The following is a 144,179-nucleotide window of genomic DNA, read 5'->3' as shown; positions in this document are numbered from 1 at the left end:
GCAGAAATGACCTCCACCTGGATCTCCTCGCTGACAAAAATTCCCAACACTGTTTATACAGCGCTGGCAATGGCAAGGGAATTCTTCCCTGTTGAATTTATAGACTAGGATATTGACTCTGTGATGGATTAGGATTCAGCCAATCATCCAACATCATTGTCTATTATGTATCAATCTGTAATCTCATAAATTCACTGCATAAAACACACAGTAAAGGAGTCATAGGAACTTCAGGCTGAGAAAGGAAGGTCATGGTATAGTGAGAGACCTGTCATTGTAGCCAGGTTGGTCTTGGTGGAATATTTGGGAAACTCTTAAAATTACATGACTATTTCTTCTGGAGCAAATCACTAAGTTGGGTGGCAGTGTGAGCTGCGAGGAGGATGCTATGAGGCTGCAGATTGACTTGGATAGGTTACATGAGTGGGCAAATGCATGGCAGATGAAGTATAATGTGGATAAATGTGAGGTTATCCACTTTGGTGGTAAAAACAGAGAGACAGACTATTATCTGAATGGTGACAGATTAGGAAAAGGGGAGGTGCAATGAGATCTGGGTGTCATGGTACATCAGTCATTGAAGGTTGGCATGCAGGTACAGCAGGCGGTTAAGAAAGCAAATGGCATGTTGGCCTTCATAGCGAGGGGATTTGAGTACAGGGGCAGGGAGGTGTTGCTACAGTTGTACAGGGCCTTGGTGAGGCCACACCTGGAGTATTGTGTACAGTTTTGGTCTCCTAACTTGAGGAAGGACATTCTTGCTATTGAGGGAGTGCAGCGAAGGTTCACCAGACTGATTCCCGGGATGGCGGGACTGACATATCAAGAAAGACTGGATCAACTAGGCTTGTATTCACTGGAGTTCAGAAGAATGAGAGGGGATCTCATAGAAACGTTTAAAATTCTGACGGGTTTAGATAGGTTAGATGCAGGAAGAATGTTCCCAAAGTTGGGGAAGTCCAGAACTAGGGGTCACATCTAAGGATAAGGGGTAACCATTTAAGACCGAGCTGAGGAGAAACTTCTTCACCCAGAGAGTGGTGAACCTGTGGAATTCTCTACCACAGAAAGTTGTTGAGGCCAATTCACTAAATATATTCAAAAAGGAGTTAGATGAAGTCCTTACTACTAGGGGGATCAAGGGGTATGGCGAGAAAGCAGGAATGGGGTACTGAAGTTGCATGTTCAGCCATGAACTCATTGAATGGCGGTGCAGGCTCAAAGGGCCGAATGGCCTACTCCTGCACCTATTTTCTATGTTTCTATCTTTCTAATTGTAGCATCTTAACTGCACAGGATCCTGTTTCCGAGATCTTTGTGTGCCCTTTAAATTATATAGAAATACTATATTCGGCACTGCAAGCGAGCCTCAGGTTGGCAGAGGAAATGCTTCAAGGACATCCTCAAAGCCCCTTTGAAGAAGTGAGAGCATCAAACACTTCAGTCTCTCCACCTGGAGCAAACGGAGACCAAGCGCTTACGGCGGAAGGCGTGCATGGCAACCCAAGCACTTCAACAATCCGGCACTTCAACCAACGTCCTTACAACCACCGTCTGTCCCATCTGCGACTAAGACTGTAGCTCCCGCATTGGACTTATCAGTCATCTAAGAACTCAATTTTAATGTAGAAGCAAGTCATCCTCGACTCCGAGGGACTGCCTATGATGATAATAGAAATACTGCAGTTATTTTGGCACGTACAGTTCTGGTTTTGTGTTCAACTGTGCAACATTAATACAATATGGGTAGGAAGGAAATGCTGATATATTTATACTGTTACGACTAATTGCTTTTGAACAACACGCGCAAATAAAAATCCAAGTTGAATCTGGCTTCTTTGTGTTGGACGTGTTCACAGGCAGGAACAATTTGGGGAAAATGGTAAAGGTCAAGTCGCTGGGAATTCCCTCGGGCGTTCTTCCGATTGACCGCCGTAAATTTGGCAGAAGGGCGGTGGCAAAGCCAAATGCATGCCGTAAATCGGCTTCCATCTAAAGTTACAGCAGGTGATCAGGAAACCTCTGAGGAAATTCCTGGCTTAGCCAATGGGAATTCAGAAAATGTTCGTACTTTAGAAGTCATGGGCTGTACTGCATCGAATAATAAAGGACCAATGTTGGAGACAATTTCTTACTGTAGTTACTGTGATACTCTTCAGAATAGAAACATAGAAGGAGGCCATTTCGGCCCATCGTGTCCACGCCGGCCGACAAAGAGCCGCACGGCCCTCGGTCAGCAGCCCTGAAGGTTACATATAAACTTATGAACAATGAACAATGGCGGACAGGGAAAGAGCACCCAGCCCAACCAGTCCTCCCCACACAACTGTGACACCCCTTACACTGAAACATTCTACACTCCACCCCAACTGGAACCATGTGATCTCCGGGGAGAGGCAAAAACCAAATAGAAACCCAGGCCAATTGGGCAAAAAATCTGGGAAAATTCCTCTCCGACCCATCCAGGTGATCGAAACTAGTGCAGATCACCCTGGCCGTATTCAGTTCCCTGCAGTACTTACCATCGTACCTGCGCCGGCCAACAAGAGGATCTGGGGCTTTGATAGCCCACAGTGAATAAATTGATAAGCATAACTCTTCCAAGAGTCAATTTGGCCCAGTTTATAGCACTCTCGAATCCCATTTCAAGTCTCGGCTTTTATTTCAGTGCAGTACTGAGGGAGTGCTGCATTATTGGAGGTGCGGCCTTGCCTTAAATCAAGGCTTCTACTCCCTGTTTGGATGGATATAAAAATTCCACAGTGTTATAATAAAGGATGAAACTAAGTACCGTAAGCAATGAGTAAGTGTGACCTTAGCTCCTTTAATTAGATTCCAGAGTGCAGGTACCTCGTGGTGGCCTGCTTATATACAGTGCTCCCAAGGGATGCTGGGATCCCTTGGGACTCCAACAGGTAGGCCCTCTGGTGGTGGTGTGATACAGGTTGTCAAGGGTTAAATACATAACACATAGCACCTTTTAGAAGAACAGCAGGGAGGTCACGCAGTGTCCAGTATCAATCCCTCAACAAAGGTTTCCTTGGACATAGGGACATATTCCTGGAGGTGTCATCATGTGACCTCCTGCCATCAGCTGCCCCATTGGTCACCCAACGCTCATATCCTCATGGTACACCGCCTTCCCACGCCAATTGGAAAGCAAACAGACTCTTTATTATTCGATTGGATGATTCTTGACTCTCAGTCACACAGCCTTTATTCCCCATGTCCAATATTTTTACAACTAGTAAACAAAAGTGTTCAAATACAATTAAAAAAAACACAATTTTATTATTGCTTTTTGATTTTTCTCCTGCGCTGCTCGCAGCAGTGGTCTGTTGATTACAGGGCAATCATGGAAGGTTGGCAAACCAACTCTCAACCAACACCACCAAAACACATTGTTAACCAATAATTTATTCCACTGCTGTCTATGGTACCTTGGTATCGGCAAATCAGCTGTAGTGTTTGCCAGCAAGACAACAGTGACTACACTTTGAAAGTTGGCTGTGAAGCATTATGGGATGGCTTGATGATGGCAAAGTGCTGCAGTACAGAGGGACCTGGGGGTCCTGGTTCATGAAACACAAAAAGTTACTATGCAGGTCCAGCAAGTAATCAGGAAGGCAAATGGAATGTTGGCCTTTATTACAAGGGGGGTAGAGTATAAAAGCAGAGAAGTCCTGCTACAACTGAGCAGGGTATTGGTGAGACCACACCTGGAGTACTGCGTACAGTTTTGGTCTCTGTATTTAAGGAAGGATATACTTGCATTGGAGGCTGTTCAGAGAAAGTTCACTAGGTTGATTCCAGAGATGAGGGGATTGACTTATAGAAAGATAGAAACATAGAAAATAGGTGCAGGAGTAGGCCATTCGGCCCTTTGAGCCTGCACCGCCATTCAATGAGTTCATGGCTGAACATGCAACTTCAGTACCCCATTCCTGCTATCTCGCCATACCCCTTGATCCCCCGAGTAGTAAGGACTACATCTAACTCCTTTTGAATATATTTAGTGAATTGACCTCAACAACTTTCTGTGGTAGAGAATTCCACAGGTTCACCACTCTCTGGGTGAAGAAGTTTCTCCTCATCTCGGTCCTAAATGGCTTACCCCTTATCCTTAGACTGTGACCCCTGGTTCTGGACTTCCCCAACATTGGGAACATTCTTCCTGCATCTAACCTGTTATGAAGATAGGTTGAGTAGGTTGGGCCTATACACATTGGAGTTCAGAAGAATGAGAGGTGATCTTATCGAAACATATAAGATAATGAGGGGGCTCGACAAGGTGAATGTGGAAAGGATGTTTCCACTCATAGGGGAAACTAAAACTAGGGCCATAGTCTCAGGATAAGGAGCCACCCATTTAAAACTGAGATGAGGAGGAATTTCTTCTCTCAGAGGGTTGTAAATCTGTGGAATTCTCTGCCCCAGAGAGCTGTGGAGGCTGGGTCGTTGAATATATTTAAGGCAGAGATAGACAGATTTTTGAGCGATAAGGGAGTAAATGGTTATGGGGAGCAGGCGGGGAAGTGGAGCTGTGTCCATGATCAGGCCAGCCATGATTTTATTAAATGGTGGAGCAGGCTCGAGGGGCCAAATGGCCGACTCCAGATCCTATTGCTTATGTTCTAAGTCAAGTTTGATGTAACCTATCCAGGCATTAAAAGAGCAAGGCTCAGGGAGATAATCCTGAACCTACCTCAACGAGGAAGCAGCCTTATGCACAAAATCCTGAGAAGATGAGACCATGTCCTTTAGGGATAAATACTGGTTTGCTGCCTGTGTGGTGAAGAAATTGCAACACCCCCACCGACTCTTGGGAATCCCCAGCCCAAGACCACTCAAAGTGGAGCAGGAGCATCCGAGAAGGCGCCAAACACTTCGAGTTTCTTCGCCGGGTGCACGCGGAAGCCAAGTACAAACAGCGGAAGGAGCATACAACAACCCAAGCACCCCTACCACCCATCCCTCCAACCGGCGTCTGCCCAACCTGTGACAGAGACTGTAGGCCCCGCATTGGTCTCGTCGGTCACCTTCGAACTCATTTTAGTGCGGAAGCAAGTCATCCTCGATTCCGAGGGATTACCTAAGAAGAAGAAGACGAAGAAGTTGATTGGTGAAGATTAGAGTGTGCGCAAGCTCGAACACACATCGCAGCCGAAAGTCTTCGCTTGGTCACTTAAGAGCCTGAAATTGGTCATACAGAAGGTCTGCCGTTTCTCGCCGTTATGCTGGCGGTGCAACATTTCAAACCGCCAGCACACCGCCGCGACCGAAGAGCGCAATTTTGGTTGATTTTTTTTCGGCAGTTTGCCGGCGGTGTGCGAGCAGTGTGCAGCGGGCAGTCGCTAACTCTGCAGCTGATCCAGAGCGACTTTCTTTTCGATGAATGGTGCGGCACTGAACTGTGCGTGCGCCACTTCTTTTCCCCGTTTTTTTTTTCAGAGAAGCTTTTTGCCCACGATTTCGGGGGGTCAGGGGTCACCCACGCACGCGCAGTGAGTTGAAGTTGAGGGACAGAGACCGAGAAAGAGCAGCAAGCTAGTTGAGGGTTCTTTGGTTTAATAACAGATTGCAGAGTTAAAAAATATTCATAACAAATAATAATTATACAGTTTGAACAATAATAAGATATATTTTACAAATCAAAAATCATACCAACATAAATATAATGGAAATGTTAAAAATAATCGAAGCGCAGGAACATCGACAAGGACGGGAGGTTGAGGGCGCCAGCCTTTGACGAGGTGGAGTGACCTGCCCTGCTGGAGAATATTACAGAGAGATACTCTGACCTAACGAACGGTAGTCGTGGAAAGCCCCCCCACCCCCCAAAGGAGAACAACAGAATATGGGACGAGATCGGGGAGGCTGTGTCCTCCACAAGGATCATGGTACACACCGGGGAAAGGTGCTGTAAGAGGTGGAATGATCTGGTGAGAGTAGCAAGAGTAAGTAATGATTTTATTTATGCACCCTCCATGTCCCATGTAAATGTAGGTTCAATGTCACACGGATGATGTTATGTATCTTAAGGTTACGGCGATGTATTTGTGCTGCTTTCAGGCAATGGCAAGAGGATCAATGTAGTGTTTTGATGTGTGTGTGTGTGTGACTGCGATGTTAAATGAATTGAAGATTTTTACTTTCATTTACTTCACTTTCTGCAGAAGAAGACATTTGCAATAGCAGCCAGTCAGCGGCGTACTGGGGGAGTACCCACATCCCGAGAGCCATTGACAGAAATCGAGATCCGTGCCCTGTCCCTGGTAAGAGATAGCAACATGCCACCACCGGCGTTGGAGCTGACCCACTGTGCAAATTTACTTTTAAAGTTACATTTTCTATTCAATGTACCCTTTTGTAATAAAACAAAATGGAGTCTCGGTTCTCCCAGAAGTCCCTGCAGCAGACAGCCTGTTTCTACATAAACACACTAACCTTGACTGATAGCCGACTAATTTAGAAAAGCAGGAGCCATCTGTGTGAGTGAGGGAACCTTGAATTTAACTTCCCTAACAGAAAGAATGTCCTGTTAGAATTATACTCCCTGCTAATAACTGTTGCTATGCTAAACCTTAGAAATACGAGATAAAGGTTGTATAGATATAGATTAAAACAAGGATGTGGTGTTAATTAAGCGATTAAAGAACTCCTTATCTGTATTTGCTGACCGCAAGGGCAGAACTGATACACGTGATGGAACCATAATTTCTTTGTTTGTTCTTTTGTGTAAAGATAATGTAATTTTGTACCTCTGATGAAGTCTTCGCTGAGCCTTTGACGTAGCAAAGTTTTTCCTTGCAGCAAGTAAAACTATTAAAGGGACATCTACCGGAGCTGTTTGTGTTGGAGTTTCATATTTTTAGTTAAATTGAGAGTCGAGATTTTGACACCACTCACACAGGATGGTCAGTTCAATACAATCCACAGTCTGTGTTGCGGTTGTGTAGTGTCATGTAATGTAACTGTAACTATAATGTTGGCCTCATGTAATGTAATGTAAGTTTATTGCATTGTAATGTAGGCCTCATGTGATGTACTGCAATGTTGGGGACATGTAACACAATGTATTGTCTGTCTGCGATATGTAATGCAGTAATGCAGCAGTGGTGGACATTTAAGTAAGACTGCGCTACATCACTGTACTCATGTACTCATGGAACCCTGACCCCTCTCCTGGTGCCAAGCATTTTTAAATGTTCTTTTGTACTTCCAGACTCGGGCGATTCAAACCAGACTTCCGCAGAGAGACCAGACGACAGACCCACTCCTCCACCTCTGGCATCACCCAGCCCTCTCCTGACTTCACTCCTGCCAGAGATGATGAAGAGGAAGAGGAAGAGGAAGAAGAAGAGGAAGAGGTCGAGCCGCTGATCCTGGAGCCAGTCGAGCTGGGGGCTGGAGACGGAGGAGGATACACAGTTCCATCTGGGCCAGCTGGAACATCCTCCACCACCGAGTCTATATTCGGGGGATTCCCCCATGCCTCCTCTGATTCTGTGGGACGAAGCCGTGCGCAGCAACGCACCCCCAGCGTTGCAGTGCCTTTGCTGCAGCGACTGAGGTTGGTGCAGAAAAGGTCGGTTGCTGCAAGACAGATAGGCGCGTACCAGGACATGGTGCATCTGTCACAGGCCAGCGTCGACATCGGTCGAGAACCGCTCAAGGCCATGGCTGCAATAGCCGGAAACATGGCGGCTCTATCAGAACGACAGTCGGAGGATATGTCGCATCTGATCACCACGATGGAGCGAACCACCGACTCCGTCGATGCCTTGCGGCAATCGATGGGATCGGGATATGGCGCGGAATCCTCCTGTGCCATAGCAGTCGGGTCGACAGCACCCGAGGGTGGGGAGCTGCCAGCAGCTTCCAGCCCTGGAGCCGTGCCTTCCACATCACAAGCTTCTCCTGAGGCATCTGTAATGTCTGACCCCCAACGACAGCAACAGCACTCAGGGTGCACTGCTGCGTGTCGGCTTGGTACCACCACGGGAAGGTCCAGGCTCACGGGCAGTGGGAAAGGGAAGGGCAGGAGTAAGAAAATGGGGGGGTGAGTCCCAAGGTGGAGCATGAGGTCGAGGTCGTGGTCGAGGACAGTAAAGGATCTCTTGTTGTACTTGTTCATTTAATAATTGAAGTTTGATTTTTTTAAAGTTTATTCAGGTTGTTAAAATGTTGTTAAAATTGTTTTTAAACTTGTTAAAGTTGTTACAATTGTTTTATAGTTATAAGTTTTACAAAGTTTTAAAATTGTTGCATATTTTTAACATTTTTACATAAATGTTTGAATTGAATCTAAGTAATCTTGTACAGTGTCAAACTTTTGGGATAACAGTCATCAGGTCCCAAAACGCAGCTCTCCACATTCAAGCAAAGTGTTCTTTTATGAGCTGCTGACGTAACAATTTTGCAGTGGCATACGCTCCTTGTGCCCTCCGCTGTGGTGTTGGGGGGGTGGATGGTGGGGCTAGTGGCATGGTTTCATCTGGAAGCTCCCCCTCATCCTCCTCCCCCTCATTTACCTCTTCTTCCTCCTCCGTCTCCTGCACTCTCTCCTCAGGTTGTCCCGCAGTCCCCTGTGGCAATTCCTGTCCCCGCACGATTGCTAAATGATGCAACATGCAGCACACCGCTGTGAACTGAGCAACCTGCTCAGGGTGGGATTATAGCCTGCCTCCCGAGTGGGCCAAGCATCAAAGGCGCTGCTTCAGCATCCCAATTGTCTTTTCGATAATATTACGTGTGGCTATATGGCTCTTATTATATCGCTGCTCGGCTTCTGTCTGAGGGTTCCACGGTGGGGGGGGGTGGGTCAAGAGCCAGGTGGTGAGGCCGTACCCTTTGTCCCCCAGCTTCCAGCATTTACCTTGTGGCTCAGATTTCAACAGGTCACACACAGTGCTCTCACACAAGATGTGCGCATCATGGATGCTCCCTGGAAAGTAGGCATTCACTGTCATTATGCGCTGTGTCTGGTCGCAGACGAGCTGCCATTGAGGGTGTGCAATCCCATTTGGTTTCGGTACGCCTCCACCTCCTGTAATGGTGCTCACAGGGCAATATGGGTACAGTCAACAGCACCCTGCACCTTGGGGAAGCCTGCAATGTGTGCAAATCCCAAACCTTCTTACTCTGTGCCTCCTTAGTCATTGGGAAGTTTATAAATTCCATCCGGCGTGCATACAGTGCTTCAGTTACCTGTCGAATGCAGCGATGAGTAGCGTACTGAGAAATACAGCACATGCCCCCAGGTGATGCCTGAAAGGAAAGTGCCGCAGTCACCTTCACCTCGACAGAGAGTGCGGTAATGTTGGTGGTACTGGGCTGCAGGTCTGCCTTAATGAGCTGGCAAATCTCATTGATCACCTCTTTTTGGAAGTGCATTCTTCGAATGCACTATCGATCGATCAGGTCCAAGTATGAGCGCTTCTCCCTGAAAATGCTTTGGGAGTAAAGCCTCCTCCTCCTCACCAGTCTGCGACCTCCTCCATTACCCTGATAACTCTGCTCAATAAACCTTCTCCCATCCGGATCTTGCATTAGGCAGGTAGTCAGCAATACAGGATGAGATAGTACAGGCCCCATTCTTTTTAAATCTCCAGAATATCTTTCAATGACAAAAAAATATAACTGAAATGCCTTTGATCTTAATAATTTACTCAGTACCAATAAAAATACCTTTCCCACTGTAAATCGCACTGTAAAGTCACTGTTCACCTCAGAAACAGTGAGGGGCTGCTTTAGCTGACTGTTCCCGATTTCAAAATGGCGGCTCCGAGCACTACCGCCCATTCCCGCCCACTTAAGATCGAGTAAAAACACCTTCTCCAGGACGGTATGCAGCTCTGGTGCTATGTCGGTGGTATGTCATGAAAATTGCATTTTTTGGGCGGTATGCGGGCGGTTCTACATGGCGGACGGTGTGCATACCGCTCGGCGGTATGTCAATGATGAATATTCTGCCGAGCGGTATGTCGGCGGAATGCAGGTGTTTTTCTCACCAAAGTTGTATTTTTGGGAGGTAAGCGGGTAGTAATGGCCGATATGTCGATGAATTTTGGGCCCCAAGGTGTTTTCCCACAGGATTATTACCTTCCATTTAGAATTTCACTGCTTCACCTAACAGCTTAAAGATTGAACGTATAAATAACAAGTGAAACAAAAAAGGAATGACAAGTCATTCAGTAGATGCTGCAATGAATAAATGCAGCTCTCTCATGATTAATTATATGTGAAATATGACCGTGCGTTCAAAAAATGTTACAGCCAGTCCAGCAGCACAGCGTGCTCGATATTAGATAACAATGACTGAACGGTGTTAGACATTAGCTCTTGGGACTAATGCACGAACCACAGGGGCGTACTTCTCTCTAATCCTTTTCAAATGCTGATGCTCACTATGAAATTGCCCAGCAGGTATTTTGCATGTGAAGGAGCCATGTGCAGCAGGAGGTAATGGAGAAAGCCTGGACAAAGAAAGACATCCATCAAATTGACATCCTCCGTTTAATACATCACAGCAGCCACTTAACAAGAACATGCTGTCGTGAAGCAAACATTCCTTTTTTCTACAAGTTCCTGTAAAGCAAAAACTGTAGAATGTATCTGGAATAAAGAGGCGTCTGAAACATTCTTTTCTTCAAATTAATCTGCCCATGATTTTGGTGCGTGCTGTATTTTTGCTGTTAGAAAAGTGCATTTGCCTGCTATTGTTTCCACGTGTGTTCATAAGAACATAAGAATTAGGAGCACGCGTCGGCCATTCGGCCTCTTGACCCTGCTCTGCCATTCAATAAGATCATGGCTGCTCTCCGACCTCAACTCCACTTTCCCACCTGATCCCCATATCCCTTGATTCCTCTAGAGCCCAAAAATCTATCGATCACAGACTTGAATATACTCAACGACTCAGCATCCACAGCCTTCTGGGGTAGAGAATTCCCAAGATTCACAACCCTCTGAGTGAAGAAATTCCTCCTCATCTCAGTCTTAAATGGCCAACCCCTTATCCTGAGACTATGCCCCCTAGTTCTAGACTCTCCAGGCAGGGGAAACAACCTCTCTGCATCTGTCCTGTCAATCCCCTTCAGAATCTTATATGGTTCAATGAGATCACCTCCCATTTTTCTACATACTAGAAAATCTCTCTTCAAAGAACAACCCTCTCACCCCAGGGATCAGTCCAGCGAACCTTCGTTGCACCGCCTCTAAGGTTGTTCCAACTACTGATTTTTTTCTGCACTCGATAGAGGATTCTTATCTGCTCTCCTCCGTTGTATTTCATCAACAGCAAATATATATTTCCAATGCTTCTCTCTCACTGGGCTCACGATTTGTATCTCTCTGCTCATTGGTTGCTAATCACTCAGTTACTTGTGGAAGTGAGGTTGGCTCTCTATCTCTGTTGCTTATGGTGAATGTGTTTAGGCCCCTGGTGTGGTACAGTAGTGCTGTATGTTCTGGACAACCCTGGTTCTACAGCATAGAGGAAATGAAGATTAGGAGTTCATTGGGAGTTTTGCCACTTTTATGTCTTGTTCATTGTAGGCATCAAAGTTGTGTCTGTTACAGACAGTTGCAGCTGATTTCAAGTTTTCCAAATGTTTGTGGCCTGATGTACTAACTGTTACAAAATAAGATTTAACATAGATGTTTGAGATCAAAATATCATGCTTTAAGAACAGTAGTAATCAAAATAGGAATATTGGACAGGGAACGAAGACAGTTAGTAAAAATACCCATCATTGCCAAATGTTTCACTGTTATCATCTGATAGCTCACACTTTTAGTGTATGTTGCTGACCATTAAAAACTCAAACATCAAATTAAATAATTTGTCTGCTCCATAACATAGTTTCACATATGAAAGTCTCCATCTGCTCTTAACTGTAGCTCAACTCAATGCTCTGTGAATGCTGTTCAATATAATAAGGAAAATAAGATTAGACAATCTCTGAGAAATATTACAGTCATAGATCACCTTTACCTGGGATTGCTAACGATGCATCTTGCCTCTACGTCTCCTCTTTCTGCAGGTAAGAAATGAGGTAAGTTGGCCAAACCAAAGTATATGTCACCTCACGGTCAAATTCAGCAAGTGCATCACTCTATTGAATGCATGTTAAACATCATATCTATTCATTTAGGCAGCATCACACACATAGAAGGGAAGAATGAATGTTCGATCCCTCTTCAAGCAGCTAAGTTGCCACTTAGCAGGTATAAACTACCCGTGCATTGTTCGTCAAGTATAGAGTACACTGATGGCAGAACAAAGATCCTTACACTGACAAGGACATGGAAATTCTGACTGAAACCCGTTTTAGAAAAATGCAATGTACCTATGAGTGAGGTGCAAGCAGCCTACGAGCTTATTCTGGGCCTAATGATCTGTAACCTCATGACCCGGCATATCCCTCACTCTACCATTACCATCAAGCCAGGAGGCCAACACTGGTTCAATGAGGAGTGCAGAAGAGCATGCCAGGAGCAGCACCAGGCGTATCTAAAGATGAGGTGCCAACCTGGGGAAGCTGCAACATAGGACTACATGCAGTTTTCTTTGGAGATGACTGTTCGATTGGGTTGGTTTGCTACAGTCACCAGGAGGTCGGTTTAACAAGTTTGCTATCCTGTGAGAAGACGTTAGTGGTGATCCAAGAACTAAGATCACATCACGTGAGAAGGCTGTCCTCACCACCGGAAGCTTTGGCCTGGATATCCAACTTAGATATCAACATTTGATTTGCCTTGACTACCCTACAGAAGAAAAAGAAGGACGACGTCCATGCTTATTAGCAGAGGCTGCATGCTATAAACAGAGCTAAGTGATCCCACAATCAACAGATCAGATCAAAGCTCTGCAGTCCTGCAACATCCAGTCATGAATGCTGGTGGACCATTAAACAACTTACGGGAGGAGGAGGCTCCATGAATATCCCCATCCTCAATGATGGCAAGTGCAAAAGACAAGTCTGAAGCATTTACAACCATCTTCAGCCAGAAATGCCGAATGGATGATCCATATCGGCCTCCTCCTGAGGTCCCCACCATCGCAGAAGCCAGTCTTCAGCCAATTCGATTCACTCCACGTAATGTCAAGAAATGGCCCAGCAAAGGCTATGGGCCCCGACAACAGCTCAGCTGTTGTAAGAACATAAGAACTTAAGAACATAAGAATTAGGAACAGGAGTAGGCCATCTAGCCCCTCGAGCCTGCTCCGCCATTCAATAAGATCACGGTTGATCTGGCCGTGGACTCAGCTCCACTTACCCACCCTCTCCCCGTAACTCTTAATTCCCTTATTGGTTAAAAATCTATCTATCTGTGACTTGAATACATTCAATGAGCTAGCCTCAACTGCTTCCTTGGGCAGAGAATTCCACAGATTCACAACCTTCTGGGAGAAGAAATTCCTTCTCAACTTGGTTTTAAATTGGCTCCCCCGTATTTTGAGGCTGTGCCCCTTAGTTCTAGTCTCCCCGACCAGTGGAAACAACCTCTCTGCCTCTATCATGTCTATCCCTTTCATGATTTTAAATGTTTCTATAAGATCACCCCTTATCCTTCTGAACTCCAACGAGTAAAGACAGTCTACTCAATCTATCATCATAAGGTAACCCCCTCAACTCCGAAATCAGCCTAGTGAATCGTCCCTCTAACCCCTCCAAAGCCGGTATATCCTTCCTTAAGTAAGGTGACCAAAACTGCACGCAGTACTCCAGGTGTGGCCTTACCAATACCCTATACAGTTGCAGCAGGACTTCCCTGCTTTTGTACTCCATCCCTCTCACAATGAAGGCCAACATTCCATTCGCCTTCCTGATTACCTGCTGCACCTGCAAACTAACTTTTTGGGATTCATGAACAAGGACCCCCAGGTCCCTCTGCACCGCAGCATGTTGTAATTTCTCCCCATTCAAATAATATTCCCTTTTACTGTTTTTTTTTCCCCAAGGTGGATGACCTCACACTTTCCGACATTGTATTCCATCTGCCAAACCTTAGCCCATTCGCTTAACCTATCCAAATCTCTTTGCAGCCTTTCTGTGTCCTCTACACAACCCGCTTTCCCACTAATCTTTGTGTCATCTGCAAATTTTGTTACACTACACTCTGTCCCCTCTTCCAGGTCATCTATGTATATTGTAAACAGTTGTGGTCCCAGTGGCTGGGAATGGTTCTGGACGAGGGGTGGTTCTGGGTAAGGGAGTTCTGGATAAGGGAGGTTCAACCTGTAGTAGTATTATGGGAACAAATATTCATATTCCATCATTAAAAGATGAATTGCGACTCACCACCGCCTTCTCAAAGGCAATTAGGGATAGACAATAAACGCTGGGCCTTGCCAGCGATGCCCACATCCCAGGAGCGAATAGAAAAAAGGTGACTCATGCTGTAGTAGGGATCTCAAGGACTATCGGCCCTGCAGGACATGGCCTAAATGATTAATCTTCATATGTGACCCCAGGCAACCAGTGTTGGGTTTTTACACAATGGGTGAGGGCATCATCGACAAACCCACTGTCTATATACAAACCCTTCCATTAAGGGACATTGAATAGCTATAAAGAACAGGAATTCTTACCAATTCCAACCGCCCCCCCCCCACCCCTTCTCCAGGACAGGGATACTGAAGAATCAGTTAACTCAGTGCACATGAAGGATTAAGCCTGGGACCGCCAAAGTGGCTTTAAAAGAACGACATAATTTGCGTTTATATAGCCTCTTTCATGGCCTTAAGACACTTTGCAGCCAATTAATTACTTTTGAAGTGGAGTCACAGCTGAAATGTAGAAAATGCGGCAGATAATTTGTGCACAGCAAGCTCCCACATACAGTGATATAAGTGACTAGATCATCTGTTTAAGGCGTTGGTTGAGGGATGCATGTTGGCCAGGACATTGGGAGACTTCCCTGCTCTTCTTTGTAATGGTGACGTGGGATCTTTTACATCCACCTGGGAGAGCAGACACGGGCCCCGGTTTAACGTCTCATCCTAAAGACAGCACCTCCGACAGTACAGCATAAGAACATAAGACACAGGAGCAGGAGGTGGTCATACGGCCCCTCGAGCCTGCTCCGCCATTTAATACGATCATGGCTGATCTGATCATGGACCCAGGTCCACTTCCCTGCCCACTTCCCATCACCCTTTATTCCCTTATTGGTTAAGAAACTGTCTATTTCTGTCTTAAACTTATTCAATGATCCAGCTTCCACAGCTCTCTGAGGCAGCGAATTCCACAGATCTACAACCCTCTGAGAGAAGAAATTCCTCCTCATCTCAGTTTTAAATGGTGGCCTCTAATTCTAAGATCATGCCCTCTAGTTCTAGTCTCCCCCATCAGTGGAAACATTCTCTCTACATCCACCTTGTCAAGCCCCCTCATAATCTTATACGTTTCGATAAGATCACCTCTCATTCTTCTGAATCCAATGAGTAGAGGCCCAACCCACTCAGCACTGCACAGGAGTGTCAGTCTAGATGATGTGCTTAAGTCTTTAACTCACTGAACTGTTGGAAAGTTTGGTTGATCATTATAGAGAAGGAATTATAAGATATCTATTGAAAGTAGCAATTGTTATCAGATCTAAGGATTTGCACTATGACATAAGACTTGATGTGAAGTAGTAACTGTTTTGCTAGGGTTGTGGTGTAAATCCAGAGCTAGGGCTCATTCCTGAGTCAGATGGACTGAGGCTTCCTGAAGGTGGGAGTGCAGGTCGGAGATGGCATTGAGTATAAATTCACGACTGGCAAACTGGATGTAAAAAGAGATCTTGGACTTGTAATTCAGTTAAATATTGAGTCAGTGTTCATGCTAATGTTTGTATATATATATTTGTGTATATTTATGTCTACAAATATATGTGTACATTTAAAATGTAATTACTGTGAAGGGAACACAGGTGTCTCCCGGACATTGTCCCTAGGGTACAAATTCAAAACACCGCGGGTGCTGGAAATCTGAAATAGAAACAGAAAGTGTTAGAAATACTCAGCAGGTCAGGCAGCATCTGTGGAGAGAGAAACAAAGTTAACATTTTAGGTTCTGCCATCAAGCATTTTCTGTTTCTATTGTCCATAGGGCGTTGCCTGTCTCGAACCCAAAGTATCGAGACCAGTTTCAAACAGGTAGTGGCAGAGTCAATAGATTATCATTTCTATACTTAAACTGGAAGGTGTGGCACAAGAGGACATCCTTTTCTGATGAAGTTGAGGACCCAAGCTAATAATAGCACCTTCTGCTCTGTGCTTAAACTTCACTAAATAGTTACATGCGCCATCAATATCTATGCTCTGATTCACTACTCAAACACAGTCCAGTACGTGCACCCTGACTAACCTCACATATTATTGTTTAAAGTTCGGTTGAATTAAGTCTTATGCAATGGTATACATATCGATCCCAAATGCAGAAGATACGGAGGGAGAACAACATATTCAATGCTCCTTAGTAATGTGCCTTGGGGGAGAGAAATTCGATAGCGCCCTGTTTGGGGCGTTAACTTTTTAAATTTTCAAAAGTTAGCTCCAGGTGCAAACTTCTTCGAAATTGGGCTTTAGTACCCCATGGAGAAAGTGGGTGGTAAATGAGGTGTAATGACCTCAGTGGGGCGCTGCTGCAGGAGCACTAACAGCAGAGCACGAGCCAATTTCAGGTGACTTGTTTTCAGCAATCATCCTTCAATCCTTCACACTGGCTCATCCCAGCTCTTAAAGGGAAGGTCATAATCAAACTCTACCTGTTCATTTTCACTCGTGCTGCATTTGAGGGAGTGCTGAGTGCAAGTGCAAGGAGTTTTTGGGATGGCTGCTGCAAATCCAGCTGGAAGGGAATGGACACGGCAAGTTAATGATGTGGCATTGGAAGCATTGGTGGGGGCAGTTGAGAGAAGGAGGGAATCGCTCTTCACCACAACTGGAAGGAGGCCATTGCCCCAGGTCTTCTGAGCCATGTGGAGAGAAGTGGCAGAGGAGGTGTTGGCCAGCACTGTAGTCGATTGAACCCTCACACAGTGCCGGAAGAAGTTCAGTCGAGGTGTCAAGGTGAGTACATGCTTCCACACTGCCTACGCACCAGCCCCTGAACCTCTGTCGGTGCACACTGTGCAAACCAGCACTTTCCCACCACTCACCCACCAAACATGTGCAGCTACTCTAACTCACGTCCTCATCTCAGGCCTTGCCTGCTACATTCACAGCTATTCAACGACAGCAGGCATATTTCCCAGACACAAAGCTGAACTCCTCTTACTCACACAAATTCCTTTCTTTTGCAGGCCAAAAAGGCACATAATCGGAGGAAGGAGCAGAGGACTGGCAAGGGTGAACCTCAGCTGCAGGAACTTCCCGACCTCGAGGAGTGATTGCTGCGGCTCATTGGCCCGAGAGGTTTGGGTGCCATGGCCATTGGTGAAGTCAAGCCCCTTGGGGTCAACAATGGTATCTTCATCCCCTCTACTTCTCTCAGTCCACTTCTCCCTCACACCAGAAGGCGTTATCGCTTTCCAGCTCCTGATACTGTCTGCCTTTCTTGCTCCACTCCTGCTTTCACCTTAAAGCGAGTCTTGTGCCATTTATGCTTTCAGATAATCATCTAGCAGATGAGCAGACTGTCCCTGAGCCCCCGCCATGATACTGATGAGGGAGGAGAGGAGGACGACCCAAGCACCGTGTCACTGCATCGCTCATCTGCAGGCACCACCTCACTTACTGGCACTACGTGTTCGTTAAAGATTCGGTGAGTAGAGGGATCTGCACTGGGTGATGCACCAGGGCCTAGCGGGCTGTGGCAAGGCCATGGGGAAAGGGTAGCTCAGGAGCCAGCTCCCCGGAGGGAGATTTTGCACACGAGTTCTTCTGCACAGGTTTCAGATGAGGACCTCGATAGAGATAGTAAGGGGAAAAAGTCACTGGTGGGAGTAGTTTATAGGCACCCAAATAATAACTTCATGGTGGGGTGGACAATAATCAAGGGAATAATGGAGGCATGTGAAAAATGAACGGCAGTAATCATGGGGGATTTTAACCTACATATCGATTGGTCAAATCAAATCGCACGGGGTAGCCTGGAGGAGGAATTCATAGAATGCATACGGGATTGTTTCTTAGAACAGTATGTTACAGAACCTACAAGGGAGCAAGCTATCTTAGATCTGGTCCTGTGTAATGAGACAGGAATAGTAAACGATCTCCTTGTAAAAGATCCTCTCGGAATGAGTGATCACAGTATGGTTAAATTTGTAATACAGATTGAGGGTTAGGAAGTAGTGTCTCAACAAGTGTACTGTGCTTAAACAAAGGGGACTACAGTGGGATGAGGGCAGAGTTGGCTAAAGTAGACTGGGAACACAGACTAAACGGTGGCACAATTGAGGAACAGTGGAGGACTTTTAAGGAGCTTTTTCATAGTGCTCAACAAAAATATATTCCAGTGAAAAAGAAGGGCGGTAAGAGAAGGGATAACCAGCCGTGGATAACCAAGGAAATAAAGGAGAGTATCAAATTAAAAACCAATGCTTATAAGGTGGCCAAGGTTAGTGGGAAACTAGAAGATCGGGAAAATTTTAAACCACAGCAAAGAATGACTAAGAAAGCAATAAAGAAAGGAAAGATAGATTACGAAAATAAACTTGGGCAAAACATAAAAACAGATAGTAAAAGCTTTTACCGATATATAAAACGGAAAAGAGTGACTAAAGTAAATGTTGGTCCCTTAGAAGATGAGAAGGAGGATTTAATAATGGAAAATGTGGAAATGGCTGAGACCTTAAACAATTATTTTGCTTCGGTCTTCACAGTGGAAGACACAAAAACCATGCCAAAAATTACTGGTCACGGGAATGTGGGAAGGGAGGACCTTGAGACAATCACTAATGCTAGGGGGATAGTGCTGGACAGGCTAATGGATCTCAAGGTAGACAAGTCCCCTGGTCCTGATGAAATGCATCCGAGAGTATTAAAAGAGATGGCGGAAGTTATAGCAGATGCATTCGTTATAAGCTACCAAAATTCTCTGGACTCTGGGGAGGTACCAGCGGATTGGAAAGCAGCTAATGTAACACCTGTTTAAAAAAGGGGGCAGACAAAAGACAGGTAACTATAGGCCGGTTAGTTTAACATCTGTAGTGGGGAAAATGCTTGAAGCTATCATTAAGGAAGAAATAGCAGGACATTTAGATCGGAATAGTGCAATCAAGCAGACGCAACATGGATTCATGAAGGGGAAATCATGTTGAACTAATTTACTTGAATTCTTTGAGGATATAACGAGCATGGTGGATAGAGGTGTACCAATGGATGTGGTGTATTTAGATTTCCAAAAGGCATTCGATAAGGTGCTACACAAAAGGTTACTGCAGAAGATCAAGGTACGCGGAGTCAGAGGAAATGTATTAGCATGGATAGAGAATTGGCTGGCAAACAGAAAGCAGAGAGTCGGGATAAATGGGTCCTTTTCGGGTTGGAAATTGGTGGTTAGTGGTGTGCCATAGGGATCGATACTGGGACCACAACTGTTTACAATATACATAGATGACCTGGAAGAGGGGACAGAGTGTAGTGCAATAAAATTTGCAGATGACACAAAGATTAGTGGGAAAGCGGGTTGTGTAGAGGACATAGAGAGGCTGCAAAGAGATTTAGATAGGTTAAGCGAATGGGCTAAGGTTTGGCAGATGGAATGCAATGTCGGAAAATATGACGTCATCCACCTTGGAAACAAATACAGTAAAAGGGAATATTATTTGAATGGGGAGAAATTACAACATGCTGCGGTGCAGAGGGACCTGGGGGTCCTTATGCATGAATCCCAAAAAGTTAGTTTGCAAGTACAGCAGGTAATCAGGAAGGTGAATGGAATGTTGGCCTTCATTGCGAGAAGGATTTAGTACAAAAGCAGGGAGGTCCTGCTGCAACTGTACAGGGTATTGGTGAGGCCGCACCTGGAGTACTGCGTGCAGTTTTGGTCACCTTACTTAAGGAAGAATATACTAGCTTTGGAGGGGGTACAGAGACAATTCACTAGGCTGATTCCGGAGATGAGGGGGTTACCTTATGATGATAGATTGAGTATACTGGGTCTTTACTTGTTGGAGTTCAGAAGGATGAGGGGTGATCTTATAGACACATTTAAAATAATGAAAGGGATAGACAAGATAGAGGCAGAGAGGTTGTTTCCACTGGTCGGGGAGACTAGAACTAGGGGGCACAGCCTCAAAATATGGGGGAGCCAATTTAAAACCGAGTTGAGAAGGAATTTCTTCTCCCAGAGGGTTGTGAATCTGTGGAATTCTCTGCCCAAGGAAGCAGTTGAGGCTAGCTCATTGAATGTATTCAAATCACAGATAGATAGAATTTTAACCAATAAGGGAATTAAGGGTTACGGGGAGCGGGCGGGTAAGTGGAGCTGAGTCCATGGCCAGATCAGCTATGATCTTGTTGAGTGACGGAGCTGGCTCGATGGGCTAGATGGCCTATTCCTGCTGCTCCTAATTTTTATGTTCTTATGTTCTTATGGGAGGCGTTCACAAGAAGGGTGATGGCCATGTACTCTGAGATGATAGCTGCAATGGCAAGGGTGCCCGAGAGCCTCTCAGCAATGGTAAGGAGCGTGGAGGAGTGCACCTCCAACATTGCAGAGAGCTTTGTGCACTCCATACAGTCCATCATTTCCGGTCATCAGACGATGGTGGGCTCCCAGAGAGACCCTGGGGACCCAGACCTCATCACATGTCATGGGCGAGGTGGCAACTTCCATTGCAGCACTGGTGGAAGCTACACAATGTCTTAGTGCTGTAATGCAGACAATGGTTGGTGGTATGGAAACTCAGAATGCTCTCATACAGTCTCAGCTCGATGCCACAGGTGATCTCATGGTTTTGCAGCAGGCCACCAATCTGTGCCCCAGCAGGTTGGTGTAAATGCCCCGGGTGAGCGGCAGTGGTTCAGTGGAGCAGGAACCTGCTCTCTCAGGATGGCAGCATTCCTGAGCTCACCACTGCCACTCCGCCATTGCACTTGTCGCTGGCGGTCACCCAGCCAGCCCAGACTGCCACCCGCCCAGCCTGAGGCGGTGCAATCTACAGCCGGGCCTTCCAGGCCCAGATCAGGTCGAGGGCATACTGCAAGGCCATCTGTAGTCTGTGGCCCTGACTCGCAGCAGCCTTCCACCAGCCCTGCTGCAGCCACTGAGGACACACTGCGAAGGAGCATTAGAGTAGGTAAACCAAGTGTTGAGGGGATATAAGGTATTGCAAGAGGGTGATTGTTAAATACAATTGTTGTTTGTAATAGCGTTAAATGTTATGAGATACATTTTTATTGGAGTGTTGCATATTTGGTGCTGTCTCTCATTTCAGTTTTGGGGCTGTGGTATGGAAGGGGAAATTCATGTGCTGATGGGGGCATGCAGAGGAACCATGCATTCACTGGACCGAAGTCTGATGAGATGGTCGTGGACCACCCTTGCAGAATCGCGATTGAGTGGCTTCCTCCTCTGTTGCTGTTGTTGCTGCTCCTGCTCCTCCTCGTCCTCCTGAGATGGTGGGGCTGCACCCTCATAATGGCCAAGCTGTGCAGCATGCAGCAGATGACGATGAATAGGGACACCCGCTCAGCCGAGTACTGGAGGACTCCTCCCAAATGGTCAAGCCTGCGGAACCATTGCTTGAGCACCCTGATGGTCTGCTCAATGATGTTCCTGGTGGCAGCATGGCTCTCATTGTCTGGGTGCTGGGCAGGAATGTTGGGGTTGCGGAGGGGAGTCATGAGCCAGGTGGAGAGCGGATAGCCCTTGTCTCCAACCGGCCAGCCGCGAGCTTGATGTGGTGGCCGGAAGAGAGCTGGGACACCAGTCTGGCGCAGAATAAATGCATCGTGGCTGCTGCCAGGATAATGGGCATTGATGGTGAGGATTCGGTATGTGTGGCCACACAATAACTGCACATTCAATGAGTGGTAGCCTTTACGGTTATGGAATACCTCAGGATTGTGATGCGGTGCCCAAAATGCGACGTTGATGCAGTCAATTGCATCCTGCACCGTGGGGAAGTCTGCTATCCGAGCAAAGCCACATGTCTGCTCGTGCTGCTTCTCTCTGGTCATGGGGAAAGAAAAGTATTCCTTTCTCCTTCGGTACAGAGCATCAGTGACCTGGCGGATAGAGCAATGGAAGGTGTTGTAGACGTCGCCTGCTGCAAACGGGAAGGATCCGCTGGTGTAGAAATTGAGCGCGATGGTGACCTTGACTGCAACTGAGAGAGCCTTCCTCCCCCTGGTCTGAGGCTCGAGGTCTGGTTGCAGGAGGTGGCAGAGCTCTGTGACCACGGCCTTGATGAAGTGCAGCCGCCGAACACACTGTTCCTCAGTGAAGTTGATGTAGGAGAACTGCTGACGGAATGCCCTGGGAGGGTAAGGCCTCCTGTGGACAGCCATGTTGGGCCTCTTCCCTTTGGCCACATTTTGCTGTTTCTCCCTGTGCCTCAGTTGCCTCCGACGCTGACGCTGGAGCGCGAGATCGAGTGCCAGTACAACCCCCATGAAACAATGTAATTGTTGGACTTTCAAATCTGCCCTCAATGAAAGTCACCAAGTTAACAGCCAGAGCACTCCTTCAATTGAAAATCGCTGTGATCTGTCAAAAAGCCTGCCTGCCTATGTGAAAGTTAGCAGCAACCATTATTGGTCAACTAAAAATGTGCCCAAAGCTGGTGCCTTTAATTGCACTCCTCTAGCCGACTCCCGGCTGAAACTCGACAGCATCAGCACCAGGCGGGAATACAGTGGGCGTGACCGAATTTAGCTTTCGGGGCGGTAACGGGATACTGGTGATGGTGATGACATCATCATCGGCGAGCGCAGCAGAGCAGGGGCGGGGGTTACGTGTTAGCACTGCCTAAAAACGCCTGCCCAATTCAGCAGGAGGCGCTATTCTCGCTGTGCTCGGCCGGAAACTCATTTTCGCTGTGGAGGCAATAATGGGAGGTGCAAGCTATCCCAATTTTGCCCCCTTCATCTCAGTTATATGAGCTAGGGATAATAAATTATCATCCATGCAAAGATAGTAAGGAAACATGGAATGAGATGATGCCCTCTCACTCCTCAACCCCACTCCAGGGACTTGACCACAAAAATCTAGGCTGACACTCCAGTGCAGTGCTGAGGGAGCGCTGCACTGTCGGAGGTGCCGTCGTTCGGATGAGACATTAAACCGAGGCCCCGTCTGCTCTCTCAGGTGGAAGTAAAAGAACCCATGACACTATTCGAAGAAGAGCAGGGGACTTACCCCGGTGTCCTGGCCAATATTTATGCTTCAATCAACATCACTAAAACAGATTATCTGGCCATTTATCACTTTGTTGTTTGTGGGAGCTTGCTGTGTGCGAATTGGCTGCTGCTTCTCCTCCATTGCAATGAAGTGACTACACTCCGAAAGGTACTTCATTGGCTGTGAAGCACTTTGCGACATCCGGTGGACGTGAAAGGCACTATGTAAATGCAAGTCTTTCTTTTCTTTTTATCTCTGTGTCGACTTATCCCTATCGCTCCGTGGTCTCCGTGGCTGTGTCTCAACAACAAGAGCTTTCAGATGTTGCATGCCACATGTGGAAAGTATGAAAGCACAGACTCCAAGGGAAGTTGGGTGTCTGACAGCATGAATAACATCAATAGGGACAGGCGTCCTCGGCAGAAGCAACACATGCCACAGATGGATATGGAATTCCATGGGAACAAACAAAGGTGCTTGACAGGAACCATGATACCTTTGCAAGGAGGCCACAGGAGGTAATAATAACTACAACTTGTTTTCCTGATAAAAAACTGGAAATGTGTTATGGAAAATCCAGTGTTGTGGAGTTCCCAGAATGAATGGGAATTTCCAAGGGTGTTATGATATATCGCTCTGGAACTGAAGACATTGCCTACTTTAATAGCCATTTGAATGTTGAAGAGCTCACAAGGCTTTGGGTTTGATTACTGCTGTGGCCAGGTTCCATTATTGCCTGCAACAGATTTGGTCATGATATATAACTTTTAGTTATTAGTTTGACCCAATTTATGAATTGGTATTCTTTATGTATATATTGTGATTTTTTTTTTAACCTTCATCCTAGGTTTAAAAAGTTCCAACTTAAATTAAAAAAGGGCTAGGTTTCAAGTGTGTCATACAGATCAGAAGATCACATATCTCATCCCTGCTCTCAGTTGGGCTGGCAGGTGGAGGCCTACATTTTGTGTCAATCATAGAAGCATAGGAATTTACGGCACAGAAAGAGGCGATCCGGCCCATCATAAGAACATAAGAACATAAGAATTAGGAACAGGAGTAGGCCATCTAGCCCCTCGAGCCTGCTCCGCCATTCAATAAGATCATGGCTGATCTGGCCGTGGACTCAGCTCCACTTACCCGCCCGCTCCCCGTAACCCTTAATTCACTTATTGGTTATTGTCTGCACCGGTCGAAAAAGAGCTATCCAGCCTAATCCCACTTCCCAGTTCTTGGTCTGAAGGCTTGCAGGTTATGGCACTTCAAGTGCACATTCAAGTACTTTTTAAATGCGATGAGGGTTTCTGCCTCGACCACCCTCTGGGTGAAAAGCCTCTCTGCTCTTATATGACATGCCTTGGCGAATAAAGGAATGTATCCCGTATTCCTTCTTAATTCACCTTATCTACCTGTTCTGCTACCTTCAGGGGCCCCAATTTGATCAACTTATCGCCCACTGCTGCCCACTGCCGCCGACATTGTTAGCATTATTCTGTCCATCGCCCAATTTATCCTTTCATTTGATTGAAGTGTCCATTTAAACTCTTGCCTCTGGTTCAGAGACTGGTGGGCCCAGAAATTGCGGGCGGAAGCTTCCCACGGGCAATTGCCTCCAATCTGAAAAATGTCTCCGAAAGTACCTGGTGGTCCGGGAGGAGCGTGGGATTCCGGTGGGGAGGCCTTCTCTTCCCGCGCGGCAGAACGCGCTCCCGTCCGGAGGGTTCCCACGCAGAAGGTGCAGTCACATGTGACTGCTCAACCAATCAGGTACAGTGTTCCACAGCTTTCTCATCAATAGCACTGGGAACTCCGTATCTACCAGTTCTCATTGCTATTAATGAGAAAAAACAAACACACTAAACACCATAATAAAAATAAAAAACACACCTCACATAATTAAAATTAATTGAAATTAAAGGTAATAAATATCTGAGAGAAAATTTTTTTTTCCAAGTTTTTAAAATGTTTTTTCAATTATGGTTAAAAATAAGTGTAGCGTGGTAGGCAGGGTTTTTAAAAGTAAGATGTGTTTTTTTAATTTAATTTAATTATATTTTTGTATGTTTTTAAACTCATACACCTGTAAAAGTTGGCTATATGCCTGCTTTTATCAGGCGCAAGAGGTTTGAGGACATTTACTGGACAAGATATGGGTAAATACTGCAAACTTGTCCGTGCAAATGTCCTCGCTCCCGAGGTGCATGAGATCTGTCAAGCTGGTTTTCAGCGCATGCGCACTGTGCGCTGAAAATCGGCTTTTCCGATGCATTCCCGGGTCCGTAGACACTCCGTACGGACCCGGAGAGGCCGGGATTTCCAGGACATATAGGCTCCAGGATTGAGGCTAATGGGAGCACTGCAATGTCACAGTTACCATCCGACTGATGAGAGGCTGAACCAGTCTTGTCTGCCTGGACATGGTTATTAATGATCTCATGGCGCGATGTGAACAAGAGCGGGATGTTCTCCAGATTTCCTGGCCAACATTCCTTCCTCAGTTAATGCCATCAAAAATACATCTCTGCTGCTTATGCCTTGCAGTGTGAAAACGATTGCCGTGACTGCCTACATGGCAACAGCCATTGTCCTTTTAAAGCGCTTCGTTGCATGTGCAGCAGTTTGAGACATTAATTTGAGAGGCATGATAAGGCGTTGTGCAAACGTGGGCCTTTCTTTCATTCAGTTGGAATAAGGTTGTGGCCTAGACGGGAGTTGCTTTCCCAAGCCTCAACTGAAAACTTAAAATGGCAGGTAGTGAGAGACTTATGGTCTCAAATGACGACTGTGTACATTTACAATAACCCTAAGACAAACATTCCTTTTGCAGTAAATGGAGCACATGTTCAGCCATTACAAATAATTCCTTTTGAAAAGAATCCCTTTTGAAAGCTGTCAGAAGCAGGGGCGCTTTCCAGAAAATGTAATGTGAAAAGAGAAATCCAGACATCTGTTTCGGTAAATGAAGCCCTTTGTGTTTCAATGGTTGACTCGCTATTTGATTAACGTGAGGAATCCAGGTAACATTTTGATTCTGGGAGCAACAGGGAACATTGAGCGCCTCATCGACTTGCTGACCTTATTTGGTCACGTTCCATCAATTCGTGACCAGGCCGCTCAATGGAAATAAACGTTGCCGAGGCCAGTTGATCTATCTGGCAAGAGAGGGAGGAGAGAAGTGGGAAACTGATATACACGAACTTAGTCAGCTGAATCCCTTCCACCACTGCTGAGACGCAATGGCCCTGAAATTCTCGGATTGGGGAAGGAAGCAAGCCTTCTCCGCGCGACCGAAGGTTATAGCGATGGAGCCAACGCTCGCCGAGGTTCCGCTGGAGAATCGTCCGCCATCACTTCCGCTTGAGTGTCAGGGTGCGCTGTCAGCGGCGGCCCCCATACGAATGACGGAGTTAGGATGGATGGCGTCAACAATCATAAATTCTGTGAAACTGCCTTTGAGAATATGTGCCACCGTTTCAAAGGCGAGGATCCAGAAATTCGATGATACCGCGCCCGCTTTTATGGCGCTAAATGGCTCCCCTAAGCATCCAATATGGCGGGCAGGAAGCGCGTGCGCATTTCCAGCCAGAAGTGCGCCGCCCGCCATATTGGCTCGAACTTCTCCGGTGGTGTCAAGGGCGCACGCCAGACGAATCTAAGAGTGAACGTGTTATTTAAATTCAGGGCCTTGAGCTGCTTGCAGAGGATCCTTTGACGATTTTGGTATAACCCAGCAGCTGACACAACACATGCTGAACCTACGCAGGAAGGAACCCTCACCAGCGCTATTTAAAGGGATCACACAGAACTTATAGGTTAGTTGCTGCTTTGTCATTTCAGGCAGTTGGCTGAGCCTCTTTCGGATGCCGCTTACCGACGTCACAACCAAGGGCTTCCAATCCCTAAAGGTCCAGATCAGCATTGCAGGAGGCCTCCAGCATTGTCTCAGGAATCATGGTAGGATATTATGGGCTTCCCAACTCTGCGAATCAGGAAAGGATGGATACCCCAGAGATTGATAGAGAGCCCCATGATAATACTGCTGAAGATCTGGCTCACGAAGATCAGAACGCGGATGCAGTGGCAGCAAATGATAGACATCCGAGAGTCAGACTTATTTATCACACCTTCTCAGATAAATGGAGCATTACCTAGGATTACATAGGATTTTCAACACAGAAACAGGCCATTCGGCCCATCCAGTCCATGCCGGCATTTATGCTCCACTCGAGCCTCCTCCTGTCTTTCCTCATTTAACTCCATGAGCATAACCCTCTATTCCCTTCTCCCTCATATGCTTGTCTAGTCTCCCCTTAAATGTATCTATACTATTCGCCTCAACCACTCCCTGTGGCAGCGAGTTCCACATTCTCACCACTCTCTGGGTAAAGAAATTTCTTCTGAATTCCCGATTGGATTTCTTGGTGTCTATCTTATATTGATGGCATCTAGTTATGTTCTTCCCCACAAGTGGAAACATTCTCTCTGTATCCACTCTGTCAAGACCTTTCTTAATTTTAAAGACCTCTATTAGGTCACCCCTCAGCCTTCTTTTTTCAAGAGAAAAGAGACCCAGTCTGTTCATCCTTTCCTGAAGAGGAGAAGCTTCTTTACCCAGGTTAGACTGTGGGACTTGCTACCGGATAGACTTGTTGAGGCGAATAGCACAGACGCATTTAAGGACCTTACAGAATCAGAAAGACCCTTAAATCCCGAAGAGAGTCAACCGAATATTCTAAAGTCCCTCCAAGATGCTGCCCTGTATACTTTGCAATCCAGCTGGCATTGAGCTCTTCAGTAGGATCCTGAGGATCTGCACTCCTTCATTCAGTGTCTTCACATTGAGCTAACTGTCTTGCCTGGATCTCTCATGAAGCAAGGGAAGGTTTCCGGATGCTCCGGTTTCTCCGGACTGCTCTGCAATGAGTTGATTGCTATTCGGATGTTGGCAAACAACAGAACTCCACTACTATCCAAGCCACTTGCCACACATCTTAAAAGAGGAAACACAGAACCTCCACATGTGTCTGATACTCTGCCAACATCCTTCTCTTTATGGCAGCATTCCAAGGTCATCATCCATTTGCTGTACAGCCCGGGTCTGACATATCTTCCACCTCCACACAACTACATCAGGCTCCACTTCCATGTCTGTATTCTCTGGCTTCCTTGTGCTTGTGTCTCATTATGTACTGATTCTTCATCTACAATCTCTGGTCCCGCTTGCTGTGTCAACCACAGCTCAGTGGCCAGCGTTCTCACCTCTGGGTCAGAAGATTGTGGGTGCATGTCCCACTCCAGAGACTTAAGCCCATAATCCAGACTGACACTCCCAGTACAGTGCTGAGGGAGTGCTGCAAAGTCAGAGGTGGCGTCTTTCAGTTGAGACGTTAAACCGAGGCCCTGTCTGCCCTCTTGGGTGGATGTAAAAGATCCCATGGCATTATTTTGAAGAAGAGCAGGGAAATTATCCACCCCCTCCCCCATCCTGTCCCCCCCCGGGTGTCCTGGCCAATATTTATCCCTCAACCAATATCACTAAAACAGATTATCTGGTCATTATCTCATTGCTGTCTGTGGGAGCTTGCTGTGCAAAATTTGGCTGCCGTGTTTCCTACATTACAACAGTGACTACACTTCAAAAGTGGTCGGAGCCTTAACAGGAGCATACCACTCCAGGGAGCCGCGCGAGCTGGTGCAGGAGGTTGACGGCAGTGAAGAGGGCGATTGGATTGGACGTCACCATAATCCAGGTCAGTGATTGGAGTGTGGGCAGGTACAGCGGGGGCGGCGAGGTCGGGGCGAAGAAGCAGCGAGAGATTGCAGAGCGAAGTGATCAGGTCACAGAAGAGGCGAGGACCCAGGGGCAGCATAGGCCAGCCCACACTGCGATATGTGTGCGCACTAGGTCCGTGCAGCAGTACTGGTCTCCAGTTGTCTCAGTTAATCCTTGCCACTGGATCAAGACCTAGCTCTGTCAAGCCCATGTGGTGGCTGGTGTGCAACGGCCACCACACGTTAAAACAATCCACGCACAGGCATCTTCCACCCTTCAATATGTAGTTCGGGACCTGGAATGTCAGGTCCTTCATTGAAACCCCTGTGAAGTCATCCCTTTTCAGTGTGGAAGCAAGTCATCCTCGATACGAGGGACTGCCTAAGAAGAAGAAGAGTGAAAGGGGTGGGTGCGTGAAGGGTTGGTGAATGATGGGGGGGGTGAGTAATGGGGTGGGTGAGTGATGGGGTGGGTGAGTGATCGGGAGGGTAGGTGATGGGGAGGGTGGGTGATGGGGTGGGTGGGTGATGGGGTGGGTGGGTGATGGGGTGGGTGGGTGATGAGGTGGGTGGGTGATGGGGTGGGTGGGTGATGGGGTGGGTGGGTGATGGGGTGGGTGGGTGATGAGGTGGGTGGGTGATGGGGTGGGTGGTGATGAGGTTGGTGGGTGATGGGGTGGGTGGGTGATGGGGTGGGTGGGTGATGAGGTGGGTGGGTGATGGGGTGGGTGGTGATGAGGTGGGTGGGTGATGGGGTGGGTGGTGATGAGGTGGGTGGGTGATGGGGTGGGTGGTGATGAGGTGGGTGGGTGATGGGGTGGGTGGGTGATGGGGTGGGTGGTGATGAGGTGGGTGGGTGATGAGGTGGGTGATGGGGTGGGTGGGTGATGAGGTGGGTGGGTGATGGGGTGGGTGGTGATGAGGTGGGTGGGTGATGGGGTGGGTGATGGGGTGGGTGGTGATGAGGTGGGTGGGTGATGGGGTGGGTGGTGATGAGGTGGGTGGGTGATGAGGTGGGTGGGTGATGGGGTGGGTGGTGATGAGGTGGATGGGTGATGAGGTGGGTGATGGGGTGGGTGGGTGATGGGGTGGGTGGTGATGAGGTGGGTGGGTGATGGGGTGGGTGCGTGAAGGGGTGGGTGGGTGATGGGGTGGGTGGTGATGGGGTGGGTGGGTGATGGGGTGGGTGGGTGATGGGGTGGGTGGTGATCTGGTGGGTGGGTGATGGGGTGGGTGGTGATGGGGTGGGTGGGTGATGGGGTGGGTGGATGATGGGGTGGGTGGGTGATGGGGTGGGTGATGATGGGGTGGGTGGGTGATGGGATGGGTGGTGATGAGGTCGGTGGGTGATGAGGTGGGTGGGTGATGGGATGGGTGGGTGATGGGATGGGTGGTGATGAGGTGGGTGGGTGATGGGGTGGGTGGTGATGGGGTGGGTGGGTGATGGGGTGGGTGATGGGGTGTGTGGTGATGAGGTGGGTGGGTGATGGGGTGGGTGGGTGATGGGATGGGTGGTGATGAGGTGGGTGGGTGATGGGGTGGGTGGTGATGGAGTGGGTGGGTGATGAGGTGGGTGGGTGATGGGGTGGGTGATGGGGTGGGTGGGTGATGGGGGGGTGGGTGATGGGGAGGGTGGGTGATGGGTGGGTGGGTGATGGATGGGTGGGTGATGGGGAAGGTGGTGATGGGGTGGGTGGGTGATGGGGTGGGTGGTGATGGGGTGGGTGGGTGATGGGGTGGGCGGTGATGAGGTGGGTGGGTGATGGGGTGGGTGGGTGATGGGGTGGGTGGGTGATGGGGTGGGTGGTGATGAGGTGGCTGGGTGATGGGGTGGGTGGTGATGGGGTGGGTGGTTGATGGGGTGGGTGGTGATGGGGTGGGTGGGTGATGGGGTGGGTGGGTGATGGGGTGGGTGGTGATGAGGTGAGTGATGAGGTGGGTGGGTGATGGGGTGGGTGGGTGATGGGGTGGGTGGTGATGAGGTGGGTGGGTGATGAGGTGGGTGGGTGATGGGGTGGGTGGGTGATGGGGTGGGTGGTGATGAGGTGGGTGGGTGATGAGGTGGGTGGGTGATGGGGTGGGTGGGTAATGGGGTGGGTGGTGATGAGGTGGGTGGGTGATGGGGTGGGTGGTGATGGGGTGTGTGGGTGATGAGGTGGGTGGGTGATGGGGTGGGTGGGTGATGAGGTGGGTGGGTGATGAGGTGGGTGGGTGATGGGGTGGGTGGTGATGAGGTGGGTGGGTGATGGGGTGGGTGGTGATGGGGTGGGTGGGTGATGGGGGGGTGGGTGATGAGGTGGGTGGGTGATGGGGTGGGTGGTGATGAGGTGGGTGGGTGATGGGGGGGTGGTGATGAGGTGGGTGGGTGATGGGGTGCGTGGTGATGGGGTGGGTGGGTGATGAGGTGGGTGATGGGGTGGGTAGGTGATGAGGTGGGTGATGGGGTGGGTAGGTGATGAGGTGGGTGGGTGATGGGGTGGGTGGGTGATGGGGTGGGTGTTGATGAGGTGGGTGGGTGATGGGGTGGGTGGGTGATGGGGTGGGTGTTGATGAGGTGGGTGGGTGATGAGGTGGGTGGGTGATGGGATGGGTGGGTGATGGGGGGTGGGTGATGAGGTGGGTGATGGGGTAGGTGGGTGATGGGGGGTGGGTGATGGGGTGGGTGGGTGATGAGGTGGGTGGTTGATGAGATGGGTGGGTGATGAGGTGGGTGATGGGGTGGGTGGGTGATGAGGTGGGTGGGTGATGAGATGGGTGGGTGATGGGGTGGGTGGGTGATGAGGTGTGTGGTTGATGAGATGGGTGGGTGATGGGGTGGGTGGGTGATGTGGAGGGTGGGTGATGGGGAGGGTGGGTGATGGGGAGGGTGGGTGATGGGGTGGGTGGGTGATGGGGAGGGTGGGTGATGGGGTGGGTGGGTGATGGGGAGGGTGGGTGATGGGGTGGGTGGGTGATGGGGAGGGTGGGTGATGGGGAGGGTGGGTGATGGGGTGGGTGAGTGATGGGGTGGGTGGGTGATGGGGAGGGTGGGTGATGGGGTGGGTGGGTGATGTGGAGGGTGGGTGATGGGGAGGGTGGGTGATGGGGTGGGTGGGTGATGGGGAGGGTGGGTGATGGGGTGGGTGTGTGATGAGGTGGGTGGGTGATGGGGTGGGTGGGTGATGGGGAGGGTGGGTGATGGGGTGGGTGTGTGATGAGGTGGGGTGGGTGATGTGGAGGGTGGGTGATGGGGAGGGTGGGTGATGGGGAGGGTGGGTGATGAGGTGGGTGTGTGATGAGGTGGGGTGGGCGGCTGCCACTTTTGCCAGAGGTAGAGGGGACTTGCTCTTCAGAAATCTCCTCCCCTATCTCCTGGCTTGCAGCCTCTGGAAGTAAATAAAACATGCGTGTTAACCCCATAAGAACTTTGTAGAAACATGTTAACCAGTGCACTAAGAGGAAAGTCCCCTTATTTCTTGAAATTGGACTCCTCAAATATTTCTGCACAGTTTTTGGAGGTTCCTTTGTTCCTTACTTTAATGGAGGTGTTAAAATATGTTGGGTTAGCAGTCCTGTTAACATAGCAGCTAAACAACTTGATACAAACAATATTCACCAACCATCCAACAGCTCAACCTCAAGGACATCAGTTTCCTGACTCATTTTGCTCAGTATTAACACTTCTGGCCATTGAGTAAACTGTGGATGAATGTGCTCTAGCAATTGCTGCACACACTACGAACATCTGTAACTGTTTACATTTTTAAATAACATGAATTTGGAATTGGAATAAATATATGCTGGAAAAAGTAATCCTAGAAGTTATTTAACTAATCTATGTAGAGACAAGTAAATGGATTAGAGGCGAGGGATTATTGTTGGCCATATCATCAGACCCTACACACGGTTGGTGGAAATTAAGTTACCTGTTATTTTAATAGAGTTACAAACCCAGTGAGTTTTAACACCACCATTAATATAGGGAATAAAGCAACTTTAATGTTCCTCTGTCTGCTATTTTAACACAGGCGCCAACTTGCTTATCTCAAATCATAGAATCTATAGAATCATAGACGTTTACAGCACGGAAGGAGGCCATTTCGGCCCATCGTGTCCGCGCCAGCCAGCAAGAGGCTATCCAGCATAATCCCCCTTTCCAGCTCTAGGTCTGTAACCCTGCAGGTTACGGCACTTCAAGTGCACATCCAAGTACTTTTTAAATGTGTTGAGGGTTTCTGCCTCTACCACCCTTTCAGGCAGTGAGTTCCAAACCCCACCACCCTCTGGGTGAAGAAATTTCCCCTCAAATCCCCTGTAAACTTCTACCAATTATTTTAAATTTATGCCCCCTGGTTGCTGACCCCTCTGCTAAGGGAAATAGGCCCTTCCTATCCACTATATTTAGGCCCCGCATAATTTAATACACCTCCCTTCAGACTCTGCTGTTCCAATGAAAACAAATACAACCTATCTAATCTGTCCTCATAGCTTAGATTCTCCACTCCCAGCAACATCCTCGTAAATCTCCTCTGTACCCTCTCCAGTGCAATCACATCCTTCCTGTAATGTAGTGACCAGAACTGCACGCAGTACTCCAGCTGTGGCCTAACCAGTGTTTTATACAGTTCAAGCTTAGCCTCCCTACTGTTGTATTCTTTGATATTAGCACTGGTGACCAAAATCTTTTTCAGAGGGATAGGTGTTAAGCAGTGTCTTAAAGGAGAAGAGAGAGGTAGAGAGGCAAAGAGGATTAGATATTAAAAAAGAACGTACTTGCATTTATATAGTGCCTTTCACATCCACATTCATTCTCCCCAATGTATTTTTCTCTTCTACTAAGTGCAGACCGAGTAATTTTTGCTGCTAGTTAGTGTCAGCCGTGGCTCAGTGGGTAGCACTCTCTCGCCTCTGAGTCAGAAGGTTGTGGGTTCATAGTCCCACTCCAGGGACTTGAGCACAAAATAAATCTAGGCTGACGCTCCAGCGCAGTGCTGAGGGAGCACTGCACTGTCAGAGGTGCCGTCTTTCGGTTGAGAGGTTAAACCGAGGCCTTGTCTGCTCTCTCAGGTGGATGCAAAAGATACCATGGCAATATTTCGAAGAAGTGCAGGGGTCATTATCACATTGCTGATTGTGGGAGCTTGCTGTGCGCAAATTGGCTGCCACGTTTCCCACATTACAACAGTGACTACACTCCAAAAGTACTTCATTAGCTGTAAAGCGCTTTGAGACGTCCGGTGGTCATGAGAGGCGCTGTATCATTTGAAAGTCTTTATTTCTTTCAATGGCCATGACTTATCCATGGCCCTAGACTTTGGCAGGTGATCTGACCTTGGAGAGAAGCTTGTGTAGTCACCCGACATTTTCCCGCTGGGAGGGGATGGGTCACCAGATAGAAATCAAGAGCAGAAAGACTGGCTGATTTCCTCTTCTTCTGCGACATCAACTTCAATTCTGGGTCCTTTAGATCCTCCTCTGGTGGGCAAAGAGCTGTTTTCTTTTGCCTGATATCATAACGCAAGAGTCGTATAAAGTGTAAGAAACAGCAACAGCCTCTACAGAGGCCCAGACATTAATCAGTTTGGTTTCTTTTCCCAATGCTGACAAATCTGCTGTGTATCCCCACCATTTTCTGTAGTTACTTGACAGGCATGTGACCTGTACATGTCAAGCACATAAAATCCGCATGTGATAATGCATATTATGCATGTGCAGTGTGTACATGACACATGTTATATGCAAGAAAACTGTGCAATATACCTGATAGGCACATAGGAAGAGGAGTAGGCCATACAGGAGTAGTACCTGTACCGCCATTCAATTAGATCATGGGTGATCTAGAAATACACTCCAGTTGCCGACCTTGGTTCTGTAACCCTTTATACCCTAGCCTAACAAAACACCTATCAATCTCAGTTTTGAAATTTTCAATTGATCCCCAGCTTCAACAGTTTTTGAAGGAGAGCGTTCCAGATTCCCATTACCCTTTGTGTGAAGAAGTGTTTCCTGACATCACTACCAAGAAAAATGTAGGGAACAGCATCAACCTCTGTACATGGCCTTCTTTGACCTCAAAAAGGCCTTCGACTCTTCAACCGTGAGAGATTATGGAGAGTCCTTCTCCAATCCATCTGTCTTCAAAAATTTGTCACCATCCTCCGCCTGCTTCAAGATGACATGCAAACTGCGATCCTTACCGACAGATCCGTCACAGTGCAGACCGGGGTCAGGCAAGGCTGTGTCATCGCACCAACACTCTTCTCAATCTTCCTCGCTGCAATGCTTCATCTCACCTTTAACAAGCTCCCCGCTGGAGTGGAGCTAATCTACAGGACAAACGGGAAACTGTTTAACCTCCGATGCCCCCAGTCCATATCCAAGGTTGCTCCAACCTCTGTCATTGAAATACAATATGCAGACGATGCTTGCGATGGCGCACACTTGGAGGCCGAACTCCAAACCATCGTTGACCCCGTCACCGATGTTTAATGTAAATCTAGGCCTTACATTAAACATCCGTAAGATAAGGGTTCTCTATCAACCTGCCACCCGCCACACAGCACTGCCCCCCGATTATCAAGATCCATGACGAGACCTTGGACAATGCTTCAGATACATGGACTATGTACAGTAGGCACCTCAAAGCACTGGAGAAGTACCACCACCATTGCCTCCGCAAAATCCTGCAAATCCATTGGCAGGATAGACGCACCAATGTTAGTGTTCTCGCTCAGGCCAACATCCCCAGCATCGAAGCATTGACCACACTCAATCAACTCCGATGGATGGGCCACATTGTCTGCGTGCCAGACATGAGACTCCCGAAACAAACGCTCTACTCCGAGCTCCAACATGGCTTGCGAGTCCCAGGACAGCAGAGAAAACACTTCAAGGACACCCTCAAAGCCTCCTTGAATAAATGTAACATCTCCACTGACTCTTGGGAATCCCTGGCCCAAAACCACTCAATGTGGAGGAGAATCATCCGAGAAGGCGCCAAACAGCTGGAGTCTCTTTGTCGGGAGCACGTGGAAGCCAAACAGCGGAAGGAGCATGCGACAACCCAAGCACCCATCCACCCGTCCCTCCAACCACCTCCTGCCCCACCTGTGGCAGAGACTGTAGATCCCTCATTGGTCTCATTAGTCACCTGAGAACTCATATTAGTGTGGAAGCAAGTCTTCCTCGATTTCAGGGGAACTGCCTAAGAAGAAGAAGGTGACTTAACCGCCGAGCTCTAATTTTAAGGTTGTGTCTATTGTTCAGGACTCCCTCTGATGCCATACCTGAGAGTGATATGTGAAAAGAAAGAACTGTAATTTATATAACGCCCATCTGGATGGTCCTAAAGTGCTTCACAGTTAATATTCTTTTGAAATGAATGTAATGTAGGGAAACATTACCGCAAGAGAACCTAAAACAGTAATGAGATCATTGACCAGAGATGTTATATTGGCCAAGACACTACCCTCTTCTTCAAATAATGCCACGGGACCGTGTACACCCATGCAAAATGGCATCCACAATCTCGGTTTAATCCCTTGGCAGAAAAGCAGCAGTAGTGACAGTGCAGCTCTTGACTGTCAGTCTAGACTGTAAACTCAAGCCTCCGAAATGGGGCTTCAACCCACAGCTTTCTGACCCAATGGTCAAAGTGCTACCCCTAAGCCAAGGCTGACATAAATACTATGTCACAAAAAAAAGAAAGATCTGCATTTATATAGTACTTTTCATGATCTATGGACGTCATAAAGTGCTAATTAAGTACTTTTGAAGTGTCTTCGCTTTTGTAATCTAGAAAACACAGCCAATTTGTGCAAGGAAAGCTCCCATGAACAACAACGTGATAATGACCAGATAATCTGTTTGGTTGAGGAATAAATATTGGCCAGGGCACTGGGGAGCATGCCCCTACTCCTCTTGGAAAACAGTGTTATGGGATCTTTTACATCCACCTGAGAGGGCAGACGGGGCCTCAGTTTAATGTTGCATCTGAGAGGCACACCTTTGACAGAGCAGCCCTCTCTCAGCACTGCACTGGAGTGTCAGTCTGGTTTTATGTGCTGAAGTCTTTGGAGTGGGGTGCGAAGCCATGAATTTCTTATTCAGAGGCAAGAATGCTACCAACTGTGCCACAGCTGACATGCTAACATGCCATCATTCATATGTGTGAGTACGTAGGCATAACACGTCAGGGAGCAGGGCGTGCTACTGCAAGAGAGCGCCGGCTGACTGCAGTGCGGGCAGGTACAGCAGGAGCGGCGAGGTCGGGGCGAAGGAGCGGCAAGAGTCCGTAGAGGGATGTGATCTGGGCCCAGGAGAGGCGAGAGTTCGGGGCCCAGGAGAGGCGAGGGCCCAGGGGCAGCACGGGCCAGCCCACACTGCGATATGTGCGCGCACTAGGTCCGTGCAGCAGAGCTGGTCTCCAGTCGTCTTGGTTAATCCTCACCACTGGACCAAGACCTAGCTCTGTCAAACCCGTGTGGTGGCTGGTGTGCAACGGCCACCCCACGTTAAACAAATCCACGCACAGGCATCTTCCACCCTTCAGGATGTAGTTCGGGATCCGGAGTATTAGGTCCTTTATTGAAACACCTGTTAACTCATCCCGTTTCAGCGTGGAAGTAAGTCATCCTCGTTTCGAGGGACTGCCTATGATGATGAGTATGTACTGAGGCTTAAGATTGGAGGGGCTGGTGGGCGAGTTCATGCTTCATGTCGTGGGGTGATTTAGCGAGAGGGGCCCCCCCCAGCACACGATGTTGGTGACGGGCGAGAGCTGCTCAGAAAATGGCCGCCCAGATCCGGATAGAATTCCCCTGCGAAGGTTTGTGCACTGCAGAGGGACACCTCTCTGGACGAGAGTCTGGTGCAAAGATTGCGGCAGGAGGCGGAGGGGGGGGGGGAAAAGAAAAAAAACACAGAAAACTCCCACATCTGAGGCTGATTTTGACTCGGGAGACTCTGATCTGTATCGGCTGAGCCGCAGCTGTTTCTACTCAGCGCAGCGAACTCTCCATGAGCCCGAGGAGGAAGAAAGGCACCGGTGACGTCAATGGCCCGCGCACGTGAAGGACAATTTGTCAAACCTGTCAAGATGTGCTCTTGTGATCGTCGCCGAGCATCTAGAAAAAATAAATCTTTGCTGGAAAACCAAATGAAAGAGAAGTCAAACATGCTAATGAGTGCTTACATGTGCATGTAAGCAGCTGCATCAAAGCTTGATTAATGTACTGTGTATGTGTGTGTGTGTGAATTTGAGCCAATGTTGCCACGTATCTCACTCCAACAGATACTGTTTAACAACAGCAAAAGAAAAGAGTTGAGTGGCACTTTAACTGGGCTGGCTCAGTCTTGGCCTCTGTGTGCTATCTGTGGTTTTGAACAAGAGGCGTGTTTGGGATTTCGGAGACTGAAAGAACATTCTGTCAACCTGCTGAGAGCGAGGCGCAAGCCATCATGTGTTGGAGGATCGTAAAAAAGTCCATTTTTGGTCAGAACTGTCTGCACTGCTGTGACCAGAAGTACATTTGATTATTTATCTGTCATCAGGACGTGCGTGTCAATATTGAGAATAACAGCTTGTTGGGAGACAGCGAAGGAGACCAACATTCCAGCGAAGGAGGAATGTTGGTCTCACAGCTCATGATGGCGACTCAAACGGTGAATTGAGAAATCTGCCTGTATCTTTTTAGATTTTATTTTTATATGTGGCAAAAGGCCATGACGTACAGCGCAGGGCACCGCCAAAGGCCGAACGGAGTAAAGGGTAAACTCACCAATCACCAAGCTCTCAGCAGGGAGCCGTGCTCTGAAGGACGATTGGTCAGAGATACAGAGGGCTCCTTTCGAGAAGACGAGATAAATCTGGATGACGCTAAAGTTAGGTTTTAAGGGCCTGAGGATTAGAGCATGAATATGTAGAAGGGCCGCAGACAGATCTTTTCCATTTCCTGTCCTTCCTTTTGCTGGCAATGAATGTCAGAAAGGTCCACACTGTTTGCCTGAACAATATTCCCACTGTAAGATTAATGATAGTGCAGTAATTGCTGTGCTTTCAAATTTTTAAAGCTATTCTGTTGTGGATTTTGTGCAGCTGAAGGTGATTTGGTCTGAACATTGCCTAAAGGCCATTGCTATCGCCCGTCGATATCGTGCTAGCTTCTCTCATCCGTATTCTACTTTGCTCTCTTCTATTTCAAAGCTGATGTATTCACTTGAGGAACATACGAGCAGAGGAGGACAGACGCACCAACGTTAGCGTCCTCGCCCAGGCCAACATCCCCAGCATTGAAGCACTGATCACACTCGACCAGTTCCGCTGGGCAGGCAACAATGTTCGCATGCCAGACACGAGACTCCCAAAGCAAGCGCTCTACTCGGAGCTCCTTCGCAGCAAAACAAGCCAAAGCTGGGCAGAGGAAACATTACAAGGACACCCTCAAAGCCTCCCTGATAAAATGCAACAACCCTACTGACACCTGGGAGTCCCTGGTCAAAGACCGCCCTAAGTGGAGGAAGTGCATCTGGGAGGGCGCCGAGCACCTCGAGTCTCATCGCCGAGAGCATGCAGAAACCAAGCGCAGGCAGCGGAAAGAGCGTGTGGCAAACCTGTCCCACCCACCCCTTCCCTCAATGACTATCTGCCCACTTGTGACAGGGATTGTGGTTCTCATATTGGGCTATTCAGCCACCTAAGGACTCATGTTTAGAGTGGAAGCAAGTCTTCCTCAATTCCGAAGGACTGCCTATGAATGAATGAATAGGAGCAGGAGTTGGCCATTTAAACTCTTGAGCCTGCTTCGCCATTCAATGAGATCATGGCTGATCTTACCTCAACCATTTACCCACCTTAGCTCCCTCTGCCTTGATGTCCTTAGCTAACAAAAATAGGATGTCAAACACCTATCTATGGAATCTATGTAATTCGCTGAGAATTTTTTGAGGATGTAACTAGTAGAGTGGACAAGGGAGAACCAGTGGATGTGGTGTATTTAGACTTTCAAAAGGCTTTTGACAAGGTCCCACACATGAGATTAATGTGCAAAATTAAAGCACATGGTATTGGGGGTAATGTATTGACGTGGATAGAGAACTGCTTGGCAGACAGGAAGCAGAGAGTCGGAATAAACGGGTCCTTTTCAGAATGACAGGCAGTGACCAGTGGGGTGCCGCAGGGTTCAGTGCTGGGACCCCAGCTATTTACAATATACATCAATGATTTAGATGAAGGAATTGAATGTAATATCTCCAAGTTTGCAGATGACACTAATCTGGGTGGCGGTGTGAGCTGTGAGGAGGATGCTAAGAGGCTGCAGGGTGACTTGGACAGGTAAGATGAGTGGGCAAATGCATGGCAGATGCAGTATAATGTGGATAAATGTGAGGTTATCCACTTTGGTGGCAAAAACAGGAAGACAGAATATTATCTGAATGGTGACAGATTAGGAAAAGGGGAGGTGCAACGAGACCTGGATGTCATGGTACATCAGTCATTGAAGTTTGTCATGCAGGTACAGCAGGCGGTGAAGAAGGCAAATGGCATGTTGGCCTTCATAGCTGGGGAATTTGAATATAGGAGCAGGGAGGTCTTACTGCAGTTGTACAGATGCCACACCTGGAATATTGTGTTCAGTTTTGGTCTCCTAATCTGAGGAAGAACGTTCTTGCTATTGAGGGAGTACAGCAAAGGTTCACCAGATTGATTCCGGGGATGGCAGGACTGACATGTGAGGAGAGACTGGATCAACTGGGCTTGTATCCACTGGAGTTTAGAAGAATGTGAGGGGATCTCACAGAAACGTATAAAATTATGACGGGATTGGACAGGTTAGAGGCAGGAAGAATGTTCCTGTTGCTGGGGAGTTCCAGAACCAGTGGTCACAGACTAAGAATAAGGGTTAAGCCATTTAGGACCGAGATGAGGAGAAACTTCTTCACTCAGAGAGTGGTTAACCTGTGGAATTCTCTACCGCGGAAAGTTGTTGAGGCCAGTTTGTTATGGACGAATTAACTGCGCAGATAGCAGTTAATGGATATGTTATCATTGGCATCACAGAGACATGGCTCCAGGGTGACCAAGGCTGGGAACTCAACATCCAGGGGTATTCAACATTTAGGAAGGATAGACAGAAAGGAAAAGGAGGTGGGGTAGCGTTGCTGGTTAAAGAGGAAATTAACGCCATAGTAAGGAAGGACATTAGCTTGGATGATGTGGAATCGGTATGGGTGGAGCTAAGGAATACCAAAGGGCAGAAAACGTTGGTGGGAGTTGTGTACAGACCACCAAACAGTAGTAGTGAGGTTGGGGACAGCATCAAACAAGAAATAAGGGATGTGTACAATAAAGGTACAGCAGTTAACATGGGCGACTTTAATTTACATATAGATTGGGCTAACGAAACCGGTAGCAATGCGGTGGAGGAGGATTTCCTGGAGTGTATTAGGGATGGTTTTCTTGACCAATATGTCGAGGAACCAACCAGAGAGCTGTCCATCCTAGACTGGGTGATGTGTAATGAGAAGGGACTAATTAGCAATCTTGTTGTGCAAGGCCCCTTAGGGAAGAGTGACCATAATATGATAGAATTCTTTATTAAGATGGCGAGTGACACAGTTAATTCAGAAACTAAGGTCCTGAACTTAAGGAAAGCTAACTTCGATGGCATGAGGCATGAATTGGCTAAAATAGACTGGCAAATGATACTTAAAGGGTTGACGGTGGATAGGCAATTGCAAACATTTATAGATCACATGGATGAACTTCAACAAGTGTACATCCCTGTCTGGAGTAAAAACAAAACAGGGAAGGTGGCTCAACCGTGGCTAACAAGGGAAATTAAGGATAGTGTTAGATTCAAGGAAGAGGCATATAAATTGGCCAGAAAAAGCAGCAAACCTGAGGACTGGGAGAAATTTAGAATTCAGCAGAGGAGGACAAAGGGTTTAATTAAGAGGGGGACAATAGAGTACGAGAGGAAACTTGCCGGGAACATAAAAACCGACTGCAAAAGCTTCTATAGATATGTGAAGAGAAAAAGATTAGTGAAGACAAATGTAGGTCCCTCGCAGTCAGACTCAGGTGAATTTATAATGGGGAACAAAGTAATGGCAGACCAATTGAACAAATACTTTGGTTCTGTCTTCACAAAGGAAGACACAAATAACCTTCCGGAGGTACTAGAGGACCGAGGGTCTAGTGAGAAGGAGGAACTGAAGGATATCCTTATTAGGCAGGAAATTGTGTTAGGGAAATTGATGGGATTGAAGGCTGATAAATCCCCGGGGCCTGATTGTCTGCATCCCAGAGTACTAATGGAAAGCGGCCCTAGAAATAGTGGATGCATTGGTGATCATTTTAGTCTATCGACTCTGGATCAGTTCCTATGGACTGGAGGGTAGCTAATGTAACACCACTTTTTTAAAAAGGAGGGATGGAGAAAACAGGTAATTATAGACCGGTTAGCCTGACATCAGTCGTGGGGAAAATGTTGGAATCAATTATTAAGGAAGAAATAGCAGCACATTTGGAAAGCAGTGACAGGATTGGTCCAAGTCAGCATAGATTTATGAAAGGGAAATCATGCTTGACAAATCTTCTGGAATTTTTTGAGGATGTAACTAGTTGAGTGGACAAGGGAGAACCAGTGGATGTGGTGTATTTGGACTTTCAAAAGTCCTTTGACAAGTCCCACATAAGAGATTGGTGTGCAAAATTAAAGCACATGGTATTGGGGGTAATGTACTGGCGTGGATAGAGAATTGGTTGGCAAACAGGAAGCAGAGAGTCAGGATAAACGGGTCCTTTTCGGAAAGGGAGGCAGTGACTAGTGGAGTGCTACAGAGCTCAGTGCTGGGACCCCAGCTATTTACAATATACATTAATGATTTGGATGAAGGAATTGAGTGTAATATCTCCAAGTTTGCAGTTGACACTAAACTGGGTGGAGGTGTGAGTTGTGAGGAGGATGCTAAGAGGCTGCAGGGTGACTTGGACAGGTTAGATGAGTGGGCAAATGCATGGCAGATGCAGTATAATGTGGATAAATGTGAGGTTTCCACTTTGGTGGCAAAAACACGAAGGCAGAATATTATCTGAATGATGGCAGACTAGGAAAAGGGGAGGTGCAACGAGACCTGGGTGTCATGGTTCATCAGTCATTGAAAGTTGGCATGCAGGTGCAGTAGACGGTGAAGAAGGCAAATGGCATGTTGGCCTTCATAGCTACGGGATTTGAGTATAGGAGCAGGGAGGTCTTACTGCAGTTGTACAGGGCCTTGGTGAGGCCTCACCTGGAATATTGTGTTCAGTTTTGGTCTCCTAATCTGAGGAAGGACGTTCTTGCTATAGAGTGAGTGCAGAGAAAGTTCACCAGACTGATTCCAGGGATGGCTGGACTGATATATGAGGAGAGACTGGATCAACTGAGCCTTTATCCACTGGAGTTTAGAAGGATGAGAGGGGATCTCATAGAAATGTATAAGATTCTGACGGGACGGGTCAGGTTAGATGCGGGAAGAATGTTCCCGATGTTGGGGAAGTCCAGAACCAGGGGACACAGTCTTCGGATAAGGGGTAGGCCATTTAGGTCTGAGATGAGGAGAAACTTCTTCATTCAGAGAGTTGTTAACCTGTGGAATTCCCTGCCACAGAGAGTTGTTGATGCCAGTTCATTGGATATATTCAAGAGGGAGTTAGATATGGCCCTTACAGCTAAAGGGATCAAGGGGTATGGAGAGAAAGTAGGAAAGGGGTACTGAGGTGAATGAACAGCCATGATCTTATTGAATGGTGGTGCAGGCTCGAAGGGTCGAATGGCCTACTCCTGCACCTAATTTCTATGTTTCTATGTTTCTGCCCCAGAGAGCACTGGAGGTTGGGTCATTGAATATATTTAAGGCGGAGATAAACAGATTTTTGAGTGATAAGGGAGTAAAGGGTTATGGGGAGTGGGCAGGGAAGTGGAGCTGAGTCCATGATTAGATCAGCCATGATCTTATTGAATGGTGGTGCAGCCTCGAGTGGCCGAATGGCCTACTCCTGCTCCTATTTCTGATGTTCTTATGTTCTTATCAACTCCTTCTATAAGGGGCAGAAATTTCTTCCTTTACCTCTTGGGAAAAAAGCCAATAGGTGTTGCTATTAAGCATATTTAACCAACAATCCTTCCCTGGTGTTCTTTCATCAGCATTTTGTTTTAATCAGCCAGAGTTTGTGTGTGTTCGCTATGCAGTTCCAACAAAGGGCCTCCCTCAAACCGTTAACCTACTTGGTTCTCTTTACATGTGTAGTTCCAACATTTACTATTTTGTACGAGGGATGTCCGTGATGGGAAATGAACTTCCCAAACACCACCGAGAAGGACAAGAGCTGCAGGTGCATGGGAACACCTGCAAGTTCCCTTCGAGTAAGATGCCATTTTGACTTGAACACATATCGCCGTTCCTTCATTGTTGCTGGGTCACAATCCTGGAACTCCCTCCCTAACAGCACTGTGGGAGCACTCTCACCATTCAGACTGCAGCCGGTCAAGAAGAAGGCACCTTCTCAAAGTTAACTCGGGATTGGGCAGTAAATGCTGGCTTTGCTAACGATGCACAAATCCCGAGAATTGATCGTTTCAGGCACCCAATGTCAGCATGAAAAGCTCCTAGGCCAGCTGCAGCACAGCCAGACGCAGAACGAAACCAGGTCTATTGTGGCAGAACAGTGCACCAGAAAATCCACAGGGTGCAATATCCTGGCATACACACTGAGATTATCCTGCTCAAGACCTCTGGCACTGACTCCGGAAAAGAATGTGGCATCAGGAAAAGGTCTCTCGATTTCCATGCCAATGATGCATACCTACCTCACGTGGTGTGGATCAAGGCAGCTAGGCTGCTGAAGAAGCTGCTGAAAAACCCGATTTGATCTGCCACGATTTGCTCACAGAAGTTTTATTCAAGTGGACTTAACATCTGAAGCAAAGTTGCAGCCCAACGGTTGAATGATGTAACCCAGCCCGAAGATATTAGGAGGGAGGAAAGACTGTCCCTATCTACAGCGCTCTGTATCCGTGTCACCTGCTGCTCAGGGAGTATTACTCTGATCTCTGAGGTTGTGGAGAAACAGTGGCCCAGCGGGTGAGGTGGCTCTTGAAATATATTTAGACAAAACCTGCAGTGGCAGTCTACTGAGGCCATGATCCTGAGGTGGAGGCCCAGGTGGGGCCCATTCCCACCCTGTGGCAGCTTGGTCAGCCTGGTTTCACCACCAGTCCTGCACCAGGTTCCTCTGAGTGATGGCGAGGGGTGGGTCACATTGGGAGTCCGTGTCCCTGGTCCAGGCCCCCTCCTACCTCTCTGACTTTATAAGGAGAGGGAAAAGAATCCACCTCTTCCGGGGCCCACGGAATTGCCCGCTAAAGTTGTGGCAGGAATGCGCCAGGAAGGCCAGTGGTTTTTGGCCTCAGTGGAGAAGTGATATTTTTTCCAATACACACCCAATAGACATCCTGTGGTCTCCAGGAGCATCTGTAGTTCTAATTAGCACTAAACTGGAGGCAATTTGGGATTATGAGCTTTTACACATTGGATCATAAAGGTAAATGCAGATGAGAGACCACTTGGAATCAGTGTCAGCCATGGCTCAGTGGATACTACACTCGCCTCTGAGTCAGAAGGTTCTGGGTTCAAGTCCCACTTCAGAGACTTGAGCACAAAATACAGGCTGACACTCCAGTGTGGTGCTGAGGGAGCGCTGCACTGTCGGAGGTGCCAATGTTAAACTGAGGTCCTGTCTGCCCTCTCAGGTGGACATAAAAGATCCCAGGCTTCTATTTCAAAGAAGAGCAGGGGAGTTCTCCTGGTCATTCTCACAGTTTGTGGGAGCTTGCTGTGTGCAAATTGACTGCTGTGTTTCCTACATTACAAGTGACTCTATACTTTAAAAGCACTTCAGTGGCTGTAAAGCACTTTGGGACATCCTGAGGTTGTGAAAAGTGCCATAGAAATGCAAGATTTTCTTTTGATCTAGTTTATCCTTGCAGTCCTCCCCTCACTTGAGGCTGACGAAACTAGAAGATCATTGAGTGAGAATCTACAAATGACTTGGGAACGAACACAGTAACATACAGAGAAATTACAACATGGAAACATGTTGCTCGAACCAACCAGTTCTTATCCTCCACGTGAGCAGCCCTCCTGATATCATGTGCCTGGTCTGTTCCTAAACCTTTATCTCCCTTACCTACAACCCCCTATCGAACCCATTCTTAAATGTTGGCCTTGGTATCTGCTTCAATCACAAACTCTGGTAGAACACTCCACTGTCCTGAAACCCATATGATATTATAATAGAATATGATTTTGACTTCTATCTTGATTTATGGCATAAGCACTGTTACCGCTCTGTCTCTGCATCACTCATTCTTAATCATGTATTATATTTTGGAGAGCTCTGAGAACATTCTGTGATGCAGGCACACGCGCAGCAACAAAACGTTGAACTATTGTGCCAACTCTGAGTGATGGATCTCCTGAGGAGTGAGCCTGAAGTTCTCATTGTTCTGAACCGAGATGCCTTTAATTGAATGTGGAAAAATATCATAATCGAACAATTCAGGTTTGGAGATGTGAGTCCCATTAAATAAAATAAAGGTAGGCCTGCAGAAATAGATCTTGGGGATTGATCAGTGCAATTTCCCTTCCACCCCCTCCTCCCCAATTATGATCATGGCCAATGACTGTCAGTCCCAGATCCTCCCCAATGCTGCTGTTGCCTTGGGCCAGGGACCAAACTCTACTACTGTAAAGTCCTGTCCCCTCAGTACAGATTCACACGAGGCATATAGTGAAGTTAAGGTCACTCTGGACCTGCACCTTTATTTCACAGCTCTGGAATGCTGCACTTGCCTGAGACCTGTCCTTATATACCTGTCTCTTGCAAGTGCACCCCTGGTGGTAAGGAATGCTGGTGGTCACAGGTCATATCTTATTACAGTCATGTATAGCATGTTAGGATACAGTTATATATAATAATGTAAGATACATGACATCACCCTCCCCCAAGGTCTTATTGTCTTTATACGTTCAGTCTCTCAGGTGGTCTACGCTCTCGCATGGAGCGTCTGAGTTGTGGTTCAGTTGTTTGCCTTGGTGTCTGTTTTTCTTTGGGTGTGGTTGCTGGTATCTCGCCTGGGCTGTCTGTTTCGATTGGTGTGATTGTTGTTGACTCGCCTGGGCTGTCTGTTGGGATTGCCCTTTCCTCAGGTTGTTCCCTCTGTCTGTCCACCAGGTGTGGTGCGAGTTCCACATTGTAGTCTGCCTCTGGTTCCGCAGTGTTGTTGGTAAATCTGCTTTTGACTTGGTCTACATGCCTCCGGCAGGTTTTGCCATTGTCCATTTGTACTACCAGTAGCCTGTTTCCTTCCTTGCCCGTTACTGTCCCTGCAAGCCATTTGGGACCCCTGCCATATTTTAGTACAAACACTTTGTCCCCTATCTCATTCCATCGCCCCCTCGAATTTCTGTCATGGTACTCAGTCAGCTTACGGCGCTTTGCCTCAACGATTTCGTGCATGTCTGGGAGGATTAATGAGAGCCTTGCTTTTAAAATCAATTTCATCAACAGTTGCGCGGGGGGATCCCAGTCAGTGAGTGCGGACGGGATCTGTATGTCAGCAGCAGTCGGGACAGGCGACCCTGCAGCGTGGGACCTTGGATTTTAAGCATGCCTTGTTTAATGATTTGCACTGCTCTCTCTGCCTGGCCGTTGGAGGCCGGCTTCAACGGTGCCGTCTTGACGTGATTTATGCCGTGGTCAATTATAAAGTCGTGGAATTCTGCGCTGGTGAAGCACGGACCATTGTCACTGACCAATATGTCAGGGATTCCGTACGTTGCAAACATGGTTGCGAGGCTCTCCACAGTGGTGGAGGTTGTGCTCGAGTTTAAAATGGTGCATTCGATCCACTTTGAAAATGCATCTACAACCACGAGGAACATTTTGCCCATGAATGGGCCCGCATAGTCGACATGCACTCGCGACCACGGTTTGGTAGGCCAGGGCCAGGGGCTCAGTGGAGCCTCCCTGGGGGCATTGCTGAGTTGGGCACAAATGGTGCACCTTCGGATGCAGAGCTCCAAGTATGCGACAATACCAGGCCACCAGACATGGGATCTGGCTATGGCCTTCATGACAACGATCCCCGGGTGCTCGCGGTGGAGCTCCCGGACAAATGCTTCTCTGCCTTGCAGAGGCATGACTACTCGGCTGCCCCACATCAGGCAGTCTGCTTGTAGTGATAGCTCATGCATGCGCCTGTGAAAGGGTTTTAATTCCTCGGGGCAGGCATCGCGAGCCTCTGCCCAGTCACTGGTTAGGACACATCTTTTTACTGAGGATAACGTGGGGTCGCTGGCCGTCCAGGCTCTGATTTGGCGAGCCGTCATGGGCGAACCTGTGGACTCAAAGGCATTGATTGCCATGACTATCTCACAGTCCTGTTCATCAGACCCTTACGTGGTCGCCAGGGGTAGTTGTCTGTGCCTGGTCTGTGCCTTATGGTATAGTCGTAGGACGCCAGCATGAGTGCCCACTGTTGAATTTGCGCCGAGGCGTTGGCGTTTATTGCCTTGCTCTCAGATAGGAGGGACGTGAGGGGCTTGTGGTCGGTTTCTAATGCAAACTTGGCCCCGATAAGGTATTGGTGCATCTTTTTGATACCGTACACGCACGCGAGCGCCTCCTTCTCTACCATTCCGTACCCGCGCTCTGCCCGTGAAAGTGACCTGGAGGCATAAGCTATGGGTTGTAATTTGCCCACACTATTGACATGTTGCAAAACGCACCCGACCCCATACGCTGACACATCGCATGTGAGAACTAGCTTTTTACCTCGGTCAAAGAAAGTCAAAACACTGTTGGAACACAGAAGGTTGCGTGCCTTATTGAAGGCGTGTTCCTGGGCGTCCCCCCAAAACCAATTGCACCCCTTCCTGAGTAGCACGTGGAGAGGCTCCAGCAGCGTCCTTAAGTTCTGCATAAAGTTCCCAAAGTAATTGAGTAGCCCGAGAAAGGTGCGCAGTTCTGATACATTCAAGGGCCTGGGTGCCAGGCGAATTGCTTCTGTTTTGGACTCTGTTGGGCGGATTCCATCAGCGGCAATCCTTCTTCAAAAATTAACCTCGGGTGCAAGAAACAGGCACTTGGATTTCTTGACTCGTAGGCCTACCCGATCCAACCGCTTTAGTACTTCCTCCAAATTACGGAGATGGGAGTCGGTGTCCCTGCCCGTGATCAGTATGTCGTCTTGAAATACAACCGTCCCCGGGATGGACTTGAGCAGACTTTCCATGTTGCGCTGGAATATGTCAGCTGCCGACCTGATGCCGAATGGGCATCGATTGTACATGAAAAGGCCTCGATGTGTGTTGATGGTGGTGAGTAGCTTGGATTCCTCGGTCAATTCTTGCGTCATATACTCAGATGTGAGATCTAGTTTTGAGAAAAGTTTACCTCCAGCCTCTGGGCAGCGGGTACTGGTCCTGTAGGGAGACTCTGTTTATGGTAGATTTGTAGTCCCCCCAGATTCGTACGGATCCATCAGGCTTCATGACTGAGATGATGGGACTTGCCCAGTCGCTAAATTCCACAGGTGATATAATGCCTTCTCGCAAAAGCCTGTCTAGTACGTGTTCAATCTTTTCCCTCATCACATAGGCTACAGCTCTGGCCTTGTGATGGACCGGTCTAGCATTCTGTGTGATGTCAATTTTGACTTTGGCCCCTTTGAAAGTGCCCACACCTGGCTGAAAGAGATGTTCAAATCGCTTTATAACTGTTGAGCAGGAGGTCCGTTCCTCTGACGACATGGCATGGACATCATCCCATTTCCAGTTTAGTTTTGCCAGCCAGCTTCTCCCCAGCAGTGCTGAGGGGTCTCTGGGAACACTCCACAGGGGAAGTCGGTTCACTGTCCCTTTGTGTGTGACAGAGAGCATGGCGCTGCCGAGGACTGGTATGATTTCTTTGGTATAGGTCATTAGTTTGGTGTCGACCCTTGTGAGTTTTGGTCTGTCTTTTTTATGCGGCCACAATTGTTCAAATTGTTGATCCCATGAGAGATTGACTCGCTCCCGTATCCAGCTCCATGTTGACAGATATCCCGTTGAGTAGAACCCTCATCATTATAGGAGGCATCCTGTTATAGGAGCAGCGGCAATTGATCGTGTTGACCCGCTGTACATCGGTGTCCCCACCATCTTCTGGTCCGCTTTCCGACCCATCCGATTCGTATACCAGCCGAGCTGCCGTTTTTTTGCACATGCGGGCCAAATGCCCTGTATATTCACAATTTCTGTAAACAGCCTGCTGAAATCGACATCCCCTTGACGAGTGCCCACCCCCACACCTCCAGCACAGACCTGTTCCATTGTTCAAAGTGTTTCATAAGAATGAGCTGCGTCTGGCTGATCTCTCTTGAGCTTCTCTCAGTTTGTAATTGATTGCTCGCATTGTGGGTTGATGAGGTGTGAACGGCCGTTCCTGTGGCCCTTGATGGCTTCTGCCTGCTGTCGAGAGCCTGTTCTCCCGGTTTTGTCTGTGTGTGGGGGTAGCAGCTTGTTTAGTGCTATGAACTTCTTGTTCCGATATTTCATTAGTTGTCGTACCTGCATTGTAAATCAACCTCGTTTCTTCTTCCCCTACCAAGAATGTCTGTGCAACCAGTGCTGCTGCCTCTAAGGTCAGGTTCTTGGTCTCTATGAGCTTTCGGAATATGCCTGCGTGGCCTATTCCTTCAATGAAAAAGTCTCTCAGCATTTCTCTCCTCAGTTCATCGGAGAACTCACATAAACTAGCCAACCTCCGAAGTTCCGCCACGAAGTCAGGTATGCTCTGGCCCACACAGCGTCTGTAGTTGTAGAACCTGTGTCTGGCCATGTGTAGGCTGCTCGCTGGCTTCAGGTGGTCTCTTACCAGTGTGCTCAATTCTTCAAACGACTTGCTTGCTGGTTTCTCGGGTGCTAACAGCTCCTTCATTAAAGCGTATGTTTTCGAGCCACAGCTGGTCAAGAGATGAGCTCTTCTCTTGTCTGCCTTATCGTCGCCTAACCAAGTCTTTGGTTACAAAGCTTTGCTGGAGTCTTTCTATAAAGTCCTCCCAATTGTCTCCCGCATTGTACTTTTCATCTGATCCGTTGTTTGCCATTCTGTGGATTCTGTAATCCCGTAACTCGTCGCCACTGTAAAGTCCTGTCCCCTCAGTACAGACTCACATGAGCATATAGTGAAGTCAAGGTCACTCTGGACCTGCACCTTTATTTCACAGCTCTGGAATGCTGCACTTGCCTGAGACCTGTCCTTATATACCTGTCTCTTGCAAGTGCACCCCTGGTGGTAAGGTATGCTGGTGGTTACAGGTCATATCTTATTACAGCCATGTATCGCATGTTGGGATACAGTTATATATAATAATGTAAGATACATGACAACTACAAAATACCGGCTTGAATTTTGGCTGGTGTAATGCTGTGAATGAGAACTGTAGTATATGCAAGCACTCTAATAACGACTCCACGAGGTAAGGGTATAGTACTTGAACAGTAGTGACCTTAGTCCTTTATTGCAGCTCCTAGAGTGAGGACACCAAGAGGTGAGCTCCCTTTTATACCTGGTTACCTGCAGTGTACAGGTGACCCTTAGGTCTCCAGCAGCAGCACAGGTATGGTGGTACAGGTATGGTGTATACAGAGTGCAGGTACATTCAGTGGGCTAGTGTTACAGTAAATACATTAACATGCATACATAGCAAGAATGTCCTGCTTACAATTTGTGACAGAGTTCAATCGCCAGAGCAAAGCAGGTACAGCATCGGCTAGGGACTGGTAAGGGTGGCGAGGAGTGAGTTGGGGAAGTTTGCTGATATGAACTGAAGAAATGGGTGATGAAGACTGACATCAAGAACTGGTGAGAGGGAGAAACCACCATGGAAATTCAACCCCTTAAATTATCAGGATCAGCTGGGATCAAACATTCTACGAAAAATATGGTGTGCCCACCACTGTCATTTCTAGATGTTGGACGAGAATCAGGGGTAGGTAATAATACCGAACAAACCGCAGTTTGCCGTTGTTACCCCTTTGAAACGGACCGCAACTTCAGGAAGTAGCGCATGCGGATCCTAACTCGGAAATCCTGAAGTTGCGGTCAGTCAGTCACTGCCCTAACACTGGCCATGGTTTAGCTCCTGTCCTACAGCCCACCCCTGTCATGTATTCAACCAGCATTGTAACCCATGTATAAACTGACAAGTTGTACACTGTGAGACCATTGACCACTAGGTGGTGAACTTGTGGGAGACACTCCTAAACTGGACCTTCAGGTATAAAAGGGGAAGCTCCACCCACCTTCATCACTTGAGTGCTATGGAATAAAGGACAGGTCACAGACTGACCTTCTCTCAAGCATGGGCCTCTTGTGCATTTATACTGTACAGTAAGGACGTATCAACCCCCATTGCCGGCAGCAGTGTCATTTGTGAAATCAGTGAGACTGACAAAAACTTGGGCTTTTCCGCGGTAATATCGCTGTTAAATACCCCGTTAAATATTAGGCCTTGTTGGATTATAGCATGGTTGAATTTCAAATTCAGATGGAGGGTGAGAAAGTTGGATCTCTAACCAGCGTACTAAGCTTAAATAAAGGAGACTATGAAGGTATGAGGGCAGAGTTGGGTAAAGTGGACTGGGAAAATAGATTAAGCTGTAGGACGATTGATGAACAGTGGCGTACATTGAAGGAGATATTTCACAACTCTCAAGAAAAATATATTCAAGTGAGGAGGAAAGGGTGTAAGAGAAAAGATAGCCATCCGTGGCTAACTAAAAAAATAAAGGAAGGTATCCAATTAAAAACAAGGGCATACAAAGTGACCAAAACTAGTGGGAGGACAGAAGACTGGGAAGCTTTTAAAAGCCAGCAAAGAATGGCTAAAAAGATGATTAAGAAAGAGAAGATTGACGATGAAAGTAAACTAGCACAAAATAGAAAAACAGATAGCAAGCGTTTCTATAGCTATATAAAAAGGAAAAGAGTGGCTAAAGTAAATGTCGGTCCCTTAGAGGACAAGACCGGGGAATTAGTAATGGGGAACATGGATGGCAGAAACTCTGAATAAATATTTTGTATCAGTCTTTACGGTAGAGGCTACTAATAATATCCCAACAGTGGATAATCAAGGGGCTAAAAGGGGGGAGAAACTTAACACAATCACAATCACTAAGGAGGAGGTACTTAGAAACATAATGGGACTAAAGGCAGATAAATCCCCTGGACCTGATGGCTTGCATCCTAGGGTCTTAAGAGAAGTAGCGGCAGGAAATGGTTGTAATTTACCAAAATTCCCTGGATTCTGGGGAGGTCCCAGCAGATTGGAAAACTGCAAATGTAAGCCCCTATTTAAAAAAGGAGGCAGACAAAAAGCAGGAAATTATAGACCAGTTAGCCTAACATCTGTGGCTGGGAAAATGTTGGAGTCCATTATGAAAGAACCAGTAGCAGGGCATTTGGAAAAGCAAAATTCGGTCAGGCAGAGTCAGCATGGATTTATGAAGGGGAAGTCATGTTTGACAAATTTACTGGAATTCTTTGAGGATGTAACAAACAGGGTAGATTAGGACTTCCAGAAGGCATTTGACAAGGTGCCACATAAAAGGTTACTGCACAAGCTAAAAGTTCACAGCGTTGGGGTTAATATACCAGCATGGATAGAGGATTGGCTAACTAACAGAAAACAGAGAGTTCATTCTCTGGTTGGCAACCAGTAACTAGTGGGGTGCCGCATGGATTCATGAAGGGGAAATCATGTTTAACGAATTTACTGGAATTCTTTGAGGATATAACGAACATGGTGGATAGAGGTGTACTGATGGATGTGGTGTATTTAGATTTCCAAAAGGCAATCGTAAGGTGCCACACAAAAGGTTACTGCAGAAGATAAAGGTACGCGGAGTCAGACGAAATGTATTAGCATAGATCAAGAATTGGCTGGCTAACAGAAAGCAGAGAGTCGGGATAAATGGGTCCTTTTCGGGTTGGAAATCGGTGGTTAGTGGTGTGCCACAGGGATCGGTGCTGGGACCACAACTGTTTACAATATACATAGATGACCTGGAAGAGGGGACAGAGTATAGTGTAACAAAATTTGCAGATGACACAAAGATTAGTGGGAAAGCGGGTTGTGTAGAGGACACAGAGAGGTTGCAAAGAGATTTAGATAGGTTAAGCGAATGGGCTAAGGTTTGGCAGATGGAATACAATGTCGGAAAATGTGAGGTCATCCACCTTGGAAAAAAAAACAGTAAAAGGGAATATTATTTGTATGGGGAGAAATTACAACATGCTGCGGTGCAGAGGGACCTGGGGGTCCTTGTGCATGAATCCCAAAAAGTTAGTTTGCAGGTGCAGCAGGTAATCAGGAAGGCGAATGGAATGTTGGCCTTCATTGCGAGAGGAATGGAGTACAAAAGCAGGGAGGTCCTGCTGCAACTGTACAGGGTATTGGTAAGGCTGCACCTGGAGTACTGCATGCAGTTTTGGTCACCTTACTTAAGGAAGGATATACTAGCTTTGGAGGGGGTACAGAGACGATTCACTAGGCTGATTCCAGAGATGAGGGGGTTATCTTATGATGATAGATTGAGTAGACTGGGTCTTTACTCATTGGAGTTCAGAAGGATGAGGGGTAATCTGATAGAAACATTTAATATAATGAAAGGGATAGACAAGATAGAGGCAGAGAGGTTGTTTCCACTGGTCGGGGAGACTAGAACTAGGGGGCACAGCCTCAAAATACGGGGGAGCCAATTTAAAACCGAGTTGAGAAGGAATTTCTTCTCCCAGAGGGTTGTGAATCTGTGGAATTATCTGCCCAAGGAAGCAGTTGAGGCTAGCTCATTGAATGTATTCAAATCACAGAAAATTATATTTTTAACCAATAAGGGAATTAAGGGTTATGGGGAGCGGGCGGGTAAGTGGAGCTGAGTCCACGGCCAGATCAGTCATGATCTTATTGAATGGTGGAGCAGGCTCGAGGGGCTAGATGGCCTACTCCTGTTCCTAATTCTTATGTTCTTATGTTCTTATGTTCTATGTGCTGGGACCCCAACAATTTACAATCTATATTAACGACTTGGAAGAAGGGACTGAGTGTAACGTAACTAAGTTTTCTGACGATACAACGATGGGAGGAAAAGCAATGTGTGAAAAAAATCTGCAAAAGGACATAGAAAGGCTAAGTGAGTGGCGAAAAATTTGGCAGATGGAGTATAATGTTGGAAAGTGTGAGGTCATGCATTTTGGCAGAAAAAATCAAAGAGCAAGTTATTAATTAAATGGAGAAAGATTGCAAAGTGCTGCAGTACACCGGGACCTGGGGGTACTTGTGCATGAAACACAAAAGGATAGTATGCAGGTACAGCAAGTGATCAGGAAGACCAATGGAATCTTGGCCTTTATTGCAAAAGGGATGGAGTATAAAAGCAGTGAAATCTAGCTACAGTTATACAGGGTATTGGTGAGTCCACACCTGGAATACTGCGTGCAGTTTTGGTTTCCATATTTATGAAAGGATATACTTGCTTTGGAGGTAGTTCAGAGAAGGTTCACTTGGTTGATTCCAGGGATGAGGGGTTGACTTATGAGGAAAGGTTGAGTAGGTTGGGCCTCTACTCATTGGAATTCAGAAGAATGAGAGGTGATCTTATCGAAGTGTATCAGATTATGAGGGGGCTTGACAAGGTGGCTGCAGAGAGGATGTTTCCACTAATGGGGGAGTCTAGAACTAGAGGTCGCAATCTTAGAATAAGGGACCGCCCATTTAAAACTGAGATGAGGAGAAATTTCTTCTCTCAGAGTGTTGTAAATCTGTGGAATTCGCTGCCTCAGAGAGCTGTGGAAGCTGGGACATTGAATAAATTTAAGACAGAAATAGACAGTTTCTTAAACAATAAGGGGATAAGGGGTTATGGGGAGTGGGCGGGGAAGTGGAGCTGAGTCCATGATCAGATCAGCCATGATGGTATTTAATGGCGGAGCAGGCTCGAGGGGCCGAATGGCCTACTACTGTTCGTACTCCTATTTCTTATGTTCTTATTAGGTGCAACTGGGGTTTGCATCATCATCATAGGCAGTTCCTCGAAATCGAGGAAGACTTGGCTTCCGCTCTAAAAGTTCTCAGGTGACTGTACAGCCCAACACGGGAATTACAGTCTCTGTCACAGGTGGGACAGACAGTCGTTGAAGGAAAGGGTGGGTGGGGAGTCTGGTTTGGTTTTAACAATATGGTCCCGAAACACTAATTTAAATTTTGTGGAACGTCAAATTTCTCCATTATGATAAATGTTACAATTTTAAAGCAACTTTAAAAAATCTATATATACATATTTATCAAAGTTTGTTCATGATATTTCCGATTCTACCTTCTCCCCACGCGAGAGCCCCAATCCTTGTTTTGCTCTCTGTAACATTTTTTAAAAGTCGGGATAAAGTCAACTTCTTCATTTCGTGGTTCTCAGTCTGAGAGAATTCTGCATTGTGATTGGCTGCTGAGACAGCTTGTTGACGTCACAGCAGCTCGCGTTAGGGATTCCCCGTGATTCTACATTGAAATCACTTATGCGTTGAAAAAGGCAAATTTCGCGAGATTTCTTCGGGCAGCTTTCTTCAGGGCCAACGGTGAACGCCTCTGCTTCGCCACTGACCGCAAATTCCAGACCGATGCTTTACTTCACCCACGTTCGTGCTTCATGCCAGTCTGAGTTGGTAATGAAGAGATTCCATTCACAATCAGTATCTAATAACGTATCAATTAAGAAACCAGCTTGTGACAGACTCTTCCAATTTTCCAACATTCCATTGACTCTGGATCAGTTCCTATGGAGTGGAGGGTAGCCAATGTAACCCCACTTTTTAAAAAAGGAGGGAGAGAGAAAACAGAGAATTATAGACCGGTCAGCCTGACCTCAGTAGTGGGTAAAATGATGGAATCAATTATTAAGGATGTCATAGCAGTGCATATGGAAAATGGTGACATGATAGGTCCAAGTCAGCATGGATTTGTGAAAGGGAAATCATGTTTGACAAACCTTCTGGAATTTTTTGAGGATGTTTCCAGTAAAGTGGACAAGGGAGAACCAGTTGATGTGGTATATTTGGACTTTCAGAAGGCTTTCGACAAGGTCCCGCACAAGAGATTAATGTGCAAAGTTAAAGCACATGGGATTGGGGGTAGTGTGCTGACGTGGATTGAGAACTGGGTGGCAGACAGGAAGCAAAGAGTAGGAGTAAATGGGTACTTTTCAGAATGGCAGGCAGTGACTAGTGGGGTACCGCAAGGTTCTGTGCTGGGGCCCCAGCTGTTTACATTGTACATTAATGATTTAGACGAGGGGATTAAATGTAGTATCTCCAAATTTGCGGATGACACTAAGTTGGGTGGCAGTGTGAGCTGCGAGGAGGATGCTATGAGACTGCAGAGTGACTTGGATAGGTTAGGTGAGTGGGCAAATGCATGGCAGATGAAGTATAATATGGATAAATGTGAGGTTATCCACTTCGGTGGTAAAAACAGAGAGACAGACTATTATCTGAATGGTGACAGATTAGGAAAAGGGAAGGTGCAACGAGACCTGGGTGTCATGGTACATCAGTCATTGAAGGTTGGCATGCAGATACAGCAGGTGGTTAAGAAAGCAAATGGCATGTTGGCCTTCATAGCGAGGGGATTTGAGTACAGGGGCAGGGAGGTGTTGCTACAGTTGTACAGGGCCTTGGTGAGGCCACACCTGGAGTATTGTGTACAGTTTTGGTCTCCTAACTTGAGGAAGGACATTCTTGCTATTGAGGGAGTGCAGCGAAGATTCACCAGACTAATTCCCGGGATGGTGGGACTGACCTATCAAGAAGGACTGGATCAACTAGGCTTGTATTCACTGGAGTTCAGAAGAATGAGAGGGGATTTCATAGAAACGTTTAAAATTCTGATGGGTTTAGACAGGTTAGATGCAGGAAGAATGTTCCCAATGTTGGGGAAGTCCAGAACCAGGGGTCACAGTCGAAGGATAAGGAGTAAGCCATTTAGGACCAAGCTGAGGAGAAACTTCTTCACCCAGAGAGTGGTGAACCTGTGGAATTCTCTGCCACAGAAAGTTGTTGAGGCCAATTCACTAAATATATTCAAAAAGGAGTTAGATGAAGTCCTTACTACTAGGGGGATCAAGGGGTATGGCGAGAAAGCAGGAAGGGGGTACTGAAGTTGCATGTTCAGCCATGAACTCATTGAATGGCGGTGCAGGCTCGAAGGGCTGAATGGCCTACTCCTGCACCTATTTTCTATGTTTCTATGTTTCTTTGTTTCAATCAGGGAGCTTGAAGATGGGGTTAGTAGCTGAATACTGATGTACATTATGTTTTGATCCTTAATAAAAAGTCAGTTCTGTAATATATGCACTTGTGAGCATGCTCACAGGTTTGTGGAGCTGGTGTATTGTGAGGGTCTTAGCCAGTCATGTGATGTTCACAAGACTCAATAAAACCCCAGTTAATTTGAGTCCAGGTTCTCCACGATGAGGCATGCAGTTGTGAACCAATCGTGTTCAGTTTGATTGTTAAACATTTGCTAATAAGCCAGCTAGTTCTTTACAGCAAGTGTGTAGCTGTGCATTCTAAAGCAAAGAACCCATGAAGCAGATACACTACAAATTCTTTTTCCATTCAGTATTGGATTACAAAGATCCCTAAATCATGTTCAAAATAAGACTCTGCCAAAAAGAACTGTCCTCCATAGCACAAACACTGACAATACAGCGTCTATTTTCAATGCTGTCACTTTTCTCCTTTGCTTTCTTGAAGTGACAGACTAATGCTGGGGTCGGGTTCCACAAATACCGCACATCACCCCACGGAACATTACTGACGTGTGAACTCTGACCATTCCGACTGCACTTCGTGATGTTCAATGCAGTACGGAAGGAGTGTTGCATTGTCGGAAGTGCTGCACTTTTTGGATGAGATTCTAAATAAAGTATTCAAGTAGATAAAAGGTCCCAGAACACAATTTTAAGGTGTCCTGGCCAACATTCTTACTTTGAATGAAACACAAATTAAATAGCTGTCATTCATCATGTGCGCAAATTGTCTGCTTTGTTTTCCGACATAACAAAACTTCAAAAGTGATTTAATGCTTGTAAAGTACGTTGGGATGTTTTGAGGGTGTGATAGGATTTCAAACAAGTGCAGGGGAGTTCTCCCCAAAGTCCTGGCCAATATTTATCCCTCAGCCAACATTACTAAAACAGATTATCGGAGGTGGCGTCCTTCGCATGAGACGTTAAACCGAGGCGCCGTCTGCCCTCTCATGTGAATGTAAAAGATCCCATGGCACTATTTCAAAGGAATGGGGGCATGGGGAATTCTCCTTGGTGTCCTGGCTGTTATTTATCCAACAATCAGCATCACTAAAACAGATTAACTGGTCATTATCACATTGCTGTTTGTGGGAGGGAGCTTGCTGTGCACAAATTGGCTGCCGCGATTCCTACATTACAACAGTGACTACACTTACAAAAGTACTTCATTGGCTGTAAAGTGCTTCTTTTAAAATTCATTGGATGTGGGCGCCGCTGGCAAGGCCAGCATTTATTGCCCATTCCTAATTGCCCCTTGAGAAGGTGGTGGTGAGCCGCCTTATACAACTGAGTGGCTTGCTTGTCCATTTCAAGGGCAGTTAAGAGTCAACCAAATTGCTGTGGGTCTGGAGTCACATATAGGCCAGACCGGGTAAGGATGGCAGATTTCCTTCCCTAAAGGTCATTAGTGAACCAGATGAGTTTTTACAACAAGTTACATGGTCACCATTACTGGTACCAGCGTCTTTAAAATTCCAGATTTATTTAATTAACTGAATTTAAATTCCCCAGCTGCCATGGTGGGTTTAAACTCATGTCTCTAGATCATCAGTCCTGGCCTCTAGATAACTAGTCCAGTAATATAACCACCATGCTACCATACCAACCGCTTTGAGACGTCCTGAGGTCATGAAAGGTGCTATATAAATGCAAGTCTTTCTTTACTTTGATGAGCTGATATTATCCGCTTGGAAAGCTCACGCAGCAGGAGATATGTTAATTGAGGCAGTGCGAACCACTGCAGTATTATCTTCCCCAGGATACGTTAACGATTGAACTCTGGCAAATCGACATGTGCGAGGAATTCTTTCCCTCACAGGCCAGCCATTTAATAAATAATCAGAAAGAAAGACTTGCATTAATGTAGCGCCTTTCAAACCTCAGGACGTCCCAAAGCGCTTTTACAGCCAATGAAGTACTTTTGAAGTGTAGTCACTGTTGTAATGTAGGAAACGCAGCAGCCAATTTGCGCACAGCAAGCTCCCACAAACAGCAACATGATAATGACCAGATAATCTGTTTTAGTGAAGTTGGCTGAGGGATAAATATTGGCCAGGACACCACTACTCAGCTTCAAAAAAGTGCCACCTCAGCGGGCAGAAAGGGCCTCGGTTTAACGTCTCATCCAAAAGAGAGGACCTCCACTACTGCTGCACTGGAATGTCAGCCTAGATTTTGTGTTCAAGTCTCTGGAGTGGAATTTGAACTCTCATGACTCAGAAGTAAGAGTGCTACCAACTAAGCCGCGGCTAACACAGCTCACACACAGTGAACTGAGGAATCCCCTAGTTATATCGTAATACATCTTCACAAGTGGCTTTATCACTGTGGTGTTATTGTATTAATGTTACAAAACTTTGCTACTGCACTGTCTCAATTCTCAATTTTTTTTCCTTCCTTATTCATCTTCTATGAAATCGGAGTATTAGGTCGAAAGTGTGATGACAGAAAGTGCACATTGATGCATCGTTTTTATAATATTATGACAGGCCATACCTGATGGCGTTTGGGGTGAATCAACAGTTACACTGTTGCCAGGGAATGAGGTGCAGGTTTCCAGTTTAGGAATTTGGAAAACATATCTGCGTAGAGACAATGTATGGAAGGCAATGTTAGGTAACATGAATATCAATCTTAGTATTTGGGGGAATAATGTTGATTGTAGGATGGAAAGGCTGGGACAGATTTTGGATATGACTGTTCATACATGACTGTTTATGTATGGTCGCCATTGCAGGGCAAAGATTCGCAGCATACAGCGAACCATTATCATGTGGGATACTCTTTCTGGTCTGTAACGCAGGAAGCCACCAAAGTTGTCTTCCTATTGTCAGCTTGATGAGGGTTCTAGTTTACCCATGGATCTAAATGCATCTGTGTTCCGCAGCCAAGCGCGCGTTCCTAAGATATATCATAATTTAGGTATACATCCTTCATCAACTTGAGCTCATCCAAATCTCGCACCAAGTCCCATTCACCCATCACCCCTGTGCTCGCTGACCTACATTGGCTCCCAGTCCGGCAACACCTCGATTTCAAAAACTCTCAGCCTTGTTTTCAAATTCCTCCATGGTCTCACACCTCCATATCTCTCTAACCACATCTAGCCCTACGACCCTCCAAAATCTCTGAGCTCCTCCAATTCTGGCCTCGTGCGCATCCCTCATTTTAAACGCTCAACCACTGGTGCCTGTGCCTTCTGTTGCCAGGGCCCTAAGCTCTAGAATTCCCTCCCTAAAACTATCCTCCTCCTTACCTCTCTCTCCTCCTTTAAGGCACTTTTCAAAACCTACCTCTTTGACCAAGCTTTTGGTCACCTGTCCTAATATCTCCTTATGTGCCTTGTTTGATAACATTCCTGTGAAGTGCATTGAGATGTTTAACGATCTTAAAAGCGCTATATAAACGCAAGATCTTGTTATGCAGGGGTTAACACCTGTCTCCAAGCAGCCAGTCTTTAACTTGCTGTGCAGGGGAAAACTATGGATGAGGTTGTGGTGGACAATTGGTAATCTATAAAAGCATCATGACATTTGCCAAGAAAGCAGGTACAGTCCCGTATCATTGATGGAGTGGAAACCCTTGCAATTCTTGAAGGTAATTGTATTGTGTGAAGGAACCCACAGGGTGACGTGGGCTCTGCCAATGTTGCTGTGGACGTGGAAGAATCTTGCAACCTTTGTGAACCCACAGTCCTATCCTGCTGCCTCTAGATGTTCCTGGGGAAAGTGAGAACCGGCATCAGTCACCTGCTTAAAAACGGCACGAACTGCGGACCAAACAATATTGAAGGAGCCAAGGGCAGTGTTGTTCAGGACTACTGTGACCTTGACTGCAAGAGGCAATGGTGTACTAGCTGTAAAAGTTGGCTGCAGGGCCTCTTGCAGAATGTGACACAACACTGTCACGTCCTTCCAGAAGATTCAAAGCCTCCGTAAAGGAAGTTCTTCTGAGAACGGCAGATAAGTTGTTGTGGGCTAGAATATCTGTTGGGAGGGTAAGGATTCCTCCAAGCACATTTTTTTTTATTCGTTCCTGTGAACTGGGCATCCCTGGCAAGGCAAGCATTTATTGCCCATCCCTAATTGCCCTTGAGAAGGTGGTGGTGAGCCGTATTCTGGAACCGCTGCAGTCCGTGTGGTGAAGGTGCTCCCTCAGTGCTGTTAGGGAGGGAGTTCCAGGATTTTGACCCAGCAACGATGAAGGAATGGCGATATATTTCCAAGTCAGGATGGTGTGTGACTTGGAGGGGAATTTGCAGAAGATGGTGTTCCCATGCACCTGCTGCCCTTGTCCTTCTAGGTGGTAGAGGCCGTGGGTTTGGGATTTTCTGCCGACGAAGTCTTGACGAGTTGCTGCAGTGCATTATGTAGATGGTACATACTCCAGCCATGATGCGCCGGTGGTGGAAGGAGTGAATGTTTAAGTTGGTGGTTGGGGGGCAATCAAGCGGGCTGCTTTGTCCTGGATGGTGTTGAGCTTCTTGAATGTTGATGGAGCTGCACTCATCCAGGCAATTGGAGAGTGTTCCATCACACTCCTGACTTGTGCCTTGTAGATGATGGAAAGGCTTTGGGGAGTCAGGAAATGAGACACTCACCACAGAATACCCAGCCTCTGACCTGCTCTTGTTGCCACAGTATTTATGTGGCTGGTCCAGTTAAGACTCTGATCAATGCTGACCCACAGGATGTTGATGATGGGGGAGTTGGTGATGGAAATGTCATGGGGCCATGGTTAGACTCTTGCTTGTTGGAGAGAGTCATTGCCTGGCACTTGTGTGACACGAATGTTACTTGCCACCTATCAGCCCAAGCCTGAATGTTGTCTAGGACTTGTTGCATGCGGGCATGGACTGCTCCATTATCTGAGGAGTTGCGGATGGAACTGAACACTGTGCAGTCATCAACAAACATTCCTACTTCTAACCTTATGATGGAGGAAAGGTCATTGATGAAGCAGCTGTAGATGGTTGGGCCTAGGATATTGCCAGTGGTACTCTCCAGCGATGTCCTGGGGCTGTGATGATTGACCTCCAACAACCACAACCACCTTCCTTTGTGCTGGGTATGACTCCAGCCAGTGGAGAGTTTTCCCCTGATTCCCATTGACTTCAGTTTTACTAGGGCTCCTTGATGTCACACTCAGTCAAATACTGCCTTAATGTCAAGGGCAGTCACTCCCACCTCACCTCTGGGATTCAGCTCTTTTGTCCATGTTTGGACCAAGGCTGTAATGAGGTCTGGAGCCGAGTGGTCCTGGCAGAACCCAAACTGAGCATCGGTGAGCAGGTTATTGGTGAGTAAGTGCTGCTTGATAGCACTGCTGATGACACCTTCCATCACTTTGCTAATGATTGAGATTAGACTGATGGGGCGGTAATTGGCCAGATTGGATTTGTCCTGCTTTTTGTGGACAGGACATACCTGGGCAGTTTTCCACATTGTTGGGTAGATGCCAGTGTTGTAGCTGTACTGGAACAGCTTGGCTAGAGGCACGGCTAGTTCTTCTATTTATTCTGCATCCAGCTGAAGCTCTGTTGCTCCTTCCTATTACTCCTCTTCTTCCTCTTCCTCCTCCTCCTGGAGTGAGATTCCTACAAGAAAGAACTTGCTTTTGTGTAATGACATTCACCCCATCCAGACCCGTTGATGAAGTACTTTTGAAGTGCTATTATAATGCATAGAAAATCGGCAGCCAATTTGCACACAGCATGGTCCCACAAACAACAATAATATAAATGACAAGATAACCTGTCTTTGTGATGTTGGTTGAGGGATAAATATTGGACAGCACACCAGGAGAACTCGCCTGAGCTTCTTCAAGTAATGCTATGAGAATGTTTCCGTTTGCCTGAGAGGGAAGACAGGGTTTTGGTTTAATGTCTCAACAACAGACGGCACCTCGACAGCACAGAACTCCCTCAGTATTGAACTGAAGAGTCAATCCAGATTCTCTGGGGTGAATTTTGAATCCATTGCCTTCAAACTCAGAGGCAAGAGTACTATCACTGAGTCAAGGACAATCAGCTTCAAAGCCTGAAGCACCTAAACATCTCACAAACTACAAGCACTTTCAAATCCTTTCAAAGGGTCAAAAACCTACAAGCTACTGAAAGAGAAAGGTCTCCAAAAGCTCTACACTTTTCATTAAGAGAACAGCTAAGGACCCCTTTAAGTAGCATTTACAATGGCCGTCTTGGGACTTGTACTGCCCCCAACCCCACGACTGGTGGGTGGGAGCAGGAAATGGTTCATCAGGCAGTAAGATTGGAATTTGGCAATGACCTCACTTGAGTCCAGTTTGAATCTATAGACGGCGTTCCCGCCTGTTTCAGACAGGATCTGCGGTCGCTTGGAATTGTTTTCTTATCACCCACCCAAGCCAGACAAATCAGGGGACTTCTGAAGTCAGTGAACTCTGAACAGATGTTCTTCAATGGGAGATCAATCCCTCCCCCTCCCCCCGGAGGTTATAAACGGTTAAAAATGCCCATTGAAGCCATTTCTCCAGGTGTTTCCACCAATCTTCCATCGAATTCACAGCAGAAGATCGGGAGAACCCTGTGGACATTCAGGACCTTTTGAGTTTCCATCACTCACCCCCAATACTTTTCGAACACAAATGAGTAGTGAGGAGAGTAACAGCCCGATGCACAAATGCAACTCATGAATGGAAAACATGTGCAGAAATATTTATTCAATTTATCTTGCTTGGTTATATTTTAATAATATGCCATTAATAAATTTAAAATTAGTCTCTTGAATATGAAATAGCTGTGTGTCCGGGACAATCGATTGGAACAGCAGTGAGTGTACAGCCATGGACGAGGCCAGATATGCAGAATGTGACCTACTTTCAGCTATGCCAAGGCAAACTTTATGACTGCTTCTTTCCACCCAGACAGATTTGGAAAATAAGCAAGCTGGCACCCAACCCTTCACCCAATACTGTTTGCCTTTCGAAGCCTCTTGTGGCTGAATCATCAAAAATGAAACTTTTACATAAACCGACTGTCCGGCTCCTGAGGCCCAACTGAGTTCCTCGTTTGTGCCTTAAATTTAACCCATTGCCGAAGAAGCGAGCTCCATGGGGAAAGTTAGTGTCAGCACAGCCCCAATGGACTCAAGGGTCACCATCTGTGTATTCGTTCACTGTAATTCTGGGGGGGGGGGGTTCCACACCTCCCCCCTCCCCATACCCCCCCCCCGCCAACTACACAATCTGCCCTTTTCCACACCTCCCCCCTCCCCATACCCCCCCCCGCCAACTACACAATCTGCCCTTTTCCACACCTCCCCCCTCCCCATACCCCCCCCCGCCAACTACACAATCTGCCCTTTTCCACACCTCCCCCCTCCCCATACTCCCCCGCCAACTACACAATCTGCCCTTTTCCACACCTCCCCCCTCCCCATACCCCCCCGCCAACTACACAATCTGCCCTTTTCCACACCTCCCCCCTCCCTATACCCCCCCGCCAACTACACAATCTGCCCTTTTCCACACCTCCCCCCTCCCCATACCCCCCCCCGCCAACTACACAATCTGCCCTTTTCCACACCTCCCCCCTCCCTATACCCCCCCGCCAACTACACAATCTGCCCTTTTCCACTTTATTATCTGTGTTTTTGTATCATGGGGCAGGATTGGACTGTGGATATGGTGTATTTGGATTTCCAGAAGGCATTTGACAAGGTGCCACATAAAAGGTTACTGCACAAGGTAAAAGGTCACGGGGTTGTGGGTAATATATTAGCATGGATAGAGGATTGGCTAACTAACAGAGAACAGAGTCGGGATAAATGGTTTATTCTCGGGTTGGCAACCAGTAACTAGTGGGGTGCCACAGGGTTCAGTGCTGGGACCCCAACTATTTACAATCTATATTAATGACTTGGAAGAAGGGACTGAGTGTAACGTAGCCAAGTTTGCCGAGGATGCAAAAATGGGGGGAAAAGCAATGTGTGAGGAGGACACAAAAAATCTGCAAAAGGATATAGACAGGCTAAGTGAGTGGGCAAAAATTTGGCAGATGGAGTATAATGTTGGAAAGTTTGAGGTCATGCACTTTGGCAGAAAAAAATCAAACAGCAAGTTATTATTTAAATGGAGAAAGATTGCAAACTGCCGCAGTACAGTAGGACCTGGGTGTACTTGTGCATGAAACACAAAAGGATAGCATGCAGGTACAGCAAGTGATCAGGAAGGCCAATGGTATCGTGGCCTTATTGCAAAGGGGATGGAGTATAAAAGCAGGGAAGTCTTGCTACAGTTGTACAGGGTATTGGTGAGGCCACACCTGGAATACTGCGTGCAGTTTTGGTTTCCATATTTACGAAAGGATATACTTGCTTTGGAGGCAGTTCAGAGAAGGTTCACTCGGTTGATTCCAGGGATGAGGGGGTTGACTTATGAGGAAAGGTTGAGTAGGTTGGGCCTCTACTCATTGGTATTCAGAAGAATGAGAGGTGATCTTATCGAAATGTATCAGATTATGAGGGGGCTTGACAAGGGGGACGCAGAGAGGATGTTTCCACTGATGGGGGAGACTAGAACTAGGGGGCATGGTCTTAGAATAAGGGGCCGCCCATTTAAAACAGAGATGAGGAGAAATTTCTTCTTTCAGAGGGTTGTAAATCTGTGGAATTCACTGCCTCAGAGAGCTGTGAAAGCTGGAACATTGAATAAATTTAAGACAGAAATAGACAGTTTCTTAAACGATAAGGGGATAAGGGGTTATGGGGAGCGGGCAGGGAAGTGGAGCTGAGTCCATGATCGGATCAGCCATGATCTTATTGAATGGCAGAGCAGGCTCGAGAGGCCATATGGCCTACTCCTGCTCCTATATCTTATGTTCTTATGTTTTTATGATAGATGTTTAGATATTAAGGGAATCAAGAGATATGGGGATTGTGCAGGAAAGTGGAGTTGAGATAGACGATCAGCCATGATCTCATGCTCCCACTTATGGACATCCATTTTGTACTGTTTCAGAGTCACTTAAAGAAGTCTTTATATCTCTTGTCACAGTGCCAGCTGTGGCTCAGTGGGTAGCACTCTCACCTCTGAGTCAGAAGATGTTGGGTTCAAGGCCCATTCTAGGGACTTGAGCATGAGAAAATCTAGGCTGACACTCCAGTGCAGTGCTGAGGGAGCACTGCACTGTCAGAGGTGCTGTCTTTCAGATGGGACATAGAAACATAGAAAATAGGTGCAGGAGTAGGCCATTCGGCCCTTCTAGCCTGCACCGCCATTCAATGAGTTCATGGCTGAACATTCAACTTCAGTACCCCATTCCTGCTTTCTTGCCATACCCCTTGATCCCCCTAGTAGTAAGGACCTCATCTAACTCCTTTTTGAATATATTTAGTGAATTGGCCTCAACAACTTTCTGTGGTAGAGAATTCCAAAGGTTCACCACTCTCTGGGTGAAGAAGTTCCTCCGCATCTCGGTCCTAAATGGCTTACCCCTTATCCTCAGACTGTGACCTCTGGTTCTGGACTTCCCCAACATTGGGAACATTCTTCCTGCATCTAACCTGTCTAACCCCGTCAGAATTTTAAATGTTTCTATGAGGTCCCCTCTCATTCTTCTGAACTCCAGTGAATACAAGCCCAGTTGATCCAGTCTTTCTTGATAGGTCAGTCCCGCCATCCCGGGAATCAGTCTGGTGAACCTTCGCTGCACTCCCTCAATAGCAAGAATGTCCCTCCTCAGGTTAGGAGACCAAAACTGTACACAATACTCCAGGTGTGACCTCACCAATGCCCTATACAACTGTAGCAACACCTCCCTGCCCCTGTACTCAAATCCCCTTGCTATGAAGGCCAACATGCCATTTGCTTTCTTAACCGCCTGCTGCACCTGCATGCCAACCTTCGATGACTGATGTACCACGACACCCAGGTCTCGTTGCACCTCCCCTTTTCCTAATCTGTCACCATTCAGATAATAGTCTGTCTCTCTGTTTTTACCACCAAAGTGGATAACCTCACATTTATCCACATTATACTTCATCTGCCATGCATTTGCCCACTCACCTAACCTATCCAAGTCGCTCTGCAGCCTCACAGCATCCTCCTCGCAACTCACACTGCCACCCAACTTAGTGTCATCCGCAAATTTGGAGATACTACATTTAATCCCCTCATCTAAATCATTAATATACAGTGTAAACAGCTGGGGCCCCAGCACAGAACCTTGCGGTACCCCACTAGTCACTGCCTGCCATTCTGAAAAGTACCCATTTACTCCTACTCTTTGCTTCCTGTCTGACAACCAGTTCTCAATCCATGTCAGCACACTACCCCCAATCCCATGTGCTCTAACTTTGCACATCAATTTCTTGTGTGGGACCTTGTCGAACGCCTTCTGAAAGTCCAAATATACCACATCAACTGGTTCTCCCTTGTCCACTCTACTGGAAACATCCTCAAAAAATTCCAGAAGATTTGTCAAGCATGATTTCCCTTTCACAAATCCATGCTGACTTGGACCTATCATGTCACATCTTTCCAAATGCACTGCTATGACATCCTTAATAATTGATTCCATCATTTTACCCACTACCAATGTCAGGCTGACCGGTCTATAATTCCCTGTTTTCTCTCTCCCTTCTTTTTTAAAAAGTGGGGTTACATTGGCTACCCTCCACTCTATAGGAACTGATCCAGAGTCAATGGAATGTTGGAAAATGACTGTCAATGCATCCACTATTTCCAAGGCCACCTCCTTAAGTACTCTGGGATGCAGTCCATCAGGCCCTGGGGATTTATCGACCTTCAATCCCATCAATTTCCCCAACACAATTTCCCGGCTAATAAGGATTTCCCTCAGTTCCTACTCCCTATTAGACCCCCCGACCCCTTTTATAACCGGAAGGTTGTTTGTGTCCTCCTTCGTGAATACCGAACCAAAGTACTTGTTCAATTGGTCCGCCATTTCTTTGTTCCCCGTTATGACTTCCCCTGATTCTGACTGCAGGGGACCTACGTTTGTCTTTACTAACCTTTTTCTCTTTACATATCTATAGAAAGTTTTGCAATTCGTCTTAATGTTCCCTACAAGCTTCTTCTCATAGTCCATTTTCCCTGCCCTAATCAAACCCTTTGTCCTCCTCTGCTGAGTTCTAAATTTCTCCCAGTCCCCAGGTTCGCTGCTATTTCTGGCCAATTTGTATGCCACTTCCTTGGCTTTAATACTATCCCTGATTTCCCTTGATAGCCACGGTTGAGCCACCTTCCCATTTTTATTTTTATGCCAGACAGGAATGTACAATTGTTGTAGTTCATCCATGCGGTCTCTAAATGTCTGCCATTGCCCATCCACAGTCAACCCCTTAAGTATCATTCGCCAATCCATCCCAGCCAATTCACGCCTCATACCTTCAAAGTTACCCTTCTTTAAGTTCTGGACCATGGTCTCTGAATTAACTGTTTCATTCTCCATCCCAATGCAGAATTCCACCATATTATGGTCACTCTTCCCCAAGGGGCCTCGCACAACGAGATTGCTAATTAATCCTCTCTTATTACATAACACCCAGTCTAAGATGGCCTCCCCCCTAGTTGGTTCCTCGACATATTGGTCTAAAAAACCATCCCTTATGCACTCCAGGAAATCCTCCTCCACCGTATTGCTTCCAGTTTGGTTAGCCCAATCTATGTGCATATTAAAGTCACCCATTATAACTGCTGCACCTTTATTGCATGCACCCCTAATTTCCTGTTTGATGTCCTCCCGAACATCACTACTACTGTTTGGAGGTCTGTACACAACTCCCACTAACGTTTTTTGCCCTTTGGTGTTCTGTAGCTCCACCCATATAGATTCCACATCATCCAAGCTAATGTCCTTCCTAACTATTGCCTTAATCTCCTCCTTAACCAGCAATGCTACCCCAACTCCTTTTCCTTTTATTCTATCCTTCCTGAATGTTGAATACCCCTGGATGTTGAGTTCCCAGCCCTGATCATCCTGGAGCCACGTCTCCATAATCCCAATCACATCATATTTGTTAACATCTATTTGCACAGTTAATTCATCCACCTTATTGCGGATACTCCTTGCATTAAGACACAAAGCCTTTAGGCTTGTTTTTTTAACACCCACTGTCCTTTTAGAATTTTGCTGTACAATGGTCCTTTTTGTTCTTTGCCTTGGGTTTCTCTGCCCTCCACTTTTCCTCATCTCCTTTCTGTCTTTTGCTTTTGCCTCCTTTTTGTTTCCCTCTATCTCCCTGCATTGGTTCCCATCCCCCTGCCATATTAGTTTAACTCCTCCCCAACAGCACTAGCAAACACTCCCCCGAGGACATTGGTTCTGATTCTGCCCAGGTGCAGACCGTCCAGATTGTACTGGTCCCACCTCCCCCAGAACCGGTTCCAATGCCCCAGGAATTTGAATCCCTCCCTGCTGCACCATTGCTCAAGCCACGTATTCATCTGCGCTATCCTGCGATTCCTACTCTGACTAGCACGTGGCACTGGTAGCAATCCCGAGATTACTACTTTTGAGGTCCTACTTTTTAATTTAGCTCCTAGCTCCTTAAATTCATTTCGTAGGACCTCATCCCTTTTTTTACCTATGTCGTTGGTACGAACGTGCACCACGACAACTGGCTGTTCTCCCTCCCTTTTTAGAATGTCCTGCACCCGTTAAACCGAGGCTCCATCTGCTCTCTCATGTGGACGTAAAAGATCCCATGGCACTATTTCGGAGAAGAGCAGGGGAGTTATCCCTGGTGTCCCGGTCATTGTTTATCTTTCAACCCACATCACTAAAACAGATTATCTGGACATTATCACATTGCTGTTTGTGGGACCTTGCTGTGTGCAAATTGGCTGCTGTATTTATACATTACGGCAATGACTACACTTCTAAAGTACTTCATTGTCTGTAAAGTACCTTGGGACATCATCCTGAGGCCATTAAAAGCACGTTAGAAATGTAAGGGGTCAAAATTCTGATTCTAATCGGCAGGAGGCGGCTAATGGGCGGCAAAGCCCTACCGTCGATGGTAAGCAGCGTCCCGCCTCCAGAGAAATTCCGTTGGGCCTTTGGTAGAGGCAGCAAGAGGGAATGCTGCACCCTCTAATGCCACCCACGTGGTGATGTCATCCAGCGTGCAACGCCCCCTTGTGGCTACTTTCACAATATTTGGTTTCCATGGCGTTCTTCCCAGCAGGCCTTCTTTCAGCCTGACCAAAGTGGTGAGTCCATCGTGAATCTCGGGCGGAATCGTTCAGAGAGCAAGGTAAGTATTTTTCTTTCTTTATTTCTGCATGTTTCATAGTTCTGACAGTGTGTGTGTGTGTGTGTGTGTGTGTCGGAGACGTTTTAGTTTTTTTTCCTGTTTTTACAACCAACGTGCCGGCAGCCTCCTGGTGCAAAATTCAATCGGCTTCCTAAGCTCCCGCCCCCTTGGTGCCGAAGGCGAATGTGCAATGCCACTTTTTGGCGCTGCTCTCTCATCTTTGGCCGTAAAAACTGAATTCAGCAGTTGGAGCCTGCACCGAACGCCCGGCGGTAAAATCAACACTCAGGCGGTGGTACCGCCTCGAAAACAGCGGGACCGAATTTTTATCCCTAAGTCTTTCTTTTATAATGGAAAAGAGAGATGACAGCAGGAATCAAGGACTGTAATGCGAACACGATGAATGGGGAATAACCTGCATTTCTAGCTTTTTGTGCATTGTGCTCTGGAAACCAGCATTTCCGATGCCTTCCCGAATCCGTAGGAACTCCGCACAGACCCGGGGAGGCCCGATTTTAGGGCCAATATCCGACATTCCCAATCAGAAAGGGTTAAATCTCATTTCATTCTAATTGCCTTTGCAAATTTATGACGGCGTGCTCTGATTTATCTCTCACTTTCCAGTTCTCTGAAACATTCCTGTTTGTTTAGTGAGAGTTCGCTCTGAAATCCAGCTGACTCTCGAATCAGTTGATCTTTCCTTCATTGTAGCAAATGGTCAATAAAACCATGAGGAGAAAATGATCTTCATCCAGTGGGGGGGCGGGGGCATGAAATAAGTGGAAGAGGTTTGACTGCCCATTTAGACCTGCCCATTATAAACCCCGCCATTCATATAGGAATAGAAAAACAGAATATTTTTAAATGGTGAGAAACTATTAAATTGTGGTGTTCAGAGAGATTTAGGCGTCCTCGTACAGGAAACACAGAAAGTTGTTAGGAAGGCAAATGGCATATTGGCCTTTATTGCAAGGGGTTGGAGTGTGAGAGTAATGAAGTCTTGCTACAATTGCACATCATCATCATCATCATCATCATAGGCAGTCCCTTGAAATCAAGGAAGACTTGCTTCCACTCGAAGGGCTCAATTTTGGCCGAGTCCGTTTTTCAGTGCACTAACTGGAGTTGAGGCGCTTATGTACGTTCAAAGATGCGCCGGAAAAAAAAGTTGCAACTTTGACCACTGTCTGGCCTCTTCACTGCAGCCACGCGGCATGGCCAGTCACCTCGAGGGGTGGAGCCTGCGTTCTGCGCTGGAAAATGTGCCGACACCCCTGCACATGTGTGGTGGAGATTAGTGATGTCCGTGCATGCGCAATAGCACTGCGAGTCTACGAGTTGGCAATCGGCCATTAAAGAGCTGCTTGCGTCTTCGAGACCAAATTTCTGAGGTAGAATATCTTGCTTTCTTGTTATTCATCAATTCACTCGGGGGTTACTTCTGACAAGTAGTTCATCCAACAGAAGACATTAGACTTTCTGTTCACTCATTTCTCAGAGCACGAATAATTCAGAATTCTGGTCAATATGCACTTTTCATAAACTACACCTTGCAAAACGAGAAGTGTCTGAAATACAGCGGTTGTGAGATAAAGGCCCGATATTTACAGGGACGACGGGAGGGAACTGATATGTTTGCGTTCGGATATAGCTCTGTAATGGAAATGAAAAGCCACTTCTACTTTTACTGAATCAAAGTTCCCTGTTGATTTATTCAACTGTGTTTACTGCTGTTATTTTGGGGATTAGGCTCGATAGCCTCTTGTTGGCCGGCATGGACAAGATGGGCCGAAATGGCCTCCTTCGGTGCTGTAAACTTCTATGATTCTATGATTTAGAATTGCAACCTCTCCCGCTCTGTGGTCCCCGATGCTGGCCAGCCACCTCGATCCCTCTCCCCGCCGCCCCCCAGCCTCTCCGTTGAATCCTGATGTCGGTCAGTTCATTCACTCCCGCCCCTAGCCCAGGCCGAGTGGCCTCCCGGTGTGTTGTCCAGTCCCTAGCCCAGGCCGAGTGGCCTCCCGGTGTGTTGTCCCGACCCCTAGCCCAGGCTGAGTGACCTCCCGGTGTGTTGTCCCGCACCTAGCCCAGGCCGAGTGGCCTCCCGGTGCGTTGTCCCGCCCCTAGCCCAGGCCGAGTGGCCTCCCGGTGTGTTGTCCTGTCCCTAGCCCAGGCCGAGTGACCTCCCGGTGTGTTGTCCCGCCCCTAGCCCAGGCTGAGTGGTCTCCCGGTATGTTGTCCTGTCCCTAGCCCAGGCCGTGTGACCTCCCGGTGTGTTGTCCCGTCTCTAGCTCAGGCCGAGTGACCTCCCGGTGTGTTGTCCCGCCCCTAGCCCAGGCCGAGTGGCCTCCCGGTGTGTTGTCCCGCCCCTAGCCCAGGCCGAGTGGCCTCCCGGTGTGATGTCCCGTACCTAGCCCAGGCCGAGTGGCCTGCCGGTGTGTTGTCCCGCCCCTAGCCCAGGCCGAGTGGCCTCCCGGTGTGTTGTCCCGCCCCTAGCCCAGGCTGAGTGACCTCCCGGTGTGTTGTCCCGTCCCTAGCCCAGGCCGAGTGACCTCCCGGTGTGTTGTCCCGTCCCTAGCCCAGGCTGAGTGGCCTCCCGGTGTGTTGTCCCGCCCCTAGCCCAGGCCGAGTGACCTCCCGGTGTGTTGTCCTGTCCCTAGCCCAGGCCGAGTGGCCTCCCGGTGTGTTGTCCCGCAGCTAGCCCAGGCTGAGTGGCCTCCCGGTGTGTTGTCCCGCCCCTAGCCCAGGCCGAGTGACCTCCCGGTGTGTTGTCCTGTCCCTAGCCCAGGCCGAGTGACCTCCCGGTGCATTGTCCTGTCCCTAGCCCAGGCCGAGTGACCTCCCGGTGTGTTGTCCTGTCCCTAGCCCAGGCCGAGTGACCTCCCGGTGTGTTGTCCCGCCCCTAGCCCAGGCTGAGTGACCTCCCGGTGTGTTGTCCCGCCGCTAGCCCAGCCTGAGTGGCCTCCCGGTGTGTTGTCCTGTCCCTAGCCCAGGCCAAGTGACCTCCCGGTGTGTTGTCCTGTCCCTAGCCCAGGCCGAGTGGCCTCCCGGTGTGTTGTCCTGCCCCTAGCCCAGGCTGAGTGACCTCCCGGTGTGTTGTCCCGCCCCTAGCCCAGGCCGAGTGACCTCCCGGTGTGTTGTCCCGTCCCTAGCCCAGGCCGAGTGACCTCCCGGTGTGTTGTCCCGCCCCTAGCCCAGGCCGAGTGGCCTCCCGGTGTGTTGTCCCATCCCTAGCCCAGGCCGAGTGACCTCCCGGTGTGTTGTCCTGCCCCTGGCCCAGGCCGAGTGGCCTCCCGGTGCGTTGTCCCGCCCCTAGCCCAGGCCGAGTGGCCTCCCGGTGTGTTGTCCTGACCCTAGCCCAGGCCGAGTGGCCTCCCGGTGTGTTGTCCTGTCCCTAGCCCAGGCTGAGTGACCTCCCGGTGTGTTATCTGTCCCTAGCCCAGGCCGAGTGGCCTCCTGGTGTGTTGTCCTGTCCCTAGCCCAGGCCGAGTGGCCTCCCGGTATGTTGTCCCGCCTCTAGCCCAGGCCGAGTGGTCTCCCGGTGTGTTGTCCTGCCCCTAGCCCAGGCTGAGTGACCTCCCGGTGTGTTGTCCCACCCCTAGCCCAGGCCGAGTGACCTCCCGGTGTGTTGTCCTGTCCCTAGCCCAGGCCGAGTGGCCTCCCGCTGTGTTGTCCCACCCCTAGCCCAGGCTGAGAGGCCTCCCGGTGTGTTGTCCTGTCCCCAGCCCAGGCTGAGTGACCTCCCGGTGTGTTGACCTGTCCCTAGCCCAGGCCGAGTGACCTCCCGGTGTGTTGTCCTGTCCCTAGCCCAGGCTCAATGACCTCCCGTTGTGTTGTCCTGTCCCTAGCCCAGGCCGAGTGGCCTCCCGGTGTGTTTTCCCACCCCTAGCCCAGGCCGAGTGACCTCCCGGTATGTTGTCCCGCCTCTAGCCCAGGCCGAGTGGTCTCCTGGTGTGTTGTCCCGTCCCTAGCCCAGGCCGAGTGACCTCCCGGTGTGTTGTCCAGTCTCTAGCCCAGGCTGAGTGACCTCCCGGTGTGTTATCTGACCCTAGCCCAGGCCGAGTGGCCTCCCGGTGTGTTGTCCCGCCCCTAGCCCAGGCCGAGTGACCTCCCGGTGTGTTGTCCCGCCCTGGGCCCAGGCCGAGTGACCTCCCGGTGTGTTGTCCTGTCCCTAGCCCAGGCCGAGTGGCCTCCCGGTGTGTTGTCTTGTCCCTAGCCCAGGCTCAATGACCTCCCGTTGTGTTGTCCTGTCCCTAGCCCAGGTCGAGTGGCCTCCCGGTGTGTTGTCCCACCCCTAGCCCAGGCCGAGTGACCTCCCGGTGTGTTGTCCTGTCCCTAGCCCAGGCCGAGTGACCTCCCGGTGTGCTGTCCCGTCCCTAGCCCAGGCCGAGTGACCTCCCGGTGTGTTGTCCTGTCCCTAGCCCAGGCCGAGTGGCCTCACGGTGTGTTGTCCCGTCCCTAGCCCAGGCCGAGTGACCTCCCGGTGTGTTGTCCTGTCTCTAGCCCAGGCTGAGTGACCTCCCGGTGTGTTATCTGTCCCTAGCCCAGGCCGAGTGGTCTCCCGGTGTGTTGTCCCACCTCTAGCCCAGGCCGAGTGAGCTCCTGGTGTGTTGTCCTGTCCCTAGCCCAGGACGAGTGGTCTCCCGGTGTGTTCTCCTGCCCCTAGCCCAGGCCGAGTGGTCTGCCGGTGTGTTGTCCCGTCCCTAGCCCAGGCCGAGTGGCCTCCCGGTGTGTTGTCCCGTCCCTAGCCCAGGCCGAGTGGCCTCCCGGTGTGTTGTCCCGCCCCTAGCCCAGGCTGACTGACCTCCCGGTGTGTTGTCCCGCCCCTAGCCCAGGCCGAGTGACCTCCAGGTGTGTTGTCCTGTCCCTAGCCCAGGCAGAGTTACCACCCGGTGTGTTGTCCCATCCCTAGCCCAGGCTGAGTGGCCTCCCGGTGTGTTGTCCCGCCCCTAGCCCAGGCCGCGTGACATCCCCGTGTGTTGTCCCGCCCCTAGCCCAGGCCGAGTGGCCTCCCGGTGTGTTGTCCTGTCCATAGCCCAGGCCGAGTGGTCTCCCGGTGTGTTGTCCCGCTCCTAGCCCAGGCCGAGTGACCTCCCGGTGTGTTGTCCTGTCCCTAGCCCAGGCCGAGTGGTCTCCCGGTGTGTTGTCCTGTCCCTAGCCCAGGCCGAGTAGTCCCCCGGTGTGTTCTCCCGCTCCTAGCCCAGGCCGAGTAGTCCCCCGGTGTGTTGTCCCGCCCCTAGCCCAGGCCGAGTGGCCTCCCGGTGTGTCGTCCTGACCCTAGCCCAGGCCGAGTGGCCTCCCGGTGTGTTGTCCTGTCCCTAGCCCAGGCCGAGTGGCCTCCCGTTGTGTTGTCCTTCCCTAGCCCATGCCGAGTGGCCGCCCGGTGTGTTGTCCTGTCCCTAGCCCAGGCTGAGTGGCCTCCCGGTATGTTGTCCCGCCCCTAGCCCAGGCCGAGTGGTCTCCCGGTGTGTTGTCCTGCCCTTAGCCCAGGCTGAGTGACCTCCCGGTGTGTTGTCCCACCCCTAGCCCAGGCCGAGTGACCTCCCGGTGTGTTGTCCTGACCCTAGCCCAGGCCGAGTGGCCTCCCGGTGTGTTGTCCCACCCCTAGCCCAGGCTGAGAGGCCTCCCGGTGTGTTGTCCTGTCCCTAGCCCAGGCTGAGTGACCTCCCGGTGTGTTGTCCCGTCCCTAGCCCAGGCCGAGTGACCTCCCGGTGTGTTGTCCCGCCCCTAGCCCAGGCCGAGTGACCTCCCGGTGTGTTGTCCCGCCCCTAGCCCAGGCCGAGTGGCCTCCCGGTGTGTTGTCCTGTCCCTAGCCCAGGCCGAGTGACCTCCCGGTGTGTTGTCCTGTCCCTAGCCCATGCCGTGTGGCCTCCCGGTATGTTCTCCTGTCCCTAGCCCAGGCCGAGTGGCCTCCCGGTTTGTTGTCCCGACCCTAGCCCAGGCCGAGTGGCCTCCCGGTGTGTTGTCCCATCCCTAGCCCAGGCCGAGTGACCTCCCGGTGTGATGTCCTGCCCCTAGCCCAGGCCGAGTGACCTCCCGGTGTGTTGTCCTGTCCCTAGCCCAGGCCGAGTGACCTCCCGGTGTGCTGTCCCATCCCTAGCCCAGGCCGAGTGACCTCCCGGTGTATTTTCCTGTCCCTAGCCCAGGCCGAGTGGCCTCCCGGTGTGTTGTCCCGCCCCTAGCCCAGGCCGAGTGACCTCCCGGTGTGTTGTCCAGTTTCTAGCCCAGGCAGAGTGACCTCCCGGTGTTTTATCTGTCCCTAGACCAGGCCGAGTGGCCTCCCGGTGTGTTGTCCCGCCCCTAGCCCAGGCCGAGTGGCCTCCCGGTGTGTTGTCCTGTCCCTAGCCCAGGCCGCGTGACCTCCCGGTGTGTTGTCCCGCCCCTAGCCCAGGCCGAGTGACCTCCCGGTGTGTTGTCCCGTCCCTAGCCCAGGCCGAGTGACCTCCCGGTGTGTTGTCCTGTCCCGAGCCCAGGCCGAGTGACCTCCCGGTGTGTTGTCCTGTCCCTAGCACAGGCTCAATGACCTCCCGTTGTGTTGTCCTGTCCCTAGCCGAGGCCGAGTGGCCTCCCGGTGTGTTGTCCCACCCCTAGCCCAGGCCTAGTAACCTCCCGATGTGTTGTCCTGTCCCTAGCCCAGGCCGAGTGACCTCCCGGTGTGCTGTCCCGTCCCGAGCCCAGGCCGAGTGGCCTCCCGGTATGTTGTCCTGTCCCTAGCCCAGGCCGAGTGACCTCCCGGTGTGCTGTCCCGTCCCTAGCCCAGGCCGAGTGGCCTCCCGGTGTGTTGTCCCGCCCCTAGCCCAGGCCGCGTGACCTCGTGGTGTGTTGTCCCGCCCCTAGCCCAGGCCGAGTGGCCTCCCGGTGTGTTGTCCTGTCCATAGTCCAGGCCGAGTGGCCTCCCAGTGTGTTGTCCCGCCCCTAGCACAGGCCGAGTGATCTCCCGGTGTGTTGTCCCACCCCTAGCCCAGGCCGAGTGAGCACCCGGTGTGTTGTCCTGTCCATAGCCCAGGCCAAGTGGTCTCCCGGTGTGTTGTCCTGCCCCCAGCCCAGACCGAGTGGTCCCCTGGTTTGTTGTCCCGCCCCTAGACCAGGCCGAGTGGTCTCCCGGTGTGTTGTCCCGCCCCTAGCCCAGGCCGAGTCACCTCCCAGTGTGTTGTCCTGTCCCTAGCCCAGGCTGAATGGTCTCCCGGTGTGTTGTCCCGTCCCTAGCCCAGGCCGAGTGGCCTCCCGGTGTGTTGTCCGATCCCTAGCCCAGGCCGAGTGGCCTCCCGGTGTGTTGTCCCGCCCCTAGCCCAGGCCGAGTGACCTCCCGGTGTGTTGTCCCGCCCCTAGCCCAGGCCGAGTGACCTCCCGGTGTGTTGTCCTGTCCCTAGCCCAGGCCGAGTGACCACCCGGTGTGTTGTCCCATCCCTAGCCCAGGCTGAGTGACCTCCCGGTGTGTTGTCCCACCCCTAGCCCAGGCCGAGTGACCTCCCGGTGTGTTGTCCCGTCCCTAGCCCAGGCCGAGTGACCTCCCGGTGTGTTGTCCCGCCCCTAGCCCAGGCCGAGTGGCCTCCCAGTGTGTTGTCCCACCCCTGGCCCAGGCCGAGTGGCCTCCCGGTGTGTTGTCCCGCCCCTAACCCAGGCCGAGTGGCCTCCCGGTGTGTTGTCCTGCCCCTAGCCCAGGCCGAGTGACCTCCCGGTGTGTTGTCCTGTCCCTAGCCCAGGCTGAGTGACCTCCCGGTGTGTTGTCCTGACCCTAGCCCAGGCCGAGTGGCCTCCCGGTGTGTTGTCCTGTCCCTAGCCCAGGCCGAGTGGCCTCCCGGTGTGTGGTCCTTCCCTAGCCCAGGCCGAGTGGCCTCCCGGTGTGTTGTCCTGACCCTAGCCCAGGCCGAGTGGCCTCCTGGTGTGTTGTCCTGACCCTAGCCCAGGCCGAGTGGCCTCCCGGTGTGTTGTCCTTTCCCTAGCCCAGGCCGAGTGGCCTCCCGGTGTGTTGTCCTTCCCTAGCCCACGCCGAGTGGCCTCCCGGTGTGTTGTCCTGACCCTAGCCCAGGCCGAGTGGCCTCCCGTTGTGTTGTCCTTCCCTAGCCCACGCCGAGTGGCCTCCCGGTGTGTTGTCCTGACCCTAGCCCAGGCCGAGTGGCATCCCGTTGTGTTGTCCCGCACCTAGCCCAGGCCGAGTGGTCGCCCGGTGTGTTGTCCCGCCCCAAGCCCAGGCCGAGTGACCTCCCGGTGTGTTGTCCTGTCCCTAGCCCAGGCCGAGTGGCCTCCCGGTGTGTTGTCCCACCCCTAGCCCAGGCTGAGAGGCCTCCCGGTGTGTTGTCCTGTCCCTAGCCCAGGCTGAGTTACCTCCCGGTGTGTTGTCCCGTCCCTAGCCCAGGCCGAGTGACCTCCCGGTGTGTTGTCCCGCCCCTAGCCCAGGCCGAGTGACCTCCCGGTGTGTTGTCCCGCCCCTAGCCCAGGCCGCGTGACCTCGTGGTGTGTTGTCCCGCCCCTAGCCCAGGCCGAGTGGCCTCCCGGTGTGTTGTCCTGTCCATAGTCCAGGCCGAGTGGCCTCCCAGTGTGTTGTCCCGCCCCTAGCACAGGCCGAGTGATCTCCCGGTGTGTTGTCCCACCCCTAGCCCAGGCCGAGTGAGCACCCGGTGTGTTGTCCTGTCCATAGCCCAGGCCAAGTGGTCTCCCGGTGTGTTGTCCTGCCCCCAGCCCAGACCGAGTGGTCCCCTGGTTTGTTGTCCCGCCCCTAGACCAGGCCGAGTGGTCTCCCGGTGTGTTGTCCCGCCCCTAGCCCAGGCCGAGTCACCTCCCAGTGTGTTGTCCTGTCCCTAGCCCAGGCTGAATGGTCTCCCGGTGTGTTGTCCCGTCCCTAGCCCAGGCCGAGTGGCCTCCCGGTGTGTTGTCCGATCCCTAGCCCAGGCCGAGTGGCCTCCCGGTGTGTTGTCCCGCCCCTAGCCCAGGCCGAGTGACCTCCCGGTGTGTTGTCCCGCCCCTAGCCCAGGCCGAGTGACCTCCCGGTGTGTTGTCCTGTCCCTAGCCCAGGCCGAGTGACCACCCGGTGTGTTGTCCCATCCCTAGCCCAGGCTGAGTGACCTCCCGGTGTGTTGTCCCACCCCTAGCCCAGGCCGAGTGACCTCCCGGTGTGTTGTCCCGTCCCTAGCCCAGGCTGAGTGACCTCCCGGTGTGTTGTCCCGCCCCTAGCCCAGGCCGAGTGGCCTCCCAGTGTGTTGTCCCACCCCTGGCCCAGGCCGAGTGGCCTCCCGGTGTGTTGTCCCGCCCCTAACCCAGGCCGAGTGGCCTCCCGGTGTGTTGTCCTGCCCCTAGCCCAGGCCGAGTGACCTCCCGGTGTGTTGTCCTGTCCCTAGCCCAGGCTGAGTGACCTCCCGGTGTGTTGTCCTGACCCTAGCCCAGGCCGAGTGGCCTCCCGGTGTGTTGTCCTGTCCCTAGCCCAGGCCGAGTGGCCTCCCGGTGTGTGGTCCTTCCCTAGCCCAGGCCGAGTGGCCTCCCGGTGTGTTGTCCTGACCCTAGCCCAGGCCGAGTGGCCTCCTGGTGTGTTGTCCTGACCCTAGCCCAGGCCGAGTGGCCTCCCGGTGTGTTGTCCTGTCCCTAGCCCAGGCCGAGTGGCCTCCCGGTGTGTTGTCCTTCCCTAGCCCACGCCGAGTGGCCTCCCGGTGTGTTGTCCTGACCCTAGCCCAGGCCGAGTGGCATCCCGTTGTGTTGTCCCGCACCTAGCCCAGGCCGAGTGGTCGCCCGGTGTGTTGTCCCGCCCCAAGCCCAGGCCGAGTGACCTCCCGGTGTGTTGTCCTGTCCCTAGCCCAGGCCGAGTGGCCTCCCGGTGTGTTGTCCCACCCCTAGCCCAGGCTGAGAGGCCTCCCGGTGTGTTGTCCTGTCCCTAGCCCAGGCTGAGTTACCTCCCGGTGTGTTGTCCCGTCCCTAGCCCAGGCCGAGTGACCTCCCGGTGTGTTGTCCCGCCCCTAGCCCAGGCCGAGTGACCTCCCGGTGTGTTGTCCCGCCCCTAGCCCAGGCCGAGTGGCCTCCCGGTGTGTTGTCCCGCTCCTAGCCCAGGATGAGTGACCTCCCGGTGTGTTGTCCCGCCCCTAGCCCAAGCTGAGTGACCTCCCGGTGTGTTGTCCAGTCCCTAGCCCAGGCCGAGTGACCTCCAGGTGTGTTGTCCCGCCCCTAGCCCAGACCGAGTGCCCTCCGGTGTGTTGTCCTGTCCCTAGCCCAGGCCGAGTGACCTCCCGGTGTGTTGTCCTGTCCCTAGCCCATGCCGTGTGGCCTCCCGGTATGTTGTCCTGTCCCTAGCCCAGGCCGAGTGGCCTCCCGGTGTGTTGTCCTGTCCCTAGCCCAAGCCGAGTGGCCTCCCGGTGTGTTGTCCCGTCCCTAGCCCAGGCCGAGTGGTCTCCCGGTGTGTTGTCCCGCCCCTAGCCCAGGCCGCGTGACATCCCGGTGTGTTGTCCTGCCCCTAGCCCAGGCCGAGTGACCTCCCGGTGTGTTGTCCTGTCCCTAGCCCAGGCCGAGTGACCTCCCGGTGCGGTGTCCTGTCCCTAGCCCAGGCCAAGTGGCCTCCCGGTGTGTTGTCCCACTCCAAGCCCAGGCCGAGTGACCACCCGGTGTGTTGTCCTGTCCCTAGCCCAGGCCGAGTGACCTCCCGGTGTGCTGTCCCGTCCCTAGCCCAGGCCGAGTGACCTCCCGGTGTGTTTTCCTGTCCCTAGCCCAGGCCGAGTGGCCTCCCGGTGTGTTGTCCCGTCCCTAGCCCAGGCCGAGTGACCTCCCGGTGTGTTGTCCTGTCCCTAGCCCAAGCTGAGTGACCTCCCGGTGTGTTGTCTAGTCCCTAGCCCAAGCCGAGTGACCTCCCGGTGTGTTGTCCCGCCCCTAGCCCAGACCGAGTGCCCTCCGGTGTGTTGTCCTGTCCCTAGCCCAGGCCGAGTGACCTCCCGGTGTGTTGTCCTGTCCCTAGCCCATGCCGTGTGGCCTCCCGGTATGTTGTCCTGTCCCTAGCCCAGGCCGAGTGGCCTCCCGGTGTGTTGTCCTGTCCCTAGCCCAGGCCGAGTGGCCTCCCGGTGTGTTGTCCCGTCCCTAGCCCAGGCCGAGTGGTCTCCCGGTGTGTTGTCCCGCCCCTAGCCCAGGCCGCGTGACCTCCCGGTGTGTTGTCCTGCCCCTAGCCCAGGCCGAGTGACCTCCCGGTGCGTTGTCCTGTCCCTAGCCCAGGCCGAGTGACCTCCCGGTGCGTTGTCCTGTCTCTAGCCTAGGCCGAGTGGCCTCTCGGTGTGTTGTCCCACTCCAAGCCCAAGACGAGTGACCTCCCGGTGTGTTGTCCTGTCCCTAGCCCAGGCCGAGTGACCTCCCGGTGTGTTTTCCTGTCCCTAGCCCAGGCCGAGTGGCCTCCCGGTGTGTTGTCCCGTCCCTAGCCCAGGCCGAGTGACCTCCCGGTGTGTTGTCCTGTCCCTAGCCCAGGCTGAGTGACCTCCCGGTGTGTTATCTGTCCCTAGCCCAGGCCGAGTGGCCTCCCGGTGTGTTGTCCCGCCCCTAGCCCAGGCCGCGTGACCTCCCGGTGTGTTGTCCCGCCCCTAGCCCAGGCCGAGTGGCCTCCCGGTGTGTTGTCCTGTCCCTAGCCCAGGCCAAGTGGCCTCCCGGTGTGTTGTCCCACTCCAAGCCCAGGCCGAGTGACCTCCCGGTGTGTTGTCCTGTCCCTAGCCCAGGCCGAGTGACCTCCCGGTGTGCTGTCCCATCCCTAGCCCAGGCCGAGTGACCTCCCGGTGTGTTTTCCTGTCCCTAGCCCAGGCCGAGTGGCCTCCCGGTGTGTTGTCCCGTCCCTAGCCCAGGCCGAGTGACCTCCCGGTGTGTTGTCCTGTTCCTAGCCCAAGCTGAGTGACCTCCCGGTGTGTTGTCTAGTCCCTAGCCCAGGCCGAGTGACCTCCCGGTGTGCTGTCCCGTCCCTAGCCCAGGCCGAGTGACCTCCCGGTGTGTTTTCCTGTCCCTAGCCCAGGCCGAGTGGCCTCCCGGTGTGTTGTCCCGTCCCTAGCCCAGGCCGAGTGACCTCCCGGTGTGTTGTCCTGTTCCTAGCCCAAGCCGAGTGACCTCCCGGTGCATTGTCCTGTCTCTAGCCTAGGCCGAGTGGCCTCCCGGTGTGTTGTCCCACTCCAAGCCCAAGACGAGTGACCTCCCGGTGTGTTGTCCTGTCCCTAGCCCAGGCCGAGTGACCTCCCGGTGTGTTTTCCTGTCCCTAGCCCAGGCCGAGTGGCCTCCCGGTGTGTTGTCCCGCCCCTAGCCCAAGCCGAGTGGCCTCCCGGTGTGTTGTCCCGTCCCTAGCCCAGGCCGAGTGGTCTCCCGGTGTGTTGTCCCGCCCCTAGCCCAGGCCGCGTGACCTCCCGGTGTGTTGTCCTGCCCCTAGCCCAGGCCGAGTGACCTCCCGGTGTGTTGTCCTGTCCCTAGCCCAGGCCGAGTGACCTCCCGGTGCGTTGTCCTGTCCCTAGCCCAGGCCAAGTGGCCTCCCGGTGTGTTGTCCCACTCCAAGCCCAGGCCGAGTGACCTCCCGGTGTGTTGTCCTGTCCCTAGCCCAGGCCGAGTGACCTCCCGGTGTGCTGTCCCGTCCCTAGCCCAGGCCGAGTGACCTCCCGGTGTGTTTTCCTGTCCCTAGCCCAGGCCGAGTGGCCTCCCGGTGTGTTGTCCCGTCCCTAGCCCAGGCCGAGTGACCTCCCGGTGTGTTGTCCTGTTCCTAGCCCAAGCTGAGTGACCTCCCGGTGTGTTGTCTAGTCCCTAGCCCAGGCCGAGTGACCTCCCGGTGTGTTGTCCCGCCCCTAGCCCAGACCGAGTGCCCTCCGGCGTGTTGTCCTGTCCCTAGCCCAGGCCGAGTGACCTCCCGGTGTGTTGTCCTGTCCCTAGCCCATGCCGTGTGGCCTCCCGGTATGTTGTCCTGTCCCTAGCCCAGGCCGAGTGGCCTCCCGGTGTGTTGTCCGGTCCCTAGCCCAGGCCGAGTGGCCTCCCGGTGTGTTGTCCCGTCCCTAGCCCAGGCCGAGTGGTCTCCCGGTGTGTTGTCCCGCCCCTAGCCCAGGCCGCGTGACCTCCCGGTGTGTTGTCCTGCCCCTAGCCCAGGCCGAGTGACCTCCCGGTGCGTTGTCCTGTCCCTAGCCCAGGCCGAGTGACCTCCCGGTGCGTTGTCCTGTCTCTAGCCTAGGCCGAGTGGCCTCCCGGTGTGTTGTCCCACTCCAAGCCCAAGACGAGTGACCTCCCGGTGTGTTGTCCTGTCCCTAGCCCAGGCCGAGTGACCTCCCGGTGTGTTTTCCTGTCCCTAGCCCAGGCCGAGTGGCCTCCCGGTGTGTTGTCCCGTCCCTAGCCCAGGCCGAGTGACCTCCCGGTGTGTTGTCCTGTCCCTAGCCCAGGCCGAGTGACCTCCCGGTGTGTTTTCCTGTCCCTAGCCCAGGCCGAGTGGCCTCCCGGTGTGTTGTCCCGTCCCTAGCCCAGGCCGAGTGACCTCCCGGTGTGTTGTCCTGTCCCTAGCCCAGGCTGAGTGACCTCCCGGTGTGTTATCTGTCCCTAGCCCAGGCCGAGTGGCCTCCCGGTGTGTTGTCCCGCCCCTAGCCCAGGCCGCGTGACCTCCCGGTGTGTTGTCCCGCCCCTAGCGCAGGCCGAGTGGCCTCCCGGTGTGTTGTCCTGTCCATAGCCCAGGCCGAGTGGCCTCCCGGTGTGTTGTCCCGCCCCTAGCCCAGACCGAGTGGTCTCCCGGGGTGTTGTCCCACCCCTAGCCCAGGCCGAGTGACCTCCCGGTGTGTTGTCCTGTCCCTAGCCCAGGCCGAGTGGTCTCCCGGTGTGTTGTCCTGCTCCTAGCCCAGGCCGAGTGGTCTCCCGGTATGTTGTCCTGTCCCTAGCCCAGGCCGAGTAGTCCCCCGGTGTGTTGTCCCGCCCCTAGCCCAGGCCGAGTGACCTCCCGGTGTGTTGTCCTGTCCCTAGCCCAGACCGAGTGACCTCCCGGTGTGTTGTCCCATCCCTAGCCCAGGCTGAGTGACCTCCCGGTGTGTTGTCCCGCCCCTAGCCCAGGCCGAGTGACCTCCCGGTGTGTTGTCCCGTCCCTAGCCCAGGCTGAGTGACCTCCCGGTGTGTTGTCCTGACCCTAGCCCAGGCCGAGTGGCCTCCCGGTGTGTTGTCCTGTCCCTAGCCCAGGCCGAGTGGCCTCCCGGTGTGTGGTCCTTCCCTAGCCCAGGCCGAGTGGCCTCCCGGTGTGTTGTCCTGACCCTAGCCCAGGCCGAGTGGCCTCCTGGTGTGTTGTCCTGACCCTAGCCCAGGCCGAGTGGCCTCCCGGTGTGTTGTCCTGTCCCTAGCCCAGGCCGAGTGGCCTCCCGGTGTGTTGTCCTTCCCTAGCCCACGCCGAGTGGCCTCCCGGTGTGTTGTCCTGACCCTAGCCCAGGCCGAGTGGCATCCCGTTGTGTTGTCCCGCACCTAGCCCAGGCCGAGTGGTCGCCCGGTGTGTTGTCCCGCCCCAAGCCCAGGCCGAGTGACCTCCCGGTGTGTTGTCCTGTCCCTAGCCCAGGCCGAGTGGCCTCCCGGTGTGTTGTCCCACCCCTAGCCCAGGCTGAGAGGCCTCCCGGTGTGTTGTCCTGTCCCTAGCCCAGGCTGAGTTACCTCCCGGTGTGTTGTCCCGTCCCTAGCCCAGGCCGAGTGACCTCCCGGTGTGTTGTCCCGCCCCTAGCCCAGGCCGAGTGACCTCCCGGTGTGTTGTCCCGCCCCTAGCCCAGGCCGAGTGGCCTCCCGGTGTGTTGTCCCGCTCCTAGCCCAGGATGAGTGACCTCCCGGTGTGTTGTCCCGCCCCTAGCCCAAGCTGAGTGACCTCCCGGTGTGTTGTCCAGTCCCTAGCCCAGGCCGAGTGACCTCCAGGTGTGTTGTCCCGCCCCTAGCCCAGACCGAGTGCCCTCCGGTGTGTTGTCCTGTCCCTAGCCCAGGCCGAGTGACCTCCCGGTGTGTTGTCCTGTCCCTAGCCCATGCCGTGTGGCCTCCCGGTATGTTGTCCTGTCCCTAGCCCAGGCCGAGTGGCCTCCCGGTGTGTTGTCCTGTCCCTAGCCCAAGCCGAGTGGCCTCCCGGTGTGTTGTCCCGTCCCTAGCCCAGGCCGAGTGGTCTCCCGGTGTGTTGTCCCGCCCCTAGCCCAGGCCGCGTGACATCCCGGTGTGTTGTCCTGCCCCTAGCCCAGGCCGAGTGACCTCCCGGTGTGTTGTCCTGTCCCTAGCCCAGGCCGAGTGACCTCCCGGTGCGTTGTCCTGTCCCTAGCCCAGGCCAAGTGGCCTCCCGGTGTGTTGTCCCACTCCAAGCCCAGGCCGAGTGACCACCCGGTGTGTTGTCCTGTCCCTAGCCCAGGCCGAGTGACCTCCCGGTGTGCTGTCCCGTCCCTAGCCCAGGCCGAGTGACCTCCCGGTGTGTTTTCCTGTCCCTAGCCCAGGCCGAGTGGCCTCCCGGTGTGTTGTCCCGTCCCTAGCCCAGGCCGAGTGACCTCCCGGTGTGTTGTCCTGTCCCTAGCCCAAGCTGAGTGACCTCCCGGTGTGTTGTCTAGTCCCTAGCCCAAGCCGAGTGACCTCCCGGTGTGTTGTCCCGCCCCTAGCCCAGACCGAGTGCCCTCCGGTGTGTTGTCCTGTCCCTAGCCCAGGCCGAGTGACCTCCCGGTGTGTTGTCCTGTCCCTAGCCCATGCCGTGTGGCCTCCCGGTATGTTGTCCTGTCCCTAGCCCAGGCCGAGTGGCCTCCCGGTGTGTTGTCCTGTCCCTAGCCCAGGCCGAGTGGCCTCCCGGTGTGTTGTCCCGTCCCTAGCCCAGGCCGAGTGGTCTCCCGGTGTGTTGTCCCGCCCCTAGCCCAGGCCGCGTGACCTCCCGGTGTGTTGTCCTGCCCCTAGCCCAGGCCGAGTGACCTCCCGGTGCGTTGTCCTGTCCCTAGCCCAGGCCGAGTGACCTCCCGGTGCGTTGTCCTGTCTCTAGCCTAGGCCGAGTGGCCTCTCGGTGTGTTGTCCCACTCCAAGCCCAAGACGAGTGACCTCCCGGTGTGTTGTCCTGTCCCTAGCCCAGGCCGAGTGACCTCCCGGTGTGTTTTCCTGTCCCTAGCCCAGGCCGAGTGGCCTCCCGGTGTGTTGTCCCGTCCCTAGCCCAGGCCGAGTGACCTCCCGGTGTGTTGTCCTGTCCCTAGCCCAGGCTGAGTGACCTCCCGGTGTGTTATCTGTCCCTAGCCCAGGCCGAGTGGCCTCCCGGTGTGTTGTCCCGCCCCTAGCCCAGGCCGCGTGACCTCCCGGTGTGTTGTCCCGCCCCTAGCCCAGGCCGAGTGGCCTCCCGGTGTGTTGTCCTGTCCCTAGCCCAGGCCAAGTGGCCTCCCGGTGTGTTGTCCCACTCCAAGCCCAGGCCGAGTGACCTCCCGGTGTGTTGTCCTGTCCCTAGCCCAGGCCGAGTGACCTCCCGGTGTGCTGTCCCGTCCCTAGCCCAGGCCGAGTGACCTCCCGGTGTGTTTTCCTGTCCCTAGCCCAGGCCGAGTGGCCTCCCGGTGTGTTGTCCCGTCCCTAGCCCAGGCCGAGTGACCTCCCGGTGTGTTGTCCTGTTCCTAGCCCAAGCTGAGTGACCTCCCGGTGTGTTGTCTAGTCCCTAGCCCAGGCCGAGTGACCTCCCGGTGTGCTGTCCCGTCCCTAGCCCAGGCCGAGTGACCTCCCGGTGTGTTTTCCTGTCCCTAGCCCAGGCCGAGTGGCCTCCCGGTGTGTTGTCCCGTCCCTAGCCCAGGCCGAGTGACCTCCCGGTGTGTTGTCCTGTTCCTAGCCCAAGCCGAGTGACCTCCCGGTGCATTGTCCTGTCTCTAGCCTAGGCCGAGTGGCCTCCCGGTGTGTTGTCCCACTCCAAGCCCAAGACGAGTGACCTCCCGGTGTGTTGTCCTGTCCCTAGCCCAGGCCGAGTGACCTCCCGGTGTGTTTTCCTGTCCCTAGCCCAGGCCGAGTGGCCTCCCGGTGTGTTGTCCCGCCCCTAGCCCAAGCCGAGTGGCCTCCCGGTGTGTTGTCCCGTCCCTAGCCCAGGCCGAGTGGTCTCCCGGTGTGTTGTCCCGCCCCTAGCCCAGGCCGCGTGACCTCCCGGTGTGTTGTCCTGCCCCTAGCCCAGGCCGAGTGACCTCCCGGTGTGTTGTCCTGTCCCTAGCCCAGGCCGAGTGACCTCCCGGTGCGTTGTCCTGTCCCTAGCCCAGGCCAAGTGGCCTCCCGGTGTGTTGTCCCACTCCAAGCCCAGGCCGAGTGACCTCCCGGTGTGTTGTCCTGTCCCTAGCCCAGGCCGAGTGACCTCCCGGTGTGCTGTCCCGTCCCTAGCCCAGGCCGAGTGACCTCCCGGTGTGTTTTCCTGTCCCTAGCCCAGGCCGAGTGGCCTCCCGGTGTGTTGTCCCGTCCCTAGCCCAGGCCGAGTGACCTCCCGGTGTGTTGTCCTGTTCCTAGCCCAAGCTGAGTGACCTCCCGGTGTGTTGTCTAGTCCCTAGCCCAGGCCGAGTGACCTCCCGGTGTGTTGTCCCGCCCCTAGCCCAGACCGAGTGCCCTCCGGCGTGTTGTCCTGTCCCTAGCCCAGGCCGAGTGACCTCCCGGTGTGTTGTCCTGTCCCTAGCCCATGCCGTGTGGCCTCCCGGTATGTTGTCCTGTCCCTAGCCCAAGCCGAGTGGCCTCCCGGTGTGTTGTCCTGTCCCTAGCCCAGGCCGAGTGGCCTCCCGGTGTGTTGTCCCGTCCCTAGCCCAGGCCGAGTGGTCTCCCGGTGTGTTGTCCCGCCCCTAGCCCAGGCCGCGTGACCTCCCGCTGTGTTGTCCTGCCCCTAGCCCAGGCCGAGTGACCTCCCGGTGCGTTGTCCTGTCCCTAGCCCAGGCCGAGTGACCTCCCGGTGCGTTGTCCTGTCTCTAGCCTAGGCCGAGTGGCCTCCCGGTGTGTTGTCCCACTCCAAGCCCAAGACGAGTGACCTCCCGGTGTGTTGTCCTGTCCCTAGCCCAGGCCGAGTGACCTCCCGGTGTGTTTTCCTGTCCCTAGCCCAGGCCGAGTGGCCTCCCGGTGTGTTGTCCCGTCCCTAGCCCAGGCCGAGTGACCTCCCGGTGTGTTGTCCTGTCCCTAGCCCAGGCCGAGTGACCTCCCGGTGTGTTTTCCTGTCCCTAGCCCAGGCCGAGTGGCCTCCCGGTGTGTTGTCCCGTCCCTAGCCCAGGCCGAGTGACCTCCCGGTGTGTTGTCCTGTCCCTAGCCCAGGCTGAGTGACCTCCCGGTGTGTTATCTGTCCCTAGCCCAGGCCGAGTGGCCTCCCGGTGTGTTGTCCCGCCCCTAGCCCAGGCCGCGTGACCTCCCGGTGTGTTGTCCCGCCCCTAGCGCAGGCCGAGTGGCCTCCCGGTGTGTTGTCCTGTCCATAGCCCAGGCCGAGTGGCCTCCCGGTGTGTTGTCCCGCCCCTAGCCCAGACCGAGTGGTCTCCCGGGGTGTTGTCCCACCCCTAGCCCAGGCCGAGTGACCTCCCGGTGTGTTGTCCTGTCCCTAGCCCAGGCCGAGTGGTCTCCCGGTGTGTTGTCCTGCTCCTAGCCCAGGCCGAGTGGTCTCCCGGTATGTTGTCCTGTCCCTAGCCCAGGCCGAGTAGTCCCCCGGTGTGTTGTCCCGCCCCTAGCCCAGGCCGAGTGACCTCCCGGTGTGTTGTCCTGTCCCTAGCCCAGACCGAGTGACCTCCCGGTGTGTTGTCCCATCCCTAGCCCAGGCTGAGTGACCTCCCGGTGTGTTGTCCCGCCCCTAGCCCAGGCCGAGTGACCTCCCGGTGTGTTGTCCCGTCCCTAGCCCAGGCCGAGTGACCTCCCGGTGTGTTGTCCTGTCCCTAGCCCAGGCCGAGTGATCTCCCGGTGTGTTGTCCCGCCCCTAGCCCAGGCCTAGTGGCCTCCCGGTGTGTTGTCCTGACCCTAGCCCAGGCCGAGTGGCCTCCCGGTGTGTTGTCCTGTCCCTAGCCCAGGCCGATTGGCCTCCCGGTGTGTTGCCCTGTCCCTAGCCCAGGCCGAGTGGCCTCCCGGTGTGTTGTCCTGTCCCTAGCCCAGGCCGAGTGACCTCCCGGTGTGTTGTCCTGTCCCTAGCCCATGCCGAGTGGCCTCCCGGTGTGTTGTCCTGCCCCTAGCCCAGGCTGAGTGGCCTCCCGGTGTGTTGTCCTGCCCCTAGCCCAGGCCGAGTGGCCTCCCGGTGTGTTGTCCTGTCCCTAGCCCAGGCCGAGTGACCTCCCGGTGTGTTGTCCCACCCCTAGCCCAGGCCGAGTGACCTCCTGCACCGGCCCACTGCTTTCCTGGGCCGAGCGCAGAAAGGTGCATTACAGTTTTATGATGAAGGTAGGACTTTAATTTTTTATTTCTTATAGAATTATTAGTAGTTTTTGTTTGCAAACATTGCTAAAGATAAGGGGTGGTTGGTTCAGGTCCAGGTCCTCTCTGCTTCCCGCCCTATCCCAGGCCGAATGGCCTCCAATGTACATACCTGCGCCGATTTCTTTAACTCTCGGAAAGGGTATTCTGAAGTGGCCACATACGCTGGCCTAAGTAGGAATGGAGTAACTATTAGCTGGCCAAAGTTGCTTAAATGGACAGAACTGGCGTAGGTGGCTGGTAACGCCCCCATTTGAGAAACAAAAACTAACCTAAAAAACACGTAACTAAGTGAGTTACGCTGGTGCAAATTGATTGGGGAAACTGGGGATTTTTAATTTACGCCAGAAAAAGCAGCCTACTCCAAAAAAAATCAGAGCCCTAAAAGTGAGTTCTCGGGTGACTGTACAGTCCAATACGGGAATTACAGTCTCTGTCACAGGTGGACAGACAGTGGCTGGAGGAAAGGGTGGGTGGGGAGTCTGGTTTGCCGCACGTTCCTTCCGCTGCCTGTGCTTGTTTGCTGCATGCTCTCGGTGACGAGACTCGGGGTGCTCAGCGCCCTCCCGGATGCTCTTCCTCCACTTAGGGCAGACTTTGGCCAGGGATTCCCAGGTGTTGGTGGGGATGTTGCACTTTATCAAGGAGGCTTTGAGGGTGTCCTTGAAAAGTTTCCTTTGCCCACCTGGGGCTCACTTGCCGTGTAGGAATTCGAGTAGAGCGCTTGCTTTGGGAGTCACGTGTCGGACATGTGGACGATGTGGCCCACCCAACGGAGCTGGTCGAGTGTGGTCAGTGCTACGACGATGTCTCACTCTCAACATGCTCCCCACTGGAGTGGAAGTAAATTATCGAACCAATGGGAAACCTGTTCAATCTTCGGGGCCTCCGGGCTAGATCCAAGGTCGTCCCATCCTCTGTCATCGAACCACAGTACGCGAATGATGCCTGCGTCTGTGCACATTCAGAACTACAATTGTACAGGACCTTGATGAGACCACACCTGGAGTACTGTGCACAGTTTTGGTGTTCTTATCTAAGGAAGGATATACTTGCCTTGGAGGCAGTTCAACGAAGGTTCACTGGACTAATCCCTGGGATGAGAGGGTTGTCCTATGAGGAGAGATTGAGTAGATAAATTTTTGGAGTTTAGAAGAATGAGAGGTGATCTCATTGAAATGTACAAGATTCTGAGGGGGCTTGACAAGGTAGATGCTGAGAGATTGTTTCCCCTGGTTAGAGTGTCTAGAACTAGGGGGCACAGTCTCAGGATAAGGGGTAGGCCATTTACGACAGAGATGAGGAGAAACTTCTTCACTCAGATGATTGTGAATCTTTGGAATTCTCTGCCCCAGAGGGCTGTGGATGCTGAGACTCTGAGTATATTCAAGGCGGAGATCGATAGATGTATGGACGCTAGGGAATCAAGGGATATGGAGATTGGACAGGAGAGAGGGGTTGAAGTCGATGATCAGCCATGATAATATTGAATGACGGAGCAGGCTCGAGGGGCCGTAAGGCCTACTTCTGCTCCTATTTCTTATGTTCTTATGTTCTTTCTTTTTCTTCTTCCTTTCTTCCTTTTATGCACCCTTAGAGCTCGACTGCCCACTGGGAGGTAGGGAACAGGCAATCATCACTATTAATGAAACTGCTTGTTTCATAGCCTTGCAGGAGAAGGATCTTAAAGGGCATTTCCGACCCATGATTTCCTGTTCATTCATATCAATGCATGCACTGGTAACAGCCAAGCAGGAAATCTCGCCTTTAGTGCTCCTGAAAGGGGGTTAACAGAAGGTGGTTGAAAAGTGGGTGGGAGAGTCCATCAAAGAATGGTCATTCATGTAGTTTGGATGAAGTGGGCAGGCTGCCTTTCCTCACAGTATTTTCTTATGTTCTTATCTATTGGATAACCAATGGAAAGAGTTTAAAAGTGGCTTAGGATATTCGGGTTAATTGCACAATAGCATGTTCCCAACAGGGAAGAAGCGAATGTGAGTCATAATTAGGACTGTAATATTGGAGGGTCAATTCTCCCTCTGGGCTGCTTTCGGTTTAGGAATGTGGGGATGCGGAACTAGCCCTATTTAAATCAAGGACACTCATCTCAGGCCAGACAGGGCTATAGCATCTTTTGCCACATACCGTGCTGGCTGAACTGACATCTTGTGAAGTATAGAATTCATACTTGTAAGGTTACTAATCTTCAGAAAAGTACAGGAGACCATGAACTAAAAATTGATTAATCCAAGCTTTTGGAATGTAATACAAGCTTTTGGAATGAAGCTGGACAATTAAGGACATTCTGTGGTCAGGAACCAAAACTGACTTCATGCATAACAACAATGGAGATGTTACATGAGGCCCTGAACTTGATTGACCAGGGTGGGGAAAACAAACTTACTGGAGACATCGAGTCTGTATAAAAACCGGACAACAAAGGGACCGCACCAGGTGCACATTTTTGGGGGGATGAGGTGTTAAGATGAGATATCAACTTGAGCCTTGCAGACTCAGTGTGCAAATGGGAAAACAGATGATTCCATTATTGCAGTCAATCAACCAAGGGGACCACAAAACAATGTATCGATGCAAACACTTTATCAGAAAACGCAGGGCGGGAGATCAGTCAAAACCTGGATATAAATATGTGAGCTAGAAGCAGCTCAGCAGAAGATGGAAGAAGAAGCACACCGAAGAAGTAGAAGGACACGTGTACAGATAGACACAGGTCGAAAGAATGAACAGATGAGTGGACGGAAGGACATGTAGTACGGAATGTACATGGAAGGAACAGCACTGCAGAGACCGACCGGTCACGGAACCAATGTCCATGAACCTACAATAGCTACAGCCAGGAAGAGTGATTGTATGTTTTCAGTCAATTTCTCTCAGCAGTCTAATCCTGTAGTTTTAGTCGGTTTTTGTGCATAATAAAACTGACACTGGGTTATGCCTAAATATTGTGCCACATGTTGCCCTTTCCCACTATAAGTTCCAGGGTCTAAGAATCAGCATAGAGTGTAAAACAAACACCCTACATACTGTAGATCTACTCTCATTTACTGTGTGTCAGCTGTGGCACAGTGGTAGCACTCTCCCTTCTGAGTCAGCAGGTTCTTAATAACAGATTATCTGGTCATTATCACATTGCTGTTTGTGTGAGCTTGCTGTGTGCAGATTGGCTGCCGCATTTCCTACATTACAACAGTGGCCACACTTCCTAATACTTCATTGGCTGTAAGGCACTTTGGAACATCTTGAGCTCGTGAAAGACACTATATAAATGCAAGTCTTTTTTTCGATCCTTTTTTTACATAAGCTATAGTCCAACTCCAGATACTTGAGCACAAAAATCTAGGCTGGCACTCCAGTGCAGTATTCCAGAGGGAGAAGGCTCAAGGGGCCATATGGCCTACTCCAGTTCCTAAATCTTATATTCTTATTATAAACCCCACCTGGTATAAATGTGTCCATTATAATCGCCGCCCATTATACAACCCCCGTTATAAAACCCCCCCATTATACACCTGCCCATTAAATTCCGCCCATTATACACCACCCGTTATACACCCACCCATTATACATCCATCTGTTATACACCCACCCATTATACATCCACCTGTTATACACCCGCCCGTTATACACTCGCCCATTATACACTCACCCATTATATATCCCCCGTTATACACCCATCCATTATATACCCCACGTTATACACCCACTCATTATATACCACCGTTATACACCCGCCCGTTATACACCCACCCATTCTACAACCCGCCCGTTATACACCCGCCCGTTATACACCTGCCCATTATACACCTGCCCATTATACACCCACCCATTATATACCAGCCCGTTATACACCCGCCCGTAATACACGCCGCCCATTATAAACCTCACCCATTTTGATCCTGCCCAATATAACCCACGCTCATTATAGACATTGTCCATTATAGACCCCACCCATTATAGACCCCGCCCATTATAGACTACGCCCATTGTAAACCCCACCCACTATAAACCACACCCATTATAGATGCCGCCTATTATAGCCATTACCCATTATAAACCACAGCCATTATAAACACCACCCATTATAGACGCCACCCATTATAATCCCACCCATTATAAACATTACCCATTATAAACCCACCCATTATAGACATTACCCATTACGAACCCCACCCATTATAAACCCACCCATTATAGACATTACCCATTATAAACCCACCCATTATAGACATTACCCATTGCAAACCCCACCCATTATAAACCCCACCCTTATAGACCCCACCCATTATAAACCCCACTCTTATAGACCCCACCCATTATAAACCCCACCCATTATAAACCCCACCCATTATAAATCCCACCCATTATAGACCCTGCACATTATAATCCCACTCGTTATAGTGCCCGCTCGTTATAAATCCCACGATTGAAAATCCACACCCATTATAAACCCCACCTAATATAAACCCGCCCATTACAGACCCCTCCCGTTATAAACCCCACCTGTTATAAACCCCATCTATTATAGACCCCACTCATTATAAACCCTACCACACCCGGCGCAATCTGATTTTTATGAAAACTCGGCAGTTTATAGACCCTGCCCCTTATAGACCCTACCCATTATAAACCCTACCCGTTATCGACCCTGCCCATTATAAATCCCACCATTATAAATCTCGCCCATTATAAATCCCACCATTATAAACCTCGCCCATTATAAATCCCACCCATTATAGACCCCACCTATTATAAACCCCAACTATTATAAATCCCACCCATTATAGACCCTGCCTATTATGGATTCCGCCCATTATAGACCCCACTCATTATAAACCCCACCCATTATAAACCCCACCTATTATAAACCCCAACTATTATAAGTCCCACTCATTATAGACCCCGCCCATTATAGACTCTGCTCATTATAGACACCACCCATTATAAACCCCACCCATTACAGACCCCGCTCATTATAAACCCTTCCCACACCCCCGGCACAATCTGCTTTTTATGAAAACTCGGCAGTGACCAGCAGAGGCCAAGGTAAGTACCATCTATTGAGGCTTCAGGAGGATTCCCTGAGTCAAGCTGTGCACCTCCACACCTCAGAATGAATACCTGGGCCTCCCCTTCCCCAATCCTCGCTACGTTCCCACCCTTTTGGACCCTCTGCCTAAGCATTAACCTGTTTCCTTAGGGCCCCCCCGGAGTCCACTTCTTCCCACCAATTCTCACTCCTGCCCCAGGATCTTGATGGCATTCCCAAGGGCTTGGGGCGGGGGGGCCGATTTCAGGTATTAAAGTGAGTCCTGGCCATTAACTCAGCCGGACATCGCGAACTTTCAGACTTCCGGGTGCATCGCCCATCTTCAGCAACCCCCGGCCTGTGCACCTGATACTGCATCATCGCTGGGTTAAAACTTACCCCTAATTTTCACATCCAATCTTATTAAAGAGGATATTTTCTGCCACTAGAGGTAAAATCCTAATGTGTACCGTTAACTGTAAAACTGTCATAAAGATGCCCCTGTAATCTGCTTGAAGTATGCCAGATATGAACCCTGGATCCAGAATCCAATGGGGCTGAATTTGGTGCAGGTTGTGCCCGCAGCCGCCAAGGATCCGCTGGAAATGTGTGTTTTTCGGGCGATTTCTCCGGAACCACCCATCTGCCGTCCAGGTTACGCCCGGCGCGAGACTGGTCGCGGAGTGATCCACCGGTGTGACGTCATGCCGCCTGTCCATACCGGATGCTACAAATCGGCCATTTTGGTCGGGGGTACTGGCCTCAGGTCGACCTGTCGTCCGCCAGAAGGACCGCTGGCAAAAGGCAGGCGTGAGCTGGCCGTGAGTCGGCCACAGGGAGAAGGGCTCCGAGTGCTGCAGCGCTGCACATCGCGGGGATCGGGCAGGTGCTGGGCCATCATGGGTGGGACTGCTGGGAAAACGTTCGGTGGATCTTGCTTTGCTTTATTGCCGATGGTTATGTTTCATTTGAATGTGATAAAAGCGGCTGAAATGTGTCAAGGCTGATGGAAAATTTCTTCTTTGACCTTGCTGAAAGACCTTCATTGAGAAGCCCAATGGCGAAGGCAAAATAACTATGAATAAGTGAAAAGTCACATTTTGTCCATCCGAGCTGATTAATTAATTCTGTGACATCGTCAAGAGGTTTCAGGGAAGCACTACAAATCACATAGAGGGTGAGAGTGTTAGGGTTAGAATGATCTATTGTAAGCCTGGGACAGCTGCAGACTCTGACAACATTTGTATGGGAGGAAAAAGGTATAAAGTTTCAGCTATTCGACTTTAGGGGCAGTGCGATTACAGACTAAACTGAGGAAGGACTACGGTCAATAGAACACAGCAAGAGGCAAGCACCGCGGTGATTCAGTGGCCTACCGTTGAGGTTTCAATGACTAGACTGCCACTATCGCCTTGTTAATGTGTCTTTCTTTGTACTGCAAGGAAACTACTTCACAAAATCTGTTCCGATACATCACAAAAGACCTGTACCCAGCATGCCTTGTTGTGGTGATGGACATAAGTTTATTCTGAGAGATGTAATTAATCTGACACATCGAATAACCCTCACAGCACACAAAGCATGTTGCGATGACCTGATGACCCTTCCCATTATACAGTACAGTGATATGTGGATGGGAAGATATTCCTGATAAAGCAGGTGACCTGAGGGACAGATGCGTGTTTCTCACAAGGCACCACACATGACATTAAAATCAGACACTCACCAAGAGAGGGTCAACAATGTGAGTGTATTTACAAGTGCACAATAACAAAGGTTACATAACATTATTACATTTACAAACATTTACACCACCACCTCTCTTCTCGCCCTTCAAGCGATGCCCAAGCTCCTCTTCCTCGCCCCGCCTACACCACGGCACCCCGCTCCCCTGCCCCTCACTGCCTCTGGTTGACTCGGGGGGGGTTTGCTAGTGCTGTTGGGGAGAGTTGAAATTAGCTAGGCAGGGGAATGGGAACCTGAAAATACATTTAGTAGGGAGGGGAGTAAAGCTGCAATTCGGAAACAAAAATAAAGAAAGTGAGTTTGAAGGAGAGAGGAAACAAGCAAGAAAAAAGGGTAAAAAAAACAAACTTAAAGGCACTTTGTCTAAATGCATGCAGCATTTGTAACAAAATAGATAAGTTGACGGCACAAATTGAGACAAATGGGTATGATCTGATAGCCATTACGGAGACGTGGTTGCAAGGCGTGGTGGAGGAGGATTTCCTGGAGTGCATAAAGGATGGTTTTCTAGACCAATATGTCGAGGAACCAACTAGGGGGGTGGCCATCTTAGACTGGGTGTTGTGGAATGAGAGAGGGTTAATTAGAAATCTCATTATGCGAGGCCCCTTGGGGAAGAGTGACCATAATATGGTGGAATTCTGCATTAGGATGGAGAATGAAACAGTTAATTCAGAGACCATGGTCCAGAACTTAAAGAAGGGTAACTTTGAAGGTATGAGGTGTGAATTGGCTAGGATAGATTGGCGAATGATACTTAAGGGGTTGACTGTGGATGGGCAATGGCAGACATTTAGAGACCGCATGGATGAATAACAACAATTGTACATTCCTGTCTGGCGTAAAAATAAAAAAGGGAAGGTGGCTCAACCGTGGCTATCTAGGGAAATCAGGGATAGTATTAAAGCCAAGGAAGTGGCATACAAATTGGCCAGAAATAGCAGCGAACCCAGGGACTGGGAGAAATTTAGAACTCAGCAGAGGAGGACAAAGGGTTTGATTAGGGCAGGGAAAATGGAGTACGAGAAGAAGCTTGCAGGGAACATTAAGGCGCATTGCAAAAGTTTCTATAGATATGTAAAGAGAAAAAGGTTAGTAAAGACAAACGTAGGTCCCCTGCAGTCAGAATCAGGGGAAGACATAATGGGAAACAAAGAAATGGCAGACCAATTGAACAAGTACTTTGGTTCGGTATTCACTAAGGAGGACACAAACAACCTTCCGGATATAAAAGGGGTCAGAGGGTCTCGTAAGGAGGAGGAACTGAGGGAAATCTTTATTAGTCAGGAAATTGTGTTGGGGAAATTGATGGGATTGAAGGCCGATAAATCCCCAGGGCCTAATGGACTGCATCCCAGGGTACTTAAGGAGGTGGCCTTGGAAATAGCTGATGCATTGACAGTCATTTTCCAACATTCCATTGACTCTGGATCAGTTCCTATCGAGTGGAGGGTAGCCAATGTAACCCCACTTTTTAAAAAAGGAGGGAGAGAGAAAACAGGGAATTATAGATTGGTCAGCCTGACCTCAGTAGTGGGTAAAATGATGGAATCAATTATTAAGGATGTCATAGCAGCGCATTTGGAAAATGGTGACGTGAAAGGTCCAAGTCAGCATGGATTTGTGAAAGGGAAATCATGCTTGACAAATCTTCTGGAATTTTTTGAGGATGTTTCCAGTAAAGTGGACAAAGGAGAACCAGTTGATGTGGTATATTTGGACTTTCAGAAGGCTTTCGACAAGGTCCCACACAAGAGATTAATGTGCAAAGTTAAAGCACATGGGATTGGGGGTAGTGTGCTGACGTGGATTGAGAACTGGTTGTCAGACAGGAAGCAAAGAGTAGGAGTAAATGGGTACTTTTCAGAATGGCAGGCAGTGACTAGTGGGGTACCGCAAGGTTCTGTGCTGGGGCCCTAGCTGTTTACATTGTACATTAATGATTTAGACGAGGGGATTAAATGTAGTATCTCCAAATTTGCGGATGACACTAAGTTGGGTGGCAGTGTGAGCTGCGAGGAGGATGCTATGAGGCTGCAGAGTGACTTGGACAGGTTAGGTGAGTGGGCAAATGCATGGCAGATGAAGTATAATGTGGATAAATGTGAGGTTATCCACTTCGGTGGTAAAAACAGAGAGACAGACTATTATCTGAATGGTGATGGATTAGGAAAAGGGAAGGTGCAACGAGACCTGGGTGTCATGGTACATCAGTCATTGAAGGTTGGCATGTAGGTACAGCAGGCGGTTAAGAAAGCAAATGGCATGTTGGCCTTCATAGCGAGGGGATTTGAGTACAGGGGCAGGGAGGTGTTGCTACAGTTGTACAGGGCCTTGGTGAGGCCACACCTGGAGTATTGTGTACAGTTTTGGTCTCCTAACTTGAGGAAGGACATTCTTGCTATTGAGGGAGTGCAGCGAAGATTCACCAGACTGATTCCCGGGATGGTGGGACTGACCTATCAAGAAAGACTGGATCAACTGGGCTTGTATTCACTGGAGTTCAGAAGAATGAGAGGGGACCTCATAGAAACGTTTAAAATTCTGATGGGTTTAGACAGGTTAGATGCAGGAAGAATGTTCCCAATGTTGGGGAAGTCCAGAACCAGGGGTCACAGTCTGAGGATAAGGGGTAAGCCATTTAGGACCGAGATGAGGAGAAACTTCTTCACCCAGAGAGTGGTGAACCTGTGGAATTCTCTACCACAGAAAGTAGTTGAGGCCAATTCACTAAATATATTCAAAAGGGAGTTAGATTAAGTTCTTACTACTCGGGGGATCAAGGGGTATGGCGAGAAAGCAGGAAGGGGGTACTGAAGTTTCATGTTCAGCCATGAACTCATTGAATGGCGGTGCAGGCTAGAAGGGCTGAATGGCCTGCTCCTGCACCTATTTTCTATGTTTCTATGTTTCTAAGGTGACCAGGACTGGGAATTAAATATTCAGGAGTATTTAACAATCCGGAAGGACAGACAGAAAGGAAAAGGAGGTGGGGTAGCTCTATTGATAAAGGATGGAATCACTGCAATAGTAAGAAACAATATTGGCTCAAATGATAAGGGTGTTGAAACAGTTTGGGTGGCGATAAGAAATAATAAGGGGAAAAAGTCACTGGTGGTTGTAGTCTATAGGTCCTCTAACAGTAGCAACTCTGCTGGTCGGAGCATAAACCAGGAAATAGTGGGGGTTTGTAAAAAGTGAACAGGAATAACCATGGGTAATTTTAACCTCCATATTGATTGGGCAAATCAAATTGGTCAGGGTCGCCTTGAGGAAGAGTTCATAGAGTGCATAAGGGACGGGTTCCTTGAGCAGTATGTAACGGAACCAACCAGGGGGCAGGCTATCCTAGATCTAGTACTGTGTAATGAGACAGGATTAATAAACAATCTCCTCGTAAAGGATACCCTCGGAATGAGTGATCATAGCATGATTGAATTTCAAATTCAGATGGAGGGTGAGAAAGTTGGATCTCTAACCAGCGTACTAATAAAGGAGACTATGAAGGTATGAAGGCAGAGTGGGTAAAGTGCACTCGGAAAATAAATTAAAGTGTAGGACGGTTGATGAACAGTGGTGTACATTTAAGGAGATATTTCACAACTCTGAAGAAAAATAAATTCCAGTGAGGAGGAAAGGGTGTAAGAGAAAAGATAACCATCCATAGTAACTAAAGAAATAAAGGACGGTATCCAATTAAAAACAAGGGCATACAAAGTGGCCAAAACTAGTGGGAGGACAGAAGATTGGGAAGCATTTAAAAGCCAGCAGAGAATGACTAAAAAAATGATTAAGAAAGGGAAGATAGACTCTGAAAGTAATTAGCACGAAACATAAAAACAGATAGCAAGAGTTTCGATAGGCATATAAAAAGGAAAAGAGTGGCTAAAGTAAATGTTGGTCCCTTAGAGGACCAGACCGGGGAATTAATAGTGGGGAACATGGAGATGGCAGAAACTCTGAACATATATTTTATATCAGTCTTTACGGTGGAGGACACTAACAATTTTCCAACAGCGGATAGTCAAGGGGCTATGGGGGAAGGAACTTAACACAATTACAATCACTAAGGAGGAGGTACTTAGAAACATAATGGGACTAAAGGCAGATCAATCCCCTGGACCTGATGGCTTGCATCCTAGGGTCTTAAGAGAAGTAGCGGCAGGAAATGGTTGTAATTTACAAAAATTCCCTGGATTCTGGGGAGGTTCCAGCAGATTGGAAAACTGCAAATGTAACGCCCCTATTTAAAAAAAGGAGGCTGACAAGAAGCAGGAAACTATAGACCAGTTAGCCTAACATCTGTGGTTGGGGAAAATGTTGGAGTCCAGTATTAAAGAAACAGTAGCAGGGCATTTGGAAAAGCAAAATTCAGTCAGGCAGAGTCAGCATGGATTTATGAAGGGGAAGTCATGTTTGACAAATTTGCTGGAATTCTTTGAGGATGCAATGAACAGGGTGGATAAAGGGGAACCAGTGTATGTGATGTATTTGGACTTCCAGAAGGCATTTGACAAGGTGCCACATAAAAGGTTACTGTCCAAGATAAAAGTTCACGGGGTTGGGGGTAATATATTAGCATGGATAGAGGATTGGCTAACTAACAGAAAACAGAGCATCGGGATAAATGGTTCATTCTCTGGTTGGCAACCAGTAATTAGTGGGCTGCCACAGGAATCAGTGCTGGGACCCCAACAAATTACAACTTGGAAGAAGGGACTGAGTGTCATGTAGCCAAGTTTGCTGACGATACAAAGATGGGAGGAAAGCAATGTGTGAGGAGGACACAAAAAATCTGCAAAAGGCTAAGTGAGTGGGCAAAAATTTGGCAGATGGAGTATAATGTTGGAAAGTGTGAGGTCATGCACTTTAGGCCTCTACTCATTGGAATTCAGAAGAGTGAGAGGTGATCTTGTCGAAATGAAAAAGATTATCAGGCAGCTTGAGAAGGTGGATGCAGAGAGGATGTTTTCACTGATAGGCGAGACTCGAACTAGGGGGCCTAATCTTAGAATAGAAACATAGAAACATAAAAAATAGGTGCAAGAGTAGGCCATTTGGCCCTTCGAGCCTGCACCACCATTCAATATGATCTTGGCTGATCATGCAACTTCAGTACCCCATTCCTACTTTCTATCCATACCCCTTGAACACTTTAGCCATAAGGGCCACATCTAACTCCCTTTTGAATATATCTAATGAACTGGCCTCAACAACTTCTGTGGTAGAGAATAAGGGGCCGCCCATTTAAAACTGAGATAAGGAGAAATTTCTTCTCTCAGAGGGTTGTAAGTGTGTGGAATTCACTGCCTCAAGAGAGCTGTGGAAGCTGGGACATTGAATAAATTTAAGACAGAAATAGTCAGTTTCTTAAACGATAACGGGATAAGGGGTTATAGGGAGCGGGCAGGGAAGTTGAGTTGAGTCCATGATCAGATCAGCCATGATCTTATTGAATGGTGGAGCAAGCTCAAGGGGCCATATGGCCTACTCCTGTTCCTATTTCTTATGTTCTTATGTTCTTATGTTGTGCAAGAGGGCAGCAGGATCTCTGCAGACGTGTGAGTCTTGGTGAGAAGGCAGGGGACATGACCGAGGTCGCCGGGATCTCCAGCTCCTCCGGATCTGTCTGTCTTGAAGGTGTGGGCTCGGGGGTTGAATTTTGCGTCCAGAAGCCATCTCTTGCCTCATCGCCCCAACTCTCTCGATTGTGTGCTCCAACACAGTGATGAGCTGGTCCATCTTGTCATCGTGCTGCTGGGTGAAGGTGGCCATCCTGGCAGCTATCCCAGTCCTGGTCTGGAGCATATCGCAACCTATCTGCACACTTATATGTGATAGCTGGAACATCTCCAGATTTTCAGGTGGATCCTCAGGTGGCTGCTCGCTGCTGGTGGGTTCTGGCGCCTTGCTTGCCTTCTCGCCACGGCCCCTGGGCTTGGTTGTGCTTGCCCGTGTGGAGTCCGTTCCAAAACCCCAGGAACTCGGAGCCCGACGCCGAGGTTTTGCTGACACCTGGCTCACATGGCAGGAGGCTGCTGTCGTCCTGCTCCTGCTCCTGGAGCTCAAGGGGCTCAAAGACGGGACCTTCTCCCTCATCTCTCTCCTCTTTGTGGCTCAGGGTGGCGAGGTAGGAGCGATGGAAATGGATGATTTGAGGTGGGGGGGGTGGGGCGGGGGCCGGGGGTGGGTGGAGGAGGGATCCGCTGTCTTGGGCTCAGGTGATGTCGGCATGGGAGTCATTGGGTCTGACGGCTTCTCTGAAGGCCAGATGGTGTGCCTTGATCCGTGCTGTCCGAGTCATCATCATCTGCAAGTAGAGGACAACATTTCAGTCTGTAGCGGGGGAGTGTGGGGGTTGGGGTGGGGGGGGCGGGTGTGTGGGGGGGAGATGCTGGCCAAGCTGAGGTGTGAGCCGTGCCTTCTCACATTCTGCCCAGCAAGGAGTTCCATCTATACATGGGCACACCGATACTCAACAACAAAGTGTTCAATAGCCCTCAAGTGCCTTAACACTGAATAACCTTTCAGCATGGCTCAGACCGTAGATTAGTATAACCTTACCTTGATGTAGCGCCGGATCTGCATCAACCGTTGTGGTTGCACGGTGGCAGTCACCCACCAATGCCAGCGCACACTCCTCCAGCCTGCTCAATTCAACCACCTCTGCTGGCCCCCACCTATCCCACACAGGCTTGCTGCCTTGGATGCGTTTTTCTTCTGCACAAAGAAACGTTGCAGCCTTTAGCCCCTTTGCTGATGCCCCCCACACACACTCCCACACACACACACATCTGGAACACAACCCTTTTGGCGTTGGACAGGAGGGGGCGAAAACATTTTTACTCACTTTTGCTGCCGCCACCAAATCGTTCCAACATTTCTGGCATTGGTCCCTATCTCGCTCAACGTTGCCCATTGTGCACACGATCTCAGCGATCTCTCTCCAAATGCGTTGGTATTGGGGTGGTGGAGGCTTGCCACGACCATTCCGGGTGAGGTCTTTGTACCTGTGCTCCACCTCCATTACCAGCTCCTCCAATTCCTCCTCATTGAACCAGGGAGCTCTGGGCCTGGTTTTGCCAATCTCCATTACTGGTTTCTGGCCATTCATCATCAATGATGAAACGAATTGGCTGCTCAACAGTTTGTGTGTCTCAATTTCTCCAACTGCCCCCTCTCCAACTTCCAACTCTGTCCTCTCCCACCTCCAACTCTCTCCTCTCCAACCTCCAAATCTCTCCTCTCCAATCTCCAAATCTCCCCTCTCCAACCTCCAAATCTCTCCTCTCCAACCTCCAAATCTCTCCTCTCCAACCTCCAACTCTGTCCTCTCCAACCTCCAAATCTCCCCTCTCCAATCTCCAAATCTCTCCTCTCCAACCTCCAAATCTCCCCTCTCCAATCTCCAACTCTCCCCTCTCCAACCTCCAAATCTCCCCTCTCCAACCTCCAAATCTCCCCTCTCCAATCTCCAAATCTCTCCTCTCCAATCTCCAAATCTCTCCTCTCCAACCTCCAAATCTCTCCTCTCCAACCTCCAAATCTCTCCTCTCCAACCTCCAACTCTGTCCTCTCCAACCTCCAAATCTCTCCTCTCCAATCTCCAAATCTCTCCTCTCCAACCTCCAAATCTCTCCTCTCCAACCTCCAAATCTCCCCTCTCCAACCTCCAAATCTCCCCTCTCCAACCTCCAAATCTCCCCTCTCCAATCTCCAAATCTCTCCTCTCCAATCTCCAAATCTCTCCTCTCCAACCTCCAAATCTCTCCTCTCCAACCTCCAAATCTCTCCTCTCCAACCTCCAACTCTGTCCTCTCCAACCTCCAAATCTCTCCTCTCCAATCTCCAAATCTCTCCTCTCCAACCTCCAAATCTCTCCTCTCCAACCTCCAAATCTCCCCTCTCCAACCTCCAAATCTCCCCTCTCCAACCTCCAAATCTCCCCTCTCCAATCTCCAAATCTCCCCTCTCCAACCTCCAACTCTGTCCTCTCCAACCTCCACTCTCGCCTCTCCAACCTCCAAATCTCTCCTCTCCAACCTCCACTCTCTCCTCTCCATCCTCCACTCTCTCCTCTCCAATCTCCAACTCTGTCCTCTCCAACCTCCAACTCTCTCCTCTCCAACCTCCACTCTCTCCTCTCCAACCTCCACTCTCTCCTCTCCAATCTCCAACTCTCTCTCCTCTCCAACTTCCGCTCTCTCTCCTCTAAAATGCCTCTCCCCTCTCCTCTCCCCTCTCACACTCACAGGTGCAATAAAATTGTGTAATAAAGAGAAAGACAGTTTCTTAACCGATAAGGGATTAATGGGTTATGGGGAGCGGGCAGGGAAGCGGATCTGAGTCCATGATCAGATCAGCCATGATCGTATTAAATGGCGGAGCAGGCTCGAGGGGCCATATGGTTTATTCCTGCTCCTATTTCTTATGTTATTATGTTTTATGTGCTTTTGTGCACTTGCGCAGAACAACACTCAGCCTCAAAACGGCCCCAAAGTGATGGCGTGTCCGAAGAGAAAAACGACAAAAAATCGCGAAGTCTCGCGCATGCGCATTGGAGACCCTCTGAAGATCTCCGAGTGGAGAGGTCTCCAACTGCCACACGGCTGCTCGCTCCTGCTCCCGGCTGCTCGCTCCTGCTCCCGGCTGCTCGCTCCTGCTCCCGCCTGGTGACTGCAACTGCCGCCCACACAACGGAGCCGAAAGTGGCTCCCGACGGGACCCGGCCCAGGGGGCGGCAAACAGGTAGGTGCCGCCCAGGGGGCTGTTGAGAAAAAGGAGGCGACCAAATTCAGCCCCATTGAGGCTGATGATTTTGTGCATTTCTTCATATGAAATATTACATAATGCTGAGTGCCAATGATATTATTATTTTGTTTACCGTCTCAATGCCCAACATGTGGCACTGGGAGGGAAACCGCAAATGTTTCCCCACTAATTGATGTTTTTTGTGTTTCTTTTGAATGCACACCATAAATAAATGAATGTGAGTGAACGATGAAGGAATTATTGTTCCACTTTCAGCAATCAGATTATGTTTTTGTTTTTTTTAATTTTAAACAAGCTTTTTGTTGTTGTTGGGACATTGTCTGCCCGGTCATTAGCCAGTGGTTGAGGTGCAGTTCCACATATATCGAAGATAGAATTGAATGATACAAGTGCAGTGACAGCACAGATTTTCCTGAAGTCTAGCCTATGAGTGAACTTTTCTGACTTTGCGCTTCCAGTGTGGAGCCCTGACTGGCCAGCCCACCATGGCTGCAGTGTGTACCATCTACAAGATGCACTGCAGCAAGTCGCCAAGGCTTCTTCGGCAGCACCTCCCAAACCCGTGACCTACTAGATAGAAGGACAAGGGCAGCAGGTGTATGGGAACACCATTCCTGCAAATTCCCCTCCAAGTCACACACCATCCTGACTTGGAAATATATCACCGTTCCTTCATCGTCGCTGGGTCAAAATCCTGGAACTCCCTCCCTAACAGCACTATGGGAGTGCCACACGGATTGCAGCGGTTCACGAAGGCGGCTCACCACCACCTTCTCAAGCAATTACGGATGGGCAATAAATTTTTAACCAATAAGGGAATTAAGGGTTACAGGGAGCTGGCGGGTAAGTGGAGCTGAGTCCACGGCCAGATCAGCCATGATCTTGTTGAATGGCGGAGCAGGCTCGAGGGGCTAGATGGCCTACTCCTGTTCCTAATTCTTATGTTCTTATGTTCTTATAAATGCTGGCCTTGCCAGTGACACCCACATCCCAGAATGAATTTTAAAAATATATAATTTGAGCCTACGATTTTCCGACCATTCCAGTAACCTCATTATTTCCCAGGACTTGCACTCTTGTGGAAGCTCCTCTTTGCAAAACAGATTACCAGTATTCAAAAATCATAGAGAAATATTGTGCCAGTGCATTAAACTCAGATTTGGCTCAGTTGGTAGAGCTCTCGCCTTTGGAGCTAGATCTCACTCCAAGCACTTGAGTACAAAATCTAGCTGGCGCTCCAGTGCGTTACTAAGGGAGTGCTACACCATCAGGGGTGCTATCTTTCAGATGAGATGTTAAACCGAGGCCCTGTCTCCCACCTCAAGTGGACATAAAAAATCCCATAGCACTATTTCGAAGAAGAGCAGGGGAGTTATTTCCGGTGTCCTGGCCAATATTTATCCCTCAATTAACAGAACAAAAACAGATTATCTGGTTGTGATCATATTGCTGTTTGTGGGAGCTTGCTGTGCGCAAATTAGCTGCTGCATTTCCCACATTACAACAGTGACTACACTCCAAAAGCACTTCATTGGCTGTAAAGCACTTTGAGACGTCCGGTGGTCGTGAAAGGTGCTATATAAATTGATACGTCCTTACTACACAGTATAAATGCACACGAGGCCCATGCTTGAGAGAAGGTCAGTCTGTGACCTGTCTTTTATTCCTTAGCACTCAAGTGATGAAGGTGGGTGGAGCTTCCCCTTTTATACCTGAAGGTCCAGGTCAGGAGTGTCTCCCACCTCGTGGTCAGTGTTCTCACGGTGTACAAATTAGGTCAGTTTATACATGGGTTACAATGCTGGTTGAATACATGACATCACCTCCCCCGCCAAAGTCTTATTGGGATCACAGGTTGAATCTCTCTGGTGGTTTACGCTCCCTTGTAGAGCGCCTGAGTTGGGGCTCTGGTTGTTGGGCGCTGGCCTGAGTGTCTGCTGTTTGCGGTGCCTCAGGCCTGTCCGGACTGCCCACAGTGACTGGGCTCTCCACCCTTTAGTTCTGGTGTTCGGTCACCTGTGGTGGAGTGAACTCTATATCGTGTTCTTCCTCTGCTTCTTCTATGGGGTTGCTGAACCTCCTTTTTGTTTGATCCACATGTTTGCGGCAGATTAGTCCATTGGTAAGTTTAACGACCAGAATCCTATTTCCCTCTTTGGCAATCACAGTGCCTGCGAGCCATTTGGGCCCTGCAGTGTAATTAAGGACAGAAACTGGGTCATTTACATCAATACATCGCACCCTCGCATTCCTGTCATGGTAGTCACATTGTGACTGGCGCCTGCTCTCGACAATTTCTTTCATGGTGGGGTGTATAAGGGATAATCGGGTTTTGAGCGTCCTTTTCATTAGTAGCTCTGCAGGTGGAACCCCTGTGAGCGAGTATGGTCGGGATCTATAGGCCAACAGGAGGCATGATAAGCGGGTTTGTAGGAAAACCCCTTGGAATCTGAGCATCACCTGTTTGATTATCTGCACTGCTCGTTCTGCCTGGCCGTTTGAGGCCGGCTTGAACAGTGCCGTTATAACATGGTTAATTCCATTGCCTGCCATGAAGTCCTGGAATTCAGTGCTTGTGAAGCACGGGCCATTGTCGCTGACCAAGATGTCTGGTAGACCGTGGGCGGCGAACATTGCCCGTAGACTTTCTACCGTGGCAGAGGATGTGCTTGAATTTAAAATGTCACACTCGATCCATTTGGAGTAGGCGTCTACTACAACCAAAAATATTTTCCCCATGAAAGGACCTGCGTAGTCCACATGGATGCGTGACCAAGGCTTGGCGGGCCATGGCCAGGGGCTAAGGGGGGCTTCCCTGGGCGCATGGCCCAGCTGGGCACACGTGTTGCACCTGCGAACACAAAGTTCCAGATCTGTGTCTATCCCTGGCCACCAAACGTGTGACCTGGCAATTGCCCTCATCATGACAATGCCCGGGTGCCCATTGTGGAGTTCTCTGATGAACACCTCTCTGCCCATCTGGGGCATGACTACGCGGTTTCCCCACAGTAGGCAATCGGCCTGAATCGAGAGTTCATCGCTGCGCCGGTAAAATGGTTTAAATTTCTCAGGGCATGCCCTGTACGTGGCTGCCCAGTCCCCATTCAGGACACATTTCTTGACTAGAGACAATAGCGGGTCTCTATTTGTCCAGACTTTAATCTGACGGGCTGTCACGGGTGAGCCTTCGCTTCCGAAATCTTCAACAGCCATGACCATCTCAGCAGCATGCTCGGTAGCCCCCTCAGTGGTGGCTAGTGGGAGCCTGCTGAGTGCATCGGCGCAGTTTTCAGTGCCCGGTCTGTGCCGAATTGTGTAGTCACAGGTGGCTAACGTGAGTGCCCACCTCTGTATGCGGGCCGATGCATTTGCATTTATGGCCTTGTTGTCGACCAAAAGGGACGTTAGGGGTTTGTGATCTGTCTCCAGCTCAAATTTCCTGCCAAACAGGTACTGGTGCATTTTCTTTACCGTATATACACATGCGAGCGCCTCCTTTTCTACCATCCCGCAGCCCTTTTCTGCCTGGACAGACTCCTGGAGGCATAAGCTACCGGCTGTAACTGACCCTTGGCATTGACATGCTGCAACACACACCCGACACCATAGGACGACGCATCGCACGTGAACACAAGTTTCTTACATGGGTCATATAGCGTTAACAGATTGTTGGAACATAACAAATTGCGTGCTTTATTAAAAGCCCTTTCCTGGCTGTCCCCCCAGACCCATTCGCGACCTTTGCGTAGGAGCATGTGTAGCGGCTCTAGCAGCGTGCTCAATTTGGGAAGAAAGTTACCAAAATAGTTCAGGAGCCCCAGGAACGAACGCAGCTCCGTCGTGTTACGGGGTCTGGGTGCTCTCTGGATCGCTTCCGTCATGGATGCAGTAAGGCTGATCCCGTCTGCTGCTACCCTCATCCCCAGGAATTCTACCTCTGGAGCTAGGAAGACGCACTTCGCCTTTTTCAGTCGCAGACCTACCCGGTCCAGTCTGTGCAGCACCTCCTCCAGGTTGTGGAGGTGTTCTTCAGTATCGTAACCCGTAATGAGGATGTCGTCTTGAAAAACCACGGTCCCTGGAATCGACTTGAGGAGGCTTTCCATATTTCGTTGGAAGATCGCGGCGGCCGAACGGACATCTGTTGTACTCAAACAACCCCTTGTGTGTCGTGATGGTGGTCAGCTTCTTCGACTCACTCGCCAGCTCCTGGGTCATGTAAGCTGAGGTCAGGTCCAATTTTGAAAAAGGTTTGCCACCGGATAGCGTCGCAAAGAGGTCCTCCACTCTCGGTAGAGGGTACTGGTCTTGGAGTGACACCCGATTGATGGTGGCCTTGTAATCGCCACATATCCTGACCGACCCATCCGCCTTGAGCACCGGCACAATCGGGCTCGCCCAGTCACTGAATTCGACTGGCGAGATGATGCCTTCCCTCAGCAGGTGGTCCAATTCGCCTTCTATCTTTTCCCGCATCATGTACGGCACCGCTCTGGCCTTGTGGTGTACTGGCCTGGCGTCCGGGTTTATGTGAATCACTACCTTGGCCCCCATGAAAGTGCCAATGCCGGGTTGAAATAATGAGTCAAATTTGTCCAGGACCTGTGAGCATGATACTCGCTCCACAGAGGAAATTGCATTGACATCGCCCCATTTCCAGTTCATGACAGCAAGCCAACTCCTCCCCAGTAGTGCGGGACCATCCCCTGGGACAATCCAGAGTGGCAACCTGTTCTCCGAATCTTTGTGGGTCACGACTACCGTGGCGCTGCCTAGCACCGGAATGATCTGCTTTGTATAAGTTCGAAGCTGTGCGTCAATCGGCGACAATTTTGGCCTCCTGGCCTTGGATGCCCACAACTTTTCGAACTGTTTGATACCCATCAGGGACTGGCTGGCCCCCGTGTCTAACTCCATTGATACTGGGATGCCATTGAGGAGCACTTTCATCATTATTGTTGGCGTCCTGGTGTATGAACTGTATACGTGCTCCACATGAACTCGCTGAAATTCAGCTTCCAGCGATTTCCCCCAGTGTTCATTTCTGCAATTTCTGCAGGTATTTTGCTCATTTCTGCAAACTCCGGCTTAATGTATGCCTCCACGCCTCCAGCATGAGTTGCCGTTTGAAACAAAAGGTCCCTTGCCAGTCGATCGTCCCTGACTGCCCCTGTTATTGTCCTTGAGTGCACCATTCACAGGTGTTGATGGCCCCATTACTGGCCGCATTGTCCCTTGCAGTGGCGTGAATCGCTGTTCAGCTTGCCAATGCCTCTGTCGAACTCCCCTTCTGGGTTCGACTACATGTTGGGGCATGCCTGACTGCCCTTGTCTGCCTGGAGAACTGTGTGCTGCTTTAACAATGTTGAATCTCTGTCCCAACCATTCCTTAACACAGTACCTCTCGTCTGTTCTGCTCGTGGCCATGCTCGCGTGGTTTAAATCCCAGTTTCTTGTCGCCATTGATATGTCCTTACTACACAGTATAAATGCACACGAGGCCCATGCTTGAGAGAAGGTCAGTCTGTGATCTGTCCTTTATTCCTTAGCACTCAAAGAAGGTGGGTGGAGCTTCCCTTTTATACCTGAAGGTCCAGGTTAGGAGTGTCTCCCACCTAGTGGTCAGTGTTCTCACGGTGTACAACTTAGGTCAGTTTATACATGGGTTACAATGCTGGTTGAATACATGACATCAATGCAAGTCTTTTTTTTTCTTTTTCTTTTGAAATAATTTAATCCTAACCATGTTTCTTTCCTATTTCAATTTGGTTGGTCAGAGGGCTTTGTACCATGTATTCTGTTGTTGCCATTGTTATTACGCCCACAATATTGAGACAATGGGAATTCTCTTTCACTTATTTATTTTTGGCGGTGAAATAAAAGAAGCAATGGATGGATGCCAGGCAAGTCAGACCGCCCCAGAGGCAACGTGTGCCTACCTGCTTACCCTCTCCCATTTGCATTTATGAATGGAGGGCCAATGATCAAGTGGAACTGGCTGTAGAGCGCCATCGGCCGATCTGCACCATCTGTTGCAAGGAAGCTTGCTGCTACCATTGTGAGGTCTGGCATTGCCCGTGACAACAATGGCCAGCTTAATTCTGGCATTGTCAGTGGCAGTAATGGTCAACTTCATGTTCAAGGCATCTTTTCCTCTTTTCAGACATGCCGCATTGCTGATGTTTGGGGAGAGTGGCCCTGATGTGACACACAGGACCACCCTCCTTGCTCCCATCTCTTTCCGCATAACCTCCATTTCTCCAGCCAGCAAGCAGGGGTTTTAGAGTGCTGTGCCACTGGTTACAGACTTATTTTCCTGCCTCCATATTCATCAGGTTTTGCCAGACATGTGTGTTACCAAAGAACCTTGGCAAACATTAAAAATGTTAACAGCCTTTGCAAAAGCTATCAACATTTTTACTGCAGCCTCTTTAAATTTACCTTTCATCCATTTCCTGGCTGTTTGCACATCATTTCCTATGCTGCTATGGTGGGCCCCAAATAACAAGCCCAGTGTGGGTCAAGAGCCAGCTAACCTGCAAAATATGGTGGGGTTAGCAGAGTTAGCATTGGGCAGGTGTGTAATGCTCAACGCCTGCCTGACTGGATACTCAATCGGAAAGTGATTAAAGAGATGTCCATGTACTAATCTTGAACACCCAAGTTTCCCCAAATCAAAAGGAAAGCAGCAACAACAAAATAAGCCAGCAATAATATAATTGCGAAGGAAACTGATAGAAGTTAATCGATGTACACTGGCCTTCGAGTAAACTTTAAGATGCTTTAGTACTGCCTTAACTTCAGTGACGCCAATCTGATTGCCAGGCTCATAAATCCAGCAATTATGAATGTTGAAAGTGTATCCTTTTCTATTGCTGGTTATTCACCAATAGCATTGCTCCTCAGATATCTGGAGGAGGAGTTATCATCTGCTGACACCTGAAAACAATACTGACGGGTATATTTGCAATTAGGAATAACTAGGTTAGACAAAGCGAAAAAGCTGCAGAACAAGGCAAAACCAAGCCCTTGCCAACTGAAAGCAAACAGTCTTCAAGAGAAGCCCCATCTGGGGTTAACTGGCATTGAATTAATTAGTGAAGGATTAACCCAAATTTCCTTGTGGCCATCTGGTCCAAGTAAGGGATGACTGATATTTCTGATTAGGTTGGCATACGACAACATATCTGGTGCCAACAGCGTGGCAGATCCAAAAGCAGGACATTTCCAGCCGTGACTTCAGGAGCGCCCATGGCAAGCACAAAGGCCAAGTTCAACGGAATGAGTGGCTGTGACAAGCCTGCGATGCTTCCGGACGCACCCTGTGGGCAGTGATATCTTGCGGTAGAAGAAGATGTTCTATTATTCGCTTGGACTGAAGCACATGCTGCACCCCATGGAGAGGAACAGATTCCAAGAGACGGGGTGAAAAGTTCTTGTGGAGCGACAGGTCAGCAAGAACTCAAATGACCTATTAGTCATAAAATGAATAAGAAAATTAGGGATAGTGTTAAAGCCAAGAAGGAGGCATATAAATTGAGCAGGAAAAGCAGCAAACCTGAGGACTGGGAGAAATTTAGAATTCAGCAGAGGAGGACTAAGGGTTTAATTAGGAGGGGAAAAATAGAGTATGAGAGTAAGCTTGCAGGGAATATAAAAACTGACTGCAAAAGCTTCTATAGATATTTGTGAAGAGAAAAAGATTAGTGAAGACAAATGTAGATACCTTGCAGTCAGAATCAAATGAATTTATAACGGGGAACAAAGAAATGGCAGACCAACTGAACAAATACTTTGGTTTGTCTTCACTAAGGAAGACACCAATAACCTTCTGGAAATACTAGGGGATTGAGGGTCTAGCGAGAAAGAGGAACTAAAGGAAATCCTTATTAGTCAGGAAATTGTGTTAGGGAAATTGATGGGATTAAAAGCTGATAAATCCCCAGGGCCTGATAGTCTGCATCCCAGAGTATTAAGGAAGTGGCCCTAGAAATAATGGATGCATTGGTGGTCATTTTCCAACATTCCATAGACTCTGGATCAGTTCCTATGGATTGGAGGGTAGCTAATGTAATCGCACTTTTTAAAAAAGGAGAGGGAGAGAAAACAAGGAATTATAGACCGGTTAGCCTGATATCAGTAGTTGGGAAAATGTTGGAAACAATTATTAAAGATGTAATCGCAGCGCATTTGCAAAGCAGTGACAGGATCGGTCCAAGTCAGCATGGATTTATGAAAGGGAAATCATGCTTGACAAATCTTCCAGAATTTTTTGAGGATGTAACTAGTAGAGTGGACAAGAGAGAACCAGTGGATGTGGTGTATTTGGACTTTCAAAAGGCTTTTGTCAAGGTCCCACACAAGAGATTTGTTGCAAAATTAAAGCACATGGTATTGGGGGTAATGTATTGACGTGGATAGAGAACTGGTTGGCAGACAGGAAGCAAAGAGTAGGAATAAACGGGTCCTTTTCAGAATGGCAGGCAGTGACTAGCGGGGTGCCACAAGGTTCAGTGCTGGGCCCGCAGCTATTTACAATATACATTAATGATTTGGAGGAAGGAATTGAGTGTAATATCTCCAAGTTTGCAGATGACACTCAGCTGGGAGGCAGTGTGAGCTGTGAGGAGGATGCTAAGAGGCTGCAGGGTGACTTTGACAGGTTAGGTGAGTGGGAAAATGCATGGCAGGTGCAGTATAATGTAGATAAATATAAGGTTATCCACTTTGGTGGCAAAAACAGGGAAGCAGAATATTATCTGAATGGTGACAGATTAGGAAAAGGGGAGGTGCACCGAGACCTGGGTGTCATGGTGCATCAGTCATTGAAATTTGGCATGCAGGTACAGCAGGCGTTGAAGAAGGCAAATGGCATGTTGGCCTTCATAGTGAGATGATTTGAGTATAGGAGCAGGTAGGTCTTACTGTAGTTGTACAGGGCCTTGATGAGTCCACACCTTGAATATTGTGTACAGTTTTAGTCTCCTAATCTGAGGAAGGACATTCTTGCGATTGAGGGAGTGCAGCAAAGGTTCATCAGACTGATTCCCAGGATGGCAGGACTGACATATGAAAAAAGACTGGATCGACTAGGCTTATATTCACTGGAATTTAGAAGAATGAGAGAGGATCTCATAGAAACATATAAAATTCTGACGGGATTGGGCAGGTTAGATGCAGGAAGAATGTTCCCGATGTTGGGGAAGTCCAGAACCAGGAGTCACAGTCTAAGGGTAAGGGGTAAGCCATTTAGGACCAAGGCCTATAAAGGCCCGTGAACGAGGAGTCCGGGGAGTTTGTGGAGGTGGGAGTTTGTTGGTGAGGTGGGAGATCGATGAGCCAGAGGCCTATAATGGCCCATGAGCGAGGAGTCCGGGGAGTTTGTGGAGGTGGGAGTTTGTTGGTGAGGCGGGAGATCGAGGAGCCAGAGGCCTATAAAGGCCCGTGAGCGAGGAGTCCGGGGAGTTTGTGGAGGCGGGAGTTTATCGGAGAGGCAGGAGATCCAGGAGCCAGAGGCCTATAAAGGCCCATGAGCGAGGAGTCCGGGGAGTTTGTGGAGGTGGGAGTTTGTTGGTGAGGCGGGAGATCGAGGAGCCAGAGGCCTATAAAGGCCCGTGAGCAAGGAGTCTGGGGAGTTTGTGGAGGCGGGAGTTTGTCGGAGAGGCGGGAGATCCAGGAGCCAGAGGCCTATAAAGGCCCGTGAGCGAGGAGTCCGGGGAGTTTGTGGAGGCGGGAGTTTATCGGAGAGGCAGGAGATCCAGGAGCCAGAGGCCTATAAAGGCCCGTGAGCGAGGAGTTTGTGGAGGTGGGAGTTTGTCGGGGACCCAGCCAGTGCAGCTGCAGCAGGGAGGCAAAAAGAAGTAGAGAGAAATCAAAAGGTGACGTCACAGCCAAGGGGGTAAGTGATTGGCTGGTGATTGGTGAGTAGTTTTTCTTTTTCTTTTCTTTATCAGTAAGTAACCTTTTAACATTGCTGTTGCCCAATCAGATTAACCTAATGGTTAAGACATGGCAGGAGAGCTCAGACACGTGTTGTGCTCCTCCTGTACTATGTGGGAAGTCAGGGACGCTTCCGGCGTCTCTGAGGACTATGTGTGCGGGAAGTGTATCCGCCTGCAGCTCCTGACTGACCGCGTTACGGAACTGGAGCTGCAGGTGAATTCACTCTGGATCATCCACGATGCTGAGAATGACGTGGATAGCATGTGTAGTGAGTTGGTCTTACTGCAGGTAAAGGGTCCACAGCCAGATAGGGAATGGGTGACCAACAGGAAGAGCAGTGCAAGGAAGGTAGTGCAGGGGTCCCCTGCGGTCATCCCCCTGCAAAACAGATACACCGCTTTGAGTGCTGTTGGGGGGGATGACTCATCAGGGGAGAGCAGCAGCAGCCAAGTTCATGGCACCGTTGCTGGCTCTGCTGCACAGGAGGGCAGGAAAAAGAGTGGGAGAGTGATAGTGATTGGGGATTCAATTGTAAGGGGAATAGAAAGGCGTTTCTGCTGCCGCAACCGAGAGTCCAGGATGGTATGTTCCCTCCCTGGTGCAAGGGTCAAGGATGTCTCGGAGCAGGTGCAGAACATTCTGAAAAGGGAGGGTGAACAGCCAGTTGTCGTGGTACATATAGGTACCAACGATATAGGTAAAAAACGGGATGAGGTGCTACGAGACGAATTTAGGGAGCTGGGAGTTAAATTAAAAAGTAGGACCTCAAAAGTAGTAATCTCGGGATTGCTACCAGTGCCACGTGCTAGTCAGAGTAGGAATCGCAGGATAGCTCAGATGAATACGTGGCTTGAGCAGTGGTGCAAAAGGGAAGGATTCAAATTCCTGGGGCATTGGAATCTGTTCTGGGGGAGGTGGGACCAGTACAAACCGGACGGTCTGCACCTGGGCAGGACCGAAAGCAATGTCCGAGGGGGAGTGTTTGCTAGTGCTGTTGGGAAGGAGTTAAACTAATATGGCAGGGGGATGGGAACCTATGCAGGGAGACAGAGGGAAATAAAATGGAGGCAGAAGCAAAATATAGAAAGGAGAATAGTAAAAGTGGAGGGCAGAGAAACCCAAGGCAAAAAAGAAAAAGGGCCACATTACAGCAAAATTCTAAAGGGGCAAAGTGTGTTAAAAAGACAAGCCCGAAGGCTCTGTGCCTCAATGCGAGGCGTATTCGGAATAAGGTGGACAAATTAACTGCACAGATAGCAGTTAACGGATATGATGTGATTGGCATCACGGAGACATGGCTCCAGGGTGACCAAGGCTGGGAACTCAACATCGAAGGGTATTCAGCATTTAGGAAGGATAGACAGAAAGGAAAAGGAGGCGGGGTGGCGTTTCTGGTTAAAGAGGAAATTAATGCAATTGTAAGGAAGGATATTAGCCTGGATGATGTGGAATCGGTATGGGTGGAGCTACGGAATACCAAAGGGCAGAAAACACTAGTGGGAGTTGTGTACAGGCCACCAAATAGTAGTAGTGAGGTTGGGGACAGCATCAAACAAGAAATAAGGGATGTTGCAATAAAGATACGGCAGTTATCATGGGCGACTTTAATCTACATATTGATTGGACAAACCTAGCTGGTAGCAATGCAGTGGAGGAGGATTTCCTGGAGTGCATTAGGGATGGTTTTCTCGACCAATATGTCGAGGAACCAACCAGAGAGCTGGCCATCCTAGACTGGGTGATGTGTAATGAGAAGGGACTAATTAGCAATCTTGTTGTGCGAGGCCCCTTGGGGAAGAGTGATCATAACATAGTAGAATTCTTTATTAAGATGGAGAGTGACACAGTTAATTCAGAAACTAGGGTCCTGAACTTAAGGAAAGGTAACTTTGACGTTATGAGGCGCGAATTGGCTAGATTAGATCGGAAAATGATACTTAAAGGGTTGACGGTGGATAGGCAATGGCAAACCTTTAAAGATCATATGGATGAACTTCAACAATTGTACATCTTTGTCTGGAGTAAAAATAAAACGGGGAAGGTGGCTCAACCGTGGCTAACAAGGGAAATTAAGAATAGTGTTAAATGCAAGGAAGAGGCATATAAATTCACCAGAAAAAGCAGCAAACCTGAGGACTGGGAGAAATTTAGAATTCTGCAGAGGAGGACAAAGGGTTTAATTAAGAGGGGAAAAATAGAGTACGAGAGAAAGCTTGCCGGGAACATAAAAACGGACTGCAAAAGCTTCTATAGATATGTGAAGAGAAAAAGATTAGTGAAGACAAATGTAGGTCCATTGCAGTCGGATTCGGGTGAATTTATAATGGGGAACAAAGAAATGGCAGACCAATTGAACAAATACTTTGGTTCTGTCTTCATGAAGGAAGACACAAATAACCTTCCGAATGTACGAGGGTACCGAGGATCAAGTGAGAAGGAGGAACTGAAGGATATCCTTATTAGGTGGGAAATTGTGTTAGGGAAATTGATGGGATTGAAGGCCAATAAATTCCCGGGGCCTGATAGTCTACATCCCAGAGTACTTAAGGAAGTGGCCCTAGAAATAGTGGATGCATTGGTGATCATTTTCCAACAGTCTATCGACTCTGGATCAATTCCTATGGACTGGAGGGTAGCTAATATAACACCACTTTTTAAGAAAAGAGGGAAAGAGAAAACATTTAATTATAGACCGGTTAGCCTGACATCAGTAGTGGGAAAAATGTTGGAATCAATCATTAAGGATGAAATAGCAGCGCATTTGGAAAGCAGTGACAGGATTGGTCCAAGTCAGCATGGATTTATGAAAGGGAAATCATGCTTGACAAATCTTCTGGAATTTTTTGAGGATGTAACTAGTTGAGTGGACAAGGGAGAACCAGTGGATGTGGTGTTTTTGGACTTTCAAAAGGCTTTTGACAAGGTCCCACACAAGAGATTGGTGTGCAAAATCAAAGCAATGGTATTGGGGGTAATGTACTGACGTGGATAGAGAACTGGTCGGCAGACAGGAAGAAGAGAGTCGGGATAAACAGGTCCTTTTCAGAATGGCAGGCAGTGACTAGAGGAGTGCCGCAGGGCTCAGTGCTAGGACCCCAGCTCTTTACAATATACATCAATGATTTGGATAAAGGAATTGAGTGTAATATCTCCAATCATTTGCAGGTGACACTAAACTGGGTGGCGGTGTGAGCTGTGAGGAGGACGCTAATAGGTTGTAGAGTGACTTGGACATGTTAGGTGAGTGGGCAAATAGATGGCAGCTGCAATATAATGTGGATAAATGTGAGGTTTTCCACTTTGGGGGCAAAAACACGAAGGCAGAATATTAGCTGAACGGCGGAAGATTAGGAAAAGGGGAGGTGCAATGAGACCTGGGTGTCATGGTTCATCAGTCATTGAAAGTTGGCATGCATACAGCAGGCAGTGAAGAAGGCCAATGGTATGTTGGCCTTCATAGCTAGGGGATTTGAGTATAGGAGCAGGGAAGTGTTACTGCAGTTGTACAGGGCCTTGGTGAGGTCTCACCTGGAATATTGTGTTCAGTTTTGGTCTCCTAATCTGAGGAAGGATGTTCTTGCTATTGAGGGAGTGCAGCGAAGGTTCACCAGACTGATTTCAGGGATGGCTGGACTGACATATGAGGAGAGACTGGATCAACTGGGCCTTTATACACTGGAGTACAGAAGGATGAGAGGGGATCTCATAGAAACATATAAGATTCTAACGGGACTGGACAGCTTAGATGTGGGAAGAATGTTCCCGATGTTGGGTAAGTCCAGAATCAGGGGACACAGTCTTAGGATAAGCGGCAGGCCATTTAGGACTGAGATGAGGAGAAACTTCTTCACTCAGAGAGTTGTTAACCTGTGGCATTCCCTGCCACAGAAAGTTGTTGAGGCCAGTTCATTAGATAAATTCAAAAGGGAGTTAGATGTGGCCCTTACAGCTAAAAGGATCAAGGGATATGGAGAGAAAGCAGGAATGGGGTACTGAAGTTGCATGATCAGCCATGATCATATTGAATGGTGGTGCACGCTCGAAAGGCCGAATGGCCTATTCCTGCACTCATTTTCTATGTTTCTATGTTTCTTTGAAGAGGAGCCCTCAGTTGGCTTTGCTTCAGGAGCTGGGCATTCAGTGGTGATTAAGAACTGGTTAGTTGTACTGTGGTGCTGAATGGACGCAAAATCAAAAAAACTGAAATATGCGTTTCCGTGTCAACAGGGGTTATTGGAACAAATTTCAGGCGCGTACTGGGTTTACTACCGATGAACTAATGTTTTGAAGGGAGATAAGATCACCAACAAACATGTTAAAGGATGCTAGACTAGATTATTGCTACCTCATGTTTCTGAATAGACACGCACAACAATCGTTTCTGCAGGAGTTTTTGTATAACTTGTGGACATTTCTTAAAAGGTATCGTGTAACTTTAAAGTTAGGATTTAAAAGTTTCTGAAATGGGTTTGGTATTAAAGGCAATTAAAGGCATAGAGGCTTCATTTGGGCTGAAGCAATGAAGGTTCATTCTCAGTATTGGCAAGCATTTATGATTTTATGAAGATAGTTTGTGGCCCATTGCATTTGACAATGAATAAAACGGTGCATAGACCATTTAGTGACTGTCTGACTGAGGGACATAACCATCAGGCCATAAAAAAAGCACTGGGGTTTATTTCTAGACTGATATAATTGAAAAGCAGAGAAGTTATGGCAAACTTGCATAGAACCTTGGTTAGACCATACTTGGAGTACTGTGCACAGTCTTGGTCTTCATATTATGAAACGGATATCCATCATCATCATTGGCAGTCCCTCAGAATCGAGCAAGACTTGCTTCCACTCTTAACATGAGTTCTTAGGTGTCTGAACAGTCCAATACGGGAACCACAGTCTCTGTCACAGGTGGGACAGATAGTCGTTGAGGGAAGGGCGGGGGGGAGCGGTGGGACTGGTTTGCCGCACGCTCTTTCCGCAGCCTGCGCTTGATTTCTTCACGCTCTCAGTGACGAGGTGCTCAGCACCCTCCCAGATGCACTTCCTCCACTTCGGGTGGTCTTTGGTCAGGGACTCCCAGGTGTCAGTGGGGATGTTGCACTTTATCAGGGAGGTTTTGAGGGTGTCCTTGTAACATTTCCTCTGCCCACCTTTGGCTCGTTTGCCATGAAGGAGTTCCGAGTAGAGCGCTTGCTTTGGGAGTCTCGTGTCTGGCATGCGAACAGTGTGGCCTGCCCAGCGGAGCTGATCGAGTGTGGTCAGTGCTTCAATGCTGGGGATGTTGGCCTGGTCGAGGACGCTAACGTTGGTGCGCCTGTCCTCCCAGGGATATAGAGGCACTGGAGAAGGTGCAAAAAAGATTTACAAGGATGATACCACAACTGAGATGTTATACATATCAAGAAAGATTGAGCAGACTGGTGCTCTTTCCTCTAGAAAAGAGAAGGCCGAGGGGTGACATAGAGATCTTTAAGATTATGAACGTGTTTGATAGGGTAGACAAGGTTTTCACTTGTGGGGAAGACCAAAACTTGCGAATAGCAGAGATGCATTTAAGGGGAAGCTAGATAAGTATATGAGGGAGAAAGGAATAGAAGGACATGCTGATAGGGTGGGAGGAAGCTCGTTGTTATGTATAGAAGGCTGAGTACTGTGAGCTAAACTTATTACAACTCCAGCGTGCCTAAACAACATGGCAGCCAACCTTTTATACTGACCCTGCACGTGTGTGCAGGTGACCATTAGGACTCCAACAGTCGCGCCCTCTGGTGGCAAGTATTACATAGTTACATACATAACACTCATGTGGAGCACAAACACCAGCATGGGCCGAATGGCCTATTTTTACATTGCAAATTCTATGTTACATCTGTTGTTGGCAAAGAAAAACTTACTGCAATGATCACTGCAAATCAGGATCAAGAACCTTGAGAAAACCAACAGTTGTAGGGAAATAAACAGGAAAACAAAGGGAATATTGCAAACGTAAAAAAAAAAAATCAGAAAATATTGGAAATTCACAGGCAGACAGTCAATATCTGTACAGAGAAGAGACAGGTTATTGAGATTTCGGGTTTGTAACTCTCCCTCAGAACTATGAAGGATAAGCTACACATCCAAAATATTAATGTTTTGAATGACCTGCTGTACATCCAGCATTTCTGGTTTTGTTCCCAGGTAAATAAAGATGCTTTGAAAGATGTGCTTTTGATGTCAAAAAATTATATATAACAATCAGCACAGATCACCCACAAAAGAGGTCGATGGGAATGGAATATCATCGGAAGAATATTGGCCCTGAAATTGCGACCTCGCTGGGTCCGTAAGGAATGCGTACGTACCCGGCGAGGCCTCGCAAAAAACGGCTTTTGGCACGCAATGCGCATGTGCCAAAAACCGGCTTTTCCGATTTGTCCCATTTGCTATTTGCTATTTGACCAACTCTTGCCCAGTGAATGTCCTTCAAACTTTTACGCCTGGTAAAAGCAGGCACATAGCTTACTTTTACCAGCCTAAGAGTTATAAAACATATAAAAATAAAATTTAAATAGATATTTTTAGAGTGAAAACCATGTCCACTGAGGTAAGTTTATTTTAAACCCTATTAAAACACATTAAAAAGAAATCCCCCAAATATTAATTTTTCTAAAACATTTAATTAACTTTAATTTCAATTAATTTTAAATATGTGTGGTGTTTTTTTATTTATTATTTTGTGTTTTTGTGTTTTAGGGGTTTTCTTATTGATAGTAATGGGAACTCGTAAAATCGGAGTTCCCATTATTATCAATGAGAATACTGCACATTGATTGGTGGTCCAGGCTCACATGACTCCAGCTTCTCCGTCCGTATCTAGAAGACGTGGGCGCGGTGTGAAGTGTGTGGGGAGAGGGCCTCCAACTGGAAGCCAAGGCGTCTCCGGGACCACCAGGTACATTCGTAGAGTGTAAGGTTATAAATCTTCAGAAAAGCACAGAAGGAGACCATGAACTAAACATTTGATTAATACAAGCTTTTGGAATTAAACTGGACAATGGGAGCAAAAAGGCACCAGCCTTAGGGCAGGTGATGACTTACCCCAGTTAAGAATATTCTGTGGTCAGGAACCAAAACTGACTTTATGCATAACAACAATGGAGTTGGTGCATGGGCCCCTGAACTTGATTGATCAGGGTGGGGAAATCAAGCTCACTGGAGACGCCAAGTGTGCAAAAGGACCGGACAACAAAGGAATCACCACAGGTGCACATTTTTGGGGAACGAGGTGTTACAATGGAGAGTCATTTTGAGTCTCGCAGACTCCATGTGCAAACTGGGAATAGAAGAGTCCATCATTGCAGTCAATCAACCAGGATCACCACAAAGCAACATATCGATACAAACACTTTAGCAGAAACTGCAGTGGCGGGAGATCAGTCAAAACATGGATATATATATATATATGTGAGCTAGAAGCAGCTCAACACAGCAGTTGGAAACAAGTCGAAAGAAGATAGAAGAAGTAGAAGGACACGTCACGCACAGAAGGACATGTAGTACGGGATGTACATGAAAGGAACAGCACTGCAGAGAACGGCCAGAAGAATAACCAACCGGTCACGGAACCAAAGACCATGAATTTACAAGCTACAACTAGGAAGGGTGATTGTATGTCTCTAGTCGATTTCTCTCAGCAGTCTAATTCTGTAGTTTTGGTTAGTTTTTCTGTATAATAAAACTGACACTGGGTTAAGCCTAAATTTTGTGCCATGCATTGTCCTTTTCCGTTATACGTTCCGGGGTCTAAGAATCAGAGCAGAGTGTAAAACAAACACATGCCCTACAAGAGAAATTTTGGTTCGAAGGCGTTCGTCCGAAGGAAGCCGCCAACCAGAATTTCATGGCCATTATCTTCCAAACAAAGATAGGATTGCCCAAATCTTGAATGCAGTAAAGGCGATAGATATCCTCCATTACTGTAGGGCACTGTGCCCTGGAAAAACTAGGAGGTAACTTTTGTGAATTTTTGAGTTTTAAAGCACTGGAAATTAAGCAGCACAGACTTGCCTGTTCTCCCATCCTGCCGCCAAGTTTACAATTCGATGCAGTTAATTTGAAAAGCTTCATAAGTCACTCAAGTTGTACGCACAGACATTTTCCCTCAGTGGAAAAATGGTCAGGGTGTATAATGTTCCCCAGGTCAATCCTTTGATTGTAAAGTGTTTCCTCACTTAAGGTTGGTCAAAATCTGAAACTACAATGTGCTCCCAGTGAAATTCAATTTCTCTGCTCCAGTTACGTACATATTGAGGAGAATTTTCTAAATGAGCCCTGGCAATGGATAATCTCATCTTTTGGCTGCAGAGACTGGAAGGTTGCGGGAGCACTGCCCAGAATGTTACGCTGATTAACATCAATGGAGAGAAATTTAGAAACAGCTTTTACCCACATTCAGCCTTCCCTAATTTCTCAGTCCTCCTTGTGCCTGTACTATAATCATGTTATATCCATGCATTCAAATCAATAAAACAATCCACCACATGGTCTCTCTTGACCATCTGTATTTTTTTAATGCATTCTTGGGATGTGGGCGTCGCTGGCAAGGCCGGCATTTATTGCCCATCCCTGATTGCCTTTGAGAAGGTGGTGGTGAGCCGCCTTCTTGAACCACTGAAGCCCCTGTGGTGAAGGTACTCCCACAGTGCTGTTAGGGAGGGTTTCCAGGATTGTGACCCAGTGACGATGAAGGAATCGCGATATATTTCCAAGTCACGACGGTGTGTGACTTGGAGGGGAATTTGCAGGTGATGGTGTTCCCATGCGCCTGCTGCCCTTGCCCTTCTAGGTGGTAGAGGTCACGGGTTTGGGAGGAGCTGTCGAAGAAGCCTTGCTGAGTTGCTGCAGTCCATCTATTAGATGGTACACACTGCAGCCACGGTGTGCCAGTGATGGAGGGAGTGAATGTTTAAGGTGGTGGATGGGGTGCCAATCAAGTGGACTGCTTTGTCCTGGATGGTATCAAGGTTCTTGAGTGTTGTTGGAACTGCACTCATGCAGAAAGGAAGCGCAGGCAGCGGAAGGAGCGTGCGGCAAACCAGACTCCCCCACCCACCCTTTCCTTCAACCACTGTCTGTCCCACCTGTGACAGAGACTGTAATTTTCTTTTTGGACTGTTCAGTCACCAAAGAACTTACTTTTAGAGTGGAAGCAAGTATTCCTCGATTTTGAGCGACTGTCTATGATGACTCATCCAGGCAAGTGGAGAGTATTCCATCACATTCCTAACTTGTGCCTTGTAGATGGTGGAAAGGCTTTGGGGAGTAAAGAGTGTGATGCTCACAGGCCTGCTCTTGTAGCTAGAGTATTTATGTGGCTGGTCCAGTTAAATTTCTGGTCAATGGTGACCCCCAGGATGTTGATGGTAGGGCATTTGGCAATGGTAATGCCGTTCAATGTCAAGGGTCAATGGTTAGACTCTCGCTTATTGGAGATAGTCGTTGCCTGGCACTTGTGTGGCATGAATTTTACTTGCCACTTTTCAGCCCAAGCCTGAATGATGTCCAGGTCTTGCTGCATTCGGGCATGGACTGCTCCATTATCTGAGGAGTTGCGAATGGAACTGAACACTGTGCAGTCATCAGTGAACATCCCCACTTCTGAGGGAAGGTTATTGATGAAGCAGCTTAAGATGGTTGGGCCTAGGACAATGCCCTAATGAACTTCTGCAGTGATGTCCTGGTCATCAGTCACTGAAAGTGGGCATGCATGTACAGCAGGTGGTGAAGAAGGCAAATGGTATGTTGGCCTTCATAGCTAGGGGATTTGAGTATAGGAGCAGGGAGGTCTTACTGTAGATGAACAGGGCCTTGGTGAGGCCTCACCTGGAATATTGTGTTCAGTTTTTGTCTCCTAATCTGAGGAAGGACGTTCTTGCTATTGAGGGAGTGCAGCGAAGTTTAACCAGACTGATTCCAGGGATGGCTGGACTGTCATATGAGGAGAGATTGGATCAACTGGGCCTTTATTCACTGGAGTTTAGAAGGTTGAGGGGATCTCATAGAAACGTATAAGATTCTAACGGGACTGGACAGGTTAGATGCGGGTAGAATGTTCTCGATGTTGGGGAAGTCCAGAACCAAGGGACATAGTCTTAGGATAAGGGGTAGACCATTTAGGGCTGAGATGAGGAGAAACTTCTTCACTCAGAGAGTTGTTAACTATGGAATTCCCTGCCGTAGAGAGTTGTTGATGCCAGTTCATTGGATATATTCAAAAGGGAGTTAGATATGGCCCTTACGGCTAAGGGGATCAAGGGGTATGGAGAGAAAGCAGGAAAGGGGTACTGAGGGAATGATCAGCCATGATCTTATTGAATGGAGGTGCAGGCTCGAAGGGCCGAATGGACTACTCCTGCACCTATTTTCTATGTTTCTATGTCTGTGACGATTGAGATGATTGACTTCCAACCACCACAACCATCTTCCTTTGTGCTAGGTATGACTCCAGCCAGTGGAGAGTTTTCCCCCGATTCCCATTGAGCTCAGTTTTACTCGGGCTCCTTCATGCCACACTCGGTCAAATACTGCCTTGATGTCAAGGTCAGTCACTCTCACCTCACCTCTGTAATTCAGTTCTTCGTCCATGTTTGCACCAAGGCTGTAAAGAGGTCCAGAGTTGAGTGGTTCTGGCGGAACCCAAACTGAGCATCAGTAAGAAGGTTGTTGGCAAGTAAATGCAGCTTGATAGCACTGTCGACTGCACCTTCCATCACTTTGCTGATGATTGAGAGTAGACTAATGGGGCGCTAATTGGCCCAATTGGATTTTTCTTGCTTATGGACAGGATATACCTGAGCAATTTTCCACATTGTCGGATAGATGCCAGTGTTGTAGCTGTACTGGAACAGCTTGGCTAGAGGGGCGGCTAGTTCTGGAGCACCAGTCTTCAACACAACAGCCGGATGTTGTTGGGGCCCATCGTCTTTGCTGTAATTGATGCAGTAATGCACTCACACAGATGATTTAAGGAGTTGCTGGATAGCAGTCAGCAACTGGAACCTTGGCCAGCTTCCACTTGCCGTCATTCAGAGGTGCTGAGGCCAGTTGTAGACTGGACTAACAGCACAGAATGGATTTTGAACTTGGAGCCTTCCAATCCTGTATGGCTCAGCTATTAATTGGATAAACCTTATTGAACCACTGTGGAAAGTGATAAAGTGTTTATTCTGAATGTAACTTACTGAACATCGGAAAATGATGTTGTCCAGTTATGCAAAGCAATTAATGAAAGAAGTATGCAGGATGTAAGCCGATACTGTGCCATCAACTGATGGATCACTTCAGACGCTATCAAAACTATAAATCTCTCGATGGAATCCTTCATATTGTCCCTTTATTGCTATTAAGCCTCAGTTCTATGAATGAAGAAGCAGTGAGCAGGTTCTTGGAAGATTTAAGATAGTTGGCAAAAGAATCCGGGGGGAGAGGAGGAGAGATTATTTCGTCAGCGAGTTGTTATGATCTGGAATGCGCTGCCTGAAAACGTGCTGGGAGCTGCATCAATAATAACTTTCAAAAGGGAATTGGATACTACACTAGATAAGGAAATATTTGCCGGGCTACGGGGAAAGAGCAGGAGAATGGAACAAATTTGATAGCTCTTTCAATGAGCCAGCACAGGCACAGTACGGTCTCCTCCTGTGCAGTATGATTTTATGATTCTATGATTCTAAGTGAAAAAGAGATAAGAGAGCTTTCTGGATTGAAATGAACTGCTCAAATCCAAAAACGTGCACCGCCCCATTAAGCTGCTGCTGAGTCAGCTGTGCTGCCCGATAGCCCACCTCCAAATCGCAAGCTGCCTACGGGCAGCGCGTTTCATGCTGATGGTGCACCACCGCCTGTATAACAAGGATTAACCCATAGTATCGCACGAGTCCTCCCGCTAGCTCCTCCAAGCAGACACCACTCTCGTCCCACCACCCGCCCGCTTTGGTACGGAAAATTACCAGCATGCTCTCCAAGATGGGAAGAGCAAAATGTGGAGCACTCCTGCTAGGTGCATTCCAAAGCTCAAGTGCAGCATCACGTGGCTCAGTTGGTAGCACCCTCGCCTCTGAGTCTATCGTCATCACAGGCAGTCCCTCGAAATCGAGGTGCTTCCACTCTAAAAGTGAGTTCTCAGATGGCTGAACAGTCCAATACGGGGATTACAGTCTCTGTCACAGGTGGGACAGACATTGGTTGAGGGAAAGGGAGGGTGGGGAGTCTGGTTTGCCGCACGCTCCTTCCGCCGTCTGCCCTTGTTTTCTGCATGCTCTCGGCGACGAGACTCGAGGTGTTCAGCGTCCTCCCGGATGCACTTCCTCCACTTAGGGCGGTCTTTGGCCAGGGACTCCCAGGTGTTGGTGGGGATGTTACACTATATCACGGAGGCATTGAGGGTGTCCTTGAAACGTTTCCTCTGCCCACCTCGCTTGCCGTGTAGGAGTTCCGAGTAGAGCGCTTGCTTTGGGAGTCTTGTGTCGCGAAAAAGGGGACAATGTGGTCAGTGCTTCGATGCTGGGGATATTGGCCTGATCGAGGACGCTAACGGTGGTGCGTCTGTCCTCCCAGGGGATTTGCAGGATCTTGCGGAGACATCGTAGGTCACACTCCAGAGATTAGAGCACAGAATCCAACTATCACTCCGGTGCGGTGCTGAGGGAGAGCTGCACTGTCGCAGACAATATCTTTCGGATGAGATGTTAAACTGAGGCCCCGTTTGCCCTCTCAGGTGACGTAAAAGATCCCATGACACTATGAGCATGAGAGTTCTCCCTGGGGCCCTGCCAAATATTTATCCCTCAACCAACACACAAAAACAGATTATCTGGTCATTCATCACTTTGCTGTTTGTGGGAGCTTGCTCTGTGCAAATTGGCTGTTGAGTTCCCTATATTACAACAATGATTTTGCTCCAAAATGTACTTCATTGATTGTAAAGCACCTTGGGATGTTCAAGGTCGTAAAAGATGCTACTTAAAGTTCTTCTCTCAGAGGGTTGTAAACCTGTGGAATTCTCTGCCCCAGAGAGCTGTGTAGACTGGGTCATTGAATATATTTAAGGCGGAGATAGACAGATTTTTGAGCGATAAGGGAGTAAAGGGTTATGGGGAGCGGGGCAGGAAGTGGAGCTGAGTCCCTGATCGGATCAGCCATGATCTTATTGAATGGCGGAGCAGGCTCGAGGGGCCAAATGCCCTACTCCTGCTCCTATTTCTTATGTTCTTATGTAAGCTCCTTCTGTCTTTAATAACGCCTACAGTGCGACTGCGTGAACATTTCTCATGCCCTGAGCTGTACTTTGCTGAAACCCAAGTGACAGCCACAGTGATACAAGAATCACATCAAGGCTTGAGCAGAAGAACAAAACAGGAAGAGATTCTGCAAGGTTCAACGCCACCGTGGGTTCCTCCAAAAACCATGTCGGAAACACATGCACCGGGATTTATATTGACGTGGAGCTGATTTAACACAAATGATTTCTGCTCCATTGAGAGCGTGGGTGCCAGGGAGCTGGGAGTGAGGTATTGCTGATTTCAGCTGGATGTGTTTGCTCACAGAGGGCTTGTAGTGTTCTTTTTCTGTTGTTCTGAGGGTCCCAGTCTTGGAAAACAACAACATCAAGCCCATGTGGGGTTGCCGCTGTGGTTTAGCCCTGCCTGTCAGGGGAAGTGACATTGATGGATTAGCTGTGCAGGACAAATTAGACCTGATGTCACAACTGCCGTGCTTGTGGACTTTGGCAGAAGCGAGCTGAAATAAAGCATGAAGTGCGAACTTGCAACCATCATTCGGACTCTAGAAAGGAAAGCCCATCGCGATGGCCTCGAGTAGATCCGATCTGGCTCTCTGCAGAAGGTTTGCAGCACATCGCAATCCACTGCAGAGTAGGCAGACACCATTGCTTATCACTGAGAGTTAACACGCAGGTACAGCAAGACATTAAGAAAGCAGATGGTATGTTGGCCTTTATTACAGGAGGGTTTGAGTATAAGAGTAAAGACGTCTTACTGCAATTATATAGGGCCCTGGTGAGACCACACCTAGGGGGCGAAATTGCCCCCAGCCTGAAACGGGGGCGCACGCACGCTGTTTCAATAGTTTATACCACTGCGGAGCTTGATGTCGCCTCTTGAACAAAATTCCGCTCTTTGCTGTTGTTTTTAATTTGGATCTGGAAGTTGCTCTTCATGGAGGCGGTGACTACACAAGAGGGGCAGATAGGGTGAGGTGAGTACACGAGAGGGGTGGATACTGTGTGGTGAGTACACGAGAGGGGCAGATAGGGGGACGTGAGTACACGAGAGGGGTGGATACTGTGTGATGAGTACATGAGAGGGGGGGATACGGGGCGGTGAGTACACGCGAGGCGTGGATACTGGGTGGTGAGTACACGCGAGGAGCGGTTAAGGGGTGGTGAGTACACGAGAGGGGTGGATACGGGGCGGTGAGTACATGAGAGGGGTGGATACCGGGCGGTGAGTACATGAGAGGTTTGGGGATAGGGGGCGGTGAGTACACGAGAGAGGGGGATACGGGATGGTGAGTACACGAGAGGGGTGGATACGGGGCGGTGAGTACACGAGACGGGGGGATGGGGGCGGTGAGTACACAAGAGGGGGGGGATACGGGATGGTGAGTACATGAGAGGTTTGGGGATAGGGGGCGGTGAGTACACGAGAGAGGGGGATACGGGATGGTGTTTACACGAGAGGGGTGGATACGGGGCGGTGAGTACACGAGACGGGGGGATGGGGGCGGTGAGTACACAAGAGGGGGGGGATACGGGATGGTGAGTACATGAGAGGTTTGGGGATAGGGGGCGGTGAGTACACGAGATGGGGGGATACGGGGCGGTGAGTACATGAGAGGGGTGGATACCGGGCGGTGAGTACATGAGAGGTTTGGGGATAGGGGGCGGTGAGTACACGAGAGAGGGGGATACGGGATGGTGAGTACACGAGAGGGGTGGATACGGGGCGGTGAGTACACGAGACGGGGGGATGGGGGCGGTGAGTACATAAGAGGGGGGGGATACGGGATGGTGAGTACATGAGAGGTTTGGGGATAGGGGGCGGTGAGTACACGAGAGAGGGGGATACGGGATGGTGTTTACACGAGAGGGGTGGATACGGGGCGGTGAGTACACGAGACGGGGGGATGGGGGCGGTGAGTACACAAGAGGGGGGGGATACGGGATGGTGAGTACATGAGAGGTTTGGGGATAGGGGGCGGTGAGTACACGAGAGGGGGGGATACGGGATGGTGAGTACACGCGAGGGGGGGATACTGTGTGGTGAGTACACGAGAGGGGGGGATACTGGGTGGTGAGTACACGAGAGGGATGGATACGGGGTGATGAGTACATGACAGGGATGGATATGGGGTGGTGAGTACACGAGAGGGGGGGATACAGGGCAGTGAGTACACGCGAGGGGGGGGAATACGGGGTGGTGAGTACACGAGAGGAGCGGATACTGGGTGGTGAGTACACGAGAGGGATGGATACGGGGTGGTGAGTACACGCGAGCGGCAGATACGGGGTGGTGAGTACACGAGAGGGATGGATACGGGGTGGTGAGTACACGAGAGGGATGGATACGGGGTGGTGAGTACACGAGAGGGATGGATACGGGGTGGTGAGTACACGAGAGGGGCAGATACGGGGTGGTGAGTACACGAGAGGGATGGATACGGGGTGGTGAGTACACGAGAGGGGGGGATACGGGGTGGTGAGTACACGAGAGGGATGGATACGGGGTGGTGAGTACACGCGAGGGGCAGATACGGGGTGATGAGTACACGAGAGGGGGGGATACGGGGTGGTGGCACCGCCTGAGGGGCGGAAGTTGGGGGCGGTGTGGAGTGACCGTCACGATGACGTCATCACTGCACCGTGTCACCATGGCTCTCCCCTTCAATTAAAGGGGAGAGCCTTCGCAATTTCAACACTTCGGCCCATTGGGCCTCCAGGGAGGGTTTTGGCCGGCCAGCAATCTGGAACCCAAGAGGGGCTGCCAGGTTGCCTATTGACAGCCCGGCCGAACCTGGGGGCATAACGTGGTGGGCCGACATGGTAGTCATCCGACACAAAAAACATGGCGGCAGCGGCAGTAGGACTTCCCCTTTAAGGGAAGCCGCACTGTCGTTGCAGAAGGCCACGGCCTCACTGGACCACCGGAAAAAACAAGTGTTGGCACCGCCGGGCGAGCTGAAGATTTTCAAAGGGGAATGTCACCACTGGGAGTAGATCGGCGGTGCACACGGTGATGATGCACTTAGTGCGGATCGGCAGCAGCGAATAACACGGGAGTGGAATCTTGACAATGGCGGCCATTACACGACAAGTCGGCGGCCATTGCACTCCACAGCATGGCCACCGACTTCCGGTCTTCAGGAAAGGGGCAATTTCGGCCCCCTGGAGTATTGTGGACAGTGTCGGTCTCCTTAACTAAGGAAGGATATACTTGCCATAGAGGGAGTGCAGCGAAGGTTCACCAGACTGATTCCTGGGATGGGGGATGGTTCTATGAGGAGAGAATGAGTAGACCAGACCTATATTCTCTAGAGTTTAGAAAAATGAGAGGTGATCTCATTGAATCATATACAATTCTTACAGGGTTTGACAGAGTAGATGCAGGGAGGATGTTCACACTGATGGGGAGACTAGAACTAGAGGGCACGATCTTAGAATAATGGGCTGCCCATTTAAAACAGAGATGAGGAGAAATTTCTTTTCTGAGGGTTGTAAATCTGTGGAATTCGTTGTCTCAGAGAGCTGTGGAAGCCGGGACATTGAATAAATTTAAGACAGTAATAGACAGTTTCTTAAACGATAACGGGATAAGGGGTTATGGGGAGTGGACAGGGAAGTGGAGCTGAGTCCATGATCAGATCAGCCATGATCTTATTGAATGGCGGAGCAGGCTCGAGGGGCCGAATGGCCTCCTTCTGTTCCTCATTCTTATGTTCTTATGAACCATGTTCAGTTTGGGCCTTATTTGACGGCTGGTGGTGATCTGTGGGCGACTCCCTGCTGCTCAACTCGTGGGGAGGGCCGGACATCAAACCCTCCAACACTAGGACGGCCAGCAGGTTGGGCCTGTGGGTGGGCAGGAGGTGATTCTGAAAAATGAACACCGGGTCCTACAACCAGCATAGGACCTTAATGTGCAGAGTTCAGAACAAAATCCTGACCAACATTCACTCCACTGCCAATACTGACGGCGTGTTGCACTGTTGGAGGGTCAGTACTGAGGGCGTGCTGCACTGTCGGAGGATCAGTACTAGGGGAGTGCTGCACTGTCGGAGGATCAGTACTGGGGGAGTGCTGCACTGTCGGAGGATCAGTACTGGGAGAGTGCTGCACTGTCGGAGGATCAGTACTGGGGGAGTGCTGCACTGTCAGAGGGTCAGTACTGGGGGAGTGCTGCACTGTCGGAGGATCAGTACTGAGGGAGTGCTGCACTGTCGGAGGGGCAGTACTGGGAGAGTGCTGCACTGTCGGAGGGTCAGTACTGAGGGCGTGTTGCACTGTTGGAGGGTCAGTACTGAGGGCGTGCTGCACTGTCGGAGGATCAGTACTGGGGGAGTGCTGCACTGTCGGAGGATCAGTACTGGGGGAGTGATGCACTGTCGGAGGGTCAGTACTGGGGGAGTGCTGCACTGTCGGAGGGTCAGTACTGAGGGCGTGTTGCACTGTTGGAGGGTCAGTACTGGGGGAGTGCTGCACTGTTGGAGGGTCAGTACTGGGGGAGTGCTGCACTGTCGGAGGATCAGTACTGGGGGAGTGCTGCACTGTCGGAGGGGCAGTACTGGGAGAGTGCTGCACTGTCGGAGGGGCAGTACTGGGAGAGTGCTGCACTGTCGGAGGGTCAGTACTGAGGGCGTGTTGCACTGTTGGAGGGTCAGTACTGGGGGAGTGCTGCACTGTCGGAGGGGCAGTACTGGGAGAGTGCTGCACTGTCAGAGGGTCAGTACTGAGGGCGTGTTGCACTGTCAGAGGATCAGTACTGGGGGAGTGCTGCACTGTCGGAGGGGCAGTACTGGGAGAGTGCTGCACTGTCGGAGGGGCAGTTCTGAGGGAGTGCTGCACTGTCGGAGGGTCAGTACTGAGAGAGTGCTGCACTGTCGGAGGGTCAGTACTGAGGGAGTGCTGCACTGTCGGAGGGTTAGTACTGGGGAAGTGATGCACTGTCGGAGGGGCTGTACTGAAGGAGCGCTGCACTGTCGGAGGAGCAGTACTGAGGAAGTGCTGCACTGTCGGAGGGTCAGTACTGAGGGAGTGCTGCACTGTCGGAGGGTCAGTACTGGGGGAGCGCTGCACTGTCGGAGGGTCAGTACTGGGGGAGCGCTGCACTGTCGGAGGGGCAGTACTGAGGGAGTGCTGCACTGTCGGAGGTGCCATCTTTCGGATGAGACATTAAAACCGAGGTTCCTTGTGCCCTCTCGGGTGGACATAAAAGATCCCATGGGATGATTTCAAAGAAGAGCAGGGTGGATCTCCACGGTGTCCTGACCAATATTTATCCCTCAACCAACATCACTAAAACAGATTATTTGGTCATTTTCACATTGCTTTTTGTGGGAGCTTGCTGTGTGCAAACTGGCCTCTGCATATCCTACATGGCAACAGCAACTATGTTTCAAAAGTAGATCATTGGCTGGAAAGTGCTTTGGGGCATCCTGTGGTCATGAAAGGCGCTATGGAAATGCAAGTCTTCCTTTTTTTTTTGCCCGATTTTGCTCTCCGTTGAAGTCAAGGGAGTGCAATGTCAGGCGAGATGTAAAACCAGCAGTGCCCCCGATCCCACGGGTTCAGTTAAAATGACCCCACTAGCCTCTGTTGTCGATCTTCATAGTTTGAGTCTCCCCTGCGTCCCACAAAGTAATTTCAAGTATGTGCATGCAACAGCCGCCTGTGCGTCTGAGCCTGCCAGCCAGAGAGTTCCTAGAATTATTTTTCAGTTACTGGCCTGAGATGAAGAATGGATTGTGACCATTCACCTCCCATCAAAACCAGATGCCAACTCAAATAGGAAATCATGGCTCGCACTGGAGCTCTGAACAATCTGGAAAAATTATCCAGAACACTTACTCACTCACAATTATGCACTTAGCAAAATATCTGACTTGATGACCTTTATCAAGTTACTGGTCCTAGAAAGCTTTGGCACACTGCAGTGAGATCAGATTGTTTGCTGCCTGTTGGTTTAATGCCCTACCCTTTCTCAGACCTCCTCTGACCTACGTAGGACAGTGTGCTGTTGCACTAAATCTCCAAGCTGATATGCGGTTTAAATATCTTAGAACACTACTGAAGAACAATCTCCGATAAGTAACGTGCATCTTAACCTGTTTTATCATCATCATCATCATGGGCAGTCCCTCGGAATCGAGGAAGACTTGCTTCCACTCGAAAAATGAGACCTTAGGTGACTGAACAGTCCAATACGAGAACCACAGTCCCCGTCACAGATGGGACAGATAGTCGCTGAGGGAAAGGGTGGGTGGGACTGGTTTGCCGCACGCTCCTTCCGCTGCCTGAACTTGATTTCTGCATGTTCTCGGTGATGAGACTCGAGGTGCTCAGCGCCCTCCCAGATGCACTTCTTCCACTTGGGGCGATCTTTGGCCAGGGTCTCCCAGGTGCCGGTGGGGATGTTGCACTTTATGAGGGAGGCTTTGAGGGTGTCCTTGTAACGTTTCCGCTGCCCACCTGGGGCTCGCTTGCAATACCTGTTTGATATCTTTGTACTCATTCCCACAAGGCTGCTGATCAGAGGCTTGTGTGAAACCATGCTGTCACACTGTGCCAGTTAACAATCTCCAGATTTATGTAACGTTTACATGTGGGGCATCGAAATTGCCCTGTGATCCGATCGGGGGCGGTAACCTTACGGGGCTGGGACATTTATGGCCCGGCCCGGAAGTCCTGCCCCACGCAGAATTGGGCCTTATGCCCCTCAAAGGAAGCGGAGTGCTGTCTCCGGCGTTTCGCTTCATTTGGAGGCGTTCCCGGGGCGGTAGCGCGGCACTGAGTCCAGCGCTACTCTGATGCTCCGCGTGGCACTGATGCACTACAATGCCTCTCCCCTTGCATTAAAGGGGAGTGCCGCTGTGCACACTGCATGGCACTCTGGTGGTCGCCACTGGGCTACCAGGGCAGCGTGAGCCCGGGCCAGCAGCACGGCACCCAGGCGCAGTGCCGGGGCTGCACGATGGCGGCCCGAATCAACACCAGGGCCAAGCAGCGTCGAGCCGACCCGCGAGTCGGCCAACGAGAAAAGATGGCACCCTCCCCTTTAACCAGCGCCCCGAGAGCGGACGTTTGCTAGCTTCACGACCAGTGGGGTCATTTCCCCCGCGGGTCAATTTCCCCAGCGGGGCGTTGAGATGTCAGCGCCGGCCGGTGAGGGGTCGGCGCACGCGGCGATGACATCATCGTCGGTCGCGCGGTGGTCTGCGACTCTAACCACGGACCTCTGGGGCAATTTCCCGGGAGACGGTAATGCACCTCATCTCCGGGAGAAAACTGCCTTGCGCCGCAGAGGCGCTAACGGGGCTATAAATAGGGGCAATTTCTCCCCCCGGGACTCGACAATACAATGCCAGTTAGTACTGAACTGTTTTCAGTTTTATGTTGCAGGCTCACAAGGAAGTTGAACTGTCCCCAACCCATTACACTTCAGACATTTACAGCTCGGAGGGTGGGAAGAGACAGAGAAAGAGACTTTGATTGCATCGTGTGATATTAACATTAACATTCTTATATAGAATTCCTTTCTATGCTAGATTAAGTTGATGTCTTAGCTGAAATTACTGCACCTCTGATTATTACTTGAACACGTTGAGATGCTTGTTACTAACCACACATTTCAACTCACTGGAAGAGGCAGATTTTCTGATGTTTCTGTTTACAGACACTAGCTGTATCTGGTTTCACTGATGGGAAATCTGACAGTAATAATATTTTATTCCCAATTGTGGAATTTACTTGAAAATAGTTCTGACGTCCTTTTGGCTAAGACACAGGCCCTTGGCAGAAGTAAATGCATGGCAATTTACAATGTCATTCAAAACAGGTACATATGGTTGAGTTAACAGGGGCCACATATCACTGCCCTGCTGTCTACAGCTGCAGAGCAGAGAAACATTGTTGCAACCAATTGTTTGAAACTGTAATGTATTCGCTTCATGGGTTCCTTTGATTAAAAATTCAGAGCAACGCATTGCTATGAAGAACTAGTTTGTTAATTAACAAAGGTTTAACAATCACACCACACATTACCAGTTATCCACTAGGCTCACAACAGCATACCTCATCGTGGATGACCGAGACCCAACTGACTGGGGTTTTATTGAGTCTTGTGAACATCACGTGACCGGCTAAGCCACTCACAATACAACAGCTCTACAATTATATTGGAGCAAAGCTATAAAACAAGTGCCCCCTTATTAAAGGGGCACTAGAACTGACAAATTAACGATTTGAACTTTGAAACAAAAAAACAATCAAATTAAATTTGTTTGCCAGGGGTGATGATGCACTCCAGTCACTCCGACGCCCACCTCTCGCGGAAGGCTGCGAGCATACCGGTGGACACCGCGTGCTCCATCTCCAGGGACACCCTGGCTCGGATGTAACCGTGGAAGAGAGGCAGGCAGTCGGGCTGAATGACCCCCTCGACCGCCCGCTGCCTGGACCGGCTGATGGCCCCCTTGGCCGTGCCCAGGAGCAGTCCTACGAGGAGGCCTTCCGACCTGCCCGCTCCCCTCTGCACAGGGTGCCCAAAGATCAGGAGTGTGGGACTGAAGTGCAACCTGAATTTCAGGAGCAGCCCCTTTAAATAATGGAACAGGGGCTGCAACCTCGTACATTCTGTAAAAACATGGAACACGGACTCTTCCAGACCGCAGAAATTGCAGGCGGCCTGGGAGCCCGTGAACCGACTTAAAAACTTATTGCACGGGACTGCTCCGTGCACCACCCTCCAGGCCAAGTCCCCGATAAATAGTGGGAGGACTCCCGCGTAGAGTGCCCTCCATCGGGGACCCCCGCCTCCTCCGGACGGCAAGATGGTACGCCATGGCGTGTCCGGACGGCAGACGAGGATGGCAAGGTGGAGAGTGTGCAGGAGCAGCCCGTACAGGAAACCCCTCCGCGCGGAACTGAAAGGCACGGAGGGGATTTCAACAACTTTACAACTCTTTTGTTGCAAGACAGTTAAATCATTAAAACAAGTGCCCCCTGATTTAAGGTGGGGGGGGGGGACACTCCAAACACCTTCAAACTAGTGCCACCTTGTTTTTTTTTGAGGGCACTATAAACATAAATTATACAAGTGCCCCCTGGCTAAAAGAGGAGGGGGCACTAAAACCAGCACAATAAACAAATTAAAATTTAGACAAAAAACATCAAATTAAAATTTGGTTGCCGGGCGTGATGATGCACTCCAGTCCCTCCGGTGCCCACCTCTCGCGGAAGCCCGCGAGCGTACCGGTGGACACCGCGTGCTCCATCTCCAGGGACACCCTGGACCGGATGTAAGAGCGGAAAAGAGGCAGGCAGTCAGGCTGAACGACCCCCTCGACCGCCCGCTGCCTGGACCGGCTGATGGCCCCCTTGGCCGTGCCCAGGAGCAGTCCTACGAGGAGGCCCTCGGACCTACCCGCTCCCCTCCGCACAGGGTGCCCAAAGATCAGGAGTGTGGGACTGAAGTGCAGCCAGAATTTGAGGAGCAGCCCCTTCAAATAATGGAAGAGAGGCTGCAACCTCGTACACTCAATAAAAACGTGGAACACGGACTCTTCCAGACCGCAGAAATTACAGGCGGCCTAGGAGCACATGAAACGACTTAAAAACTTATTGCACGGACTGCTCCATGCAACAGCCTCCAGGCCAAGTCCCCAAAAAATAAAGGGAGGGATCGCGCATAAAATGCACTACATTGGGGACCATCGCCTCCTCCATGGCATATCTGGAAGGCAGAAGAGGATGGCAACATGGAGAGTGTGCAAGAGCAGCCCGTACAGGAATCCCCTCACGCAGAACTGAAAGGCAAAAAGGGGATTTCAACAGCTCTACAACTCTTTTTGGTTGTAAACAGAAAATCAAGTGCCCCCTGATTAAAGGGGGGGGGGGGGGACACACGACAAACACTTTTCAAGAGCCCTCTTTTTTTTTTAGGGCACTAAAAACATAGAAACATAGAAACATAGAAATTAGGTGCGGAAGCAGGCCATTCGGCCCTTCGAGCCTGCACTGCTATTCAATAAGATCATGGCTGATCATTCAACCTCAGTACCCTTTCCTGCTTGCTCTCCATACCCCTTGATCCCTTTGGCTGTAAGGGCCATATACATTTCCCTGTTGAATATATATAACGAACTGGCCTCAACAACTTTCTGCGGTAGAGAATTCCACAGGTTAACCACTCTCTGAGTGAAGAAGTTTCTCCTCTTCTCGGTCCTAAATGGCTTACCCCTTATCCTTAGACTGTGACCCCTGGTTCTGGAACTCCCCAGCAACGGGAATATTCTTCCTGCATCTAACCTGTCCAATCCCGTCAGAATTTTATATGTTTCTATGAGATCCCCTCTGATTCTTCTGAACTCCAGTGGATACAAGCCCAGTTGATCCAGTCTCTCCTCATATGTCAGTCCAGCCATCCCGGGAATCAATCTGGTGAACCTTCACTGTACTGCCTCAATAGCAAGAATGTCCTTCCTCAGATTAGGGGACCAAAACTGAGCACAATATTCCAGGTGTGGCCTCACCAAGGCTCTGTACAACTGCAGTAAGACCTCCCTGCTCCAATACTCAAATCCTCTAGCTATGAAGGCCAACATGCCATTTGCCTTCTTCACCGCCTGCTGTACCTGCTTACCAAACTTCAATGACTGATGTACCATGACACCCAGGTCTCGTTGCACCTCCCCTTTTCCTAATCTGTCACCATTCAGATAATATTCTGCCTTCCTGTTTTTGACACCAAAGTGGATAACCTCACATTTATCCACATTATACTGCATCTGCCATGTGTTTGCCCACTCACCTAATCTGTCCAAGTCACCCGGCAGCCTCTTAGCATTCTCCTCACAGCTCACACTGCCTCCCAGCTTAGTGTCATCTGCAAACTTGGAGATATTACATTCAATTCCTTCATCTAAATCATTAATGTATATTGTAAAGAGCTGGGATCCCAGCACTGAACCCTACAGCACTCCACTTGTCACTGCTTGCCATTTTGAAAAGGACCTGTTTATTCCGACTCGCTGCTTCCCGTCTGCCAACCAGCTCTCTATCCACGTCAATACATTACCCCCAATACCATGTGCTTTAATTTTGCACACCAATCTCTTGTGTGGGACCTGTTCAAAAGCCTTTTGAACGTCCAAATACACCACATCTACTGGTTCTCCCTTGCCCACTCTTCCCTTTCATAAATCCATGCTGACTTGGACCGATCCTGTCACTGCTTTCCAAAAGCGCTGCTATTTCATCTTTAATAGTTGATTCCAACATTTTCCCCACCACCGATGTCAGACTAACTGGTCTATAATTCCCTGTTTTCTCTCTCCCTCCTTTTTTTAAAAGTGGTGTTACATTAGCTACCCTCCAGTCCATAGGAACTGATCCAGAGTCAATAGAATGTTGGAAAATGATCACCAATGCATCCACTATTTCTAGGGCCACTTCCATAAGTACTCTGGGATGCAGCCTATCAGGTCTTGGGGATTTATCAGCCTTCAATCCCATCAATTTCCCTAACACAATTTTCCGACACTAAGGATTTTCTTCAGTTCCTCCTTTTCGCTAACCCTTGAACCCCTAGTATTTCCGGAAGGTTATTTGTGTTGTCCTTAGTGAAGACAGATCCAAAGTATTTGTTCAATTGGTGCCATTTCTTTGTTCCCCATTATAAATTCACCTGATTCTGTCTGCAAAGGACCTACGTTGGTCTTCACTAATCTTTTTCTCTTCACATATCTATAGAAGCTTTTGCAGTTAGTTTTTATGTTCCCTGCAAGCTTCCTCTCATACTTTATATTCACCCTCCTAATTAGACCCTTTGTCCTCCTCTGCTGAATTCTAAATTTCTCCCAATCCTCAGGTTTGCTGCTTTTTCTCGCCAATTTATATGCCTCTTCCTTGGATTTAACACTATCCCTAATTTCCCTTGTTAGCCACGGTTGAGCTACCTTCCCCTTTTTATTTTTACTCCAGACAGGGATGTACAATTGTTGAAGTTCATCCATGTAATCTATAAATGTCTGCCATTGCCTATCCACTGTCAACCCTTTAAGTATCATTTGCCAGTCTATCCTAGCCAATTAACGTCTCATACCGTCAAAGTTACCTTTCTTTAAGTTCAGGACCCTAGTCTCTGAATTAACTGTGTCACTTTCCATCTTAATAAAGAATTCTACCATATTATGGTCACTCTTCCCCAAGGGGCCTCACACAACAAGATTGCTAATTAATCCTCTCTCATTACACAACACCCAGTCTAGGATGGCCAGCTCTCTAGTTGGTTCCTCGACATATTGGTCTAGAAAGCCATTCCTTATATACTCCAGGAAATTCTCCTCCACCGCATTGCTACCAACTTGGTTAACCCAATCTATATGTTGATTAAAGTCGCCCATGATAACTGCTGTACTTTTATTGCACGCATCCCTAATTTCTTGTTTGATCCCATCCCGAACCTCACTACTACTGTTTGGTGGTCTGTACACAACTCCCACTAGCATTTTCTGCCCTTTGGTATTCCGCAGCTCTACCTATACAGATTCCACATCATCTAAACTAATGTCGTTTTTTACTATTGCGTTAATTTCCTCTTTAACCAGCAACGCTACCCGACCTCCTTTTCCTTTCGGTCTATCCTTCCTGAATGTTGAATACCCCTGTATGTTGAGTTCCCAGCCTTGTTCACCCTGGAGCCATGTCTCCGTAATCCCAATTATATCATAATCGTTAATAGCTGCCTGCGCAGTTAATTCATCCACCTTATTACGAATACTCCTCGCATTGAGGCACAAAGCCTTCAGCCTTGCCTTTTTAACACTCATTGTCCCTTTAGAATTTTGCTGTAATGTGGCCCTTTTTGATTTTTGCCTTGGGTTTCTCTGCCCTCCATTTTACTGTTCTCCTTTCTATCTTTTGCTTCTGCCCCAATTTTATTTCCCGCTGTCTCCCTACATAGGTTCCCATTCCCCTGTCATATTAGTTTAACCCCTCCCCAACAGCACTAGCAAACACTCCCCCTAGGACATTGGTTCTGGTCCTGCCCAGGTGCAGACCGTCTGGTTTGTACTGGTCCCACCTCCCCCAGAACCAGTTCCAAAGTCACAGGAATTTGAATCCCTCTTGCACCATTCCTCAAGCCACGTATTCATCTTAGCTATCCTGCTATATTATACAAGTGCCCCCTAACTAAAAAGGGGGGGAGCACTAAAACCGGCAAATTAAACAAATTAACATTTAGACTACAAATCAAATTAAAATTTGGTTGCCGGGCGTGATGATGCACTCCAGTCCCTCCGGCGCCCACCTCTCACGGAAGGCCGCGAGCGTACCGGTGGACACCGTGTGCTCCATCTCCAGGGACACCCTGGCCTGGAAGTAACCGCGGAAGAGAGGCAGACAGTCGGGCTGAACGACCCCTCGACCGCCCGCTGCCTGGACCGGCTGATGGCCCCCTTGGCCGTGCCCAGGAGCAGTCCTACGAGGAGGCCCTCGGACCTACCCGCTCCCCTCCGCACAGAGTGCCCAAAGATCAGGAGAGTGGGACTGAAGTGCAGCCAGAATTTCAGGAGCAGCCCCTTTAAATAATGGAACAGGGGCTGCAACCTCGCACATTCAATAAAAACATGGAACACGGACTCTTCCAGACCGCAGAAATTGCAGGCGGCCTGGGAGCCCGTGAACCGACTTAAAAATTTATTGCACGGGACTGCTCCGTGCATCACCCTCCAGGCCAAGTCCCCGATAAATAGTGGGAGGACTCCCGCGTAGAGAGCACTCCATCGGGGACCCCCGTCTCCTCCGGACGGCAAGATGGTACGCCATGGCGTGTCTGGACGGCAGGCGAGGATGGCAAAGTTGAGAGTGTGCAGGAGCAGCCCGTACAGGAAACCCCTCCGCGCAGAACTGAAAGGCACGGAGGGGATTTCAACAACTTTACAACTCATTTAGGAGACAAATAAACAGTCAATCAAGTGTCCCCCGATCTGGGGGACACTTCAAACATTTTTCCAGGCCCTTTTATTTTTTTGTTTTCTTTTTGTATTTTTGGAGTTTTTTTTGTGTTTTTTTTCCGGGCACTAAAACCATAATTTACAAGTGCCCCCTACAAAAGGGGAGGGGTCGCTAGAACCCGGCAATTAAAACAAATTAAACTTTAAAACATATAAAATCAAATTAAAATTTGGTTGCCGGGGGTGACAATGCACTCCAGTCCCTCCGGCACCCACCTCTCGCGGAAGGCCGCGAGCGTACCGGTGGACACTGCGTGCTCCATCTCCAGGGACACCCTGGCTCGGATGTAACCGCGGAAGAGAGGCAGGCAGTCAGGCTGAACG

Source organism: Pristiophorus japonicus, chromosome 11 (assembly GCF_044704955.1).
Source record: "Pristiophorus japonicus isolate sPriJap1 chromosome 11, sPriJap1.hap1, whole genome shotgun sequence".
NCBI classification, from domain to species: Eukaryota; Metazoa; Chordata; class Chondrichthyes; family Pristiophoridae; genus Pristiophorus; species Pristiophorus japonicus.
Note: the sequence above shows the minus strand (reverse complement) of the source record.